This window comes from Mustela nigripes, chromosome 17 (genome assembly GCF_022355385.1).
Source record: "Mustela nigripes isolate SB6536 chromosome 17, MUSNIG.SB6536, whole genome shotgun sequence".
Taxonomy (NCBI): Eukaryota; Metazoa; Chordata; class Mammalia; order Carnivora; family Mustelidae; genus Mustela; species Mustela nigripes.
In genome coordinates this window covers 4,164,441-4,301,954 of record NC_081573.1, presented here as the reverse complement: position 1 = coordinate 4,301,954, position 137,514 = coordinate 4,164,441, and the positions used below count along the sequence as shown (strand labels likewise).

Here is a 137,514-nt window from a genome sequence, read left to right as displayed (position 1 = left end):
AGCTAGAATATATTACTTGGGTCATTTTCAAAAGTTTCGTTGCACATAAACCGGCAAGTGCAAAGTTGGGTTCTTCTTTTTCCCTTGTCTTTAGCCTTTGGGCTGGGCTCCCAGCAAAGTAAGGCGTCTCCTGGTGTTCTGAACACTTGGTTAATTCTTTTTCCTGTTATAAGCATGGAAGACCTGCCATGCCTGGGTAGTTTCAAGGTTTGTGAAATACTGTTTAGATAATTACATAAGTTGTAAAACAATGACTGGTGTGAAATTTACAGATGAATCATAATTATATCTGTGACTATAAAACTTTAGGTTGGGAAGTCTTTCAGTCTGGGAGAATTTAGTGGGAGGCAACATTTTTTTCCCCTCCCCAAGGGAACTTGCTATTCATTTTGTCCAGCTTAGAGGTTGCCAGAAAAGAAAGAAAAGAAAGCAAATAAGACCGGATGAAAGGTGTACATAGGGAGATCTAGGACCATAATGACTAACGCTCATTGACCTCTTCCAGTGTGCCAGACACGGTTTTTAGTATAACATTTTATTTTGAAGTTGTTCAGGAGAAGTACAGAGAATTCTCACAGAACCCGCAGCCAGTTTCCCTCAATCACACCTCTCACAACCATAGTCCTTTGTCAGAGCCAGCATGCTGACTTTGCTACAACAATAGAAAGTGGGGGACAGATCTTACTTGAATTCCGTCATTTTTAACATCTCTCTCTGACTCTCTCACCACCACCCTCAGGATACACAGCTGTTGCATCATCAGGAAGAAAAGTGTCACGTGCTCTCCCTTAGGGACCACACCCTTCCCCCACCCTCTGGCCCCGACAACCACTGTGACTTTGAGAATGTTATATAAATGGGATCATATAATAGGTACCACTCTGAAATTGGGGTTTTCCCTACTCATCGTAATGCCCTGGAGATCCATCCAGGTTGTTACGTGTATCAATCATCTGTTCCTTTTATAAGCATTTAAAAAATATTTTGTGCATATCTAATCACTTACCTTCACAAAAGCCTGAAGGTTGTAGTTTCTAGTCAATATTCCTATTCGCAGATGGAAAAACTGAAGGCAGAGAAGTGAAGTAACTTGTCGAGGGGCACATAGCAGGTAAGAGGTAGGGCTGAGATTTGAACCCAGGCATCCTAACTCCAGGGACACTCATAGAAACAAAACAAAACACCCCTCACACACTTAGAACTAATGAAACTTGATACCTCCTTTTCCTTTTTTATATAATCAAAGACCCCCTAATCCCACTTGTGGACTTACGGTTATACATATTCGAAAGAACTGAGAGCAGGATCTGAGAAATATATTTGCACATTTCCTGTTCATAGCAGCATATGGACAACAGCCAGAAGGTGAAAATAACCTATTGATGGATGAATGGATAAATGAAATATGATGTATGCATAAAATGGAACATTATTCAGCCTTAAAAAAGGATATCCTCTCACATGCTATGTATGGATGAACCTTAAAGTACATTATGTGAAATGAGATAAGCCAGTCACAAAAAGACAAGTTCTTGCATGACACTTCTTAAGAGGAGGTGTCTAAAATAGTTAAAATTCAGACAAAATAGAACAGTGGCTTCTGGGGAGGAGCAAGGAGCGGGGATGGGGAAATTATAATGTGCAATGGGTACAGAGTTTCAGTTTTGCAAGATGAAAAATTTCTGGAGACAATGTGAATGTACAAAAATACGAATGGACTTAACACTACTGAACTGTACTCTTAAAAAAGGATAAGATGAGGGAGCCTGAGGGGCTCAGTTATTAAGTGTCTGCCTTTGGTTTGGGTCATGGTCCCAGGATCCTGGGATCCAGCCTTCCATTGAGCTCCCCGATCAGCAGGAAGCCTGCTTCTCCCTCTCCCTCTGCCTGCTTCTATTCCTTCTCTCGCTCTCTCTCCCTTTCTCTCTCTATGTCAAATAAATAAATAAAATCTTTTTAAAAATGGATAAGATGGGGGGAAAATGGATAAGATGGTAAATTTCATGTTCCATGTTCTCTACCACAGTTAAAAATAAAATCTTAACAAAAGACTCCCCTAATGCATGAGTTGGTTATAAAGTTTGTGACACACCATTTAGTCAATTGCATAAGTTATAAAACAATGACTAAGTGTGAAAATTAGTAATGACTCTCTTAATTGTTATCAGCGGAGGTAAATGATATAGCCCTGCAGCTCCCTGGCTTATTTCTTAAAGCACATTGTTTTAAAAACCTATTAAAACTCACCACAGACTCCTAATTGTGGAGATGAACAGTTTCACTCTTCTTTGTCTATGGCCCAGAGGAGTGTTGGGTTGAGGGATTTCCCGACAATTTTTTTTTTGAAACCCAAGCCCACACTCACAGCTTTGTTGGGTATTATGTTCAGTTATCCTTGAAATGACCCCTTGATATTGTACTGTTTTTTTGTGTGTGTATGGGTGGTTTTTTTGTTTTGTTTTGGTTTTTTTGTTGTTGTTGTTGTGGTGGTGGTGGGTGTTTTTTTTGGGGGGGGGGTTTGTTGTTGTTGTTTTTTGTTATTTGTTTTATTGCCATTTCACACACATTCAGTGCACAGTAGAGCTATGTTTAGGGTCAAGCAATTTGGCTCCTGCAAGGATCTGTGTTTACCATCCTGCTATCCTGCCTCATGGAGGAAACTGTCAACACTGGTTTTCTCTGGCTGGTGAGATCACAGGATGGTTTTGTTTCCTTCATGAGCCTTCCTTCATACAGTTCATACACTTCCTTTGTACACCTCAGTGTTCCTCGGGGTAACCGGTCAGTCTCTCGCACTTGCATAAGCCCCGCACAGGGAGATGCACAGGTCTCAGGGCCAAGGTCGGAGGGAACCTGCCCCTTCCTTCTGTACCATTTCCAGATGTGTCTGGAACGGCTCCTGCCCGGAATGTTCTCTTTCCTTTTGCTCCCAACAGAATAAAACATGATAAGCTCCAAAGGATCTAATCCAGGTTAAGCAGCAAAGAGAGAAAACCTAAAGCCATGTGCTGATGTGCACGTAATGAGAACATGTAGGAGAAAAAAGGTGCGCGAGTGCCTTTGAGAACACAGAGCGCTGGTGTGGGCATTCTCCTTTGTAGAAAAGATGAAGTTAACAGTAGAAAAATATAGTCTGGGGTGCCTGGCTGGCTCAGTCGTGGAGCATGCTATTCTTGATCTCAAGGTCGTGAGTTCAAGCCCCACGTCGGGGCGGAGTTTACTTAATGAAAAAATTAAAAAAATATATATATATTCTGGTCAGCTCTGAAGGTTTGGAGAAAAAATAGCAGCAGCAGCAGCAGCAGCAGCAGAACAATAACAGTTTTACCTGGTGGGGCAGTGAGATGTGTTCCTGGCTTGAGCTGAGTATATTGAGGGCAATAGCTCATCCTTGTAGAGCTAACCCCTGGATGGTTTATTTGCTTGAACTTCCCTGGTGACCACAGGTTTCTTATGATCATCTACAAAATGGGAACCATTAGAGAAGACGACGTTATGCAAACTTTGTTGACGTGTTTGTTCTAGATAAGTTGTAGCTGTTAGAGTGACTGTTTTAGAATATTTCGTGTTTTCTGAAAGTTAAGAGCTATGTTTCCAGATAGCGGACAAGTGAAGAGAGGCTCAGAATCATCAACAGTTCGAGACATGCAAGTCTAAGACGCAACGCAGGGTATTATTTCACACCGGTTAGATTGCTGGGGAAGCTGGGGAAGCTGGGTCATGTCCAGAAGCAGCAGTGACCTGAACTCCAGGGATCCTCGGGTTCTGCCTATGGAATGCGGAGGACAAAGCCACTCAAGAGAGTGACCTGGCCCTTCTTGCTCAGATTACTGTAGGCCCACGCTATCACCCAGTAGATCCACTCCTGGGTCTAGATGCTGGATAGCACCCATTGCTAGGTAGCAATTCATCCCAAATGTATCAGCTTAACACAACAAACTTAAGAAAAAAAAATCTCACACAGTTTCTGAGGATCAGGAATCTAGGAGCAGCTACCTGGGTGGTTGTAGCTTAGGGTCTCCCACTAGATTTTAGTCAAGATGTCAACCAGGGCTGTAGTCACCTGAAGGTTCCACTGGTGCTGGACGGTCTACTTCCTGGATGGGTCACTCCAGGGGCTGTTGGCTGGAGGCCTTGGTTCTTCACCATGTGGGCTGAGGAGTGTCCTCAAAACATGGCGGTTAGCATCCCCCAGAGCAAGTGAGCTGAGAGGGGAAGGGAGACAGAGAGAAGGAGGGAGGGCAGGAGGGCAAGAGAGGGTGAGAGAGAGAAAGGGCGGGAGGGAAGGAGGAGAGGAGAGGGTGAGAGAAAGAGGAGGGAGAGAGGCAGTGCCTTTTACTAACATACAATATCACTTCTGCCACATTCTGTTCATGAGAAGTGAGTCAGTAAGTCCAACCTACACTCAAAGAGAGGGGAATTCAGTTCCAACTTTTGAAGAGAAGAGTGTCGAGAAGTTGTGGATATATTTTGAATCTCCACAGATCCCAAAGAAATTCTCACACAGATTCTAAGGAGACATAAAAAGCACTGCTCATGGAAGTGAGGAGTAGGAGGTAACTTCTGTATCCATCCCTGGGGTAGTGGAGGGTAGGATGTGATGGGTGCCCCCCCCCATTCCATGGGGAACTGAGCACCGGTTAAAAACACGAGATTAGGTGTATACATATCAATCATGGACAGATTTTAAGGGCTCCGTCTTGAGTGGAAAAAAAATTAAGGTGTGATTTGGGGCCTATAACCAATATGTATATGCATTAAAAACATGCACAGGAGGGACACCAGGATGGCTCAGTCGGTTAAGTGTCTGCCTTCGGCTCTTATCATGATCCCAGGGGCCAGGAATCAAGCCCCAGATCAAAATCCCTGCTCAGTGGGGAGCCTGCTTCTCCCTCTCCTTCTGCAGCTCCCCCTGCTTGTGCTTTCTCTCTCTCTGTCAAATAAATAAATAACATCTCTTTTTAAAAAGATTTTTAAAAATAGTTCATTTATTTATTTGACAGAGAGAGAGAGAGATCACAAGTAGGCAGAGAGGCAGGCAGAGAGAGAGGGGGAAGCAGGATCCCTGCTGAGCGGAGAGCCCGATGCGGGGCTTGGTCCCAGGACCCTGGGATCATGACCTGAGTGGAAGGCAGAGGTTTAACCCACTGAGCCACCCAGGCACCCCAATAAATAAAATCTTAAAAAACAAACAAACAGGGACGCCTGAGTGGCTCAGTGGGTTAAAGCCTCTGCCTTCCACTCAGGTCATGGTCTCAGGATCCTGGGACCGAGCCCTACACTGGGCTCTCTGCTCAGCAGGGAGCCTGCTTCCCTTCCTCTCTCTCTGCCTGCCTCTCTGCCCATTTGTTATCTCTGTCTGTCAAATAAATAAATAAAATCTTTTAAAAAATGATGACAATGATAAAAATTTAAAAACAAACAAACAAACAAACCAAAACACATGCCCAAGTTGATGGAGCATCTGACTCCTGATCTTGGGGCTGTGAGTTCAAGCCCCACACTGTGTGTAGAGATTACTTAAAAATAAAATCTTAAAAAAAAAACAACAACATATGCACAACTCCAACATCCTTACACATTTTGTAAATGTGTAATAAATAGCATTGGGCTGGCGTCTGTCTCCTGTTCTTGGGAAGGAAGCTCTGAACCTTTGGAGTGATAGAAGTGTCTTTATTACATATGGCAGGCCCCCAGGGCCTCACTTCAAAGACCAACCAAGTGTTTAGAAGGCTGGGGCTTTGGGCCACTTGGTATCAGCCTAGGGAGGAAAGAAGGCTGGACTGAATTCAATTGCATGGCCCATGATTCGATCAACCACATGTCTGTAATGAAACCCCAGTAAAAACTCTGCACTCCAGAGCTTGAGGGAGCGTCCCTGGTTGGCAATACTCTTTGGAAACTGTCACCTCTCTGATGCTGGGAAGCTAACACATCCCTGAGGTTGAGGAAGGCCTCACACTTGGAACAATCCCCTCCTTCCCTCTATGCGTGTCTTCTACTTTCTGTCTTTTCGCTGTAATAAAACTGCACTTGGGGAGCCTGGGTGACTCAGTGGATTAAGCCTCTGCCTTTGGCTCAGGTCATGGTCTTGGGGTCCTGGGATCGAGCCCCACATCGGGCTCTCTGCTCGGCAGGGATCCTGCTTCCTCTCCTCTCTCTCTGCCTGCCTCTCTGCCTACGTGTGATCTCTCTCTGTCAAAATAAATAAATTTTTTTTAAAAAAACTGCACTTGTAAGTATGGTGCTTTCCTGAGTCCTGTGGCTGCGATCTGTGAAACCTGAGGGCATCCGTGGGGACTCCAAGTTTGTAGCTAGTTGGGCTCTCGGCGGGGGGTGGTGGTGACCCTGTGGATACCCCAAATTGCAGCTGGTGTCTGAGACAAGGGCAGTCTTGTGAAGAACTGTCCGCAGATCCAGTAGCTTGGCACACTCACAGAAATAGAAACACGAAAAACACAAAGATACGAATGAAGCGTAAGAGGGTGGTTACCTTCAGGAAAGCTCCCAAGACCAGGAGTTGGGGGGAAAGAGGGTCTTGGGCATAAACGTAAGCATGCACCAAAAGCCTCAGTAACCAAGGATAAGTACTATGCTAATGCAGTGTTTTAAAAACTCAAAATTAATGCAACAATCTAGGATGAACTGAACACCAAGATTTAAAATAAAGACCACATCCAGCGGGCCTGGGATTAGGGCGTGCCTTGCAGAGCCAGATCCCTGTGTGGACTTGTCTGTGTTCATTTTGACTTTTAAAAATATTGTTTGTCTTGATTTCTGAGGTTTTGGGCTACTCCCTAAACGTTGCTTCTGAGGCAAAATACCTCATTTGCCTCTAGTTTTGGTCCAGAGGAGGAAGGGAATAAGAACAGGGGATGTGTGTGGGGGGGAATAGATTGGAGAAATTATATAATAAAATAAGATAATATAATAAAACAAGAAAGAAGCCTTGATAATAAGGTGTCAGCAAAGGTGCCATATGATGAACACAACCTCTTTTACCTTTGGTCTAAAGTAAAAGCAAATAATAAACCATACTTAATAGAGAATATGGAGTTTGCTCTGGAATCCGAGAGAATCTGACTCAGGAATTTATGGATCCACTTGATTTACTCAATGTGTGTGTCTAGGAAGTGTTATTAGGATTTTTCATTTTTGCAAATTTTTTCTTTCTCCCCCCTCTTCTCCTCATCCTTTGCAAGTGAAACCAAAAGCAATTATAAATAATTTATTTTTTTTTTAAAAGCAAACACTCTTCATTTTCAGTTCTCCAAGGGATTCCCAACTCAGGTCTCAGCTGGGGCATGGGGCAGAGGAGTGCTGCCTGACAAGATTGGAAAGTGGGACACTAACAAGGGCCAGACCATGTCAGCCTTCATAGGCTCTGGTGACAAGTTTGGGCTATATCCTAAAAGTAGTGGGAAGTCATCATTGGTGTTTGAGGGGAAAAGGGACTTCAGCCAAGTTCTCCCCTGGTTCCCATGAGTAGTTTCAGCCCCATCATCTACAGTATCTCAGAATCCAGCTGTCACCAGAAGGGACACAATTTTGGATTTCCACACAGAAGCCTGGCCCAGGCAGTCCCAAGTTTAGGAAGCTTATAGGTGGTAGGGTTTGCCAAAAAGGGTCATCTTCCAAGTGAGGACTTCAGCCTTGAGCTTTCAGCATGCTGGTTCCTGAAAGACCCTCCAGATCTCCCATCCCTCTTCTAGCTGCACTGCTCGCTCCTCTTTACTCTTCCTTGTCACAACTCTCCTCCTCCACATTTACCTGCTAGACACCCACCCAGGGACCCTCAGTTCTTCTCACTATGAAGCCAAATAAATGATCCAGCTTCTTCCATCTTCCATCTTCCATCCACCATCAAACTCCACCACAAGCCCTACTCAGCCTCACAGTCCCCATCCCAACCTACAGAACAGAAGGAGCCTCCTTCCCTGTAAACAATCTAACCCTCCTCTGTTTTCTGTGGGAGAACAGACGAGGGGCAGAGCAGGGCAAATAAATGCAGAAACCAGTGCAGGGAAGTGGAGAGACTGTTTGCAACAGTCCAGTGTACCTGTGTCAGCCACACATCCTGGAGGATCCCCAATCACCCCCATGACTCCCTCCCTCGCTGCTTCTGGTCTGTGGTCTTAGTCACTTCCTAAAGAAGCCTCTCCTGACCAGCCAGTGGGAAATAACACCCCCACCCCTACAGCCAGCACCCTCTATCTTCTTACCCAGCTTGCCTTATTCATCTTCATAGTATCTAATGTTCCCAATATTACATAATTATTCATGTTTGTCCTTCTCCTCCTATAGGGAAAAAAAAAAAACCAGCTACACAAAAACAGACTTTCTCTGGCTTATTCTGTGCCATGATCTGGAAACCTAGAATAGTGCTTGAAAATAGTAGGTGCTCAGTAAGTGTTTGTTGAATGGATAAATGAATGTCTAGGGGAGAAAGAAGAACAGCTCCAGCTAAGGTGATGACAATTAAGATGGAGAAGAAATCAGTTACTGCAATTCAGCTAGACACATGTCTGATTTCCCCCTCAACACTTATATTAGGAACATTTTTAAACACACAGCAAAATCACAAGACTTTGCAGCATACCCATATACCTGATACCTACATTCCACCACTCACAATTTGCTATACTTGCTTTATCACATGTCTGTTGATCTTCCATCCAACCATCCATCCATCCATCCATCCATCCGTCCATCTGTCCATCCATCTATCCATCCATCCATCCATCCATCTGTCTGTCCATCCACTTATCCATCCATCCATCCATTTGTCCATCTGTCCGTCTGTCCATCCATCTATCCATCCATCCATCCAACCATCCATCCGTCTGCCCATCCATCTATCCATTTTACATCTGATGCATTTCAGAGTAGGTCACAGACTTCAGTATGCCTCATCTTAAACTCTCAAACACATGTGTCATGTACTACAACTCAAACTTCATGTTTCTTTTTTAAGGTAAAATTCACATACAATGAAATGCGCAAAATATAAGAGTTACCTTTCAGTGAGTTTTGACCAACACACACACACCAAGCCCCTTGCAGAGCACAGAACATCCACCATTACCAAGCAAGTTTCTTCACATCAGTTCTGTCCATCCTCCACCCCAAGAGGCAAGCAGCATTCTGATTTCTCTCCATCATAGAGAGAGCTTTGCTTGTTCTGGAACTTCCTGTAGATGGAGAAGTAAGTGTGTACTCTTTGTGTAAGACTCCTTTCATCTTGAGTTCCCTCAAATAGCAGCAATTTCCCCCTAGTGATTGCTGAGGCATATCCCATTGTTTGCATACACTATGATTGGTTTATCCTTTCTCCTGTTGATGGACACCTGGGTTGCTTCCAGTTTGGGGCTATTACACATAAAGCTTCTATGAACATTTGTGTTAAAGTCTTTGTATGGACATGTACTTTCTTTTCTCCTGGAGGAATACCTACTGGGGGACTGCTTGGTAGAGTAGATAATGCATTGTAAGAAGCTGCCGGAGCTTTTTCCAAAGTGGTTATACCAATTTACACCACCAGCAACAATGTGTGGGAGTTCGAGTAGCTCTACATATTATCTGCTACATTTGGGAGTTTGGGGGGAGGATTTAAAAAATTCTTTTTTCCAGTCTGATGGGTGTGTACACATGTCTCATTGCAGTTTTAAGTTGCATTTCTCTTGTGACCAAAGACGCTGAGCATCTTTTTGTGTGTTTGTTGGCCGTTTGTATATCTTTGGTTGTAAAGTAGATCTGTGTTTAATTTCTTCCTCTCATGGAAAGGGTTCTTGAGATGTTCTAATATCCTTATCTGACTTACACAGAAGATCAACTTTCCCATGTGTAGTAGTTTCCTAGGGCTGCTGTAACAATGTTCCATAGACTGTGGGCTTAAAACAACAGAAATGTATTCTCTTACAGTTCTGGAGGCCAGAAGTCCAAGATCAAGGTGTCAGCAGAGCTGTGCTCCTTCTGGGACTCTGGGTAGAATCTTTCCTTGCTTCTTCCAGCTTCTGTCAATGGCTGTCAATCCTTGGCATTTCTTGGCTTGCAGCAGCATCACCCTGATCTCTGCCTCTGTCTTCACATGACCTTCTCCCCTGTGTGTATGTCTTCCCTCTTCTTATAAAGACACCAGTCATATTGTTTTAAGAGTTCACCCTATGCCAGTATGACCTCATGTTAACTAATTATATCTGCAATGACCTTATTTCCAAATAAGGTTACACTCTGAAGTCCCAGGGATGAGAACCTCAGCATACCTTTTTGGGGAATACAATTTAGCCCAAAACACTATGGATTCAGTGGTCTGCCCTCTAAATGATGCCCAGGCTTCTTCTCAGAAACCGTGGTACATTCTGAAAGCGATAAGACATTTTTTTCAGCACCAACTCTGCAGCAGTCACCGTGCATGACGTGCTGTTGGGATCTCAGTATTACAGGTAAAAAGTGTCACTTAGCCATGGCTCAGAGAGATCAAGTAACTTGTCCAAAGTTCCAAAGTTAAGCAGCCTGGGAACCGGCACCCAGGGCTGTGGTATTCCACGTCCACGACTTTCCGGAGTCGTGTCTTCAACAGGCCTCAAGGTGACGCCCTAGAGCAGGTGGTGGATTCTCACACCACGGGTTTAAAATTCCTTCTTCCTAGGTGCTTAGGGGCGCATCTCAAACGCAAAAGTGCATACGAATCACCAGTAGATCTTGTTAAGATGCAACTGTTGATTCGGTTGGTCTGGGGGTGGGGTGGGGACAAGAATTTACACTAAACAAGCTGCGGATGTGGCACAAGGGCTCTCTTTGCACCTGTGCGGGCTGCTCAAGGAACTCCAGGACAATAGTAATAATGTCATAATAATCACAGAAACTACTATTTTACACGCCCTTTCAATGGCAGGCTCTGTGCCCTGGCCTTTATGTGCATTCACTCCTTTAATGCTCAGAATTGGAAACAGACACAGATTTGAAGCCAGCCTGTCTGCTCTTTGGCACAGGAGGGACATTCTCTGGGGAAGGTTGGGGTGGTTGTGGGGAAGCTCAGACCAAGGCCTGAGGGAAAGGGCCTGAGGGTTCTCGAGGTCTAGCTGCAAAGCCTATGGGTGGGGTGGGGGCACTTAGGCGTCTAAAAGTTGGGGGAGAGTGAAATTAAGGGTCAATAAGGGAACCTGGGATTTCCCAACCATCCCCTTAAAACTGTCAGTGCAGGGATCCTTCCTTCCTTTCTTTCTGTCTCTCTGTTCCCATCTTCCTATCTATCTTACTGAGTCCCTCTCTCCATCTCCCCTAGGTCCTTCTTCAGAACCTTTCTCTATGGCTCTCTTTCAGGGCCCCTCCTTCCAAAGCTCCCCAAAGCTCCCTTTGTTTCTGAGTCACTTCACATCTGAACTTGTCTTTAAATCTCTTTTGCTCTCTTTCTGTAAAGCTCAGTCTCTCCCCCTCCCCTTTCCCACCCACTCTTTTCTTTGTCTCCTCAGCCGCTCCCTCTCTTACCACTGTCATACTCAAGGCACCCTGGCTTTGGCCCAGTGCCCCTGTGTTTGCTTCTGTTGGCTGAGCACAGTGTGGTTTCGGGCATAGGCTCAGGCCTCCTACTCCCTTGATTCATATCCCGGCTCCCACATGTAACAGCTACAGAAATTGAGCCAAATTCACCCAACTTGGCTGCCCCTCAGCTTCCTGATTCGTTGAGGGCCTCCCTCCTGAGATTGCTGTCATAGCTGGGAGAGACGAGGCATGCAGTAAATGCAGTGAGGTGTCAGGCACTCAATAACTGGTTGCTGTTGTCATCATCATCATCATTATGATTACTAATAAAAGGTAAACCACAGCCAGCCTCTCTGTAGCCAACAATTAGATGCTTATCTGGTGTGTGGAATGCATGGGGAAGATCCTCCCACTGACAAAATTGGGGCCACTCCCTGACCTCAGTTTTTAGCCAGGACCAACCACCCCAAGAGCGAGGGCACCGGGTGGAGGACACACCAACTTTCCAAGCCACACCTGATGACAGTTTTGTACCTGAGTCGTACCCTCTCTGAGGTCCTGAGCCAATTCTGCGCATTGCAGGGGAGTGTGGAATCAAGCAGGCACCACTTAATGGGTTACATGAAGCGTCCGATTTAACAATTCAGGGATATAGAATAGTATCAGAAGGTGGCCACGGTGAGCCAAGACATGCAAAATGCACACAGCTTTCCTAGCCCCACAGAGGGGCTCAGCTTCTAGATACCGTCCATGCAATTTAACAAACTTAATTTTTTACTCCCTTCAGACCTTAGGTGCAGAGGTTCAATGCTAAATGCATCATTATCATCACAGGTTTGTACAGAATCTTTCTTTTCTCTCTCCTCCCTCCCTTCCTTTCTTCCTTCTCTTCCCCCTTCCCACCCTCCCTCAGTCTTACAAAATGCATAGTGTGGTTCTTATGGCCTGTAATTTTAATTTATGCAATTGGGGTTGGATTATATATCTCATTCTATTCTAATTCGCTTTTCAAACAGCACTGTTTTGAAGACCCAACCACATTGCTGTGGTCACACGGCCCCATTGCATCAAACTCCAGGATGGGCGTCCACACATTTAGTCAACAATCCCCCTAGGGGTGGACACATGGTGGCTGCCAACTGAGAACACCACTGAGAACACTGCAAGTCACATCCATGTGCATGTCCCCCTGTGTGTGTGGAAGAAATTCTTTGGGATGTATAGCCACTAGAGAAATTGCTGGGTCCTAGGGAGTATATATATTTAATTTAATGAAACAGTGCCAGATCCTTCCTCAGAACTGGAGGCCCCACACTAACCCCAACAGCACTTGAACATTCAGGGATGCTGGTACATCCCTGACAACACTAGACATTACCCATCCTTCTCATTTTCTCCAGCCTAATTAGTGTAAAGTGGTATCTCATTGTTGTTGAAATTTACATTTCTCTGACAATGAATGAATTTGAACATCCCCTCATATGCATGTCAGTTCTTGGATTCTGCTTCTGCAAATTACCTGTTCCTACCCTTTCCCTATTCTCCTCTAAGGGTGCCCATCTTTTTTCCTATTAATTTACAGGTGTTTCTTGCATATTATAGGTATTAGTCCCCTCCACATTATGAGTATCACAAATAACTTCTCCCATTCTGATAAATGTCTTAATGATCCATTTTACTCTCCTTTCAATTTTGACATAACCAAACTCATGAGTGTTCTGTTCTAGGATCTGTGCTTTTGAAGTCTTAAGAAGCTGTTCTCTGTCACAGAGATGTGAAGATAATTTCTGTGATTTCTTTCTGTTTGCTTTATAAGAGTATCTTTCACATCTGGAGCCCACCTTTGTGTGTGGTGTTAGATAGAAATCTAGGTATATTTTTGTCCACACAGGGAGCCGTTTACTGCTTCCCCTCTTCCTCCCATTAATTTGGGTTGCTATTTTACCATGTTTTTTATTTTACTGTATTTTATAACTCCCCATATAGCATATCATATGGAGTTCTGCACTCTCTCTTCCGTCTCGCTGAACCATTCTTCTGTTCTTGTGCTAATAACACACTTTTAAAAAATACATTATTTTGTGTTGCAGCCTCTCTTAATATCTGGTAGGGCAAGAAGCTTATTTCTTGCATCAGCACCATCTCCTCACCACTTACATCACCATGCAGGAAGTACACTGGTCCTCTCCACCCTTGACAGGAACCATTTGCTGACATGTTTCCTTCTGGTTCTGGAGCAAGCCTTCATACTGAAAAAGCACATCCTCATCCAGGAAGAGAAAGCTGAACCTGCCCAGTAAAATCTGCACAGTATCTTAGCTCAGTTTTTGTTCCTAGAAACTTCATTTCTCCTCATAAGCATACTTAAAACCAACCACAGTGGCCCAGATACTGGAGGTTTTGTTCTCTCTTTCTCATGTCTCGATGTTGATAGTGTGTGCCTGGAGCAGGGGCTTCAGCAAGTCACGAAGAGTGTGGGCTTCCGTTCGCTTCTTGCAGTCCCATATTTATCCTGTGGCTTCTATCCTTATAGTGCAAAGTGGCTGGTCCACTTCCAGACAAGAGAGTAAGGTAAAACATACCGCCCACCCTTTTATCAGCAAAACTGAAACTTCCAGGGAAACCCAGCCACTAGGTTTCAGCTTATAATGTATGGTTAGAACTGGATCCCATGGCCACCCACAAGGAGGATAAACATCTTTATCCAGGTTGCATGCCACCCTGAGCAATAGTTGGGTTTGTGAGGTAATCAACAGGTACATCTCAATTTTGCCCAAAATGCCCTGTGCTGAGTCAAACAAGATCACAACATGTCAACACATCTATCTCTGCCCCTGGTCCACACACCTACCTTCTGATCTCCTGTCCACCCTTGAGCCAAAACCTGACCCAGGATTCTTCCAGGTTCTGCCAACAGGAGGAAGAAGAAGGGGAGGGGGCAGTTTCGAAAGGCTGTGTCAAGCACAATGCTCCTGAATTTTCGCCATAGCTTTGGGAGCTGTTAGATCAGCATACTGCCTTTAAAGTTGTTGAAGGAACTAGAAACTCCCAGATGCCCATTTATGGTAAAAATGGGTCAGTAAATTGGAGTACCTTCACAGAAAAATATATGGTGCTGTAATGAGAAGGAGACATTTACAACTACAGACAAAATCTGAATGAAGCACACAAATACAATACAGAGCAAAACGAGCCAAACACAAGGTGATTGTGTGATTTTATTTATATACATTTATCATGTTTCCATAAATATATATAAATAAATTTACATTTATTCATACAAAGTTAATAAATGGGCAAAACCAAAGAATGGTAATAAAAGTCTGGAAAGTCACTACACTTGGCGGGGGGTAGTGACTGCAGGGGGACCCCCAAGAAGATCTTCTGGGGAGCTTGTCAGATCGTGTGGCCACATCTGGGTGCTGGTTACAAGAGTGTCTTTATCGAGTTTGTAATATTTATAAGGGCACATTTCTGTTTGTACATTATACTTCACTGAAAATTTCATTTTAAATATTTCTAAGAGGATGCCTACCCACAGACACCCTTCGCTATTTACCCACCATCCATTTTTCTCTTCTTCTTGAATCTTCCTTTTACTCAGGGAGCAGCCCCTTTCCTCATGCCTACAGTACTCAGGAGACTTTCTGAGCTCAGTCTCAGAAAATAACCCTGACTGGTGCAAATCAATCATGTCAATCCATTTCTCCTGGCCTGTAATTGGTTTAGGAAAGAACATGTGACCCAATTCTGACTAATAAGAAAGAAGGGAATTCTGCTGGAGCCGTTTCTGGGAAAGTGTCATCCTTCTCTAGAACATGTTCACTACAGTCGTTGATCTTGAGGATGATGAACCCACATGAAGGAGAACCAAGAGAAGCAGAGGGAATTGGAACTGGAGACACGACATTCTCTTGCCTAGAATTGTCCTTACCTGTATTTCTTGGCACACAAGGTCAAAACCCATTTAAGACAGTATGAATTTTCTCTTGTTGCCAAAAGCAGATTGACTAACAGCATCATTTTGGAGAATGTACTCAAGATTGCCCCTCAGATAGCATTCTGCTCTACTCTAGACTTTCCATAGTCTAGACTTTTAATATTCTTTTAATTATTTAATATTCTAACTTTGAACTATCTGTGTCACCTGCCATTACGTCAGTATTCTTTGTCCCACCACCCATCTTGTGCTTGCTTACAGAGAGCAGTTGAAGCTGAGCTAAGTGCACATCGGTCACTGCACACTGGATATTAATCTTAAGATTTATCTTAGACCACCAAGAAGAAGACATGAATCTTTGGCAAGGTCAATGGCCCCAACCCTAGCATCCCAACCCTTGTAGAATGTGCCCTCCAAATTGTTGTGAGGAGTTGAGCTAAAGAGAGATAATTATGATGAGTATCATTATATCAATAATTAGTATCTTCTTCCTTCACACCATTGACTGTCTACCCAAAGGCCAGTTCTCACCCTCTCCTCTTTCTGGACAAAGACAATAGACACAATAGAGACTGAAAATGCCAGAAAACAATTTTTCCAGTTTCTCTTGCAGCAGTGGGCATCTCTCTTCCATTGAGACCCAAAGAGAAGTCTGCAGAAGCATGTGTGTGTGTGTGTATGTGTGAGAGAGAGAGAGGGAGAGAGAAAGAGAGAGAGAGAGGGAGAGATGGGGAAGTTAGAGAGGGACTCTAGAGAAGGACTTTCTTTCCTTATGAAGACAGCTCTGCTAGGAAAAGCTCTCCTTCCTGCCTTTTGTCATGGTTGTGACAGACTTGATGGCTGGAACAGTGGCAGTCATTTTTATACCCAAGAGGTTACAAGCCTGAAGAAAAAAACAAGACATATTTTCTTCCCCTTTCTAAAATGTAAGCTGAAGGAAGGCAGAGATTTTTTAAAAAATCTGTTTTGTTAATTACTCTATACCAAGTGACTAGAATATTACCTGACATAGTATATTATTAAGTGCATGAAAGAATGCAGAGAATATTACAGAAGATAGATAGAAAGAGCCTAGACTCCTAGTGACATCATGACATTTAAGACATCACACTGACCGTGTAACTGTTCTTGCTTTGAGTTTCTTGTTATGTGAAATACTAAAGGTCCTTATTATGTAAGTCACTTTTAATTTGGTGTTTTGTTACTGATAAAATTCCCTAATGTAATTCCTTTCCTAGAATGTTCCATTTCTGGGGCACCTGGCTGGCTCAGTCAGTAGAGCCATGTGACTCTTGATCTCAAAGTTGTTATTTCAAACACCACGTTGCTCCTAGAGCTTACCTAAAAAAAAAAAAAAATTAATAAAATGCTCTATTTCCAACATATTCCCTGGAGTGACTTTTCTGTGTCTACTCCTGACCACCAGGAGTAGGTATCTCTGGGACTGAGTCCACGTGTGAAGATCTTTACATTGCAATCTTCTCATTTTATGGATGGAAAAACTGAGGTCCAGAAAGAGGACGACTGGTTAAGAGGTCACTCAGTCCTGTTTCATTGACTTCCATCCCCACAGCCTTATTAGGGGCACTGCCAGCCCACTGCAGCTGGTGAAAGGGAGGTGAGAGGGATTCAGGGTGTACAATGTGGCCTCACCCTCCTTGGCTACAGCTGATTGGACCCAGAGTCAACACCTGACTCACAGGCAGCCAATCAGGACTGAAGAAATGCCAGTAATTGGAGCTAGTTATGGGGAGCGCTATTGTAGGCCACATATCCCCAAATCTGAGGAGGAAATAGAAGATGCCCCTTGGAGAAAATGAGAAGAGGGAGGTGTGAAAGAAAGAACACTGCAGGAAAGCGAGCAAGAGAGATCGCTGGGCTGACATCTGCCTGTCCCAAGTTTTGGATATTCTGTTGATAACCGACCTCCCTTTTCTCCTCTGTCCAAAAAGCAGCTCTGCTGTGTCCTTCACCAGCAGGCAAATGATCTTCTTACACAGAAATTCCCAGTCTCTTAGGGAAAACCAAGAGTTTTGAGGTACATTGGTCTTTCCATTCCTGGGAAATGCCCAGCTGGTCCCATATCAGAGCCTTTGCTTTGTCCTTCTGTCTGGAACACTGAGACCCCAGAAATTCACTGGGCTAGCCACTTGTTATTCTGTAGGACTCAGCTCAAATGTCACCTCCTCCCAGAGGCCCTTGATGTTAGTTTCTGCTGAAACAGATTATCACACTTGGTGTCTTAAAATAACATTAATTTACTCTCTTATTGTTCTGGAGGACGGAAGTTCCAAGTGTTGCCAAACTGGGCTAAAATAAAGACATAAACAGGCAGGGGTGAATTATTCTGGAGGCTAAGAGGGAGAATCCATTCTTGTGCCTTTTCTAGCTCCTGGAGACCACCTACATTCCTGGGTTCATGGCCCCTTCCTTCATCTTCAGAACAAGTTTAGCAGCATCTTCCGATATCAATCTCATTTCCACTACCCACCCCCCAACTCTTTCTTTTTTTTTTTTTTTTAAAGATTTTATTCATTTATTTGAGTGAGAAGGTGGGGATAGCAACAGAGAGCACAGCAGGAAGGAGAGGGGGAGGGAAACTCCCCATTGAGCAGGGAGTGCAATGCCGGGCTCAATCCCAGGACTCTGGAATCATGACCTGAGCCAAAGGCAGATGCTTAACCAACTGAGCCACATAAGTGCCCTCCACCCCAACTCCTTCTTATAAGGACCCTTTGGGTTATAATGGTTTCACCCAGAAAATCCAGGATCATCTCTCCATCTCAGTATCCTAAAATCACACCTGTGAAGTCTCATTGCTGTATAAAGCTACATATTCCTAGGTTCCAGGGATTAGGCTGTGGACATCTTGGGGGCACAGGTGAGGAGTCATACTGCCCTCCCACACCCTTCTTGACCATCCTATATAAATAGGCCTGTTCCCCTCTCCCCCGCCAACAGTCCTCTTTCCTCCTGCTCTGTGCTCATTTTATACATATTGTATGTAATGTATTCATCCACCTCTTTACTGTCTGCCTTCCCCTAAGATAACAGGAGGTCTGTGAGGCAGAAAATTGTTCTGTTTTGCCTGTTGTAGTGTCTCAGCATCTGGAAACTTCCTGGCACAAAATAATCAAATTTGTGAAGAAAATGGGGCGCCTGGGTGGCTCAGTGGGTTAAGACTTCTGTCTTCAGCTCAGGTCACGATCCCAGGGTCCTGGGATGGAGCTCTGCATTGGGCTCTCCGCTCAGTGGGGACCCTGCTTCCCCCCTCCCCCTCCTGCCTTTCTGTCTACTTGTGATCTCTGTCTGTCAAATAAATAAATCAAATCTTTAAAAAATATATTTGTGAAGAAAATGCAAAGCAGCTTGAGTGGATCTCTGTTTCTTGCAAGTGAAATACCCCCAAAGAGCAAACACAGTTTTGTAGAGGGAAGAAGTGACTTGTTCCTCGCTGCCTGGTCATTCAGTGAGTGGGGACACCACATACAGAGCTCACTTCTCCTCAGATGCTTTATTTCTGGGACCAAATTTTGGTCATAGCTGATGAACAAGGATAGCCCCTGGGCCTGAGGAAGGAAGCATGGGGGAGACTGAGGTGCAGCCCTCACCTTGGTCTTTCTGGGAAATTCTCTCTGACCTGACTGGAAAGACAGGGTCAGCCCAGGGCTAGGGAAGGGGGACCCAGATTCCAGGAGACTTGGGGAGGGACTGGAGAGATTAACAACCCCAACATCCTCAAGAAGGAACAGGGGTATGGAGGGAGTGTCATGGTCCCTGCAGGAGTGATGACGGCAGTGGGTGGGGCACACCAGAATGCTGGGTCCTGGGATGCCTCATGAGTTCGACTGAATGGTGTCCTTGATCCACTTAGTGAATTGGCAGAGGTTGGTGTAGACACCAGGTCTGTTTGGTTGGGCACAGGGAAAGTCTCCCCAGGACACAAGGCCCTGTAGGGAGCCATTGCAGACCACAGGTCCCCCGGAATCACCCTGTGGAGGAGAAAGGAGTTCAGAGAGGCGGAGTTGTGGGGAGGTGGAAGGAGGGAGACACACAGGTGAAGAAGGGCCAGGGTGGCAAGAGATAGAGACATAGAGATGGGAAAAGTAGAGAGATGAAGAGACACAAAGACAGAGAGGGAGAAACAGGCAAGACAGAGAAAGAGAGAGTGAGAGAGAGAGGAAATGTTAACATTTCCATGTAAGTCTCACCTTTAGACGTTCCGTTTGCCCTCTCCACCCAATGTTACCTCTTATGTGTGTCTCCCTCACTGTGTCTCCCTGTCCCTATTTGTCTTTCTCTAGTCCAACCTTTGAACACTGCATTTCTCCTACTGAGCACACATGATTTACACCTCCCCTTTGCAGAGAGGCAGCTCTTGGCCCCTAAAAGATGGGGCTTTCTCATCCTGGGCACCACTGACACAGGGAGGGCCAGATCATTCTTTGCTGTGGCGGCCGTCGTACACATCGGAAGATGTTCAGCAGCATCCTTGACCCCTATGCATTATATGCCAGTCACTGCCTTCCTCCTCCAGGCACAGCTCACCAGGCATTGTCATATCTCCCCTGGGTGGCAGGAGGCAAGTTGAGGATTGCTTCTTTGGGTTGCCCATCCATGGCTCCCCAAACTCCTGCAGCTACCTATAATAACACTCACCACTCTTTACTGTCACTTCTTATGTATGTTTATGCAAGATACTAGTATCAGTTATAAAGAAATCCAGAGCCTGACTTCTTTCCCTGTTAGCAGGCACTACTTCAAGGCAAAAGAGCCTGACTGCCTGCACCTCTGAATTTCAGTTTTCTTGGAGTTTAATTTTTCTCATTATATTTTGTTTAATATCCCTGCAGAGTTTCCTTTGAGAGGCAGTTCATTAACTGCCCTGAGTTTGGCTCCTCGTCGGCAAGATAGAGCTAATAATAATGGTGAGTCAATGAGCTGATATATGTGAACCACATAAAGCAGGGTCCCGTGTTATTACTATTATTGTATTAGTGTTGTTATTACTTTTTGCTCTCAGTGGCCAAACCCTGGCCACATGCTGGTATGAAAAGCTAACTGGGGTCTGCAAACTGAAAAACAAGATGCAAAGCTTGGCTTCAGGAAAGTGAAATGGTTTTAAATGCTGACATTTGAGGGGCACCTGCCTGGCCCAGTCAGTGGACCACCTGCCTCTTGATCTTGAGGTTGAGTTCAAGCCCCACGTGGAGGGTTGAAATCACTTAAACATAAATCTTTTTAAAAAGTGCTGACATTTGAGTCAGGTGTGCTTTCTTCTGATAAAAATCCCTCCGCCCACTCCTCTGTCCAGATGTGTGTGTTTCCATATTGAGTGGGGACAGAAATGACGTTGGGAAGTTGCTATAATCCTCAGGTTTGTAAAATTTGGGGGGATGGGCCCTTTCCCAGCCATCAGAGTGGGATAGGAGTGCTGTCTGAGGCCAGAGCTTACTTCTTAACTGCCAATATTACTGAAGTGTTTGTCCTGCCAGCAGAGAACACCTTAATTTACATCCTTCTAGAACCCTTCAGGACCTGAATACAGGGGAGGGTCCTGATCCCTGCAAGAGTTTAATTTTAACTTCTGTCATCCTCAACAGATAGAGATTCCATGAGGACATAGAGAAGCTCTGTCTTGAGGGTCAAGGAATATTTGTTGAACATGGACCCCACCCATCTTCCCAGGCCCAACTCTTGCTGCGTCCACTCCCCCTACCCAGTCTCCCAAACACTCTGGCTTTTTCTCTTCTTGGAGCCACCAAACTCCTCCCTGCTGCAGGACCTTTGCAAGTGTTTTCTTTCCTTTAACCTTTGCAAGGCTGGCTCCTTTATGTCATTCAGTGTCTACCCACCTCTTGGAGGAGGCCCTTCCAACCACCTTTTTGAATATTGTCCCTCATCACTCCCTATCATAAAACTATATTTTATTTTCTGCATAGTTTTTAATCATTCTCTGAAATTGCCTTATTTATTCATTTTCTTGACCATTGGGGTTTTTAAAATAATTTTAGTTTGTATTTCATTTTAAATAATCTCTATACCCAGCATGGGGCTTGAGTTCACAACCCTGGGATCATGAATCACACGTCCTTCTAACTGAGCCACCCAGACGTCCCTCTTTTTCACTTTTTAAAATGTAGCTACTAGGGACGCCTGGGTGGCTCAGTTGGTTAAGCATCTGCCTTCCGCTCAGGTCATGATCCTAGCCAGGGTTCTGGGATTGAGCCCTGCATAGGGCTTTCTGCTCAGCAGGGAGTCTGATTCTCCTTCCTCCCCTCTCCGGGCTTATAGGGGCCCTGTGCACAAGCGCTCTCTCTCGTAAATAAATAAAATCTTTAAAATAATCAAATAAAATGTAGCACCTAGAAAATTTAAAATGACATGTATGACTCACATTATATTTCTACTGGACAGGGCTGTGTTCCCAGCACTAAGCAAGGTTTCAAGTTACACAGCTGGCACTGGTGTATATCTGCCGCATGAATGCCTGAGTCTTGAGCCTTACCTGGCAGGAGTCTCTTCCCGCCTCATCGCCAGCGCAGAACATCGTGGAATCTATCTGTCCTGGATAGGCCTTCCTGCACCTGTCAGCACTTAGCACAGTGATGTTCAAGCACTGGAGGACCTTGGGGAATTTAACTGTCAGAAACACACAGAGCAAGGCCACTGTGAGCAACGGAGAAAGATGGGGGAGGGGCAGTGCTCAGAGGCAGAGAGGAGGAGAAGGCAGACAAGGGTGTGTGCATCAAGAGGGACCTGGACGCTCACCGTGGGGGCTGCTGGTTGTTCCCCAGCCAGAAACCAAGCAGCTGGTCCCAGCAGTGGGACAGTGAGGGGAGATGTTGATGGGTTTAACAGCCTGAGTCTCACGAATTTTTCTGTTCAGTTTGATGAGCATGAGGTCATTGGAGTGGCCAGGATGGGAATAGCCAGGATGGGGGATGGATTTGATCCCTTTGAACAACTGCTGTCCAGTTTCATAAACGGGTGACAGGGAATGGTGGCCAAGGCGAATTCTGTAAAATCTAAAGAAGGTAGTGCAGATTATTAGCAACCCCGATTCCTATGCCCATATTCAGTGCCGAGTACACCCCAATCCAGTCCCAACCGTGACTTCACCCCATCCCATCCCATCCCCACCCCAAATCCTTTCTCCACATAGAAACCACCACAGCTGCATTCCCAACCTTGATCTAACCACCCCAACCTCAAATCCAACCCCCTCCAACCTCCCATAACTCTAATCTCAACCCCATCCTCAATCCTACATCCATCCCCGCCCTCAGCCCTAACCCATCCCCATGTATCTCCACCCATCTCCAATTCTCCTAATGGTATCTCCATTCCAGACCGTCGGCAGACGCGTGCCCAGCTCCAGATCCAACCCATTCCCATCCCCGATCCTAGCCCTAATTCTTCACCCACACTCAAACCATCAATACATGCATTCCCGACTCCAAATCTAGCCATCTCCAGTGCCATTCATAAAGCTAACCCCAACCCCATCTTCAACCCCAGAGCTATTTCCAATCCCAATACCATTTCCATCTCCACCCTACCCTATCCCAAACTCTAAAGTCACTCTGAATCTCATCTCCATTCCAAACCACTCAACATATGCTCTCCTCATGCCCAAATCCACCGCATCTCTAACTCCCACCCCCTACCACAATTCTCTCCCCAGCCTAACCCCATTCTCCACCCAAACTCCATCTTTGATCCCATCTCAGCTGTACCCCTTTCTCACCCGCGCCCGACACTCACCTCCATGGCCCTCCCCCCGCCCCTGCCCTGTCCAGCCCTGTTCCTGGAGCCCCACTCACGGCTTCCGGCAGTGGGCTGCTGTGAGCAGCCACTGCGGATTCACCAGCACGGCCCCACAGTAGAGCTGGTTGGGCTGCAGCAACAGCGCACCCTGCCACGGCTGGGCGTGCATCTCGCAGTCGGACCCATTCACGATGCGGCTGCTGCTGCCTTCGTCTGCCCTGGTGTCCTCCTTGGCCCCACCTCCAATGTCCCGAGTGCTTCCAGAGGGCCCGGTGTCAGAGGGGTTGTCGCAGGAGGTAGCATCATTTGCAAGAAGAGGTTCTGGGGGCAGAAAACGCGCGGGGCTTGGGCTCAGGGCGGAGCTTGGGCTCAGCTGTTGGGTCTTAGATCCAAGAGGTGGGACCAGCCAGAGCTCGTCTTACCCCCTGAAACACTCTTATATTGAGGAGGGGGTCAGCCCAGGACTTTAGGGGCGGGGTCTGGAATCTAAGGTTGAAACCTATGAAGAAGGGCAAGGCTTAGAACTCAAGAACAGGGCAACTGGGTGGCTCGGTGGGTTAAAGCCTCTGCCTTCAGCTCAGGCCGCGATCTCAGGGTCCTGGGATCAAGCCCCACATCAGGCTCTCTGCTCAGCGGGGAGCCTGCTTCCTCCTCTGTCTCTGCCTGCCTCTCAGCCTACTTGTGATCTCTGTCTGTCAAATAAATAAAATATTAAAAAGAAAGAAAGAAAGAAAGAAAGAAAGAAAGAAAGAAAGAAAGAAAGAACGAACTCAAGGACAGAGTCCAGGATGAGGTGGTTTACTGGTCTCTGACTGTACCTCAAGGTTCCTGGGAGTGGCTAGAGCTCAGTGGGTGGGGCCAAGAAGGTAAAGTTGGACAATCCCAGAGACAAAGCCAAAGTTCAGGGGGCGGAGCCTGAGAATGGACCGGTGAGCAGAGCTTTCGTGGTGGGCCCTTGGTTCAAGAAGTGTGGTCAGTCCTCAGAGAATGAGGTCAGGGCTGGAAGGGGCAGTTTGAGAGGCCAGGGTCATGTGGAGAGATGGAGTCTAGAAAGATCCCTGACTTTGGGCAAGGAGGTAGGGGCTCAGTTTTAGGAGCTGCAGACAGGATTGGAAGGGGCCGTGGCCCCAAACCTGAAGAGCCATCTAGGTGGGGCCTGGCTTGCAGGGTGGGGGGGTGCATGCCCAAGGGGACCCTGTCTTTGGATAAAGTCTGGACTCGCATGTGGAGGACGAAAGGGGGTCAGAGTCAGAGCCCCTGGGCGGAGGGAGATTTGGGGGAACAAAACCAGGGAAGTGCTCAGCTAGAGGGACCTGGTGGCGGCAGAAAGTAGGACCGATTTTGAATTCTCCAACAAGGACTTGCCTCCTGAATCCTCCTGGCAATACCCTCAGACAGACACAGATACCCCACTCCATCGCCAGTCCCCCATAGTCAGTCCACTACCTCATACTCTTGCTGATGACCCACAGATGCCAAGCCCTGGCGTGCACATCCAGGAAACACGCACACAACTGTTGTTACAGATAAGCACGCACAGAGTTGCATGAGAGATGCACATCATCTGCACCGGAGTAGCTACAGGCACGGTTGGGTCTTATGGTGCACACACTTCCCAAGCACCTGCACTGGGCGGCAGCCTTACAAGGTTTTGCGCACCCATGCAGTGTCTCAGGCACGTGTATGCATCCCTGCACACAGACACATTGGCATGGTGATAACACTACACTCCAAAAGCCCAGCAATAAGTGACCTGGTATCATCCAACCTCACACAGTCACCATCTCGAAGTGATAGACACTTCAGCCCTTAGGGGAGGGATGAAAACCCCACCCACGCAGCCGCCCCATCTCACAGACAGTCCCCTATAAACACGCAGTCACCAACACCTGGACACAGAACCTCAAGCGGTCTCACAGCCCGAGTTGAGGCATACATAATCCCACACTCAGCCGCAATCTCACAGCCCCAAACCGTTACCTGCACACACCTGGCCATGCATTTTCACCGTAAAAAGCACTTTTGTGACACACAATCCGGTGACACAGGGACAAGGACTCCAGATACCTTCAGCCACACAGAGCCACACACATAATGTTCATACAATTACCTGCACAGACATTGAGCCACACATGATCCTAAATGCACACATGCCCAGTCACACAATCAGACACACAGCCTCCAAGCTAGTGCACCTGTTGCAGGCAGTCACTTGATATGGGGAAAGGCACCCCACCCACACACACACACACAGTGACAGGCACACAGCCACACACAATCACCTGAACATGAATAAGGACACCGACTCACAAGTCACCCAGTCCTAGAGCCATACCCCATCACACAGAGTCCCCTTGGGACTAACACTCCAGTGTCCCTCAGAGAGTCACCCATAGCCCACCCAGTTAGTCTACAGGCACACAACAGGGCTTCTGGTTACCTGTCACTCCCATCATCAGGGCTGTGATCAGGGCACCGGCCATCCACATCCAGGGGTGTCCTGCTGGAGCCATGGCCACTGCACCTTGTGGGGAGGACAGAGGGCAGGGAGGCCGGGATGATTCTGGGAAGCCCTTACCCCACCTCCTTTTCTTCCTTGCCCCATTTCCTAGGGCAGAAAGGAACCACAAGGGGATTGCCCCCAAGCCAGAGACTATAGACTTCAGAGGAGCAGACATCCAGCCCCCTCCAGTCACGCAATGAGGGAGGATAAAGAGAGAGTAGGGGTGCATCCAAGATGCAGACCCCTGTCCCTGTGGTCTTCCCCAGGCCTCACCTGCCGAGTCCCCCAGGTAGGGGGTGGGGAACGGGCTCCCAGCTCAGCCACAGACTTCTCAGGTCTGTGCCGTCCTGCAGCCACCTCCTCCTCGGCTCTGGGCACTCAGCCTGAGTTATAACCACCCACTGATCCCCGGGGCACATTCCCAGGGAGTGAGGCGCCCTGCCAGGCCTCAACAATCACTCCTCCTGCTTCCCCCGACCTCCGCCCCCAGAGCACCCCCCACCCAGTCCTGAAGGCCACTCCCTACTTCCCTGGCGGGGAGGGGGACTGGGGGGGGTGAGTTAGGAAGGGGTCTCTGCAGGGCTGGCCTACCCAGCCCTGAACCCCATTCCCCTCAGCGTTGAGCTCATGCTTCTCACCAGCTCTGGGCGGTCTTCTTGATACCTGGATTTTTCCTTATTTTCTGTGTTCTTCATTCCTTCTGCATCTCTCCGTTCCACTTTATCATCTTCCTATCTTTGTCTGTTTTCTCAAACTCTTACAGCCTTCTTTCTCTGTGTTTGCTTCCCTCGGAATCTTTCTAAGTCTCTCTCAACATGAGACATGCCCACCAAGTATCTTGCTTTGGGTCTCTCTCCCCACCTTTGTCATGTCACTCTCCCTGCGTCTCAATGCCTGTCTCTCTGCCCCTCCCTCTCTGTTTTTCTGTGTCTCTAGCCCTTGCCCTTTATCTGTGTCTTCTGATTCTCTTTCTTTTTAATGGTTCTGAATGGTGCATATATCAAATATACCTTAGGATTCTGGTCTTATTTTCTTTTACTTCTCCTCTGCCTTTTTTTTTTTTTTACAGCTTTGAGGTGGAATTGGGGTACAATAAACTGTGCACATTTAATGTGTAGGATTTGATGAGTTCTGACACACATCACCACCGATAGGAAGCATACCCATCACTCCCTTTACGTGTCTGTGATTCTCGATCTCTGTCTCTATGCCTCAGAGAATCTCTTGTATCTTTCCTCCTCTGTTACCTCTCTTTCCCCTGTGACTCTGTCCTTCCCAGTCTCCCTCTGTTTCTGTATCTGCATCTGTACCATTCTGTCCCTCTGTCCCTCCTCCCACCCCCATCACAGGCTCCAAGTATCTGCATCTCTGCATCATTGTGTCTCTCTGTCTCCCTTGTCTTGCATTGCGGGTAGAGGAGATTCAGGCCACTTTGCCAAAGGGATCCCATCATCATCCCTCCTGCCCTTCACCCTGGGACTGGGCCACAGAGCATAAAGGGGTAGGGATCCAGTCTGGGGGCCCCCTGCCAAGGACTTGGCTGGGCTGATGCAGTCAGGCGTGGGTGAGAGGGTTGGGCAGGCCACCTGTTGATGGGGAAAGAGGCCAAGAGGCCAGGATAGGGGGTGGGTGGCTCCTGGCCCTTTGGGAAATGGGGCACTGGGTGGGGATCCCAAAAGGGCTTCCGTCTCACCAGCCCTGGGCCATCTGGAGCTGCCTCTCCCAACCTCTTCTCCATTTGAGTTCTTTCTGTCTGGCTTCGACTCTCTGAGTTCATTTCTACCCGTGTCTTCAAGTTTCTAACCCTCTGGGACATTGAGCCAAATACTCACTCAGCCCCTGTCTCCTGAGCAGCCCCTGCATGCCAGACTGAGGTCCACCCATGAACAAAACGGACAAGGACTCCTGGCAATGCTGCAGTCCTCATAGAACTCATATTCCTTGAGGGCAGAACTGAGCTGAATTGCTCACTTCTGTAACCTGGCACCTAACGAACCAGAGGTTTTGGAGCCCTTAGGCTGGTTTCAGGGTACAGGGGGAAAACAGCGTTCTGAGGCTTATTTTGATTATTTGCTTTTTGTATTGCACACATGGATGTGATATATATGGCAACGCACTTCTTCTGCAATCTTTCAAGGTTGGCTTACAACCCTTTTAATTCTAGATATGCCTCTTTACTCCAGATAGGTCTTTACTGTAGTGTTTGGTCCCTTTTACAAACTAGATTAATTAAGTCTCTTCAAACATTTTCAATCTACATTTCTATTTCTTAAAGGATTTTATTTATTTATTTGAGAGAGAGAGCAAGAGATCGCACAAGGAGGAGTAGGGGCAGAGGGAAAAGGAGATTCACTGCTAAGTAGGGAGCTCAACATGGGGCTCAACCTCAGAACCCTGGGAAGATGACCCGAGTCAAAGGCAGATGCTTAACCAGCTGAGCCACCCAGTTGCCCCTGACACATTCATTCTCTTCTGGAAGCCCTTCAGTTTTTAGACAGACCTCCCAGAACATTTAGGTAAATTTATGCATCTAGACATACTACATTTGTAAATATGATCAACATGATATTCTTTTAAGTACCTCAACATGGACTATAAATTTGGTATGATGTCAACTTAAAAACCTCCAGCAGGGGCGCCTGGGTGGCTCAGCAGGTTAAAGCCTCTGCCTTCGGCTCAGGTCATGATCCCAGGGTCCTGGGATCGAGCCCCGCATCGGGCTCTCTGCTCAGCAGGGAGCCTGCTTCCTCCTCTCTCTCTGCCTGCCTCTCTGCCTACTTGTGATCTCTGACTGTCAAATAAATAAATAAAATCTTAAAAAAAAAAAAAACCTTCAGCATTTCAAGCTGAAGTCAGGAGATGGTTTCTGTAATGCATAAAATTCTCTTAGACATACAAGCACCTTAACATGCAGACAGTCTGCTTAAAAAAAAAAAAAAGATTTGGGGTACCTGGGTGGCTCAGTCTTTAGGCGTCTGCTTTTGGCTCAGGTCATGATCCCAGGGTCCTGGGATCGAGCCCCGCATCGGGCTCTCTGCTCAGCAGGGAGCCTGCTTCCCGTCCCCTCTCTCTGCCTGCCTCTCTGCTTACTTGTGATCTCTGTCTGTCAAATGAATAAATAAATAATTCTTCAAAAAATAAAAAATTTAAAAAATAAAAAATCTGTAAAAAAAAAAAAAGATTCATGTTAAGCCTTTAAACATGTTTATGCTCAACTTGGGAAGGTACCAGAATTGAACTAAAGCTACCCTATAGCCAAGCAGTCAGGAATTGAGACTCTGGCACCAATCCCCTAACATTCAACCTCCAGCTTGGCCATCTGCTCTCTGTGAAACTTTGGGCAAACCATGGAGCCTCTCTGTGTCTTGGTTTCCCCATCCCTAACATCAGAACAATAATGGTACTTAGTTCACAGGTGTGCTATGAGATTAAATGAGTTAATAGATAAAACCCTTAGCACCTATGAGATTAAATGAGTTAATAGATAAAACCCTTAGACCAGTGCCTGTCATGTACTAAGTAAGTGTTACTCATTGTATCCATTGAAGAAGATAATTCTCTCTTAATGAATTGAAGTTGATTTTGCTCTGGACATTCATTGACTGGTTCCTCCTGGTGACTCTGGTGCATTTCATGGCCCTATTTATCATTCAAAATCTTTAGAAGGGATTGGTCAAGGCGGGCCATTCACATGACTGAGTATTTCCACATACACATAAAGATCCGCCACTCCCTCCCATCATGTGTCTTGATTAACTTTCACCTTGCTTTGGTTCTTAAGACATGTGCTTTTTCTCCAAATCTGAAGATCTTTGCAACCGAGGGACTTTGTTCTTTTAAAATGCTCCCTCTGGGGACGCCTGGGTGGCTCAGTTGGTTGAGCAGCTGCCTTCGGCTCAGGTCATGATCCCAGCATCCTGGGATCGAGTCCCACATCGGGCTCCTTGCTCAGCAGGGAGCCTGCTTCTCCCTCTGCCTCTGCCTGCCACTCTGTCTGCCCGTGCTCGCTCTCCCCCCACCCCCGATAAATAAATAAAATCTTTAAAAAATAAAAAAGAATAGTAAAATGCTCCCTCTGTCTTCAGACCACATAACTCTCCCATCACAGAATGACACACCATTGACTTTGAACATCTAGCTGTTTCTCTGTTTAATGAAGTCCGATTTCATTCTAAGCTGTGCTGGGCAAAATAAGGTTGCAATAAATATCAAAACAAATGAATTGTTGTTTCTGATTCTCCCTCTTTTCCTGAATATTTCTCTGTTCTTAAATCCAACCTCCATGTAGGGCCATCTTTCCCCTCTCTCTCTCTCTCTCTCTTTCTCTCTTTCTGGGAGCTCCTAACTGTCCCACTTGCTTTGCTGGGAGGACCCCTGGCTTAGAGGTTATTTTGCCTTCCTCACAGAAGATGCAGGAAAGGTTGTAGAGAAAAAGGCTTCTCTGAGGACAGGGACAGTCCTGGGACTTGAGATAGAGGCATGTACATCAGTTAGGGATCATGCGTGGTGCTCGTCTGTGGAAGCAGCCCAGAGAGCATGCAAAAGCCTAACCCACATTTCTCTGGGGACATCCCATCTCTCCTCTTTCCTACCCATTGCTGTCCCCCTCAAATGGGCTGCAGCAAGATCTTTCTAGTGTGCAGATCTGAGCCTGTAGCTCTTTCTAGGCCACATGTTTCTTCCTGGCACTCAAGGTCAACATGATCTTCCAGTAACCTACGCTTCCAGCCATGCCACCCACTTCTCCCACCTCAAACTCCAGCTTCACCATTCTGGATGATTCACCATCTCTGGGGCACACCAGGTGTTCTCACACCCCCATGACTTTCTATAGGTTGTCCCTTTTATGACAATGAACATCATCCACCCAACCCTCTCCATACAGTGACCTCCAATGCAGCCTCCTTCTCCAGACTGCCTGGCCCCAGCTCATCCCTCTTCTTTTCCTGCACCATCACTTTGACCTCCTCTCTGGCCTCCGGTCTCTCTCCTCTGGTCCATCCCCTACAAGGTCTCAGTGCTGCTCTTGTTCACAAGCCTTCCATGGCTCCCCACTGACCTCAGGAGAAAGTTTTATTCTCTCAGTCTGGGGTCTGTGGTCCTTTGGGATCTGGCCCCAGCTCTGCTCTCCCACCTTCTCTCCCACCCCCTACCCACATACAGTGGTCTCCCAGCCTTCTCCCCTCACTTCTTTCACTGCTACAAAAGGAGTTTGGGGGAAAGAGCCACCAGGAAGTCTAGTCCAAGGTGGAGTACTCACAGATGTCTTCCTGGAGGGGAGGAGAAATGAAATTGGGCTATAAAAGGGAACAAAGAATGTCTAGACTTGAGAGAGGCTGAAGTGGGATAAAAGCAAAAAAGCACTTCTAAGAATAAAATCCACTCTTTATTGCTTAAGCAAGTGTGCCAGGCACCGTTGTATGTGTTTCACGTTTCGGAAATCTTGAATCCTCCCCAAAACAACCACTGCCCTGTGAGGAATATACTCTTATTATCCTTACTTTACAGATGAGATCTGCACAGTGAAGGGAGGCCCTTCCCAAGGGTACACAACTAGCAGAGGGCAGAGCTGGGATTCCAACTCAGGTTTTGCCTGACTCGTGACCACTCCTCTGTAGGAAGAAGTCGAACCCACTGAATAACCAAGGAGGGAGAGATGCTTGGAAGGGGTATTCCTGTATTCTCCTACCGGTGGGGTAAGACTTTAGCCCACATCCTCACTTGTCCCCAGTGATGCAAGGATGGGGCTGGGGTAAAACCAGGGTGAATTTGTACTGTCATGTCACTGCTTTTATTAAGCATTAAGGGTTGGGTCTAGGCAGGTGGGGGGAAGGCAAAGTCTTGGTCAGGGGTATTGTGGAGCCAGCAAGTGGGGGCCACAGGTCAAGAGTTGGATGTCACATGTCAGGATTAGTTGCCCTGAATGGTTTTTCGGATCCAGCGGCCATATCTGCAGACGTCGGTGTAGACCCCTGGCTTCTCCTTGGATCCACAAGGAACATTACCCCATGACACAAGGCCTCGGAGACGGTCTCCACACACCAGCGGACCCCCGGAATCACCCTGTGGGAAACAGGGAGAGAATAAGATACAGAAATACACAGAGAGAAAAAGACAGAATGACAGGGCCGCCTAGCCGGCTCACTCTGTAGAGCATGTGACCTTGATCTTGGGGTTGTAGGGTGTAGAGATTACTTAAAAATAAAATCTTTGAGAAAGAAAGAAACACAGGGAAACAGAAGGACACACAGAGACATGTAGAGAAGGAGAGGGAGAGAAACTCAGAGATGGATAGCCTTGGGGACAAAGAGGCAGATAGACACACACACAGTCACAGACGGAAATGGAGAGTGTGAGGGAGACTCAGAAATGTGGAGAAATAGAGAGAACATCAAGATCCAGAAAGGCGGGGAGAAAAGAAGAGAAAAAGAATAGAGATTAGGAACAGAGACTGAGAGCTCTGTCTTGGTCACCCTGCTTGGTGGGGACCCTGCCTCTCCCTCTCCTTCTGCTGCTCCCACTGCTTGTGCTTTCTCTCTGTCAAATAAATTGATAAAATCTTTAAAAGAAGAAGAAGGAGGAGGAAGAGGAGGAGGCAGACTGAGAGTTATGGAGAGAGGTGGAAGTGCAGAGTGAAGAGGAGACAGAGAGAAATATATATGTATATTATACACATAATATCTATATATACATACATACATACATACAATAAAATATATTGTGTGCATGGTTTTACATTTCATTACTTATGCATTATTTCTATAAATCTATTCATATAATAGTTATGTTTATATATGTAAATATACATATAAAGAGGCAAGAGTAGAGAGAAAGGCATCTAAAGAGAGAATGGCACTCCAGTTGCAAGATGGGTAAGTGCCAGGGGTGTAATGCACAGCATAGTGACTATCGTCGACACCGCTGTGTGATGTCTAGGAAGCTTGTTAAGATAGTGCATCCTAAGAGCTCTCATCACAAGGAAGCAAAATTTTTCTTTTCAGTTTCTTTGCTTTGCTTCCCCTTCTTATTGAATCCACAGGTGATGTTGGGTGCTAACTGGGCTGACTATGGTGATCATTCCACACCTACGGAATTACATCCTGCTCTATACCTGAAACTTCTACACTGATGTATGTGTGCTGACTGTATCTCCACAAAACTGGGGAGAGAAAAGATAGCTTCAGAAATGGGACTTGTCTGCTAGTCTTTTCTCTGTGTCCAAGTTGCTCTGTAACACTGTTCTGGGCTCCGTCTTGAGCTCTGTTCTCCCTCTTGACTGGTCTCTTCATGTCCCTCAGTGGACTGGAGTAAATTTGGGCATAAATAGGAGACACCCAGTGGATGAAGTGGAAACAAAAAAACAAAAACAAAAACAAAAACAAAACCAAGATAAAGGAGGCATTTGGGAGTGGGGATGGAGCCCTGTCTCTCCCCAGCTGTGGTCCCCCTAGCTCCAAAACTTGGTCAGGTCTAAACAGGACAGCCCCTGTTTGAGGAAGGATGGTCCCCTCACACCGTCTGCCTCCTTACAGTGTCTCTCTGGTTCTTGATCTCTGTATCACCCTCCTTGTCTCTGCATGTCCTGTCTCTGCTGGTTGTCTTTATATCTCTGCCTGTTCCTTGCTGTGTCTCCGAGTGGCCAGCTGAGACTCTCTCCCTGGGATTCTCTCCCAGCATGTCTCTGCAAAGCTCTGTTTTGGTCTGTGAGTTTCTCTCTCCCCGTCTCTGACCTCAGCTATGTAGCCCGAAGGTCCTGGTGGCCTCACCTGGCAGGAATCCTTCCCGTACTTCTCATCCCCGGCACACACCATGTTCTGGGTGATCTGGTTGGGGTAGGCACGCTCACACTCCTCACGGGACACCAGATGGATGTATGCACATTGGATGGTGTTAGGGAAACCACCTACAGAGAGAGAAGGGCCAGGCTCACTTCACAGTCTGTCCTTCCCAGGTCCTCCCCAGCGATCTTCCAATCTCGTTAAGTCCTCTCTCCCCTACTGGTCTTTATTCCCCACTGGTTTCCTTCTTCTTATTTGTCTTTCATTCATAAAAACCCATTTCCATTGGCCCTGGCTCCTGATTGGTCCCTCTTTACATTATCCTTTCCTCCCATTGGCCTGCCTTTCTCATTAATTGTCCCTTCTCCACTAGGCCTCTTTTCTTATTGGTTTGCCCTTTCTATTAGGTCCTGCCTCTACTTGTCTTTTTCACTAGTCCCACCTTCTTCAGTAGTCGCAGCTCACCTCTAGTCTCTCTTCAATTAGTCCCTCCTCCACCCTTTCATTCTGCATTGGACCCTTCTTTTCTGTTGGTTCATCCTGATAGGTCAACACTTGACCATTGGTTCTTTTCTAACCGGTCGCATTATCCCCCATTGGCCCTCCCTTCTTATTGGTCCTTAATCCAAAGGTCCACCTCCCCCTCATTGGTCCTATCCTAAATGAACCCACCCTCCCTTCCTATTGGCCCTTCATTCAATAGTCCATCTTCCTTTTTTGGCCCTTCACTCACCGACCTATCTTCCGGGGTTCCTACTGACCTTCTAGACTTGTTCTTACACCAGTCCTTCTTCTACTGACTCCTGTTGATCACTGATCTTTCCTCAATTGGTTCCTCCCCATTATCTCACTCCACTCCACTTGTACTCACAATTTGTATCTTTCAGCTGGCTGCCCCGTTTTATTGATTTCTCTTCTTCCATTAGTCCCTCCTCCATTATTGCTTTTTAGTCGTCTGTGCATACTGATTGGTCCGCTTCCATCACTGGCCTCCCCCCACCCCCGCTTTTTTTGGCCTCCTTCTTGATTAGCATCTCCCCACTGATACTCCCTCTTCACTGATCCTTCATCTTACGGCCTATCTCTCCATACCATTCACCTGTGGGGCTACTTTCTCCACTGGCTGTTCACTCCTTCACTCAACTCCCATATTTGCCAACCCTCCCCACTGACACACTGCCCCACTGGCCCTCACCATTAGCCCACCTAATGGGCTAAGCTTCGGCCTGCTTCCCCATCACCCTCCCCCTACTGACCGTCTGCTGTCTTGCCCCAGCCTAGGATGTGGCAGCTGGCATGGTTGGCCCAGCAATCTTCCTCCAGGGGGAGGGGCTGGATGCGTTCAGAGAATCTGGCGGGTCTAGCCAGGCGCAACAGCATGATGTCCTGGTCATGAGTGGCAGCATTGTAGCCAGGGTGGACCACAGCCCGGACAACAGAGCTCTGCTCTTGGAAACTCTCCCTTTGCTGAAGGTTGTGCTTTCCCAGGTAAACCTGAAGATTCCTGGGAAAGAAGAGAGCTGGGTCTTACCTGGAGTCCTTGGGCTGCCACTGAGACTCGGGAAAGGGCTGTGATGGGAGATGGGGGTAGCCTGGTGGTACCACAAGCTATCTGGTCTGTTCCTCTCACAGTCTTCCCAGCTCAGGAAAGGACAACTCCATCCTTGCAGAATAACCTTGGAGACTATTCTTGACTCTCTTTGTTTCAAGCTGCGCAGAAGTCTTTTTTGGCTCTCCAAGGTATATCCAGGATGTGATCACTTCTCACCTCCCTCACTGCTACCATTTTGGTCTGGAGCCATCATCTCTTACTGGGATTATGGCAGTAGGCACCCCACCAGACTCCTTTTTCTGTGTTTGCCCCTCCACAATTTACCCTCCACAAAACAACCAGAGAAATTTTAACAACATAAAATATCCCACCTCCTCCTGTCTCTCCTCGGCTCAGAACCCTCCAATGACTCCCATCTTACTCAGAGTAAAAGTTGAAGTTTTCACTCTGGCCCACAAGGTCCTGCACATCCTACCCCCATCACCTCTCAAATATTACCTTCTCCCACTCTCTCCTTCTCTCCTTCTGCTCCAGGCACACTGGCTACCCTGCCTTTCCTTGAAACAACAGTCATCCTCTCATCTCAGGGCCCTTGCTCTGGCTCTTCCTTCTGCCAGCAACTCTTTCTCCCACATATCTGCATGACTTCCTCCCCCACCTCCTTCAAGATGTCACCTTCTCTGTGAGGCCTTCTCTGATGATCAAATTAAAATGCAAATACCTACCCTAACAGGCAAGTCCTTTCTTCCTGTTTTTTTTTTGTCATCCAAGAATCTACCATCACCATCAGAAATACTATCTATGTATTGTTAAATATTTACTGATTTTATTGTCTCTCTTCCTACCATAGCAACACTGTCCAATAGAACTTCCTCAGTCATGCAGCTGTTTGATACAGTGGACACTAGACACTACTGCTACTGAGCACTTGTCCTTTGGCTCTTGGATTTGTCATCTCATTGTATTTTCATTAATGTAAATTTAATTGGCCATTTTTGTCTATCATATTAGGTGGCACAGCTCTAGAATATCAAGGTGGGATTTTTGTTTTGTTCAGATACAGCATCCTCAGTGTCTCATCTATGTCTATCATATTTACAATAAATGTCCAACAAATATTTGTGAAATGGATCAAAGAGTCAGTCCCTTGCTCAAAATTCTCCCATGGCTCCCCGTTGCCCTTGGAATAAAACTCGTTCCACCATCCCCTGTCTCATTGTCAACAGGTAACTTTCTTAGAACACTCCAGACAGTTTCATCCTCAGGGACTTTGTCTTTGCATTTCTTCTGCTGTGAATGTTTGTCCCCCTTCTTCATTTGTCTACCCTTTCTCATTTTCCATGCTTCAGCTTGGACTTCATCTCATCAGAAGGTCCCTCCTGACACCCTCCTCCATTCAAAGTAGGTATCTCTGTTCTTTTCTCTCAGGGAGCCATCCCTATTCTTTTCCTTCACTGGACTTGGGGTAATTCGTAATTATATGATTTTTCGAGGGCTTGTTTGTTAAAGAATTATCATTCTGTGCCTTTTTGCTTCTGTGCTCCTAAGGTCAGAGGCTCTGTGTATTTCTCTCACCTACTACAGAATCCCCACTGCCCACCTCAAATCTGGCACTGAGCAGATGCTTTGATCAATGTGCACCAGATGGACGAATGAGAGAATGTCGGGAGTGATGTCAAGTGTGGGGGAGACCATCCTGGGGTCCTTGAGTCCATACCCTTGCAGGATTAACCCCTCCTCCCACAGTAGGAAGTGGCACCTGTTGGTTTCCAAACACTTCAATTGCCACTTACTGCTTCCCTGAGCCTCAGTATCCTCATCTGCAAAATGGGACCAGGATTCCCTTGTTGTGAAGTTTCCAGGAAATGTATATTAACTGCTTAACTCAGCACCTGGCTGGTAGTTAGCACTGAACAAAATGGCAACTGTTAACCTAACTAGTGATCATTAGTTCTCTGAGGATTAGTCCTAGTCCCTCTATGCTTTTCAACCTATGCTTGCTTTTTAGATGATCTCATCCCGTCCTGTGTTTAAATACCACTTATTTGTGGATGACCCCTTAATGTTTCCCTCCAGGTCTGACTTCTCCTCTGAGCACCAGGAGCTTACTCTCATGCTTCATTGACATCTCCCTGGTATCTCAGACTCACCTTGGCTAGAACAAAATGTCTGACCCTCCTCCGCCCATGTCCATACTGGTTCTGTTTCCCTTTCCTTTGGATCAGAAAGACACAACAGAACATCCATTTGTTTGAGTCAAATACCCAGAGGTTGGTCAGCTCTGCTTCTTCCATCCCACATCACTGAATCCCGCTGGTCTCAAAATATCTCCCAAGGTTTTCAACTATCCTCCATCTCCTGGTCCAAACCATCATCCTAGGTCATTCTTCGTGCATCCCTTCCTTCATCTCCCCTTGCCCAGCCCACTTTCCACGTGGTGGTCAAGATGCTCTTAAAGACTGGGTGGCTCAGTCATTAAGCATCTGCCTTCAGCTCAGGCCATGATCCCAGGGTCTTGGGATCGTGTCCCACATCAGGTTCCATGCTCAACGAGAAGCCTGCTTCTCTCTCTGCCTGCCACTCCCCCTGCTTGTGTTCTGTTTCTGTCTCTGTCTCTGTCTTTATCTCTCTCTCCCTCTCTCTCTCTCTCTCTGACAAATAAATAAATAAATAAAATCTTTTTAAAAATGTAAGTCAGATCCTGCTGCTTCCCCGACTGAAATTTTCCACTGGCTCCCTACCTCACTTAGATTGAAATCCATCACTCCATTGCTGTCTACAGGGTCCTGCCCCATCTGATTCCCCAGTTACAAGGTCAGTCCATAAAAGCAGAAATTGTGCTTGTTTTCTTCACTGCTGTATCTGCAGGGTCTCAAACAGGGCCTGGCAGATAGGTAATGCTCAGTTAAGTACTGGCCAGGTGAACCTCGTTATCAGATGGCCTTGGTTTGGGACAGAGGGATGTAGGTGTCTCTTCGTGCCTGAAATCTGTAAGACACCCCCAGGGTCTCATTGCAATCAGGCCTCATTCATGGAGTGGAGACTCACGGTTTTTTGCAGTGGGCAGCGGTGAGGACCCATAGCGGGTGAATGAGGACCCCTCCGCAGAGCAAGTGGCCTGACATGTAGAGGGCAGCTTGGTAGGGGTGAGACGTCTGCTCACAGGGTCCACCATGCAACACCTTATTCTGCTCCTCGGCCCAGGCTGAGAGAGGAAGGGTCTGAGTCAGGGAGAAGGAGACACCAGGCGAATCCCCCAAGGTGAACCCCAATGCCATCCCAGTGTTCTAGGTCATCTCCACTCCACCCCATCCTCAATTTTTCCCCCACCTTCTAGACTCCCTCACACCTCCTTTCTGTCCGCACCCCCATCCCTAAACTAGCCTCCTGCTTCCCCCTCACTCCAAGCCCACCCTGCCTCCATACCTGTGTGAATCCCTACCCCAAGGTCCAAAGTTTCCCATCAGCAGCCCCTACCCGCCCCCCACCCAACCACCCCATTCCATCCCATCCCCTGTCTTCCCACCTGCAGCCATCAGGACCAGTGCCACAATCAGCGTCTTCATGCCCATTCCTGAGAAGGGAAACCAAATGCTCCTCAGTCCCCCTCTCAAGTCCCCACCTCCTTCATTTCCCCCCTCTCCCCACCTGCATGCTTTCCTGACCCTTGACCTCCATCCTTCCCCTGGCCTCCTGTCACTCTAACCACATCTTCCATTCTGGGGTCCCATGAAGGCAGGTTAAGTAAGAACCCAGAACCACTCGTGGTGCTCTGTGGCTCACATTATGCGTCTCTTATTTCTCTGGGCTCCAGCATGCCCGCCTGCCAACAAGAGGGGATGGCCCAGGAAGAGTCCTGACCTTCTTCTCTCCCCATGGGATTTTTCTTCTGTGCTCACTGTGTTGCTTTCCCCACATCTGGAGGTTCTGGGGTGCAGCATGATCTTACCTGCTGGGGGCCAGCTGCCTGAGGGTCCAGAGGACTCCTGGCCGAGGGGCTCTTGGGTTGGGATAGGGATAGCACGTGTCACAGGCAGAGAGACAAAGGAGCAAAGAGAATCAGAAAGGCAGGGAGTTGTGGGGAGAGACCAGAAACTGAAAGCAGAGAGGATGCCCAGGAGCCAGAGCCACAGAGACAGACAGCAGAAGATGTATGGGCTGTGGGGCCCAGGCAGACACCTGGGCTTCCTGGCCTCCCTGGAAGAGGCTGCTCTCCGTCCACAGACACTCCTGGTTCTTCCTTTTAACCCCTATCTCCCCAGGTCCCTGAGGCAGGAGGCTGCCCCACCCTTTCCTCCTCACCCAGACCTCCCACACACATTCCTTACTTCCCCATCTCCCCATGGTTTTACTCTTGGTGACCCCTGACTGGGCTTCCAGGGAGGGGAGCACTAGTCCCTGAGTGCACTGGGGATCTGGACTCCCGGGCCTGAAGAGAGGCGAGGCTAGGGGTCCAGAATCCAGGGTCTGAAGGAGGAGTCTAGAATTCTAGATCTTCAGGAGAAGGACCTGGGCACCTGCACTTTTGAGTCTAAAGAAAAGATGGGGGCTTGTTCTCAGTCCCTAGACTTCTACGTCCTTGAGCAAGGTGTCTGAAGACCAATACCCAGGCAAGTGACCAGTGCCCTCTGGCATGCAGGAATCCCCCCCACCTCTGTCTGTGAGCACTTTAGGCCTGCAGACTCTCACTCCTGGATGTGCTGCCTTCAGACACTGAAAACCAGGCAGCACGGGTCAGTGGGGTTGGGGTGATTCACGCACCTACCCGTAAGTCCCTCTGTGGTTGCTGACGACCTCCGTGTCCCCACTGTAGACAGCAAGCCAGTGAGAAAGCATGTGTCACCAAGCTGGCTCCCGCCCCTGCCCTGGGCTGGGGCGCAGGCCCAGCGCTATGGGGAAAGGGGCCTCAGACAATCGGGCTTTGTCCGCCCCCAGGACCCAGTGCCATGCTCCCAGCAGCTCCGTTTCTCAACTTCTCTTCCGGGCAGGCAGGCGGCTATGTCAATAGCTTCCCTTTGTCCCCGTCTGACAGTCCTGTTGCTGTCCTTTCATTGTCCACCCACTTCTGCCAGATATCAGGACATTTGACCCTCCTGGTTCCCCTGCTCCTAGCCTGCCCACCTGTGAGATCTCACTGTCCACCTCTCTCCCTGGCCGTGGTGGAGCTGTCTCTATGTCTCCTCCCACGGCCCCTCCTGTTTTCCTGTGTTCATCTCAGGTTCTATTTGTGTCTCTGTCCCTCTTTCCCCATCTTTTTCTCTGTATCTCTCTCTGCTTTTCTTCCAGTTCTCTGAGTCTCTTGACATTCTCTACATCTTGGTTTGCTTATCCTCCCCTGGCTTCCCCTGCATTTCCATCAGAAGCCTGTGCCTCTGCCCAGAAGCAAGATAGCAGTGGGGAAGCCAGTGGGACACAGGAGGGTTTCCAATGAGATTCAACACCTAGGGAGAGGCTTGGAAATAAGCAGGAATACAAGAACACTTGAGAGTGATGTGGGAGTGTGAGATGGGGGCCCCAGCAGCTGTGGAGGGACCCAGGAGGATTTGAGGAGGTGCTTGTGAAGTTGGACCTTGAAAGCTGTGCCCAGTGTTGGGCGTTGGTGAGGAGAAGTGGGGCAAGAAAGCCTGGCATGTGGCAGCCGTGGGGAGGGAGAGGAGGATGGATGTGATGAGCATGGGGCATGAGGAGGAAAATGTGAGGAAGTCACTGAAGATAAGGACAACTGATATCAGTAATGTCCATCTCAGCACCAGCTCAGGCCTGGCACTGGGGGATGAAAATCAATATTTGGCATTCGACATACTCTCCGGTTGTTCCTCTGTCCCCAACTTCCCCCAGGTCCTTCATACCCATGTTCCCATTGAACTGGGCATCTTCTCAGAGCCCACCATCCTCCTGGACACCTAGCTGGATCCCTTACAGCCTGGCCCAGCCCTTCCTCTCCATCGCCATGACCCTAGCGCCAGCCCAGACCTGCTCCTCTCCCACCTGGACCATCACCTTGGGCTCTTCCCCTTTCTCTGTATCCTTCACCTGACCCCAGAGGGCCCTTCCTGCACCCAGAGCTGACTGTGCCCCTCTCCTGCTCGTAACACTGCCCTGGCTCCCCCATTACCCCTGTGACAAAGTCCCATCCCCTCAGCTGGCTGTTGGAAGACCTTCAGCATCCACAACATAGAAATATATTGCCAAATACAAATGCACTTTAAAATTTTCTAGTAGCCATTTTTTTAAATAGTAAAAGGATGGGATGCCTGGGTGGCTCAGTTGGTTAAGCGTCTAACTCTTGATCTCACGACTCTTGATCTCAGGGTCGTGAGTTCAAATCCCATGTTGAGCTAACCCTAACCCTACTTAAAAAATAAGAAGAAAATAGTAAAAACAGAGACAGAAGTTCATCTTAGTATTTAATTTAGTCCAATACATCCAAAATTGCAATGTGAAACCAAAATAAGAACATATTAAAGATAGTTTGTCTTCTTATTTTGTGTGCAGTGAATGTTTGGAATCTGATATGCCTTCCCCTCACAGCACGTGTCAGTTGGAACTTGCCACATTCCACAAGTTAGGAGCCACCAAGGTGAGCAGCTGCCGCAGTGCACAGCCCAGCTCTGCCCACGGGTCTCGTGTTCCAGCTGCGAAGATTGCTTTCTCACCTCTGGGCCTCATCCATGCTATTCCCCCTCTCCAAATGCACTTCTCACCTTCTCCTGACCACAACTTGTCCTTCAAGTCTTTGCTTAGACATCATCTCCTTCTGGAAACCTTCCCTTGAACACCACCCAACTCCCACCCCCTGCAGTTGGGTTAGTCACTCTCTCACCCAAGTTCCCACAGCAGGTGCAACCCTCAAGTCACCCTGGACCGTGAGCATGTGGATTCATATCTATCTCTCCCACTGGGTGGTGAGCTCCTTGAGGATAGGCACTGAAGCTGACTCACCCTCCTGTGTCCCAGGTGCCCTCACGGGACCTGGCCCAGAGGAAGCCTTAGGAAATGTTGGCCAAATGACTAAAATGTCTTCATTACACCCACTCCCATTTTACAAAAAAAGAACACTGAGATTCAGAGAAGGAAGTTAATTGCTCAATGTCCAACACCAGGAAATGGTGGGATCTTTTGGATTGGAACCCAGCTTCCAGCATGGAGATGGACATGGCCCATCTTTTGGCACTGCAGCTGGATGTCCCTTAGCATAATAGAGGATGGGAGGGTTTGGGAGGAGTTGTTGAGAGCCTCGTGGGAAAGGAGGGAGGTGATAGATGGTGAGGAACTCCACCTCTAAGAGCCTCTTAAGAGAGAATAAAGTGCCCAACTGCAGGCTTTTGTCAGTGTCCTTTTAGGTTTTGCTCCTGCCATGTACCACACATTATTATTTACAGGGATTTTCCCCCAAACTGACATGCTCCACAAAAGACTTCAATAAAAAAAAAATGTGTTATAAGAAAACTTTATGAGAGTGTAAGCAGGAAATAGTGCTGGAAATCACAGACGAAAAGAACCAATACTCACTGAAAGCTTATTCTATGTCAGGCAATGTTCTAGTACTCTCTGAATATTAAATTTATTTAACCTTCATAACAGACCTGGGAAATAGGTGCTACTTCTCTCACTTCAAGGATGAAGGAAGGGGAAAGGGGAAGTGATGTGCAAGTAGCTGACAGGTACCTGAAGTGGTGCTGGAATCCAAGAAGCCTAGTTCTGTAGTCAGTGTCTTTGACTACTATGTTGTACTGTCTGCCCCAAAAGAAAGGAAGTTATTTTTAAAAATCCAACAGAAGTGCTATCCCAAGTCATTGCAAACCAACCCACCTCCAGACTTGTATGCAGTAGCTGCCAAGAGGAAGGGCCAGGTGTCTCCAGGCTGATTTAGTACAATTGCATTGTACTAAAAGTAATTTGATTACTTTTTTGAACTTTAGATGAATATTGATTTGAGGTTGTTTGCTGGGGGAAGGGGAAGTTGATGGATCTTCACGGGGACAGATGACTAAAAACCCTTGACATTCCTTGACACTGATCTAGAGGCAAGAAGAGTCAAGGGTCTGGACCCATGAGTCTGAGGGGGGAGGTGCTGGAGGCAGGAAAGTTAGGTATGACGGAGGAGGGTCTAGGGTGTAGATTCCTATGTTTTGTGCCAGGAAGGGGCTTAGCCTCCTGTGTAGAGGGAGTTCGTGGCTGCAGGGTTTCTGCAATATGTGAAGGGATGGAGGAATGGAGAACTAGGAGAGACTTCTCAGGGAGATGAGATGAGGAGTGGAAGGATCTGGAGGACACTGGCTGAGAATTCTGAGGGAGAAACTGGAAAGACAGGCAGGAGGGTGATCCCTGGGCTGGAGAGGATCCCTCTGTCAGCATCGTCTGAGGTGTGACTGCCCAGGGAGCCTTTGATGGCAGGAAGCCAAGAACATGGCCAGGCTCTGAGTCACAGGGGACTCCTCCTTCCTCCCTTCCAGAAGTCCCCTTCCCTGCCTTCTTTGAGAATAGGAGCCCACCGACCCAGATTTCCACCCCCATCTTCCCCTAGCACCCAGGATGCTGTTTTCTCATTCTGGGTGGGCTCCTGTGGGACCCTGGTGTCCCATCCACCTGCCAGTCCTATCTTTCCTTAAAATATCCCTCTCTCCTGGTTTGCCACCTGTGAAAATCTCAGAACACTTTCGTATCCCTTTCCACCCCAATGAAACAGACTTATTTTCTCCTCCCTCACTCTTCCTTCTTCCCTTTTGACCTGCTCTTCCACTCTCCAACCCATTTTACAGATGAAGAAAACTGAAATCTGGGAAATGGATAGAAACAGGTCACTAGGCAGGAGATTCCTCCTCCCCAGCCTTAGATCTTCAGAGATTTTCCACTTTTGTTTTCAAGTTACAAAAGTACACATCTACAGAAACATAAATGAAAGGAAGGAGGCACCCCCAACTACCACCAAATGCAGTTCATATGTGTTAGTATTTCAGATTTTATTCTGTAAACATTTCATTTTGCACAGCAAGAGTTACACACACATTTGTATCTTTCTTTTTTCATGTTCCATGATAGAACAAACATTCTTGCATAGCACTAACAATTCTGCAAAGTTATTATCCTTAACAGCTTCCTAATATCCTGCCCCAAACAGGCCTATTGTTTACATAAACAATCCACTAATCTGGGACATGTTGAGTGTTTCCACTGTTTTGCTATGATAAATAATGTGATGAATTCAAACCTTGCTCTACACTTTGGATTTTTTTTCCCCCTCTTTTTTTGAGTAGTATCTTCCTCAACCAGAGTCACAGGATCAACAAGTGTCTCAATCCACCTTGCAAAACGGCCTTCCGCAAAAATGGCACGATTTACAGTTCCATCAGTTGAGAGTGCTGGTTTCACTGCATCTCTACCAGCACTGAGGTTTTTGTGTTTCATGCTGGTTTTAAGTCTTTGCTAACTTGATTGGTTTACACACGTGTCGTATTGCTGAGGTTTAAATTTGTCCTTGAGGAAAGGTAAAGTCAAATATGACTACAGTTCATCACGTCCTTATTTCTGTGAATTTCTGGTTGAGGGTGTATGGATGGAGAGGTGGGAGGCATGCAGAGATCAGCGATGCTTTCTCATGGTCTCCTTTATCCATTTGACATACTTGCAGACTTGGGTATAGACACCTGGGTCATTGGGTTGGCCACAAGGAAAAGTTCCCCAGGACACCAAGCCTTGCAGGGTACCTTTGCACATCAGTGGTCCTCCTGAGTCACCCTGGAGAAAAAAGAGCAAATTAGTTTCAGTTTCAGAGCAAGCACCACAGACAGACCTGTCTACTGTCGGAAGTTAATCACGTCTTTGTGGGCAGACCATGGACTTCCACCCTGGCCAATGGGAAAGATTCATGTCTCTGGGGGCCAATGGGAGAACAGGAGTTAGTGTTGTCATGGAGAGAACAAACCTGCTCTCTGAAGAGTTGGGCTTGAGCCCGGGTCAATGGGACCAATCACTGGGAAGGAGGTGGAGCTTCTGGGGGGTCAGAGCCCCATTTACTTTTCACCTTTAAGGACTTGGCGCCAAGCCAGAGGGAGAAGGAGCGTTATCTCCAGAGACTGGGTACATGACCTTTGCACATGAAAGGTGGGGAAAGACTGGCCCTGGAAAGCAGGGCAGGACAGGTGATATAATTCAAAAACTACAATGCAAAATGAATATGCGGCCACTGTGTTCAAAAAATTATTAAGAGATTCAAGACAGCAACAGAAGTGCGCTAACTCCTTTGTGTGGGACTCCCCGAGTGTGAAGTCCTATGCCACTGCGCAGCTTGCATATTCATGAAGCCGGCCCTCACCAGGGAAAAAAGGGGAGCCGCACCGCCCATTCTCTAGAACGGACATCCCTGTCCCATTCCGCCCCAATATCTCACACACACCGTCCCACCTCCCCTGAAGGCTGGAGGGGTACATGTGACCAAAGAGAGTGGGATACTGAAAGAAGGGTGGAGAGGAGAAGGCAAAAGGAAGAGGGCGAGAGAGAAGCAGAAATGCAGGGGGCGAAGAAGGAACAGAGTTGGACACAGGCGGAGACCGGGCAGAGAGAGAGAGAGAGAGAGAGAGATCGATCCCACACAAAGAGAGGAAGACAATGTCGTTCAGATACAGAGAGGAGGTTAAAAAGATGAGGAAAGGGGGAACAAAGAGAAGGGGGAGAGATAGTTCCTTCCCTAAAACCAGGACTGGGATGAAGTGGAGGAGACATTAGTTCCAGGCACAAAGATTCAATAATTGCAGTAAATAATATTTTAATGCAATGATTGAGAAAACTCGGATTTAGTATGAGAAAGTCCATGATGAGCACGGTATCTCAACTTCAGATAAAGACAGTGTCAGGCCAGTGCTGTGCTGCACCATTACTGTAGCCTGAGGTAAATGAACAATTCAGTAAGACTGATGGCTCTTCATCGAAAATTCTGGCATTTTGTTCATCATGGACTTTTCACATGGATTTAATTTTTTTTTAATGTTTCATTAGTAGAATGTGATTTATCTTGGATCTACTTGAAGTTTGGGCTTGAAGCCAGTACCTCACTCACCTTCTGCCTGTCCTAACCCCATCTTTTCTGCCACCATTCTGCCCCATCCCCAGGGTCATGCCAGCCTCCTGGGCTCCCACTACTGCCCCAGAAAGAGAGCAGAGTAGAGAGAGTTAGGAAAACTGGCCTTGGGATGCAATGGGGGTACAAAAGAATTGCTCAGCACCAAGGTCAGGGGCCCAGATTGTTGATGGAGGGAAAGGCAGGGGATCTGGGGCTAGGGATGGGTGGAGTCTCACGTTGCAGGTGTTGGTCTTGGAGTTGGGGATGCCAGCACACAGCATGGATTTTCCCAGTAGGTCCTTGTAAACCTTCTTGCAATCCTGGGAGGAGATGAGCTTGACATCCGTGCACATGAGCTTTGATGGAAAGGTCACTGGGGGGGGGGGGGGGGGAGGTCAGTCAGAGGCCTGGGCCAGCAGCCCCTTGAGTGCTGATGGACAGAGGAAGAGCCTTGGACCCCAAAGTGAGAGGGGACTGGAGGCTCAACACTCAAGTCATGATATGGGGTCTGACTCCTGGTCTCCAGGGTCTGAGGTGGGGGAGCTGGGAGCCAGGGTCCCAGAGGCAGCCTCACCATCAGGGCTGGTGGTGGTGCCCCAGCCAGAAACAGTGCATGTGGTCCCAGGGGGTTCACAGCGAGAGGGCAGGTTGACTTTCCTCACATTCGATGATAGCCTGGCTCGTCTACTTAGCTTCACAAGCATGAGGTCATTAACATGAGTCTGAGTGGAGTAGCCGGGGTGGCGGAATGACTTTGTGGCACGGATCTTCTGGGATCTATTGTCACCCAGCTGATCACTGCCTATGTGCACGTTGTATTCACTGGAAGAACAGAGTGACATTTAGAGAGAAACACTATGATTGGGAGAAGGGACAGGGACCTCGAGGGAGGAGGACAGAGACCCAGAGAGAGGACTGCAGTGTCCCTGCCACATACCTCATCAGGCAGTGGGCGGCAGTGAGCACCCACTGTTCATTGACCAGCACACCTCCACAGTGGAGCTGATCGCCCTTGAGCAGGGCCACCTGCCAGGGGTGAGAGCCTCTTGTACATGGGACTCCATCAATAATCTTCTCCCCACTCTTGTCACCTTGGGTTGGATAGAGATAAGGAAGAAAACATGGGTAGCAAGCATCAAGCGGGCTGAAGAAGCAGCCAATGGATTTGGTGACTAAGATGGAAAGAGACAGAGAGGCATGAGAAATGCAGAGGCAGAAGCGAGGAACAGTGCAGAGAAAGTGGGACATGGAGATGGAGAGAGACAGAGGGAGCCTGGTCATAAACCAGGAGGAATATCGTGCTTGAAGGCAACTCCAGAAGCTGATAGGAATGACAATGAGTGCAGGAGATGGTCTGGAGGCCAGATGACCCCGGGAGTCAGAAGGAAGCAGGAAGAAAGGGGGCAGGAAGTAGAAGAGTCTTGCCTTCCCTGGGAGGAAGCTGCTGCAGGAGGAGGGTCCTGACCCAGGAAGTCCTTGGAGAGAGGGGGCCCTAACAAGGGTCAGTGTGGACAGTGGGAGGCCCCAGAGGTGAAGTCAAACCTCCCAGTCCAGCCCTCACCTTCTTGGCCAGCAGATCGCAGGACTAAGGTTAGTAGCAGGAACTGCAGGGACAAGAGAAGGGATCCTGCCATGGTGACCTCTCTGAGCCTCTCCTGGGGCTGCCAGGCAGCGCAAGGGTCTCTCCTGCGTGCGCTGGTAAGGACAAAGAGTTCAGGAAGCAGGAGTCCAAGCCCCCATCCCTCCTCCACCAGACCCAAGGGTCTGGGCCCCAGCCCAGACCAGCAGACCTAAAAGTCCAAATGCTCAGTTCCTCCCCAACTTAGACCCAGGAGGCCAGGCCTCCAGACCTCCTTTTCCCTTGGGACTCAGAAATGTGGGTTCCCATCTCTCCTCATCCACAAGTCTAGATTCTCAGTTCCTTTCTCCCTAACAGACCTCAAATTCCTGACCTCCAGTCCCTCATCTCTCACAACCAGGATTCCAACGCCTCTCTCTCCTTTCAGAAGCAGGAGCAAGCTTCATCCCCCACCGAATAAGGCCCCTTCTCACCTCCGGAGGGTCTGATGTGATCTCGGCTCCACTCTCAATTGGGAGCCAAGCGTGTCCAGCCCTGTGGAGGGCGGCCCTCTTATACAACCCCCGCCCCCACGCCCGCCCCCAGCGCCCTCGGGTGCGGGAGGAGCCGGCTCTGAGACGCCCCCAACCTGCACTCGCAGTTATCTCGAAGCCCTGAGGCAGCGAAAGCAATTGGCCGCACTCAATTCTTGCTCCACCCTTCCTCTCTAGGCCGGGGTCGGGCGGTACCCAGCTAGTTCGCTCCGCCCATTCTGGCCCTAAGTCTGGTGGCTGCTGCAGATGAAACCAGGTGTTGGCTCCTAGGGGGGCCGTGGGAGCAAGAGTCAAGGAACTGCAGAGCTCAGGGAATGGCCTCGTCTGGGGCCATTTTCTTGTCCTCATTCCCTCTCAGGGGTGGCCTACACCCTATACCCTAATTCAGACCGGCTTGTGGGAATTTGTCCAGGCTGGATCCCCACAGTGTCTTTGGGCCTGAACCCACTCCCAGACCTAATATAGGGATATGAATTAAAAAGAGAGCGCTTTCCCTAATCCCACTGTACCAAACGCTCACTATTATCAATTTAGTCTGCATTCTCATATTATACACAGATTTTTACCATGTTATGTTTATAACAAAGAACTCTCTACTTAAGCATTATGTAACAGAACTTTTTTTCTCTGTAAAATACCTTTGACAAATTTTCCTCCTAGTATCTTTAGAAAATTTCCCCTTCCTTCCCAAGGATTACATAGTATTCCATTCTATGGTTGAACCATGCTTTGTGTACTGTGTTTCAAACTGGTGTATTTTGGATAGTTTTCATTGTAATAAAGCTGGAATGAACGTCTTTGTACATTCCTCTTTGTTCCTCTGCTTTTTTCTTTTTTTTTTTTTTTTTTTTTTTAAAGATTTTATTTATTTATCTGACAGAGAGAAACCACAAGTACACTGAGAGGCAGGCAGAGAGAGAGAGAAGGAAGCAGGCTCCCTGCTGAGCAGAGAGCCCGATGTGGGACTCGATCCCAGGACTCTGAGATCATGACCTGAGCCGAAGGCAGCGGCTTAACCCACTGAGCCACCCAGGCGCCCTCCTCTGCTTTTTTCAAGTATTCACTGAGCATTTACTCTGCCAGAAACTGTTCTACTCCTGGGGACACAGCAAGCAGTCAATAAAGCAGACAAAAATTCCTTCACAGAGGCTCTCCTACTGGGTGGAGGCCATGAAATACAAAAATAAGTACATAAAATATATTGTTTGTTAGGTGGTGGGAAGTGCTATGGAGAAAAATAAAAGCGGGAATAGAGATAGGGAGTTATTGGGTCCTTCGACTCTCAGAGATCCCTGAGGTTATAATATTTGGAATGATGACTGGAAGGATTCCACATGAAGGTAACATTTGAGCAAAATCTTGAAGGAGGTGGCAAATGGATCCATGTAATTATCTGGGTCGTGAGTTCCAGGCAAAGCAAACGGCAGGTAAATTAGGCAAGGGGTGTGACTAGAATGTTCTAACAGGGAGGAAATTTGAGTGGAGATGAATGAGCAAGGGAAACAAAGGCGGGCCATGAGATCAGAGACATAACAGGACTCCAAGAACAAAGAGTCTTGAAGATCAATGTAGGCCTTCAGCTTTTAGTAAGATGGGACATTGTCTGATTATTATTTGGAGGCAAATTCCTAAAAGTGGAATTGACCCCCACTTCTAAATCAGATCTCCAAAATGTAATAGGTTCCTCAGCTATCAGCCCAAATCTTATCTCAAGGCTGACCCAAACCCAGTTCTACCTTTGTTCCATAATCTGACCCATACTAGGCATTATTGTTGCTTGCCCAGGCATTCACTCCTTCTGCCTTTCTATGAACACCCTGGTTTTGCTTGGATGATCTTTTGTCCTTATCTTGATGATAAATTTTATTGCCCCAAACAGGAAACCCATATTCTTCTTGCCAGTGATTGGTTTAGAAATGGACATGAGGGACAATAAGGAGTGAGAGGAAGATCACTGGGGAGACACCTGAAGAATTCTTTTTTCTTCTGTCCGATGATGTCCCCGATGTAAATTATGGAGCTGTGGCAACCCTCCAGGAACCATGGAGCAAAGTGGCTGGCAGACGAAGCCAAAACAGTGAAGGTGGCCAGAGACATGGAGGTAATTGGGGTCTTTGGTGAGGTCTCTGAGCTAGCGAATTAACCAACTATAGATGCCTATTCATCTCAAGACTTTTTTGGGTTTCCTATCTGATTCAGAGTATTTGGTTCCTAGAGCCAAAATCTTCCTTACTAAGACCTCAATAGTTAAATTCAAATCTGATCCTAAACCATGAATCCAAACCAATTCTAACTTGAATCTGTATCTTGAAACCACAGTAATCAACAAACCACTCCAATCCAACTAGAGAACTACTCTCCCCAGACTCCCTCCCACACCGTCTTTCAGATCCAATCCTTTATATACTTAAGAAATACATATTGAGCACCAGCTATATTCCAGGCTGGGCTAGATGCTGAGGATACAATGGTACACAAACCTGGACAGAATCCCTTCTCTCAGGGCGCTAACAGGGCAGGGCAAAAGATAGGTAAATAATTCATAAGCAAATGTAAAATTACAATATAATGTGTGCTGTAAGGATAGGCACAGGGTATTATGAAAGCACTTCCCGGAGAGTTGGACCCAGGAGTTGACAACAGGATAAGAGTTGAAAGAGCAGTAAATATTAACTAGAATAAAATGGGAGGAGACTGGAGAGTATATCTTTTAGAAGAAATAGCATGTACAAAAGTCCTGAAATGGGCTTATGGATAGAGCTCAGAGACTGAGGGTTGACTAGAACCAGACAATGAAGATCTATGTGAGTTTGACTTTATCCTGTGGATGATGGTGAACCACTTGGACTCTAGTCAGAAGAGTGACATAACAAGATTTGTATCTGCAAAATGTCACACTACATGCTATATGAAGGGTAGATTTTAAGGGGTTTTGGACCCATAAGGAGACCATTGCTAGGTCACTTAGATAAGGCCATTTAGGATGTGGAGATAGCAGTAAGTGGATGGATTCAGTATGTGCTTAGGAAAGAGAATCAACAGGCCTTGGGATGGATTAAATGTAGGATGTGGTAAGGGAGTCAGATGTTAAAAGACTTCAAGGTCTGTTGAGGATGGTGGTGCCATGGTGGTGCCATTCATTGAGAAGACCTGTTCAGATACGATCAAGTGCTTGTGAGGGGTGAGAAAGACCTCAGTCTCTGGCTTCAAGCATAATTCTAACTCTAGTCCTTACTGTGACACAGTTCTCAACACCAGTCTTGACACAAGTCCAAGTCTTAACCTGAAACCTCAATTCATACCCAAACCTAACTCTTAACTCTGCTTTATCCTTGCCCAAGTCTAATTTATACCTCAGCTTGGAACCTATTTCTTGACTAAGTCTTTGACTCCAAATGTCAGCACGAGCTATAACTCACACCTCAACCAACATTAAACCTTGACCCAAACTCTGAATCCCTAAATATAAATCAAACTCATTCTTGACCCAAAAGTGAATGTCACCATAGCCTCAGTCCCAAACTTGACCTATGCACAACTCAAACCATATGTCCATCACAAACTATAATAATATTCCAGGAAGCCCACACTGACATCCTCCCTATGAGTTCTCAACAACTCACCCCAATCCTAACATTCTGACTCCAGTTCCAGCTCTATCTCATCTCCAACACAATTTCTACCTGAAATTTCATATTCACTTCTAGGTCCTACTCTTTCCCCATCCCATCTTCATTTTCCCAACTCCACACCCCACCTTGACCCTTCACTTCACACAAACTCTAAAATAAATTCTACCAAATGACACCATACTAACATTGACCGCATACTGACTAAATCCAAGCTAAGTTTCCAAAATTTACTCTCATTAAATCCAAAATGAGACCCCAGAACTCAGGCTCCTGACTGCACCAATTCCACAGGAAGTCCCTGGCCTTGAGGGGTGTCAATCTTCCTGACTTGGGCTCCCAAATGAAGTAGAGGTAGACCCCAGTTTACCTGACTTCATAGCCCCACGGGAGTCAGTAATCTGTATCTTTCCCTCTCAGCTTCCTAAAGAGAGGAATTTTATCAAGACTTCCAGTTTGTTATCTTCTGCCTGAATCTCTATCCCTGGACTCCCTCTTCAGCCCCCTGCCTCATCAGCCTTCTATCAGAAAGAGGAAGGGAGCTACACTCCTCGGGAGCCTTGTTGTTCATTCTAACAAACCCAGAACTTCTCCTCTGCTGTGTTCTGCATATCTATCTCTCTGTGTTCTTAATTATTTAATCTGATTTTGTTGCTAAACACTTCTTTATGAGCAGAAGGAACGAGTCTGGTGTTCATTGGTGTTTTCTTTAACACCCAGCCCAGACCAGGGAACATAGGAGGTACTTAAATAAATACTAGTTTGCAAACCACTGTCATCCACAGATTTGGCAACCTTAGACTCGGTCTTTCCTTGATCTCTGCACCAATCAGCCATGGGGTGTGAGCAAAAGAACTTGGTCTCACAAGTCAGACCAACCCAAGTGTGAATCCTAATTGCTCACCCTGTGATTTCAGGTTAAGTGACTTCATTTTTCTGAGCTTCATTTTGCCCCTCTTTAAAGTGAGTAATGAGGCATCTTGGTGGCTCAGTTGGTTGGGTGTCTGCCTTTGGCTCAGGTCATGATCTTGAGGTTCTGGGAGCAGACACCACATTGATATTCCTGCTTGGGGGGGAATCTGCTTCTTCCTCGCCCTCTGCCACTTCCCCCAACTTGTGTGCGTGCTCTCTTTCTCTCTCTCCCTCTAATAAATAAAATCTTTAAAAAAATAAAGTAGGGGAGAGAAAAATTTACTCCTGAAGGTAAATGGGAGATAAAATAAAATTATGAAAATAAAGTGAATGTACACATAGCATACCCTGAATTAATATTAGTTCCCCTTACCCCATCATCCAGAATGAAGCAGCTTCCATTTCTTGTATGGCTGCTGTGTGATGTGTAAGGCGCTTCTCAGAACTCATCTCTTTTCCTCATATGGGTCCAAGTAAGGACTGTCTTCCCCATTATATAGATAAGAAAATGGAGTTTTAAAAGAGGTGCAATCACTTGAGCAAAGTCATATAGCTAAGGAATCAGAAGAGGCAGAATTCAAATGCTGAGGATTGCCCTTGTTATCATGGTTTTACAGATTCACACCCTGAGAAGAAAATTTCCCAGGGACACTGCCACACATCCTTGAAGTCTCATATGGCTCAGAATGGATTTGGAACCCTCTGGGCCTATTAATGATGCATACCCCCTTATTGGTGAGACTGCCAAACACCAGCCGTCCTGTGCCCTTTGAGTTTAGCACCAGCACCTGTTCTGAAGTCCCACACAGATACCCAGCCTCATAACTCCCTCGCCCTCAAACCTGTGTCCTGAACCATTGCCTGATGACTCATCCTCCACCTCATGATCACACCTGAGACCTGGCATCTGCTTATCCTGCCAGCTGTGCCTTGCCCTGAGGGATCCTGGACACTCTGACCCTGGAACCTCCTGACTCTGCCCCTTGGGTTCTGAAGGCCCATTGTTTCTAACTTCCTGGATTCCCTTCCCTCTTCTTTCAAGAACAGCTCTCCACTTCTGGGAAGCTGCTCTTTCATTTTGCGTAGTTCTGGTGAAAATGTCAATCATACTTCTCCAGTCCCTCCCACCTGGACACCCAACCATTGGGACTGACCCAGGCCAAGCCAACAAAAGCATTGCTTCCTCCTTGACAACAAAGATTGAACCAAGCAGGGGGCGGGGCTCAGTTCACACTGAACCAATCACAGTTCTTCTCTGGGAGTAATATCAAGATGCCAGGAGAATGGAGATCTTTGTTTCTGCTGTGTTTGTTTAATTGGGTGTGTCAGTAGCTGCTATGTTCCTTCCATCTGAAAAAGTCTGTTTACAGAGGCTAGAATGAGATCCATAGAAGAGGGAAAGAAACAAGCAAAATGAGAAACAACTCACACACATCAAAAAGAAAAACAGAGGCAGAGAGAAGTAGGCAGAGTGACAGAAAGTGTCAGCAGAGAGAGAGCAAGAGCATGTGTGAGAGCTGATTGGCTTAAGTCACCATTTCAAGTACTTGAGACTCTGGTACCTGTGTCATATCCTGACATCAGGAACCATCCCCATAACCTTCCTAGGCACCTAAGCCAGCCATCCCCTCTTGCATATAAGCCAGCTCTAACTGGGGCTCTGACATTGCTATCCAAAAGTTCCCTAAGTAGATTCTTCCAGCTTTTGTCCATGCCTGGTGTTGTGATTTCCTCCCAGATTCCACAGACAACAATCCTATCCCTGAATTTCTGGTTGACTTTGGACCAGTCTCTTCCCCCACCTTGACCTCAGCCACATCCATCCTTAATACTATAACTCAATCTTCAAGTGTTCTCTGTTTTTTTTTTTTTTCCCAATTGGGGACATTTAAATATCACCTGGATATTGAATGATATTAAGGAATTATTGCTAACTCTGTAAGGTGTTGATAATGTAAGGTGTTTATGTCTTAAAATAACCTATATTTTAGAACTGGAGTTGGCAAAATTTTCTCAAAGAAGAGCCAAATAGGAGGGCACATATTGCATGGAGCACTGGGTGTGGTGCATAAACAATGAATTCTGGAACACTGAAAAGAAATTTTAAAAAAGAAAAAAAGAAAAAGAAAATCAAATAATTAACGGGTGCCTGGTTGGCTCAATAGGTGGAGCAAGGAACTCTTGATCTCAGAGTTGTGGGTTCAAGCCCCATGTTGGATGTAAAGATTACTTAAAAATAAAATAATTGAAAAAAATTTAAAAATCAGGAAATAAAGAGCCAAGTAGCATATACTTTAGGCTTTGCAGCCCATGAGATAAAATTGAGGATATTATGTACTTACAACACAGAGAAAAACTGGAAAATAAATTTCCAATTTTAATTGATGAAACCTAAAATACAGTAATAATTGTTTGTTACCAATTTTTGTCCTACAGGTCTATTAATGACAGAATGGAATTATTTTTGAGGGATAACATCTTGCTTAATTAGAGTTCAAGATTTATGCTCCCTATCATCAAATCAAGTAGTAAAATCTATTTTTAGCTCTTGGGAGTTGGCCCCTTGGCTTTAATTTGACATACCCTGTTTTAGACACATAAAACAAAATATTTAGGAACAATAGAATGGTCAACATCTTTTTCAAAATATTCTGACATTAGGGAAGTGTGTAGTATAGGTGAAAGGATTGGTTTTGATTGAGTTGGATGGTGGTATAGGAGGGTTCCCATACTATTTAACCTATGTTGAAATTGTTTGTAGTAAAAATTCTAGAACAATTCTTTAGAGTGAGATGACCCTTGAGTATATCTCCAGAAATGCTTCCAAAGTTCCAGGAGTTTACTATCAGACATGAAAGACTTCCTTAGGATTTCTAGTATTCAGGGACTTTCACTGAGGACAGAGACTGACGCATGAGACGCCTCTTGCATACCCACACAGCTGGTGGAGAACTGCCACCGCCCACAGCCCAGGACTGAGAGAGGTCTCCTGTCAGGTGACTCTAACTACCTACTGATTGGATGGGACTGGTCACCTGACCAGAATGCAGTCAAACCACTGGCCATTCAATAACCTATTGTGTGGTAGGCTGAAGGAGAAGCATTGACCTGGACCAATTGGGTTCTCTTGCATGACAATATAATCTGGGAAATCCTGGGACAGTGACGTAGTTGGTGGTAGTTGAAGGTGAAGTTAGGAGGTGGCGAAGTAAGGAGAGAGACTGGAATAGTGCAAGAGGGAGCCAACACCTCGAAAATGCAGAAGCATGGAGGAGAGAAGGGCGTCAAAGGGTCAAATAAATGAGTTAGAAGTTTGGTAGCAAGAAAGGATTGAAACATAGGTGGAAAGAAAAGAGACAGATAGAGGGGAGCCAGGATCCATCCTGTTGTGATTCATTAATATCCTTACAATAACTGCCCCCTCCAAACGCATCTTCCCCCAGACTTCAAGCCTCTGTTCTGTTGAAAATGCCCCCAAACCTTTTTTTCTCCACACTTCAGTTTGGACAGTGACTCATTTCCTTCCACTAGACCAGAAAAGCTCTGAGCTGTGAGAAAGATTTCTGTCGCTAAGAGTTTTGCGGGCAGCCAATGTTCCATTTCTTCATCTGGGTGGTGGTTCCACGGGTGTATATTTAGGCTGCTCATGTATTTCCTGCCCCCCTACACTCTGCATATTTCATAACGGGGGAGGGGAACTCCCCCTCAAGACTCAGATGCACTTCGGCTGCTCAGAAAAATGAAACAGAAGTTCTTTCAAATCTGTCTTTTGCAGGCCAGCCCATTTGGACACTTGGAAATCCTTTTGTGTCTTCTCCCCTGAAATTAACCTCCCATTCCTCCAAGCCCTTCTAGAAAAAGGGGATCACTGCAGGCAGTGGTGATAGCCAGAGTGGCCATAGGGGCTCTGGTCTATATAGACCTCCCAGCAAGGCGCAGACCCCCGTCCTCCCATTCCTCCCCGCAGGGCCAAAGCACAGACAGGCAAGGAGCCAGAGTGGGTTGTGTTTTATTGAAGAGGGTCCAAAGTTTGTCCTAGAATCAACCCCTTCTGCCTATAGTCTTCTTGATCCAGTCCAAGTAGCGGCAAATGTTGGTGTAGACACCAGGTCTCTCGGGCCGCCCACAGGGGTCTGATCCCCAGGATGTGATGCCCTGGAGAACACCACCACACACCAGCGGACCCCCGGAATCTCCCTGGATGGGGAGAGTAGAATACTTTTACCTAAGATGCCTTGTTGAACCCAGCAGTTAGTACTAGTTCTGTAGCATGATTGGTTCCCTCTAGCCAATAGGGATGAGAGCATTGTGCCCTGGGCCTAGTTGTGAGAGAGAGGGGTGGGGCTTCATGTACAGGGACATGGACCGGATGTCCTAGGGCAATGGGGAACATCCTGACCAAGGAGGGAACAGAATGGTGTCTCAAAGATCCAATCCAGAAAGAAGATAGTGATGATTACATGGAAGGAACTGAGCTGATATCTCCATTGCTAGTCAATGGTGAAAAGATCTTTGCATCCAGTTAGGAAACATAGGAGGAAGGAAGGAGCAGAATTCTTGTGGATGCACGCATGCGCACGCAAGGGACAAAAGCAGGAGTCTTTTGAGAAGAGATCATTGTCTCTATGGAACCGAAACCATCCTGAAAGATTAGATTTCATGGAAGGACACTGATGGAAATGACTTCATTCCTGGTCAATGGGAAGAAAGCACCAAAGCATTGTCTTCAGAGACCAATCATTAGCAAAGGGGTGGGGCTTCCATGGGGCAGAGGGCAAACCTGGGGGAGCCCTGTGGACCCAAACTGCAGTCAATATGAACAAGAGTGTTATATCTATGGCAAATCCCAAGATTTGTTATCTTGGGTATGGGGAGCTCTTCGAGGGACCATTAAAGTCAATGGCCCCATTCCCTAGCCAGCTGGCAAGAGAACATTGCTCCCCAAGGGACCAATCAAGGCAGCCATGCTAGGGAACCCAGTCAGGTCCTAAAGAAAAGTGGCGGACTACCTAGTCAGTGGTAGAATTTGTACAAAGGGCTGAGGAAGGAAGCAGGGGAGCTTGCATACCCTCTAGCCTCAGAGTCTTTCCCTCATGGATAACTCATCTTACCCCCTTATTTCCTCCCCTTTCTTCCCCCAATCCTGAAGGCAAGGGTTCCCAGGAAAATGATAGCAACAATTCAACGTTCCTGAATCCTGTGCTGCACACCCTGCAGAGAGAGTGTGGCCTTCTCTGAACTTGCTCCCCACTCTAGAAATAGGAGTAACCTCTCTGGGTACTAACTATTTGAGGTCACCCTGCTGCCAAACCTTGAGCTTCTACTGTGGGGGTGAGGGACAAGGGAAGAAGGGGGTTTCAGAAGTCACTCACCTGGCATGAGTCGGCCCCATTGCTGTCGCCTGCACAAATCATAGCATCTGTGACTTCCCCGGGGTAGACATCCTTACACTTCTTCTGGGGAAAGATTTCTACTTCTGCGCAGTTGAGGGTGTCAGGAAAATTCTCTGAGGGGGTAGAGGTTGTAAGTTCCCAGAGAGGGCAACCATTTCCCCCTCAATCCCTGTCTGGATCTAATCTCCCTTCTGTATATCCATGGCTGCCCAGGAGAGTTTTCTGACACATTTCACAGGACACATCACTTCTCACCACATTAAACAAAGCCATGGACCCTGCTGTTTTCTTTCCAACATCTAAAGAAAGGCTGTTGGACCCTACCTTCTATTTCTTGTCCTGTCATTTTCAAATTAAGTATCAGGTGATTGGGAGACATGGAGGTGCCCCCTTACGACAGTTCTGACCTTGTCTCTCCAATCTTCCCAAACCCAGACCACCAGGTCCCCAATTTCAGCTAAAGCCTTCTTCCAAATTCACCTCATCATAGAAGCCTTCCATGACCACTCTAATGAAGACACCATCCCTCCATCACTGCCTATCCTCTTACTCTCCATGATATTTCATTATAGCACTTAACTCTACCTAATAATTCATTTTATACATGTTTGTTTATTGTTTATTTTCCCACCTAGCATGCAACTCCATAAGATAGAGACTTCAAACTGTAAAGCAGCTGGGGCATACCAGATGCTCACAAATAAATGTTGAATTGATGACTAAACGTGGAATTAATCACGTAAGATACACCACAGGGAATATAATCAATAATATTGTTACAACTTTGTATGGTGACAGATGGGAACTAGACTTATTGTGGTGATTAGTTTGCAGTGTCTACAAATGTCCAGTGATTATATTTACACACAAAACTAATAGAATGTTGTGGCAACTATACTTCAATTAAAAAAAGAAAGAAAATGGAATTAATCTTTCTTATTAAACTTTGAGCAATAGACTTGAGGGGGGAAAACTTCTATCTATGTTCCAGAAGCTGTATACTCACAATCTCATTGATTGTGAGAAGACTGAACTCACAATAGCTTTTTGAAAGAGGGATGCAGAGACACCTGGGTGGCTCAGTTGGTTAAGCATCTGACTGTTGGTTTTGGCTCAGGTCATGGCCTCAGGGTCATAGGATCGAACCCCACATTGGGCTCTGAGCTGAGTGGGATCCTGCTTGAGATTCTCTTTCTCCCTCTCCTGCTGCCCCTCCCCCTGCTCTCTTTCTCAAATAAATTGAGAATTTTTTTTTTTTTAAGAAAGAGGGGTATGGGGCGCCTGGGTGGCTCAGTGGATTAAGCCGCTGCCTTCGGCTCAGGTCATGATCTCAGGGTCCTGGGATCGAGCCCCGCATCGGGCTCTTTGCTCAGCGGGAGCCTGCTTCTCTCTCTCTCTCTCTGCCTGACTCTCCGCCTACTTGTGATCTCTCTCTCTCTGTCAAATAAATAAATAAATAAAATCTTTAAAAAAAAAAAAAAAAAAAAAAAAAAAAAAAAAAAGAGGGGTATGTTCATTTGCTCCATCATTCATTCATCCATGCATTCATTCAAAAAATATTTATAAAGCACCTACTATGTACCAGGAACCATCCTGAGCACTAGGAACATACAACGAAGAAAATAGATTTAAGAGCCCTTTTGGAGCTTAAAAATCTATGATCTATCTATTACATAAAATCTATGATCTAACCTTAAAAATCTATCATTTTGCAGATGAGGCAAATGGGACAAGAGATGGGAAGGGGCTTGCCCAGAGGAAAGGGTTTGAACTGACCTGACTGATTTATGAGCAGCTGGGTTTCCACAGCATTCCATTGTCCCCTTAGAAGTACGTTCTGACAGCTAGGGATCTGAATCCTGTCTTTGCTTGGAAAATCCTGGATTTCCTGGTGAATCACATGCCTCTCTGAGCTGAGCCTCAGTTCTCGCTGTGAAGGAGGGTGAGGGTCTTCTGGACTCCGAAGCCCCAAAAGGAGGACCTCAACGGAGGTCAAGACTTTGGGTCCAGAGTGAGGAGGGGGCTGGAGACCTAGACTCTGGGTCTTGGGAGGGGAAGGGACTGAATTTTTGGTTGTGAAGGAAGAGAGTCTCTGGCACCAGGAATCATAGGTTCAAAAGGGAGAAGATGCTTAGGAGCTTGTTTTCTTGGGCCACTGAGGAGCCCACATATCCTAAGTCTGTTAAGAAGATTATAGAAAATCCTGTGCAAGGAAAGATTTCATAACATGGTTCTCTCCATGGGATGCTTAGGTGGCTCAATTGGTTAAGCATCTTCTTTCAGCTCAGGCCATGATCCCAGGGTTCTGGAACTGAGCCCTGAGTTGGGAATCCCTGCTCAGTGAGGAGTCTCCTTCTCTCTCTTCCTCTGCTTCTCCCCCCTGATCTCATACTCTCTCTCTTGTTGTCTCTCAAATAAATAAAATCTTTAAAAAAAGGAAAAAAGAAAAAGGGGGTGCCTGGGTGGCTCAGTGGGTTAAGGCTCTGCCTTCGGCTCAGGTCATGATCTCAGGGTTCTGGGATCAAGCCCCACATCGGGCTCTCTGCTCAGCAGTGACCCTGCTTCCCCCTCTCTCTGCCTGCCTCTCTGCCTACTTGTGATCTCTCTCTCTCTATCAAATAAATAAATAAAATCTTAAAAAAAAAGAAAGAAAGAAAGAAAAAGAACATGGTAGTCTCCACCATGAAGGAGGCATGCATTCTTTTTTTTTTTTCTTTTTTAAGCTGGGTGTGGAGCCCAAGTTGAGGCCTGAAGTCAGGCTGTTGAGATCGACCTGAACTGAGATCAAGAGTCAGACACTGAACCAATGGAGCCATGCAGGCATCCCAAGGAGGCATGCATCCTTTACCCACTCATTCACGCATCCATTTTGGGGGGAACCTGGTTTAACGATCTGCTATTTTGCTTCCTTTCTCCCACCACTCCTGTTAATATTCTGGCCTTCCAGGTTTCCAACACAGGCCACTTGTGCATCTCAACCACACAATCACTGTCCCTTCTCTATCTCCTTCTGGAGGCAAAGCTTTGCCAATGGCTTGAGGTCCACTGGGCCGGCCAGCTCCTCTGCTCCCTCCTACTACCTCGGGGGCTGGTGACAGTGCCCCAGCCTGAGATGGTGCACTTCTGGCCAACTTCAGGGCAGTGATCCGTCAGGCTGATGGGCTTCACTGTGGGCCCCAATGATGCCCGACCACGTAGTCGGATGAGCATGAGATCATGGCTGTGGTCCTCATTGCTGCCGTTGTAGCAGGGGTGTTGGATGGACTGAGCCACAGCCATTTCTTGCTCTGATCTGTCCTTATTCTTCAGGCTGTGATCCCCCAGGCGTACTGTGTACTTCCTGTAATGGTGGAGAGTAATTTGGGACCCAGGCAGGAGTCTGGGACCCCAGTCCCCTCCTCCCTTGGCCCTCTGCATTCAGAGGCGCAGTCTCCAGCTCTTTTCTCTCCCCCTATCCCCAGGTCCCAGCCCACCTCTGCCCCAGGCATCCACTCACTGTTTTTTACAGTGGGCTGCTGTAAGGACCCAGTTGTCATCGATGAGGACACCCCCGCATAGCAGCCGGATACCCTGGAACAAGGCTGTCTGCCAAGGCTGCGAATGGGGCTTACACTCCTGGCCGCCCAGCACCTTGGATTCCTGTGCCCTCAAGTGTCCTGCAGCAGGAGGGAGAGGGTTTGGATCGTCACCCCCCTGGGACAGGGCAGAGGCCAGGAAAACCCACTGTGGGTTCCAAAGGACATTGAGCAAGTTCTCCACCTGCCTCCTCACATGTCCACACCGGGACTGTGAGGCCCCCAGGTTGCACAGGCTGTCACACACAGAGGCACATGTCCACTCATTGATGCCCATGAGTCACACCGAGTCACACACCCGAGCACGCTTCCACATGTTCCCACATGCGTCTGCACGCCCTGAATACTGTGCATATCTGCACCCCTCAGCAAGCAGCCCTGCCGGCTTGGTGTGCTCCTGCAATATGCAGCATAACCTGACACACTCCTGCCCACTGCCATGTGTGCATGCCTCCATCCACCCAGGAAAGCCCAAAGGAGTTCCCACATATGATAGCATGTTTCACATCTCCCCGCATGCCATCACCAGCACCTACCACGGCATTCCTACAGGCTCCCGCCAGGCCCCCTCACCTGCCCAGGCTTCCAACAGCAAGAGCAGGAACATCCAGGTCCAGACCGCAGCAGGTGAGGGATGTCCCATGGTGGGATCTGGCAGAGGGAGAAGTCAGGGCTGAGAAATGAGGAGGGAGGAGCCCTAAATCCTAGGAGAAACTTGAAGTAAGGGAGCAGAGCATCTGGAGCTGTTCTTCTGCGTCTTGCAGGTGGAGGGGACTGAGGACACAGCTTCTTAGGTCTGAGGGAAAAGGGACAGACCCCAGGTTTCTGAATCTGAGGAAAGGTGGTGGGGGATGGATTCCTATATTCCCAGGAATGGGAGAGTAAAGAGTCCCAGACCCCTGGATCTGAAGGAAGAAGGAACTTGGAGTTAAGATTCCTAAGCCTTGGGGAGGAGGGGGCCAGGGGCTAGATTCCTAAACCTTGAGGAAGGAAGGGGTCTGAGATTGGGGGTCCTGAGCCCTGGAGGAGCAGGGGTCCCGGGGCCTGATGCCTGTGTCTAGGAACTTTGGCATCTCACCTTGCAGAATCCAGGGGGCGGGGTCACCGACTGATTCAGACCCAAAGGAAGAGGCCCCAATACTTCAGCTCTGTCTGCCTGGTACTAGGTTCTGGAGGCTTTTAACTGGGAATCCCCGCCTCCTGCTCCGCCTCCTCCCGCTCTGGAGCCGACAGAGCATCAGGGCACTGGAACCCTGTGTAAGAGTGAGGAGGGGCTGAGGGGCTGAAAAGGAAACACTGAGGTGGGGAGTGGTGGCTAGGATCTGGAACTCCTCAGGCTTGGGAAAGAAGGACATCAGTGCTGTGACTTCTGGGCCTGAAACAGAAAGGGCCAGGGACCCGGACAGCTGGATCCAAGGGAAGAGGGGCCTGGGGACCTGAATTCAGGGTCCAGGGGAGGTAGGGGTTGGGGGGTCTGAACTCCTGGGTCTGAGGGAGTAGGGAGCTGGAACCCGGAATCCTGGGTCTGAGAGAGGAGGGGGGCTGGGGACCTGCACTCTGGGTCTGGAGGAGGGGGCTGGGGGAAGAGAAACTGGGGGCCCAGAGCCCTGAATTGAGGGAAGGGAGGTTAAGTCTGGACTTCTGGACCTGGGACGGGAAGGAATGGGGTTCTGGGCTCCTGAGTCCGACGGTGGATGGGGTTGGGACCTGAACATTTGCGTCTGGGGTGGAGAGAGAATAGGCCTGAATTTTTGGTCTGAGGAAGAAGGAGGCTAGGGACTAAATTCTTAAGTCTTTTTAGGAGTGACTTGGAGCCTGGGTTTTTGTGGGAGTAGGGGATTGCTGCCACTAACTGGAAGTGGAAACAAGGTGAGTCTTCTGAGGGAGGATCGGGCCCCGCCCGCTGCCCCCTGAGAGGTTCGGGATCTGGGAAGGCAGGTTTGGGAGGCACCGTGACCTGGTTTCCCCTTCCCCTGGGGGCGACGGGACCAGCCCAAGCAGAACCCAGCGGCCTTGCTGCAATAGAAGCTGATGGAGACAGACTTTAGGCAGGACCTACAAGGGGTAAAGGGGGATTTGCTGTACGGTGGCGGTTCCCTGTCTACCACCGCCGCCCACCCGTTCTTCCTTCATCCCACAACATAGGCAGACGGAAGGCGCGGCTCCGCGCGTTTATTGTAAAATCATCCATTGACTCTGGATGAATTGAGACCCTCCCTCAATTTCTCTCAGTCGGGTCCCCGCCAGGATTCAAACGCCCAGGGGCGCGGGCACAAGGGGCGGAGCCCGACCAAGCCTCGGAGCCTTGTACCCGACGCTACAGCGCCCCTGACGTCACGGGGGCGGGCTCTCCCACGGAGGAGGCGGGGTTACAAGAGATGGGGCCCAGAGGGGAAGTCTCATTGGGCAAAGTTCCGAGGGGAGGAGCAGTCTGCTGGAGGTGCTCCTGGCGCGGAGCCACAGGTGAAGCTGCTCCACCGGGTTGTTGCCCGCTCCGGTGACATCACAGAGGCGGGGCTACAGGGCCGGAAGTGTCTCCCCGCTGCTTTCCGACGGGGCGGGCCCTGAGGGCGCGGAGCCTCAAGATCCGAGGCGTCTCGGGGCCGCTGAGACTTCTGCGGCTGGAGTCCGGTTGTTTCCCGCTACCCTGAGCCCACCCTCCTCTCTTGGTCGCCCAAGGCATGAGGGCTCAGTTGTCCTCCATGGTTTTGCGGATCCAGTCCACGTAGTGGCACACGCTGGTGTACACCGCGGGGCGCCAGGGTCTGGAGCAGGGCTCGGCACCCCCAGATACCACACCCGCCAGGGTCCCGTCGCAAACCAGGGGGCCCCCAGAGTCACCCTGTGAGCGGCAGAAGAGGAAAGAAACTGTTAAGCAGGTGTTCATATTACACTGGCCACTTCCTCTCAGGAGGCCCCGTGTCCTCCTCTCCTGACACCTTGGCCTCTAGACATCTAGGGCTAGTCCCTCCTCCCTCATACCCAGGAGTATGAGCTCATAGCCCTCACCTCACCCCTGCACTTAGCACTCTGGGATCCTAGTCCCCTCTGTTCCCCCAAGAACTTAAAGTCTGTATTCCCAGTCCTCTCCTTTAGATTCTGGAGTCTGGGCCTCCAGGAATCCTGGCCCCAGTCCCATCCTCTCCCAGAACCCAGGTGTCCTGGGTCCTTCCGTGCTTTCATCCATGAATTCTGGGGGCCCCCAACTCCCTAATTCCCTAGGACCCAGGAATCCGGCAGGATATCCATTCTGCTCCTTCCAAGAGTAGCTCTCACCTGGCAGGAGCCCCGGCCCCCCTCCCAGAGGCCGGCACAGAGCATACTGTCCGAGATGTGGCCCGGATATGCCCAACTGCAGAGGTTGTGATCCAGGATGCTGATGTTGGCACACTGTAGCGTCAATGGGTACTGCACTGTTAGCAAAAGAGATCCACCCATAGTATCAACAGTTGTGACCATCACACTCAGAGTCCCTCCACCCAGACCCTCGGACCCACAGAGTCACAGCAAAAGACTCTCAAAGATAGAAACAAGACACAGCGACAGAGAGAATCATACTGTGAAAGAGAAACAGATGGTTGAGGAGATGGGGAGAGCCAAAGAGAGAAACAGGGAAACAGATGCAGAGAGCCAAGAGCCAAGAAGAGATACATACATGACGTACAGAGAGAAATAGAGACCATGGCAGCAGATAGACCTCTTAAGGGGAAAGAGATTCTCAGAGGAAACATGAAGAAAGAGAAAAGAGAAAGAAATAGGCCCCAAGATGCCAAGGGAGAAGGCAGTGAGAAAGACAGGAGACATTCATGGTCATTGACAGAGATAAAGATAAAGACTTAAGAGATAAGAGAAACAGATAGGGAGAAGCAACATGTAGAAAATATATATGGACATAGATAGGCATAGACCCATGTGTATAATCCAGGGGCACAAATTCAGGTGGGCTTGACTGGCAAATAGAAATGGGTGGAGAGGGGGAACCTAGGTGACTCAGTCAGTTAAATGCTCCCTTAGACTCAGGTCATGATCCCGGGGTCCTAGGATGGAGTCCCACATCGGGCTCCCTGCTCTGCGGGGAGCCTGCTTCTCCCTTTGCCTCTGCCTGCTGCTCCCCATGCTTGAGCTCACTCCATCTCTCAGTCTGTCAAATAAATAAATAAAATCTTAAAAAAAAAAAAAAAAAAAGTGGGTGAAGGGGACCAGACAGACACAGCAGCCAGTAGGGGGCACTGTAGCGGCCCAGAAAACCCACATCTGGTCTGGAGGCGGCAACCACCACTGATTCTGCCTGATGGTCGGTGTTTGGGGAATGTGGGTCCTGCATTGTCAGCTCTTTGGATTTTCTCAGTAACTGCAGAAATTTGGCTTTTATGTAAAATCTCTCAAGCTCAAACTATTTTTTCAAGGCATTTTGAAAGCCAGGACTGATGTGGGAGGCTCAGTGTGGCTAATGAGTGGCTGATTTGTGACTCTGAGAGACTCAGGCCTCATTTCAATTCTATGAAGTCTATATTTTCATATTTAAACATCTCTGAAATGAGGGCGTGTCTTCCAGCAAAAGGTGTCATACAAGGATTCACAGGAACTGTATCCCCTATTCTTAGTGGTTGTAAATAATGCATCTTGTAACTTACAGCATCTTGGATTTTTTCCTTATCTATCTATCTATCTATCTATCTATCTATCTATCTATCTATCAGATGAAAAGACAGAGACAGAGAAATAGGGGGGATTCAGACCCTCAGCATGAGCCACAAGGGATTGAGTTCTGGGCAAGGTTGTACCCTTAGGACTGGACACAGCCCCCCAGCCTGAGATGAGGCACTGGGTGCCTGGGGAGACGCAGGTCTGGCTGAGGTTGAGGGGTTGCACAGCAGGTCCCAGGTGTGCCTTCCTGGGCAGACGGATCAGCATGATGTCATCACTGTGGTCGTGAGCCCTGAGGTCCTTGTTGAACCCAGGGTGGGGAAAGAAGTCCGTGGCCCGGAACAGTTGCTCTGGACCCTCCCATTGCCAGAGGTGGTGCTCCCCAAGGCGGACCCACAGATACCTGTTGGGACAGGCCTCAGAGGTCAAGCTGGGTGTCCACCAGGATGATAGGTGCTCCACAAGCCACATGTTCTCTCTGGGGCCCTGTCATTTCTGTATGACCCAGAGTGCTGTGTGATTTTAAGCAAGGCACACACCCTCTCTGGGCTTCAGCTTCTCACTCCAACACTTTGTGTGCCTCTACCTTTGTAGCTTTCCCCTAAAGGCTCACACCTCTTCCTAGTCCCATACTAAGTAAACCACCTTCCTTCCTGCTCCACCTGGAGCCTTGATGGTGACCTGGGTCCCCTGGAACGATGCAAGCACATGGGGGCTCCACCTACCACACAAGAACAGCCCCACCCCCCCACCCCTACAGGTCTGGTGGCTTCTGTGGGGAGTGGCTCTGTGTGTGTGTCCATGTTTGTGTGTGCATGGAGGGGGATGAGAAATGGAAAATCCCCAAGTTTGGGGTCATCCATGGCCTCAGGCTTTTCTTGTCAGCCATATCCCTCACCCTCAATGCATGTCTTCCGACTCAAGCTCTCAGTCCACTTGTTCTGCTCTGGGTCTCTGCCCTGGACAGCTGGGGGCTCTCTGGGGATGTGCATGTCCATTCCTTAGCTTCTGACCTCTGACATTAGAAACCCAACTTACGACTAAGAATTCGGGACTTGAAGAGTATGAGACATTATTTCTATCTCTGTCTCCTCATTGCCTGGGCTCCATATCTGGAAAACAGTCTTCCCCAACTTGTTCTCAAGCCCGAATCTTTTCTACCTCTATATCTCTGCTTCTCTCCTTAGTCTTTGGAGCTGAAATCTGAGTATTCTAGCCTTCTGTACAGACCTGAGCTGAAAGAGGTCCTGTCATGGAGCAATGCATGATGGGAAATTCCCACACAGCATTCTGGGCTTCATTCCTGGAGGGAAAAACATCACAGCAAGATGGGCTACCCCTTTCCAGAGGTAATATAGAAATTCAGGATTTCTGCATCAGGTAGATTCTAAGATTCTAACACCCTAGGAATCCACGATTCTAGAATTCTACGTCCTAGAATGTTATGAATCCAATATTCTATGAGACTGATGCGCTGCCTACTGCACTAAGGAGGCAGGTATAAATCCAACATTCTAACATTCTAGATTTCTCTAGGTCAAAAGCCTAGAGTTTTAAAATTATCTGAATGAAATCAAGGACCTAAAGAGCCTGGAATTCTAGTAATCTGAGACTATAAAATGTATTTCATCAATCTAGAATTCTATAGTTCTTTTTAAAAAATTTTTATTAAAGATTTTATTTACTCATTTATTTGTCAGAGAGAGAGAGAGGGAGAGTGACAGGCAGAGGGAGAAGCAGGCTCCCTGCCTAGCAAGGACCCTGACACGGGACTCTATCCCAGGACCCCAGAATCATGACCTGAGCCAAAGGCAGATGCTCAATCAACTGAGGCACCCAACTATCCCTAAAATTCTGTAATTCTATGATTTTGGAAATTTAAGAATCTAGGTTCAAATAGTTTGAGACTCTAGAATTCTCTCAATGTAAATTTTAGGGATTTTAAGAATCTGAAATGATAGCTTTCTAAGATTTAAGATTCTAAGATTTGTTTAATTCACCAGATTCAAGACATTTATGCATATAAACTTCTAGAATTCTATTGATTCAAGATTCTAGAATTCTGCAAGTGACAGTATTCTAGGATACTGTGAATCAAAAATTCTAGGACCATGAGCTTCTATATTCAACGGACCTAGCTAGGATACTGAGCCTAAGATTCTAGGATTGTGCTCTCCCATACAACTATTGAGCATTTGACATTGAGACATGCAATATGTGTAAAATGCACATCTGATTTCAGAAGTGTAGTATTAAACAAAAAGACTGATCTATATCATTAATAAGTATTTAAAAATGGATTGCATACTAAAATAATGGTTTGACCATGACAGACTCTTGACTCTGGGAAACAGACTGAGGGTTATGGAAACGAGGGAGGGAGTTGGGGGATGGGGTAACTGGGTGATGGGCATTGAGGAGGGCACATGAGCTGATGAGCACTGGGTGTTATACGCAACCAATGAATCACTGAACATTACATCAAAAACGAATGATGTACTATATGTTGGCTAATTGAATTAAAATTTGAAAAAATTAAAATAAAGTAAAATAATGGTTTGAGCATGTCAAATTAAATCTATTATTAAAATTAATGTTAATTCTTTTTTTAAACTATTGTAGTATGTCTATTAGAAAATTTAAACTTGGGGCGTCTGGGTGGCTCACTGGGTTAAGCGTCTGCCTTTGGCTCAGGTCATGATCCCAGGGTCCTGGGATTGCCCAGGGTTCTCTGCTTGGGTTAGGTGTCTGCTTCTACCTCTGCCCTTCCCCCACTCTTGCACACACACACACTCTCTCTCTCCCCATTACTCTGCTCCCTCAAATAAATAAATAAAATCTTAGAAAAAAAAAAAGAAAATTTAAACTTAACTATGTGGCTGGAGATATATACCCACGGAGCTGCCCTGCTCTAGACTCCTAAGATTCTACCAGTTTGAGTCTCAATTCTAGAATTCACTGAAACTGATGTCAAATCTCACAGATCTGAGATTTTAGGAGTTTGTGACTCTGGATTTTTCTGGGTCTGAGCCTAGGTTTCTAAGAATTTTGAATTTTAGATTCTAATAATCAGATTATTTGGGACTCTGGAATTTGGAGGGTCAACTCTAATTCTAAGAGTTGAACTTTTGGGAACAGAAATGAAGGCCAAATCCTTCCCAACCACAGCTCCCTCCCTCCTCTACTGAAGGCCCCTTGCCCCCCCCACCCCTCCCTTACCTTCAGCACTGTCCCTCTCCCTCACCCCAGTGGTGCCCAGGTCACTCACGGCTTGTGGCAGTGGGCAGCTGTGAGCAGCCAGCGGTCACTGATGAGGGAAGCCCCGCAGAAGAGGTGGGTGAGGTAGAAGAGCCCGGCCTGCCAGGGCTGCGAGTTGGGGCGGCATTCCTCAGCCCCGATGGCTCGGGTGTCTGCCCAGCCATGCCCTGGGGTGGGGTGGAGGCAAAGGGGTCAATGAAAAGCATGGTAGGAGGGCTGGGGGAGACCTGCTAGATGCCCACCAGGAAGGACCTGAAGTCTGGCGGGTCAAGGGCAAGCTGGCTGGCGGGGACACAGGGATCGTGGAGAGGCAGCAGGATGGATGGCTGGAGCCTCACCTGCCAGGAGAGAAAACAGAGCACAGACGAATCCCAGCCTCATCACCTTGGGGCGCCTGGGTCTTGAGCATGTGTTCAGGCTGCTGGCCGTGCTTCTTGAAGGTAAGCCATGCCATCTCCTTCCTCCTCTCTGGGGCCGCCCCAGTGATTAATCTGGGTTGGGAAACGTCCCAGGGGGAGGGGGAAGCCCTGGGGCCTTGAGTGGGGGCCTTGGAAATGGAGGCAATGCAGGGGAACCCTCCCCACCAGTTGGATGAGCTGGTGGCCTGCTGGGCCAGGGATGAGCTGAATGAGGGAGGAGTCCTGGGATGTGGAGTCTTCCTGAGATCTCCAGAGAGGGGAAACCTCATTCCCATGACGTCAGGATGCAGGACCTGGATGCAGGATATTCTGGGGTCTGGAGGAGGAAGAGGGAGAGAGGGTGCCTGGGTGGCTCAGTGGGTTAAGCCTCTGTCTTTGGCTCAGGTCATGATCTCAGGGTCCTCGTCGGGCTCTCTGCTCAACAGGGAGCTTGCTTCCCCCTCTCTCTCTGCCTACCTCTCTGCCTACTTGTGATCTCTGTCCGCCAAATAAATGAATGAAATCTTAAAAAAAAAAAAAAAAAAAAGGAAGGAAGGAAAGAAAAGGGAGAGAAAGGTGATCCCTAAGGCTGGGTCCTGAAACGGAAGCAGATTTATCTTGAATGAAGCTGTGGTGAGCTAGGATCTGTGCCTGGGGATACGTAGGAGGACCCCCCCACCCCCACCCCCACAAAAGCAGGTGAGGATTGGGAGAAAGAACAGAGACTCAGTAGGAAGGCAGGCCTGATTGGGCAAGACAGGGAAAGAGAGGAAAGAGAGCAAATTAAGAAAAGAGAAAAGGACAGAGGTACAGAAGGATTCAGGGTGAGGGAAGGAGAAAGAGGGAGAGACACAGACTGAGCAAGCCAGAGACCACAAGAAACCACGCACGTGTGCACCCCCTACAGAGCCCTCCCTGTTCTGGGCATTTGGGCCCCTTCCTGCAAGGACAAAGGCCTCTCCTAGAAGGTTGAGGAAATATGGTTCAAACCGGATTGACTCACTCTTCTCATGAACCACCCTACGCCTTTCTTCATATCCATATCACCCAAGACCCACTGCTCAGCCTGCGTGGAACTAAGCACTTTCCTTTTTTCTTAACACCATGAGATCTGGGCCAAGTTCTGAGAATATTGCCCTGTTTTTTCATCTCCTCGCCTCCACGGTCCTCTCCATCAGTCCATCCCCCCTGCCTCTCTCCCCATCCCTCCTCCTCATCAGGTAGGCAGCCCTGCAGGGCCAAGCCCAGATATGATTCAACTCTATGTCCCCAGATCACCCATTTGGAGCTGAGCTCTCAGGAAGCCTCAGGAGATGTTAATTAAATGAGTGAATGTCTTTCTCCATATTCTTTTCCTGGTACACTCCTACTCGTCCTTCAAGATTCAACCTAAATGCGCCCTCCTCCAGGAGGTGTCCTCTGATTTCTTGAGGAAGAATGCATCTTTTACTGCCCTGGACACTCACAGGATCCTCCACTTTCTATTGATGTAAACCTGATTATCACTCTGGGTCTGGGCTCCCCTGGAATGTGTCACTTGGTTTAGAGCATGGACTCTGAAACTGGACCACGTGGGTCCAGATCTCAGTGCTGGCAATTATGAAGTGTGTGACTTTGGGCAAGTCACTGGACCTCTCTCAGTTGACCTATATATTAAGAAGTAATAGGGGCGCCTGGGTGGCTCAGTGGGTTAAGCCTCTGCCTTCGGCTCAGGTCATGATCTCAGGGTCCTGGGATAGAGTCCCGCATCAGGCTCTGTGCTCAGCGGGGAGCCCGCTTCCTTCTCTCTGCCTCTCTGCCTGCTTGTGATCTCTCTCTGTCAAATAAATAAAAAAAAAAAAAAAAAAAAAAAGTAATAGTAATCCAGGCTGGGGTGGGGGGGCGGTGATTGAGTTAAATAACCCACATGAAGTACTTACAACAGCGTCCAGCACATAGCCAGAATTCAACACATGTGTTAAGTCTATCCCTCTCCTCTAGAGCCCTGCACTGCCTCAATTACAATATATATCACTCGTGGTTATACAGCGTCTTGTTCTCTCTCCGGACAGGGATGAAAGAGTAGAGACTGAAACTGAAGAGACACTATGTGTCATACTAACTGCTTCTGATGACATCTCCATAGCTACCTTTCTTTAAAAAATTATTTATTTTTTAAAGTAGGCTCCATATCAATGCCAGGCTCAAACTCAGGACTCTGAGAGCAAGACCTGAGTTGAGACCAAGAGTCTGATGCCCCCCCACTGAGCCACCTAGGTGACCCTTGATAGCTACATTTATTTTTTCTTAAAGATTTTGTTTATTTAGGGGCGCCTGGGTGGCTCAGTGGGTTGAGCCGCTGCCTTTGGCTTGGGTCGTGATCTCAGGGTCCTGGGATAGAGCCCCTCGTTGGGCTCTCTGCTCAGCAGGGAGCCTGCTTCCTCCTCTCTCTCTGCCTGCCTCTCTGCCTACTTGTGATCTCTGTCTGTCAAATGGATGAATAAAATCTTTAAAAAAAATTTTGTTTATTTAATTGACAGAAAGAAAGATCACAAGTAGGCAGAGAGGCAGGCAGAGAGAGAGGGGAAGCAGGCTCCCTGGTGAGCAGAGATCCCGATGCAGGGCTTGATCCCAGGACCCTGAGATCATGACCTGGGCGGAGGGCAGAGGCTTAACCCATTGAGCCACCCAGGTGCCCCGATAGCTACATTTATTGACCATACTCTATGCCTGGCAGGTTTCATATATACTATCTCATTTAATTCTCACTCTTCAACCCTACTCCACAGAGGGGAAAACTGAGATCAAGAGAACATTCCAGTAATTTTCTCAAAGTCACAAAGTGACAGAAATACATTTCCTTCTCTACCCAGTACACTCCTACTTATCCTTTTAAACCCCATGCAAATGTCTCCTGATCTGAGAAGCCTTCCCTGAGTCCTTCAGAAAGAGTCCATGGCCTCTCCTTAGGGCACCCCATGCCTCCTCCTGGTACAGCACTGATCAATTTGTGTTGTTAATCCATTGATGCATTGAGTGGCTTCTGTGTGCCAGGCTCTGTACCAGGTATTTAAAGAACAATCACTAGTGCGGCACCTGGGTGGCTCTGTCAGTTAAGCTTCTTCCTTCAGCTCGGGTTGTGATCTCAGGGTCCTGGGATTGAGCCCCATGTCCGGGTCCTTGCTTGGCAGAGCCTGCTTCTTCCTCTGTCTGCCGCTCCCCCTGCTTGTGCTGTCTCTCTCTCTCTCTGACAAGTAAATAATTTAAATAATTTTTTTTTAAAAAGAAAAATCACTAGTGAATAAATCAGAGTCCCTGCTTTCATGGACTGAGTCGGGAGAGACAGGTGACAGACCATTATCCAGTAAACAAACAAATGAGGTCATTCCAGCTCTAACAAGTGCTGCAAAAGAAATAAGCCCAGCAGTGGACTGTTTTCCTGGTGACACAGGGGACCCCTTTAGCCATGGCAATCCTGGAAGGCCTGAGGAGGTGACATTTGCATAGAAACCTGAATGACAAGAATGGAGGTCTTGCCTGTCTCCCTGACCTGACTAGCAGCTCCTTGAGGGTAGAACTCCAGTTGATTCATCTCCAGGACCTAGAGTAGGACACAGCTCAGTAAACACTTGTAGTATGATGACTAAAAGGACGGGTGATGTGCCTTTAAAAACGAATCAAGTTCCCACCTCTTCGAGTGTTGCATGACAAACTTAGCTGATATGTCTGATTGGCGTTTCCTGGGTGTGCTAATGGGGGCAGAGGAAGGGAGCTGGAGACTATGTCCCAGTCTTCCATGGGCTCTGTAGGGGCAAAGACCTCGTGGTGGTGGTCACCACTATGTTCTCAGTGCCCAGCATCCTGCCTGCCGTATAACAGGTGCTCAGAAGTGGAACATCTCTGTTGTGCATATGTTCAGCTGATGTTACATCTCCAGAGTCCAGGCTAAATGGAGGTACCCAAACATCGGTTAGCTCTGCCTGGATTCTGTGTAGAATACACCCCAGCGTAGGAATATTTACATGGCGACACTTTCCAAGAAAGGTAAAGAACCCTTCTCCTTCCATATTTCCAGGGCGAAATTTCCAAGCCAATTTGGGATAGGGTGGGGATGGCAGTGGACTGGGGGTTGTGAGTGTTGGATCAGAGGAGACTTGGGATATGGTGGAGCTGGGACTGGGGCTTGTGGTTGGTGAGAGAATGGAGAGGGATTTCCATTCCCCTAAATCTCAGAGGACTTTTTTCCTTGAACTTAGCAACTAAGGCAGGGCGGGTTCCTCTGGTCTTGGAGGCTGAGGTGGATCTGTGGTGAGGTCCCTTGGGTTCTAGTGGCCCCAGGAAGGCAGAGAAGGGACCAGATGACTCAGAAGTGGCCCAGCTCCTGCTGGGACAGGAGGAACTGGTGCTGGGTGGACCAGACGTGGGTAACAGTGGGAGGGAGGAAGGAAGTGGTTAAGGGGTGCTTCATGGACCTTGAGGGGAGGGTGGGGAGTGTGATTTTCCATCAGCCCTGAGGGATGGGGATGCAGAGGATGGGGCTCGGGGGCTTAGGCTGGGGGTGCTACTCCTGTGCTTCTCTCCCCAGGACACGAAGTTACATACGTTCATCCTCACCAGGACCTGCTCACAGATCATGACAACAGGGAATATTCAGTCAGGGCTCGCCACCCCCTATGTTAATGCTTTACTGACAGTTACCATAGCAATCTATGCACTCGTGCTATATGATCGTGTGTATGATCGTCTCTTCACAATGCCTCTGAGGCAGGCACTCCATTGTCCCCATCTTCCAGACAAAGAAACAGAGGCCCAGACAGGTTACTCTGCTTGCCAGAGGTCACACGGCAGGGAGTAGCAGAGGGAGGAAGGCTGAGTGAGTGACGACTTCTCTCAGATGCTGGGTGACCACCAGCTTCCTTGCTTTTCTTGAATTAAACTTGACCACCTCTATTGACACTTTGGCTTCAAAGTGCAGAAAGAGCAGCAGTAGGCAGGGGGAGATGAGGAGAGATGTTAGCAGGTGTTGGGCAGCAGAGGTTCGAACAGAACAGGGGGAGAATTCAGCCCCCACAACTGTGAAGGAAGGAGCAAGACGGCAGCTGGTGGAGTGGCAGGGCCTCTGGGTCAGTTGGAGCGTATGGTTTTCTCTATCCAGGAGCTGTATTTGCAGATCTGGGTGTAGACAGCTGGATGCTGAGCTGAGCCGCAGGGGTAAACGCCCCATGAAAGGATGCCCTGCAGGGTCTTGTCACAGACCAGAGGGCCACCGGAGTCACTCTGGGGGGTGGGGGGAGAGATCCATTAAATACAGGGATCCAAGGGCTGTTACTTGGGGGTCTGGGATAGTGATAGGGAAGGAAGGGGTTTGAGCAGGGTTGGAGTTATGTTTGGGTAAAGATGAGCTTGGGGTGGGGTTGGAATTAAGTATGAGCTGGGTTGGAATGGGGCTGGACTGGTGGCTGTGGCTATCGGATGGGGGATGAGAATGGAAGTGTAATGCCGCTGGGATTACAGCTTGTGACAAGTGAGGGGATGAAGACAGATGGAGAGGTAGGGATGGGGTCGGGGTTTAGGAATAGCCAGAAGGTGGAAATGCAGTTGAGGATGGGGTGGGAAGTAGGTAGGGCCAGGCACAAACAGGTGAGCAGAGCAGATAGAGTCAGAGACGGGAATGAAGTTGGGGTGGGAAGGGATAGTGTTGGACACGGGGATGACTCTGTGCTGGGGTTGGGGACAGCGATGGGGCCTTCTGATTTCTCATAACTTCCCTATCCTAGCTCCCATGTGTCAGAGACCCGCCCCAGCCAGTCCCTACCTGGCAGGGGTCCTGACCCTGGTCCAGTCCTGCACACATCATGTTGTTGGTGACGACACCAGGGTAGAAGACCTCGCACTCTTTAGGGCTCAGGACAGTGACCCTGGAGCAACTCAGGCCCTTGTTGTACTTCACTGATGGGAGGAAACAGTAGGTAAACCAGCGGCCAGCCCTTAATCCTCCAGGACCCAGGAGTTCACGCCCCCAACCCCCTCCTCCCTCAGACCCATCGTACTGGCCTTCAGGGTATTCCCCGGGATACAGGCCTCAGGGAACCCCGCTCTTGCCTCTTCGGGTAGCCGTGGTACCCCAGCCAGCGACCTGGCACTCGTCTCCGGGCTGAGCACAGCGGTAGGGCAGGCGCAGGGTCTGGATGCGAGGTCCCAGCACAGCGGGCCTAGCCAGCTTCAGCAGCATGAGGTCATGCTCATCTGTCCGCCTTGGCAGGATGGGGCCTGAGCCCTGGTGGTACTTGGGGTGGATGACATGGCGAGTGGTCCGGCGGAGCTGCTCGCCCTGGAGGAGGAGCAGGTGGTCGTCCCCAACGCGAGCCCATAGAGGACTAGGGAGGGAAGAGATATATAGGGACAAAGCCTTGTTAGGAATTGGGACCAGACTCTGAGTCCCTGGGAAGGAGGGTACTAGTAGCAGGGTAGGAGTCTAGACTCTGGGGTCTGAGGGAGGAGGGGTTTGAGGGTGAGGACTCTGGGTCTGAGGGAGGAGGGGGGTGGGGGTGGAGCTGGAGGCTTGAGTTCTCGGGAAACAGAGAAGAATGATTAGGCATTTGGGTCTCTGAACGCTGCAAGAATTGAGTGCTGGGGTAAGCCTCTCTTCCTTCTTCCCTCAGTGGCAGCTCATGAGGTGAACAATTTCCTTAGTTAGAACTTACTAACCACACCAGATCCTGACTTCTGTCTGTGGCGTACAACTATCTACACTTCAACAGAACCCAAGGAGTTTTCAGGAAGACAGGGGTGGCCGAAGGCCCAGAAGCGCTCAGAAGGACCACACCGCCCCCTGGCGGCCACAGCACAACCCCACCTCTCCTCCTACGGGAAGTCCTCCAGCACTGACTCGCACAGGGACTCAAGTGCCCCAGCCCTTCCCGCCCCCTCCCAGGGACCTGCCTCCACAGCCCTTCCGTAGCTGCCCCGAGGATCTCCCCTTACTTGTTGTTCCGGCAGTGCGCGGCTGTGAGCACCCAACTCTTGTCCACCAGGACGCCCGCGCAGTGGAACGAGAGGCCACTGAAGAGGGAGACCTGCCAAGGCTGCGAACCGCGTGCGCAAGGAGCGCCGGAGGCCACAAGGTCCACGCCAGTGTCGTTTCTGGGGAGCAGCACCGCCTCCGCGGCTGGAGAAAGAAAATGGGTGGAGATCAGAGCAGGCAGGACAAGGGCTGGGTTTAGGGCCGGAGCTGGGGGGCCCGCAGCCAAAACCAGGGAAGCTGGGGGCGTGCAAATTGGGGGTCCTGCAGGGGCCGAATGGAAGTGGCAGGAGAAGAACAGCGGGAAAGGGGAAAGAGGACCTTCCCCTTCAGAGCGGACTAGGGTTAGGAGAGCGAACTGGGTGGGTCTGGAGGGAGAGGGACAGGGAAAGGGACAGAGGGCAGCGCCCGGAGCAGAGCGGGAATGGAACGCGACGGGGCCACCAGGGGGCGACGACAGAACGCGACGGAGCTTGCGGAGCAGGGGCGGGAGGTGCGCAGCAGGTGGAGAGAGGGGCGAGGGCAGAGCAGTCGGGCAAGACTGGGGAGAAACGGGAGGAATAAGAAGGGGTGGGGACAGAATGGGACTGAGAGAGGGGCCGGGGTTAGTAAGGGGCCGGGAAAGTAAGCCGCGGGGAGAAAGGAGTCGGGATCCAGGCTGAGGGCTGGGGTCGGGATCCCCTGGCGAGGAGCTCGGAGAGGGGCAGGGCGGAATTAGGCCCGAGCCTCCTCTGGATCCGCTGGTGGGTGCTGGGGTCCCCAGAGGAGGCGCAGTGCGCGAGGGCTGGTGATGAGAGCGCACTCTCCCGGGGACCTCCCGCCAAGCCCTGTTCCCCGCCTCACCCCACAGTTGCGTCACGAGCAGCGGCAACAGCAGCCTCGACAGGGCCCGGGCGCTAGAGGCGGTGCACAGGTGGCGGTGCGGGAGTCCCATGGCCAGGACTGAGACTGGGGGGGGGGTAGGACGAATTAAAACAGATGCCTCGTCAGAGACACCCCCACACCCACCCCACCTCGCCCATCTGCCCGACCTGGGCCAAGCCAGCCCTCGCGGACCCGCTGAAAACTTCGGCCCACAACCTCAGGGGCGGACCGACAGACAGGCGATTGGGGCCCGGAACACCCAATACAGGCACAATTACCCTAATGACGCCTCTTGTGGCGTCCTCCTGACCTCCCTACGCCCGAAGGGGGAGCGAGGTCGAGCTTTCCCGGACTGTCTGCCCAGCAGCCTTTGGGGTCCGCCCTCCTTCACAGGTGGACGGGGGTACGAGGTTCAGAGGCGCATGCCATAGATAGGGAAACTGAGGCTCAACCAGGGCTGCCCGCGACCCGAAGGTCCCCACCCATACTCTCATAACACTCCCCTACTAAGGTGAGGTGCATCCCACCTCACCTGGGAGTCGATGCTGGGAAGAAAGGAGGAGACCCAGAAGTGGCTCTGCCCTGCCCAGTGGGCTGCTGAAATCCTGTGGCCTGGGACCCCTGGCCTGGCCTTCCCTTTTAACCTCAAAGAGCCCGGAAATTTCCCCACCCTCCCCCGAGGGATTCACTCCCTCCTTTCCCTCTCCCTAATTATACCGTGGGTGGGACTGGCACCCAACCTGGGCCCCAGATTCCTGCTCTGGGAGGGGCCCCGGGAATACAGGCTTCTTCTAGAGCCGCAAACACCCTTTTTGGAGCTAGACTGCGTGGGGATTCCCCAGGTCTCCGGTTCCAAAATGCCTTCTCAGGTGGGGAGAGAGGATGCCTTGTCCCTGAATAGCCTCAGAGTCTCAGAGATAGTATTGGAGAGAGGTGATTACCACCAAGAGAGAGGAAAATAAACAAGGAAATGCCTACCTAATGACTGAGAAAAGCAGAATGCCCGCCAGGAAAGAGGGAGCCCAGAGATAAGAGAGATGGAGGGAAAGGGTAGAAGACTTAAAGACTGAGACACACAGAGACAAGGAAAAGAAGAAATCACAGAGGGGCACCTGGGCAGCTCAGTGGGTTAAAACCTCTGCCTTTGGCTCAGGTCATGATCCCAGGGTTCTGGGATCAAGTCCCACTGGGATGGAGCCCCACATCAAGCTCTCTGCTCAGCGGGGAGCCTGCGTCCTCCTCTCTCTCTGCCTGCCTCTCTGCCTACTTGTGATCTCTGTCTGTCAAATAAATAAATAAAATCTTTAAAAAGAAGAAGAAGGAGGAGGAGGAGGAGAGGAAGAAATCACAGAGATGGAAGGGGAGCAGAGAGGGAGGTGGAGCCCCAGAGCCAGTGTGGAGCTCTGTGCTGAGCCCTGAGCAGTGGGTTCACTGTGGGTCCCAGTGACTAGCGCCCCTCTTCCTTCTGCAGGGGGCGGGTTGGGGGGGGGAGGGAGGGCAGTGGATCACACCCAAGTGTGGTCCCATCAGATCCTTCCTGCCATCGGTGTGCCTTCATATGACACACGGGCCGTGAATCACAGGAGGCCAAGGCCATAGAGGAGCGTCAGTATCACCTGGACCAACTCCCTCCTTTCAGGTGAGGAATTGAGGCTCAGAGAAGGCAGTGACTCACAGAAGGTCACACAGCAAGTCTACCTAACAACCAGGAGGCCCCAGTTCCAGCTCCAGGCTCCTACTCCTCATGGCAGCAACCTCCCCTGAAAGGTGCGCAGGGCGTCAAAAAAAGATCCTGAGTTCTGGACTAGTGGGGCATCTTCTCCAGTGGGAACTGAGTTCACTGCAGAGGTTGTCCAGCTCTGTGCTATCCAGGTGAACTCTCTATGACAGGGGAAGTACCCTCTTTGTGCTATTCAGTACAGCAGCCAGATGGCTATAGAGCATCTGATATGTGGCAAGCGTGACCAAAGAATTCCTTTTCTGATTTTAGGTTTTTTGGGATTTTTTTTTTTTTATTTTAGGTCATTTTAATTTAGAAGGCCCCACGTGGTTAACAGTGGCTGTCCTACAGACCAGCACAAGTCTGGGGAAACTACCTTGCCTGAAGGTTGGAAAGAAAAACAGTTGGGAGCTCCTTTTCTTAATTATGGGCAGGCTGACTTACCTACTGTGCTATCATTCCTTTAAGTGCACAATTTTACAAATAAGAAAACTGAGCCTCAGTCAAGGCAGTTTCGCTTGGTAGTTAAGAAATCACTTCGCTTTAAAAAAAGAAAAAAGTCCAGGCACCTGGGTGGCTCAGTGGGTTAAGTCTCTGCCTTTGGCTCAGGTCATGATCCCAGGGTCCTGGGGTCGAGCCCCACATCTGGCTCTCTGCGCAACAGGGAGCCTACTTCCCCCTCTCTTTCTGCCTGCCTCTCTGCCTACTTGTGATCTCTGTCTGTCAAATAAACAAATAAAATCTTCAAAAAAAAAAAAAGAATAAAAGAAAAAAGAAAAGGAAGAAAGAAAGAAAAGAAAAGAATGAAAAGAGGAGACGTTGCTTTAGATTCCTTGCTTTTCTCCTTACTGGCTGTGTGACTATGAGCAAGTGGCTAGTTTCTCTGTGCTCAGTTTCCTCATCTGCAAAATGGGCATAATAATGGCACTGAATCTTTGTGAAGATTAAGTTAGTTGATATGTTTAAAAGCCCTTAGATCAGGGTCTGGCATATAAAGCACTCCAAAGATTCCTTTGTTGACTAAGTATTTATTGAAACCTTAGTGCATGCCAGAAGTTGTCTTTGGGGCTCAAGGACACAACAGTGAATGAAACAACTATTATCTCTTCCAGATCACAAATTAATACAAGACAAGATTTGAACCCGGGCCTCACTGATTCCAAACCCCAAGCAGATTATTAAGCCACAGCCTCTCTCATAGTTCAGGAAGCTGAAAAGAAAATACATAAAAGTGTCCTCGTTCAGGCTTGACTATTAACAGAATGAGTAAGAACCACATCGCCAAGTAGAGATCAGGGGTGTTGGGCTGGTCCTGGCTAGTTATTATCCATAGTCTTCTGGATCCAGTCTACATATTTGCAGACCTTTGTATAGACACCAGGCTTTCTGGTGACAGCACATGGATCCTGGCCCCAGGAGATAATGCCTTGAAGAGACCCATCACACACCAGAGGGCCCCCAGAGTCACCCTAGGTATGGAGAGAGAGAAAACCAGTCAGAAAAGTGGTTTGGTCATGGGAGGGGGTCAGGGTTGGGCATTGTGTTAGGGAGGAGGTGGTGCTGGGATGGTGTTAGGAGTGGGGTGGAGATTGAGGATGGGGTTTGCGAGATGCTAGGGGATGAGGCTGAAGCTATGGTGGCAATAAAGATGGGGTTAGAGTTGATTAGGGGATGTTGGGGCTGGAAATAGGGGTGGGAATGGGGATGGAGCTGGGGATCCCATGGAGGTTAGGAATGGGAACTAGGGGTGGACACGGAGTTGGGGTGGCAGGGTGAGACAGGGTCAGGGTTGGGAATGAGGTTGTGGCTGCAGATGAAGAGATGGTTGAGGTAGGAGACGGGAACGGGGAAGCGGCTGGAGACCCAGGCCCTGTCCCCTGACCTGGCAGGAGTCCTTGCCCTCTTCCCGAACACTGGCACACACCATGGTGTCTGTGATGTTGCCGGGGTAGGCCTTCTCACACTCCTCGTGCTTAATGATGGTGATGTTGGCGCATCTTAACGTATGGGGCAGGTGCACTGTGGAAACGGCATGAAGGGATGTGGAAAACGAGGGACCCTGGCCCCATTCCCCATGCTGCAGTGCCTGTTCTGCCCACACACTACAGCCAGTCCCCGTCCGTCTTGCTTGCACCCAACTCATCTCTGTGCTCCTAGCAACAGCACGGGTAATGCTAGTGAGTAAATGTATTATGGCAGTCGTTCTATATACACTATCTCTGATCCAGCCCTGGTAGGTGGGTGAGATCATCCTGATTTTACAGAGAAAAAAACCAGGGTTCAGAGATGCAAAGCCACGTGCCTGAGGTCCTGCAATGAGCACATGCCTGGCACATCATGTCTGTCTGACCCCCAGGCTAAGACTTTAGTCTCTACCCTACGTGGCTCTTACGATTTCCCTCTTCTTTTTGACTTATCCCAGCACTGACACCCCCAGGGAACCCCCTCTTGTACTCTTGTACTCTGGGAATCTCCCCTCTGAAGTCTCCTCTGGTTCCCTCTGTCCTTCCACAATCGGGATCACCCACCCCTGCCCTCCATGTCCCCCATCTGGAGCCCCTACACTGGGGGCTGGATGTGGTGCCCCAGCCAGAAATGAGGCAGCGGGTGCCCGCAGTGACACAGCGCGATGACAGGGTGAGTGGTCGCACGGCCCTAGTGATGAAGGCTGCGGTTGCCATCTTCACCAGCATGATGTCATTGCGGTGGTCTTTGTTGGGGAGGCTGTTGTTGAAGTCTGGGTGGGGGAAGGACTCGGTGGCCGTTCGGGTCTGCTCACAGCCATCCCGCCGCTGGAGGTTGTGTTCCCCCAGATGAACTACATATCGGCTGAGGTGGGAGAGATGGCGGTCAGAGATGGAAGGCAGGGGAGAGGCAGGAGAGGGGAGGAGGGGCGAGACATGGGGCAGGGGGAAGGGATGAGAGCACCTAAGAGAACAAAGCAACATAGCTTCACTTCTGACCTCACTCATTCCCACTTCCCACAGAAGCCTCCTTCCCAACCGTATCCCCATCCCAGCACCCGACCCCCTTCCCAGAGCCATCCCAGGTCCGACGCCTTCCGTCCTTCCATCCCGGCTCAGTGTCCATCATCCATGTCCATGTTGGACCCCACCACGTCCTCCCCATCCCAAACCCCTCTCCATCCATCTCTCCATCTCCAGCCCCCTGCTGGCCCGCCCCAGCCCCCGCACCCACGGCTTGCGGCAGTGAGCTGCTGTCAGGAGCCATTTGGGAGCGATGAGGGTTGCCCCACAGAGCAGCCGCGTCTTCTGGAACAGAGCCACCTGCCAGGGCTGGGAATGAGGAGAGCACTGGTACCCCTTGATGATCCTGGTCTCTCCCCCTACATGCCCTGGAGGGGAGTGAGGGCAAAAGAGGGGGCTCAGGCATGAGACAACTCCCAGAAGTGGGGGTGGGGAGAACAGAGAAGGGGTGGGTGGCCTGGGCCCCAGCCTGGTGTCCCGCTGAAATACATCATCTGGCTGGACCAGGTATTAAATGACTGAAATCCTTCGCTGCTGGTTGGTCAGTAGCGACCGTTCAGTGCTATCTGTATTCTGCCGCACAACAGTTGCCCCAGCCCCTCCCTTGGGACCCTCCTCGACCTCTCTCCATTCTAGCATCTAAAGGGATTATGCTTGGCCCAGCGAGGGGCATTCAGGACCTTATCATGGCTCCTATATCCATTTGGATGCCCTGTGGGTTATTCTGTATCTTCAGCATTGGCTCGGTCACCATCCAGACATAGAGGGTTGAGGGACCCTAGAGACCAGAGAGGGAGACCTTTGCCCTCCAGCATCTCCCATCATACCTGTCACCAGAGCAAGCATGATTAACTGAAGAATCATCATGGCCTGGAGAGGGGAAGGGCAGGCCCCAGGTTCTTCTGGGAACAAGAAGGGACAAGGGACACAATCACTTTATGGGGAGACTGGGGAGGGACTGGTTCATGCCCTCTCCTCCCTCCCCTGCCTGCTCTGGCTCTCCCCAGGGAGAAAAAACAGGGTTGGAGGAACGCCCAAGGTCTCACCATGTCCCAGCCTCCAAAGCTTTAAAAAAAAATCTGGTATCAAGGTGGCCTTGGAGGGGCCGATCTCAGCTAAAAGCTTCTCTGTAGCAATAGCCAGGGAGGATGTGGCTGATGCTGGGAGGGTCTTTAGCTGGGGCAAGGGTTTGGCTGGCCCTGTTTTAAGCCAGTCATAGTACCTGTGAGATGCATCTGGGAGAATGTTTTCCTTCTTGCCCACCTGAGACCTAGCCAGCACCCCCCAGTGCCATTCCGCATCCACCCCAGGGTGCTATAGGCCCTTTAAGAGCTGCCAGGGTGTGCAGTAGGGGGCTCAGCCTACTAAGGAAAGTGCTCGGGCCCTGTCCTTCTGAAACCCTATGCCCCTGTGAAGGACAGACAGATGGAACTGGGTGGGGCTGGTCCAGGGAAGAGCCAGTGCCCTCAGCTGCCCTGGCCTGCAGGGGGGTGGGGTGGAGGGCTGGAGTCAGCTATCAAAGCAGGGATCGGAGGTCACTGAAGTTGGGGGCAGGGCAGCCAGTAGGAGAGACAGAGAAGCAGAGAGCACCCGCCCAAGCCAGGAAGGACAGAGCAGAGGAAGAAATGGCGCAGAGGCAGAGGAGGCCTGGCCGGCTCTGGGAGCGCAGGCCCCTGCAAGAGGGTCTTCCCTTCCCTCCCCGACTCACAGGCTCTGGGACTGGGGCTCTGGGTGCCGGCTGGTGGTGGTGGTGGCGGCAGCTGCGGCGGTTTGGGTCAGAGGCAGATTGGGTCAGAGCATCAGGCGGAAGGCAGGTGCGGGTGGCCCGGATGACTGGGCCTCCTCGCCCTGCCTTACTGCCCTGGGGGTGGGGTGTGTGCGCCTGCCCGCCTGCCTCTGTCACCTCTCCAAGCCCCTCTTCTCTCTGCTTCTCCTCTCGCCTGCATCCTTCTGGGTCTGTCTCTCTTCATCTTTGGCGGTTGCTTCCTTTCTGTAACTCTGTGGCCATATTTCTCCTTGCCTCTCTGTGCTTATGCCTTTCTGTCTTTCTATCTGTGTCTCTCTCAGTCTCTCTCTGAAGGACTCTTTTAATTCTTTATCTTTGTGTCTCTGTCTCTGCCTCCCTCCACCTCCTTCTCTCTCTCTCTCCCTCCGCCGTGTTCTCTAGGCTCTGTGTCTCTCCTCCTGTCCCTCCTCCTCCCTCCTCACAGCCCAAGCCCAGGTGGGCCCCTGGCTTCCTCTGGGCCCTCCCTTCTCCATTCCAAGGAAGGGGGAAACTGGGGCGTCACAGAGGTGGGGCTGCTGCCAGCCGAAGGGGCAGGACCAGAGGGTGGGGGAGGCAGGTCGGGGCCTGTGGGAGTCAAGGCCCGGGAAAGGGAGTCAGCCCTCAGCAAGGCCCCAACCCCTTGTGCTCCTCTGGGGCTTCACTTCTGTCCCCCTTCCCTCCACTCCCTTCTCCTGCCTCTGCCTCCCTGGGGAACCCTGGGGCCCCCCAAACCCAGCTGTGGCACTTACTCACTGTGAGACTCAGGTCCGATGACTTCCAAATCTGAGAGCCACCTCAATTTCCTGTCTGCCGATCCCTCTATCTCCAGGCCTGCTTGTTATCAGAGAGATCTCCTGCCTCTCTGTCTGGCCCTCCTCTCTCCCCTAACCAGAAGTGGGGCAAGACGACCAGGTATGGGTTCCTCAGGCAGCCACCCTGGCCTCAAACCCCGGCTCTGGCTCTTCCTACCACAGTGACGTGAGCCGAGGAACTCCACCCCATGAGGCTCAGTTTCTTCATCTGCGAGATGGTGGGGGACAGCCCTGCCTTCAGGTGTTTGGGATGAAGACTCCAGGAGAGCCCAGCACAGCAGGCACCCAAGAATTCCCACGCTGTCACCATCATCTGTCACTCTCCCATCCCAAATTTCCCTTCCATTCACTGGGGAGAAGCTCCCTTGGCATCTTCTGGATGGCGGTGAAGACAGAGAACCCAAGGGGTGGGCAGGACTATTTTAAGACCTAGGCTGGGTGCTCTTGCTTTCCAAGGCTACACCTCGCCTTCCATCATCACAGACATATTAAAACAAACCCACATCCCACATTAAATATAATGTGTGCTCAATAACTCCAGCAAAGCCAAGTTGAAATTGGGAAGGTGGAAGAATGTTACATTTTATTTATTTATTTATTTATTTATTTAAAGATTTTATTTATTTATTTGACAGAGAGAGATCACAAGTAGGCAGAGAGGCAGGCAGAGAGAGAGAGAGTAGGAAGCAGGCTCCCTGCTGAGCAGAGAGCCCGATGCGGGACTCGATCCCAGGACCCTGAGATCATGACCTGAGCCGAAGGCAGCGGCTTAACCCACTGAGCCACCCAGGCGCCCAGAATGTTACATTTTATAGACATTTAATTAAATGGTCGTGAATTTTTATTTTGCAATTTTTATTTGGTATTTTGGGGCCAATAATTTCCCCCCTTGGGACCTTCATGGACACTGTTCCCAAACTGCTGGTTGGAGAAAAAAATGGGAACTATTTTTGTTATAAGTAACCTTTTCTACTTCACTTCCTGTGTGACCCCTAAGGGAAAACTCTCGACCTGTGGTCTCTATTCCTACACCTGTGGGCAGGGGAACCCATGAGCCTCCCTCCTGCGTCCACCAGCAGGGGGATACCGAAGAGACAAGACAGAGCTATAGTTACATTTATTCCAGGAAGAATTTAATTCCTTCCTCCCCCAACCATGGGACTTAGAAGGGCTGGCTGGAGTTGGAGTTCTTGGAAGAAGATCCACAGCCCAAGAAGAGTGGGAGCCAGGCATGATAACAGAGGTGGCATTGGTGCCCTGAGGATCAGTTAGTGTGGCCCCCAAGCTGAGCGGTGGAGATGGAGGGAGGTTAGTTGTTCCTCAGGACCATCCGGATCCAGTCCACATATTTGCAAATATTGGTGTAGACCCCTGGGATGCCTTTTTGCCCACAAGGCTCCACAGTCCCCCAGGACACCAGACCCTGAAGGACTCCCCCGCACACCAGGGGGCCCCCAGAGTCGCCCTGGAATGCAGAAAGAGAAGAAACACCCAATGAGTAAGGGAGAAATCCTGTGCCCATTGTCCTTTCCCCAACCCCCACACCCATTCCCAGGCCTTGAAGACAGAGGTTCCAAGGCTGGTTAGCAGAGAAGAGCACTGCTGTGCTCCCCGTCTTTTCTCCACAACAATGACTGAGCAACAGGGAAGAACGCACTGCACACCATCCCCAGGCGGCCAAACCCAGGGAAAGCAGGACTCCAAGGAAGGTGGGGGAGGGGGGTCTCTCAAGGACAATGCCTAGAGCTCTGGCCAATGAGTGAAGACACTATTTTCAGTGACCAATCCCAGCAAAGGAGGTGAGGAACAGGAGTTCTGTAGAAGACGACTGGCTGGTGTCCTGACCAATGAGGGAAAGAGTACTGCCATCAGTGACCAATCCCAGCAAATCGGGAGCTATAAATGTTCTCTCAGGCACAAAGGCTGGAGCCTTAGCCAGTGGGGTGGGGCAGCCTCCAACCAGCCTCCAGCCTGGAGGACCCCAGGGAGAAAAGTAGCAGAAACTCGAGCGCAGAAGAGTCCACCAGCCTCCTTTCCGGCCTCCATCCTAGATCCTCTCACTTTCGCCTGGGCCGACATTAGTTAGAGGACGGTATGGGGAGAGACAACTGGTTACACACCTCAGTTCCAAGTCCCTGCCACCCTCGGCCTTCCCGGGTCTTCTCTTCCTCTCCCTCTCCTGGTGCCCCTCCCATCTTTCCTTCTCTGTTCCCTCCCTCCGTTTTCCACCACCCACCCCTCCTCTCTGACCTCCATCTCCTTGCTCTCCCTGCCTTATCCTGCGCCTCCCCTTTCTGACCACCTCTGTCTGCCCCCCATCCTCCCTGCGCTGTCCCAAATGTCCTCCCTTGAGTGACCACGGATTGCCTACATTCACTCACCTGGCAGGCGTCCGCCCCTTCCGTGCCTATGGCACACACCATGTTGTCCGTGATTCTCCCGGGGAACACAGTCCGGCAGGTCGCACTGGAGACGATGGAGACATTGAGGCATTGGAGCAGGTCCGGGAATGGGTCTGGGAGTGGAAGATAGAACCCATAGGGTTTCCCAAAGTTCCCCACTTGGGGGCCACCTCCCTCTACTCAAGGAAGCCAAATATGAGTCTATACCCTGCCCTTTTCCTGTGACCTCCCCCACCCCCACTACAATCTGCAAACGTCTAAATTTCAGATTTATGACTTCATTTAATAGTGACCCTTGCCCTAGTTCATTGACCCAGTCTCCCAACCTATGACTCTGAGTGCTTTAACTCAAGACACCCTTTGTCCCTCCAACCTCAGAAGCAACGAATCCAGACCCACTTTTCTCCTTAAATTACAGATGCTGTAACCTTTTACCTTCAATCTTGTTATCCTTAGATCCGAACTTAACCTCATGTTCCCTCTCTGTGTCCAGACCCCACATTCCTTGTCTTCTCTTAAACTTTCAGACTCAAGCAGTAAGCCATTGGTCCCAACTCCAAAGTGACTTATTATCCCTGTTTATTTGACCCTAGACCTCATGACCCCTAACCTCTAGGGCTTCCAATCCCAGGCCAATGATCCCCAATTGAATCCCAGTTTCCACCCTCAGATTATGGCCAGCTTGTGCAACATCTGGATCCCAAGTCCTCAACTCTACAGTGACCTCTAACACTAGAGTCCATGACCCATGACCCCAAGATCTTATTTATAAATGTCTTTTGCTCCAGTCTGATGACCCCTGCCATCACTCTGGCCTCCAGCCACATCCCGACCCATGACTTCTGACTCTATACCCAACCCCTTAACCATTTTGACTTCCAGGATCCCTGGTGCACCATGATCTCTGATCCCAAACCACAGTCCTCGTGTTTGACCCTCATGCATCCTTCTGCTGAAATGGCATGAGGCCCTACACCCCAGACTTTGCCCATCCTGAGCCCTGACCCTGATGCCCCCTTACTCCATGGTTGATTGGTGATGCCCCAGCCTGAGATCTGGCACTTGGTGCCAGCTGCTGCACAGGTGTTGGGCAGGGGCAGTGGCTGAACACTGCGAGTCAAGCGGACGGGGGTGCCCAGTCGCAGGAGCCGGAGGTCATTGTCATGGTTATGCTGGGCTCTGTGGTAGCCAGGGTGGGTCACAGAGAAGCCGCTGCGCCGTATCTGCTCCGTCCAGTCCAGCCTGCTGAGGCTGTGCTCCCCCAGGCGCACCCAGTACCTGCTGGGGGTCAAGATGGCTCAGTGAGGGTGGGCTGGCCTTGGCACCCAGGCCCTCCAACCTCTCTCCACTGCTCTGCCCCTCAGTATCTGTCCTTACTCTCTCACAAGCTTGCTCTATCTCCCACCTCTATCACCATCTTTCCATTTCCCATTTGCCTACTTGTGCTCCCTGAGCCCATGCCTCTCTGTCCCTTCTTGATTCTCTTAGCTGAGGCAGAGATATCCAACTGTCATGCTCACTGCTCTGTTCCCACCACCTAGAGGCTGCCTGGGCTGTCAGCAACTTCAGCGGAAGGAGTGAATGCGGAACGAGGGGACTCTCTCTGTTCTGTCCCTGAATCAATCCATCTCTTCATGTCTGAGACTTCCCTTTTTGAAAAAACCTCAGGGGCACCTGGGTGGCTCAGTGGGTTAAGCCTCTGCCTTTGGCTCATGATCTCAGGGTCCTGGGATCGAGTCCCACATTGGACTCTCTGCTCAGCAGGGAGCCTGCTTCCTCCTCTCTCTCTGCCTGCCTCTCTGCTTACTTGTGATCTCTCTCTTTGTCAAACAAATAAATAAATTCTTAAAAAAAAAAAAAAGAAAAAAGAAAAAACCTCAGAGTTTCGGACCTAGAAAGCCCAATCCCCTCATTTACAGATGGGACCACTGAGACCCAGAGAGGGTCTCAGACTGGGCATGGCTGAGGTGGTGACAGAGGTTATCTGGAAAGGAAAGGGAACACAAGGGAATGGGAGCATGTGGGTGGGTAGGCTCCAGGACACTTCTTGCCCTCCACCCACCCTCCCTGCCTAGCCCTACCCCAGGCCCATTGTTGAGGAAGTCCTACTCTTTGACCTCAGACCTTCTTGTTGCAGGACCATCTCCTTACTCCTTGGCTCTGCCTTCTCCTGATCCCAACCTTGAGGGCTCCCCTTCCCACCATCCTTCCTTTGCCTACCCCTGGAAGGGACCACCCAGACAGGGGCTTACCTTCCACTGCAGTGAGCCGCTGTGAGGACCCACCTGCGATCAATGAGGACCCCCCCACAGCGCAGGTTGGTGCCCTCAAACAGCCCCACCTGCCAAGGCTGCGAGTGACGGACACACTCCTTGCCTTCGGTAATCTTCTCTTTGGCTGGTTGACTGAGCCCTGAGGACAGGGGTGTGGACCAGAGAGATGGGGTCAGAGATCTAGAGACTGGGAATCAGAGATAAGAAGAGAGATGCAGAGATGAAGACACAGAGAGGTGAGAGAAAGAGAGCCCCTGAGGGAGTTAGGGACAGGGAGACACAGACCCAGTGACAAATATGAAAAGACCCAGCAATGCCCAGACACACAGAAAGGAAGAGAAAGAGAAAAAGAGAGTTACTTAAAGTTAAGAGGAAGACAGAGACAGAGATACACAGAAAAAGGACAGAAGCATTGTGACAGGAAGACACAGGAGAGACAGATCAAAAGATAGTGGTGACAGGACCTGGAAAACTGGAGGTGATAGGAGGCACAGAGGTAACCCCCTGCCCTCCTCTGTGCCAGGCGGGGGGGGGGGGGGTTGGGGGAACCAGACCTGGAAGGGGAGCTGGGGCCCCTGTCCCCCTGGGGAACTCACCAGTAACAGAAAGGAGCAGTAGGATGCTGGAACCCAGGATGGCCTGCCTCCAGGTCCTGGGAAATGTGGGCGGAAACTCAGAGATGGCCCTGTCCCTGTCAACCCACCCCATGTTTTGCCCACCCCTCCCACCAGCAAACTGCCAAGAGGACAGGATGCCTGCCTGTCTCCCTCTCTGTCTGTCTTGGGTGTCACCCCGTTGGTGACCACCTGCCCCCTCCTCACCTTGTCCCTCTGCATGCTGAGTCTTCCATGTAGCTGTCACAGTTTCAGCCTGTCTGTCTCTGCTGTCTGTCCACTACCTGCCTGTCCTGTCATCCACCTGCCACACTGCCAGTCAACTCTCCCACTGTCCACCTGGCTTCTCAGCCAGCTGTCATGCTTCCCCACCTGTCCCCCTCCTTCTGTCTGTCTGTCCCAGACCGGCAGCTGACACAGCTTTTAACTCTCTTTGTCCCAGCCCATGCAATTTCCGGGTTGAGGGAAGGGGACCAGGAAGACATGGGGTGGGGCACCCTCTAATCCTATAGAAACTCTTCTCAGTTAATGGCACCTAATTGAGCTTTAAAACTAAATGGGGGAGAGCAGGGTAAGGGCCCAGGATGGTTGTGTGTGTAGGGGGGAGACCCAACCACACTTCTACCCTCCTGTCCAAGCCAGCACCAGAGACCCATGACTCAAGGTGATCTGGAAGCTGGGTTCAGAAATCCCCATTCCGGGTGAGGAAGGCTCAGGGAGGGTGGGGTGCCAACACCCAGGCCCCTCCCCACCTGGTGCAGGGAATATGCAGGAGGGTGAGTGGCTAAGAGCTCAGAACCCTGGAAGGGAGAGACAGGGAGAGCAAGAACAGAGAGAGCCCAGATAGGGAAGAGAAGGAAGAGATTTCGAAATCGGAGATCAGGAAGAGACTGAAGAGGTTTCCAAACTGGGGTTGATTCTAATTGAATTTTCTCAACACACAGTCCGTCCACCCTGTTGCCTACAGAGAATCCCACTATCCGTGTGGGGTCGATTTATCTCATTCCATGAAAGTTTCTGGTTTGTTTGTTTGTTTGTTTTTTTCCCTGCATAAAGGCTTCCACTGAGAAAGAAAGGGACAGGGGACCAAGGGAGAACCAGGGACAAGACAATCTGTGCTGTCTTCTGCTTTTGATTTGCTTTGAGACACCGTCTAACTCAAACCCTCTCTACTTCTGGATGTCTGGAGCTCTGTGTGTTTACTAAGAAGCAATTTACATGTAATAAAATTCACCCTCAGCTCCAGTCCGGAGCTACCCTCTGGACACACACCAGCACTGCCAGGTTTCAAGAGAAGCTGGAAATACAAATTTATGGTAAGACATTTCCTGATTCTAAAATACTGGCAGGGGCACCTAACTGGCTCAGTCAGTAGAGCATGCCAACTCTTGATCTTAGGGTTTGAAGTGCAAACCCCACATTGGGTATAGAAATTACTTACAAATAATAAGAAATCTCTAAAATAAAATATTGGCAAAAAACCCCAAACCTATGGCTCTCATACAGATCTCTACCTCTCATTCTCTCTCTCCCCCACTTTCTCATCTACTATTTCTGCCTCTACTTTTTTTTTTTTTAAGATTTTATTTATTTGACTAGATTATTTATTTGAAAGACTCAGTGGGAGAGGGAACACAAGTAGGGGGAGTGGGAGAGGGAGAAGCAGGCTCCCCGCTGAGCAAGGAACCCGTTGCAGGGCTTGATCCCAGGACCCTGAGATCATGACCTGGGTGGAAGACAGAGGCTTAACCCCCTGAGCCACCCAGGCACCCCGAGCCTCTACTTTTTTAAAGTAAAACTCACATAACATAAGACTTAGCACTTGAACCATTTTCTTTTCTTTCTTTCTTTCTTTCTTTTTTTTTTAAGATTTAATTTATTTATTTCACACACAGAGATCCCAAGTAGGCAGAGAGGTAGGCAGAGAGAGAGGGGGAAGCAGGCTTCTTGCCAAGCAGAGAGCCCGATGTGGGGCTCGATCCCAGGACCCTGGGATCATGACATGAGCCGAAGGCAGAGGCTTTAACCCACTGAGCCACCCAGGCGCCCCTTGAACCATTTTCAAGTTCACAGCTCAGTGAATTCCAGTGCATTCGACACACTGTGCCAACATCACCACAATCTAATTCCAGGACATTTTCTTCCCCCACCCCCGAGAAGAGACTCCATACCCATTAGGTTGATGTCTATCCCATAATGAATGGTAAACAAAATGTGTTCTTTCCTGGGGTGCTTGGGTGGCTCAGTGGGTTAAAGCCTCTGCCTTTGGCTCAGGTCATGATCCCAGGGTCCTGGGATTGAGCCCCGCATCAGGCTCTCTGCTCAGCAGGGAACCTGCTTCTCTCTCTCTCTCTCTCTGCCTGCCTCTGCCACTTATGATCTCTGTCTGTCAAATAAAAAATCTTAAAAAAAAATGTGGTCTTTCCAGACCATGGGATATTATTCAGCTGGAAAAAGGAGTGAAGCACTGGTAGCTGCCACAATGTGGATGAACTTTGAAAACCGCGCACCCAGTGAAAGAGGTCAGTCACAAAGGCCACATCTCGTATTAACCCCTGGATGTGAGATGTCCAGAACAGGCACATTCATGGTATAAAAGGCAGGTTGGTGGTGTCGGGGCTCTAGGGAGTGGGGAGTGGCTACTTAGTGGTTCTCTTTTGACACACAGTTGCAGCTTGTGGCTTCTGGAAAAAGCCAATCCCTTCTTTTGTAGCTGGAGGCTTCAAGAGGTCATGGACTAGCTCACAGCCTCGCGCTCACACCTCCCGTACTCAGGGCAAGCCCCGAGCACCTTCGCCACCTTCCCTGGGAAGCCCCCCCCAGAGCTCTCAAGTGCTGAGCTCTGTACTTGACTCCTGGACATCATTGTAAGCTTGACATGCAGCCTGTTCCCAAGAGAGAACTCAGCTATGCTGACACCTGGGGCAAGGGCCCACAGCATGGAGACCATCACCAGGTGGAAACTGAGGCAGGACTAGATTAAAATCACTTGCCCACAGTTACGCAGCGGGTAAGTGCTAGAGCCAGAGTTTGAACTCAAACAGGCTGTCTCCAGAGCCTATATCATTAATCATTGTTCAAAGATGTGGATGGACAGATGAATGGCTAACTGACTAAGTACAGTGGTGAAGAGAGGAATATAGGAATGTTCCTACAGTTTCCAAATTAGGATAGCTTTTGGAATCCTACAGACTGGGCTGAAACTTCAGTTCATGCCATGGTTCACTGGGGGACCATCAGGCTTTGGCTCGATGTCAGTTTGTTCATCTGAAAGATGGGGCTGGGAGGAAGCTCCCTGTCCACACACCACTTCCTTTGGGCTTATCAAACAAGGCAACAAGACATGGGTGAGGATATCAGGTACACTAACTGGAGATAGTCTCAAAATTACCTTTCCCATTTTCTTTCTGAAGAAGGAATTTTCAAAGCTGACTTAGATGACAGAATCTTTTGTTCTCAGCTGTGAAGAACTTTTTTTCTCAGTTATGGCTTGGTGCTGTACTTTGTCTTCTGTCTCTATCTCTATACCTCTCTCTCTCCTATTTCTCTGTCCCATTCATTCACTCATGCATTCACTCAACAAACGTTTCGAGATGCCCTGGGTGCCTTTCTACTGGGTGACACTGGGACCACAGAGTCACATAAAAACCAGTGGCCCCCACCCCTCTCAGAGCCTGCCCTCCTTTCTCTTCCATCCTTTCCAGCCAAACTTATCCATGGAAATATACTCACCGTTTGCCCCCATGGCTTGTGGTCTTTTGGGTCTCTGGAGACTTCCATGTTGGGCAATCCCGTGGTCTCCTGGTCTTCACCTTACTCAGCCTTCAGGCAGCCTTCCACGTGGCCTGCTCCTTCCTCCTTCATGCATTTCTGGTTTCCCTCCCACTTTTTGCCTCTCAGTTATGAATAGGCCTTTTTTCCTCCCCCAGTGACTTTACAAACAAGGGCGTTCCCCGGGGCCTGTCCTAAGCCTTCTTCTTGGCACTGACTGCATACATAGGACAGTTTCACATGTCACCTGGGATGGGGTGGTTCTTAGTCTCTCCCGGCTTCAGGTCTGTGCATCCAACAGCTCCCCAACTGTCCCACCAACCTGTTCTCAGACCCTACTCACTCCATCTTGTATCCTCACCACTCATCTGGTCCTCCTCTGCTCTGGATCCTTGGGATACTGATTCTCCCTAGGATTCAGTGTCCCTTCCTTCTTCTGAGACATCCCATCCCAACACTGCCACCGCCACTAACTGCTCCCTGGCTCCTGGCCCCCAAATCTGCATCCAGAGGTCTGGCCCTCTGCAGCCATTGGTGTCTTGCATGGCAAAGGGAGGGAAAGACATTAGCAGACTCCACGCTGAGCCCAGAGCCTGCCAGGGCTCTATCTCAAGACCCTGAGATCGTGACCTGAGTCGAAATCCTCTTTTAACCCTACCAGAATTTATGCTGCTTTGGTCACTCGTGGAGAAAAAAGCAGTCTAGTTGCCAAGAGAACCAACAGTGTGATTAGAGGGTTGTAATTTTCAGGTCCCTCCCCGCACCTCCCAACCCTCAGCTCAGAACTCCTGAGCTGGGAAGAGACACACAGATGGGTCTGGGTGTAGACATGCTACCCAGGGCCACCTGATGGAAGCCCCCAGCCTCATACCTCTGTTCTTGAAGGCCAACTATGGAAGCTTCTGACTTGGGGTCAGTTATGTCTACAGCAGACGCAGATCTCAGCAAATATAGTGCCAAGCAGCATGACTCCAAATGCATGTTTGCCAGCAGACAACAGGGCCAGTGAGCAGGACAGCATGATGAGAAAGACCCTGTGGTGGTCATCTAGATGCCTGTTCACAGTGCCAACTGTGGTCACCTCACAGAGTCAGGAGGGACCCAGAGCAGAGGACCAGATGAGTGGTGAGGATACAAGATGGAGTGAGTAGGGTCTGAGAACAGGTTGGTGGTGTGTGTGGAGCATGTCAGTCTTGACATGTGGGCCAAACTTCAGATGGAGGAGTCCATCCTCTTTCTGTGGGTGCCTACAACATTATCCTTCACTATCTCTTCTCCAAAAATCCTGATCTGGGCCTCCCTCCCTGTCTACCCACCCACAGTCTGTCTGCTTCTTTTGTCTTGTCATTGACTTTGGGTTTGTATGCTCATTGCCCCCGTGATAATGTGATTCAGGATAAGAAGTATGTTTTTGGGGGCGCATGGGTGGCTCAGGTCATGATCTCAGGTTCCTGGGATTGAGAGACTCAGAGATTCCCAGGACTCTGAGAGTCCCGCACTGAGCTCTCTGCTTAGTGGGGAACCTGCTTCCCCCCTCTCTCTGTCTGCCTCTCTGCCTGCTTGTGGTCTCTCTCTCTCTGCGTCAAATAGATAAATAAAATCTTTTTTTTTTTTTTTTAAGTTTGTTTTTGGTCTAAGTCCTCATTCCCGGCAAAGTCTAAAGCTCTTGGAATTTCCTAAGAAAGAAAAAAAAAGTGTCTTTTGTCATGTGAATGCACCTAAGAATGGGAGGGGATGGGGGCTGCAGGTGGACTCAATCACCAATAGACAATGAGTTAATTAATTGTGCCTATGCAGGGATGCCCCCACAAACACCCAAAAGGAGGGGGCTGCAGAGAGTTTTCAGGTGGTTGAAGGTGCGGAGAGAATGGCACACCAGACAGGTCAAGGAAGCTCCTTGACAGATCTTGCTCTACGCATCTCTTTTCACCTGGCTGCTCTGAGTTTTATCCTTCTACAGAAACCAATAATCAAGTCAGTAAAATATTTCTCTGAGTTCTGTGAGGTGCTCTGACAAATTAATTAAACTCAAGGAGGAGGTCATGGAACCCTCCAGTCTGTATAGCACTTGGCCAGGACAGGTAAAGAACTTGGATTTGAGACTGGCATCTGAAGGCAAGGGGTGTGGGCAGTCTTGCCTGACTGAGCCCGTCATCTACACGTGCAATCTGACACTACCTCCTGGTAGATAGTGTAGTTACTATGAATTGTGGGACAACTGCTTGATGGTGTTGGAGAACCCCACCCCCACACACTGGGATTAGGTATGAGACCAATATCTCTATTAGGCTCAAAAGTCCAGCCCAGCCCCTCATAAAAGGAATCCCAGTAGGGAAAGTGGCTGGCTGAGCTTGGCCTGGACCCTTCAGACAAGAGGGGAAGAACTTCTTAGCCTACGTCTAGTCTAGGAGCTGACATTTCCCCACCTGGCACCTTGGGAGGAAAACAAAACAAAACAAAACCAGGGGCTTGGCCCGCCAGGCCAATGCTGGTAAGCATGGTTATGCCTCTGACACACTCCCCGGGATTTCAGTCCCTTCTCCAGTCTTTTCCAAAAGACTTTTCCAGCTCCTCCCTCAACAACCACAGGTTTTCCTAATCCCTCCCGTGCGGGATCCCATTGTTATTAAAATTCCCCTGAGCAAAAACAGGAAGAGGAGGGCAAGTGGCTGCAAAATCCCGGGAGAGGGAGGGAGGCGGAGGGGCGCGTGAGAAGCCTGGCCACCTGGCTAGCCTTCCCGGATTAAGGAAGGTGTTGTTGGCAGGCAGAATCTCCAACTCAGGTATGTCATTATTTTTTGTTCCGCAGGAAAGATTTGGGCGGCCTCCTCCCATTTTCCCAAATCCCCAGCTGGCTGCTCCCAAGTCATCCAAGGCTGGCAGCTCTGGCTCGGGGGCCTTGGAGACAAATCATCATAACTATTTTGTCCGTGAGAACAATGACTGCACTAATGGGAGCACCGCTCAGTAATCACTCGCTCAGTGCCAGGTGCTCTGTGTGCTTATCACATATTAATGCAATTAGTCCTCCCGAAACCCCTCTCACTGTGTAGGTGCTATTTAAAAAAAGAATATATTTAGATCTAAAGCCTCGGGTGTGGAGAGAGGAATTCGCTGGTGGCACATCGCTGTGAGTGATACGTGCAAGTCCTTCTTTGTTTTCCTTATTCCCCTATTCCCTTTGTCGCCTTCCCCTTCTGCTATTGTCCTCACCATTGTGCGTCTTTGCTGTTTCTTTGGTACTGTGTGTTCCTGCCAATGAGGGAACAGGAGGCTGTCTTAGGACAAAGCACAAACTGAAACCCGGCTACCTTCCCCCACCCCCACTCCTGGGTGGGACATATGTGACCTTCTTTAGGAATCTTCCAACTAAATGTTAATTAATACCTTGCTAGAGGGAAAGACCTTGACAATGACAGGGACTCAAGGTCTCTCGGTATCTTGTAGGTCCTCTTTAGCAATGAAAGTTCTTTTGAAACCTCCTTTTTTCCTTACCTCCCCCAACCCCACTGTACATAACCTGCCACCCCTCACAACCCCAGCGCAGCAGCTCTTTGCCCACGGGTCCTGTCCCATGCTTTAATAAACCACCATTTTGCACCAAGGATGTCTCAAGAATTCTTTCCTGGTGTTCGGTTCCAGACTCCACGCCACTGAACCTCACCTGTATTCTAAAACTACATCACTGCTGTTGTCTTTGTTACTATCCTTTGCTATTGTTTCTTGTTACTGTATCTTTGCTCTTATCATTGTTGCTATGTATCCTTTGATACATAGTATGTATACTACACATACTGTGTATTACATAGTAATGTAACAAAGGATACATAGTATGTATGGTATACATTCTTTGTGTATATCCTTTGTTAAGGATACATAGTATATATAGTATACATACTATGTATCCTTCGTTACATACCCTTAATTAATGTGTACCTTCTGCTCTTGGGTTTTTTACTGCACAGCTTTTTTATTTTTCTTAAGATTTTATTTATTTATCTGACACACAGAGATCACAAGTAGGCACAGAGGCAGGCAGAGAGATAGGGGGAAGCAGGCTCCCTGCTGAGCAGAGAGCCCTATGCGGGGCTCAATCCCAGGACTCTGGGACCATGACCTGAGCCGAAAGCAGAGGCCTTAACCCACTGAGCCACCCAGGCGCCCGTACTGCACAACTTTTTAAACACTATGATGTGAGTCACATAAAATGTTACATTTTTAAAAATTAAAAAGGTAAAGTTAAATACACGCAAGTAAAGTTCACAATTTAAGGTGCATAGTTTAGTAGCACTTAATACATTCATGGTGTTGTATATTTTTTCTATTAGCATGCATTCTTACCAAGTATATTTTATGTGAAAAATGCTATGTAGAGTTCTGTGTAGTTTGAATTTATTTCAGCAGTATTGTGGTATACAGGTTTTCATTTTTAAGTTCAGAACTATGCTTTTGTTTTCATTTTTAAAGAAGGCATTATTTACCTAAATTAAAATCCATTCATATCAGGCATTCCATTTGATGAATTTCAAAAACTGGACACTATCAAGCAACCTCCACTATAATCAAAACATAGAACAGTACCTCTCACCTTCCTGCCCATCCTTAGGCTGCCCTGCACTCCTTCTGCAAAAGCTCTCCCTCCCTCCTCTATCCCCAGGCTCCCACTGATCTACATTCTGCCACTGTGGTTTTGCCTTTTTTAGACCATCACATAAATGTTTGGCTTCTCTCACTAATATAATGCATATCAGAATCACCCGTGTTTTTGCATTTTCCTGACAAGAGTTCATTGCTTTTTACTGCTGTGCAGTATCCCACGGTGCTGATGTACAACAGCCCACATCCATTCACCAGTTGTTGGATATCTGGGTTTCTTCCAGTTTCCGGGTTATTCCAAATAATGTTGATGTAAACATGCATGCACACATCATTGTGTGGGCATATGTTTTCATTTCTCTTAGCCAGACACCTAGGAGTGGCACTGCAGGATTCATACGATGTGTATGTTTAACTCTATAAGAAATTGCCCAATGTTTTCGGAAGTGGTTAACCCACTGTGCATTGCCACCAGCAGTGTTTAAGCCTTCCAGTGCCGCATATCTTTGTCAACTCTTAATATTGTCAGTCTTTTTAATTTTCACCATTGATTGGTATCAAGCACTGTACCTTTAAGATTACGATCACATGTGGCCATCCATAGGGCTCTCCACCTTCTGACATCTACCCCCCTCCCTGCCCCACCATGAGTGGGTGCTTAGTTTTCCTCTAATTCCCAGCACAACAAAGAGATGAGTGACAGACCCTTCATGTTTGCCTCTTTGTGATCTGCATGATCATTGCCCTAGGATAGACCTCAGGAGTGGCACTTCTGGGTCTGAGGGTGTACATAGACTTAATTCAGCCAAGGAGTGCCAAATTACCTTCCAAGATAACTGGACAGTGTCTGTTCATACCAGCTGTGCGCTCAAGTATTGTTTCTGCATCCCTGCCAATACATGAGTTACTTCACTTTAAAGATTTCTAATCCATCTAATAAACATAAAGGGATTGTTACTTGCTTTTGTGTTTCTTAGATGACTAATGAGTACGTACACCTTTCATCTTACCTTCCTGTTTGTTTCCTCTGCAAATCTATTCACAGCCTTGAGTGTCCTTCTTGTTTATGTGCAGGATTTCCTTGTACTTTTTATTTTATTTAAAGATTTTATTTATTTATTTGAGAGAGAGAATGAGAGAGATAGAAAGAGCATGATAGGAGGGAGGGTCAGAGGGAGCATCAGACTCCCCACTGAGCAGGGAGCCTGATGCAGGACTGGATCCTGGAACTCCAGTATTATGACCTGTGCTGAAGACAGTCGCTTAACCAACTGAGCTACCCAGGCACTGTCCTTGCACATTTTAGATGCCAATGCCAGGTCAGTATTACACTTTGCAAGTATCTCCATCCATTGATTTACTTTGTCCTTGTTGTCTTTTGTTGAACAGAAAATCCTTCATCAAATTAAACAATTTTTGCCTTATGATTAGTCCATCTGAAGTTTTAAAGTCTTTCTTCACCCCTGAGGCACAGAAATGTTCTCTTCCATTATCTTCCATTAGCTTTATGGTTTGACCCTTAGCTTTTGGGTCTTTATGCAATGTGGTGTTAAGTACCAGTGTTATACCCATTTGAGTGATGGGAAAACTGAGGCACGGAGAAAGTAAGTCATAGGGTTAAGTAAGTGGCAGAGCTGGAGTTCACATCCAGGCAGCCTGGCCTCAGAAACTCTGTTCTCAGCTGCTACTTCATGCTGCTTTCCCACAGAATGAGAAGTTGATGTGGGCAGGCTTTAAATGCCAATCATTCTCCTAACAACCCAGAGCAGTAGGTCCTGTTAGTACCAGAGAAGGAAACAGAGACTCCCCAAAAGCTAGTTTCTTCCCATCCAAAACCAGATCCTTCAGACTCCACTCTCTGTGCTTTTATTTATTTATTTTTAATTTATTTTTAAGTAATCTCTATATCCAGTGTGGGCCTTGAACTCACAACCCCAACATCAAGAATCTTATGCTCAACCAACTGAGCCAGCCAGGAGTCCCCAGCCTGTGTGTGTGCTTTTAAACACTAAACTACAGTCTCCCCTATAGGAACCGAGGACCGTGGACACCAAAGGATGATGGCTTCCTCCTTCGGAGAGATTACTTGTTCTTTGCACAAGTGGGTCCCTCTGACTTTTTAGGTCTTCAGCCAAATGCCCCCTCCTCCGAAAAGCCCTTGCTGACTGCCTGTGGGAAACAGCCTACCCTCTTAATTGTCTAACTCGAAACCCCTTTAGATCCTTCATGGATAACATTTATTATCACATAGAAATACTCACAATTCAGTTATTTAGTTTAGTTGTTGATTTTCTGTAAATCCCCTGAGGGCAGAGTTTGTTTGTTTGCTTATTTATTTATTTATTTATAAGATTTTATTTATTTATTTATTTGACAGAGACAGGCACAGCAAGAGAGGGAACCCAAGCAGGGGGAGTGGGAGTGGGAGAAGCAGGTTCCCGGGAGCAGGCAGCCCTTTGTGGGGCTCCATCCCAGGACCCCAGGATCATGACCTGAACCGATGGCAGCGGCCTCGAGGGCAGAGTTTATTGTCACTTGACTGATAAACAGTTCAAAACAAAAACTCCCAGTATTTCTCTGCATCTCTTCCTAACAAAATTTCCCCAGTTTTAGTAAACAGCAGCTTCGTTTAGTATGCGGTTGCTCAGGCTGAAGCATTGAGGTTTCCTTGGCTGTCTTTTCTCTCACATTCCTCATCTGATGTCAGCACTGTCCAACAATCTCTTCAAGCAGATCCAGAATCTGCCCCCCCCCCTTAACTTCTCTTAGAACATCACCTGGTCCAAGAAACTTCACCTCCTGCCTGAGCTCCTGAAGCGCAGTCACCTCCACACCAACCTTTTCACCATTTTCCCAAATCAGATGTGCCAGGCTGGCTCCTGCCTCAGGGCCTTTGCATGGGTGTTCTCTGCATGGGGTACTGCTTCCCAGATGTGCACTTGCCTCTCTCCCTTCATCCTTCCGTGTTTTTGTTTGTTTTATTTTTTGCTTTTTAATGTTACCACCTAAGGTCTCTTCCCCAGACCAACCTATTTAAAATAGCAATTCTGGGGCATCTGGCTGACTCAGTTGGTAGAGCATGTGACTTGATCTCAGGTTTGTGATTGCAAGCATCATGTGGGCATGGAACTTACATAAAAAATAAAATAACTCCACTCACTCTCCCAACCCAACATTCCTTATCCTTTATCTCTGCTTTTTTTGCCATGGTTTACATTGCCACTTCAGTCTATCTCCTTGTTTTTTGTTTTAATTGTGTTTCCTTTCAAAGAACATGAGCTCTATGAGGCAGAAGTTTTATCTAATTAACTGTTTAGCAGCTGTGTCTGCAACAGTGCCTGGTGATAAGTGCTGGTATTTGGTAAATAAAGTATTTACCAGCACCAATACAACAAATAAAGTATTACCAACACCCAGGAGGGTGCCTACAGATGGTCACCACAGAACAAATGCTGAAAAAAGTAACTTTTGTTGTTGTTGTTGTTTTAAGTAAGTTCTGTGCCCAGCATGGGGTTTGAACTCAGGACCCCGAGATCAAGAGTCATATGCTCTACCAGCTGCGCCACCCAGGCACCCCAAAGGTAACACTTTTTTAGACACTGAAAATTTGAGGGGTTGTTGTTGACACCCTAAGGTGATATTCTATAGAGAACCATGCAAGTAATAATAAGGGTGGAAATGCTTGACATTCATCATAACAGTGCTGTGAGGAGAAATGATGTGCTCCTTTTACAGATGAAAAAATATAGAGGGGCGCTGAGTTCTGTTTTGTTCAAAGCAGGGACTTGGTGACTTGAGCATTTAGTCACTGCATTTGGGGTCACTGAACAAAGGTGCTTGGTGGGGGAGAGAAAAGGACAGGGTACTTGGCAGCTAATAGGGTCTAGACATGGAGGCCCCCTGGGTACTGAACCCTAAAACACCAATCTTGTGTACTATTTTTTGTAGGCATAGGGATTCAGGGACAGGGAAAACTGGCAAAGTGGGGGATAGGACACGTGGAAGACCCCAAACTATGTGAGAATGAACTTCTATGAGGATTTAATATTAGCTATGATGTGATTAATCATTCAGATGCACCTAGAATATTGTTGGGGCAGATTCTGGACACAAGAGAATATTTTCAGTATGAACTATCACGGAAGTTTAGAACCTTCTTGAGCACCAAACAGAGAAGTGTCTAGAATGTTGGCAATAAATGAATATTTGAAGGGGTGTAGAATGTTGTCAAGGACGTTCCATTCACAGGACATGAAATATGGTTGAAATGGGCCAATGCATGCATTAAGGGTGTCCCACAGACAGAACATTCAGATGGCCATCTGGGGTTATGCTGACAGCAGGAGTCGTGGAACACTGTCCAGGTTGGAATGTTGAGGACACCGAGGCGTTTCCGGATGCAGTACCTGGGACACCATGATACCGGGAGTGACTGGATGCTTCTGAAACACGAAACATCCACTGGGATCGGACACATTGAGAACACGGATCACTGGTTAAGTGAAACTTTGGGAGGGGCCGAGAAGGGCTGGGCTAATGGGGCAAAGGAGTGAGGAAGGCACGCAGGGAGGAAGGAGACAGGTGAGCCAACCTGGCTTTTATTGTGGGCTCTTCGTCCATTTCTGCTCCTGAGTTCTATGTTTTCGAATTGTGTCTCGGATCCATAGAACATACTGAGAGACTCGAGTGTAGACACCAGGCCGGTTGGGCTGCCCGCATGGGAAGTCTCCCCAGGAGATGATGCCATGGAGTGTTCCGTTACAGATCAGGGGGCCCCCGGAGTCGCCCTGAGTGGGGGAAGAGAGAGAGGTGGGGTCCTTGGTGGAGTGAGAGAGAAACAGGGAAGACAAGACGACAAACACGGAGGAACGGATTAACACCGAAAGAGAAACAAAGAAAAATGGAGCTGGATGTGCATGGAGACCAAGATTAAGAGGCTTCTCTCTCCATGTTTTTCTCTGCTCCTCAGTCTGTTAGAGTGGTGACACGTCACTTTAATACCCACTCCTGGCTCTCTGGCACTCCTACCCCACCCCACCCCCACCCTGCTGTGGCTTTATGGTTCCCTGGCGCCATCTTACTACTGAGTAAACTCATCCAGGTCTGTATGTGACATATGTACTTCCTGTACTTCCACTTCTCTGCCCTGGACCCAAGACAGACATCATCGATTAGTCAAGGCACACATCATTAATTCATTCATCATTCTTTCCTACTGACCGAAAAATCAATCTCAGGAGCCTCCTCTATTGGACATAGGTTTTGTTTCTTGTGTTTGTGGAGGTTTTCAGCCATATAGTATCATTTCCCCTTATTTTGGGAACTGCCTCCTGATTTTCTGTTTTGGGGAAAGGCCCCTCCCTTTACCTCAATACTTGTTTGTCCCTGCCCCTTCCTGACCCACATAGTCCCATGACAGACTTGGTCCATCAGAGAATCGCACAGTCCTGGTTAGAGTGACGGTTCAGGACACATGACCTGAGTCAGACTAGTGAGACTCATACTCAAAATGCTCATGTAAACCATTGGAAAATTCTTTTTAGTCAAGTAGCGTAGGAGGGTGGGATGTAAGCCCAAAGCTGCTGGGGCCATCTTGCTATTGTATGGGAAAAGCTTATTTGAGAATGAAGACAAAAACAAGAGAGAAGAGCAGAGTTGAAAAGAGACAGAGTCCTAAACACATTATTTGTGCACCTGGATCCATCTGTACCTGAAACAAGACACACCTGAAGTTTTCCGTTAAAAAAGCCAGCGTGTCTTGCTTAAGCTAGTTGGATGGGTTTCTGTCACTTGTAACTGAAAGAATGCCAACCTTTATGAATCTCAACACAGGAATCTGGAGAGCCACTGTCCACCAAAAGCTGAGGCTTACAGTGAATTATATTCTCCCGCGACAGGTACTCTCTTTTTATCTTGACCCTCAGTACTAGAGGAAATGCCATTTTAAAAGATTGCTGCCTGGGCATCTGGGTGGCTCAGTCATTAAGTGTCTGCCTTTGGCGCAGGTCATGATCCCAGGGTCCTAGGACTGAGCCCCACACTGGGATCTCTGCTCAGTGGGAAGCCTGCTTCTCCCTCTCCCACTTTCCCTGCTTGTGTTCCCTCTCTTGCTGTCTCTCTGTCAAATAAATAAATAGAATCTTAAAAAAATTAAAATAATAAAAAGATTGCTTCCCCTAAGGCTAGAAGCAAGTCCTTTCCCCTCAGCATCTGTCCCCACCTCCATCCTCCTGGCCCACGGCAACCCACTACCCCCTTGTTCTCACCTCGCAGGAGTCCTTGCCGCCCTCCTTTGAGCCGGCACACAGCATGTTGGGTGTGATCTTCCCTGGGTAGACTTGACGACACTCCTCATCTGAGCGTAGCTGGATGTTGGCACATTGTAAGGTTTGGGGGTAAGTCACTGGGGAGGAGAGAGAGGAGGGTCTAAGGGTGTCTGTCTAGGACAGACTATGAGGTGGGAGTTAAACAGGAGAGTCTGTAGAAAACGGATGCAAAGGGGATGGTGTTGAAGAGGTAGAGAGATGGAGCATGTGTCTGGGTAAAGTGATGGAGGAGGCAGGTATGGAGAGAAACAGGAGGGAAGTGGAAGGGAAGATGGAAAGAATGCATGCAGACTGGGAAGGAAAAGCCATAGAAAGTCGGGAGCCGAGGAGAGGGACGGTGGGAGATGGTGAGACAGAGGGCCGGGGATGGGAAGAACAGGGGAGAAAGATGACAAGTCAGGGAGGAAGAGGGAATGAGACAGGAGGAAGCCTGGGCACAAAGAAGGAGATGCAAAGGGCCCTTGTTGCTATAAGGATCAACCTTCTATTCATGCATGTGTCCTTTTTACACAAAGGATAAACCTACATTTCCTTACATTTAACAGATCAATACCTGCCGAGATTTCAAATTTGCAAGTCACATATTTATTTAAATATATTTATGTATAATTTATATAATACAAAATTTATATGCAAACATATTTAAATAAATACACAAATAATAGAATTTATGATTTAGAAAATCTGTATAATCTGTATATACAAATGCATAGTGATATATATTTATATATACATGTGAAATATGGCATATATTGCCATATTTGTTTTTATTAATTTATATATTTAGATAAAGGATATATAGGTTTATATGATAGTTGATCTATGACATATATAATCTATGACTTTACAACTCTATGTACATTTATATAAGGGATATATAATGTAACTTTATACATATTTACAAAGGATATAGAACTATGTAATCTATACATATAACTTTATAGACATTTGTTAAAAGGATATATGTAACATAACTATATTTATAAATTTATATTTATATGGAGATAGATAACACATATATGTGATATATAACATATAACTGTCTATCTGTTGTTATTTATATTTATAAAGGAATCCTCCTCCAGCCTTCCCTCCCATTTCTGTCCCACTGACCCCTCAGGCCACCTGTAAGGCTGCCTACCCTGGGGGCTGGTGGTGGTGCCCCAGCCAGACACCCGACAGCAGGTACCAGCGGGGAGACAGTCGTTGTGGGAGAGAGGCAGGACACGGATGTGGCTCGTGAGCTGGACCGGGGACTGCAGCTCCAGAAGCATGATGTCGTGGTCATGGTTCAGGTGGGTGGGGCTGATCTGGTATTGAGGGTGGGGGATAGAGCGGACTACCTCCCTCACCTGCTCTCCGGCCTCCACACGCCCCAGGGCATGCTTGCCCAGGTAAACTCTGTACCCTCTGTGGGTGCAGGAAGGGGTGATTAGAGAGGATAAGCCCATCTCCACCACCTTTCTCCTCTCCAGACATCTTCCACACCTCAACTCCAATCCTATTCCCAACCAGCATTAACTCTGACCTCATCCTCTATCCAGATCCACTCCCCCACCACCCCAGTCCCGTTCTCGCCCCAACCCTCATGCTGCCTTGACCCCCACATACTCCTTCAGACAGTGTGCGGCAGTGAGAACCCATTTGGGGTGGACCAGGACTCCCCCACAGAACAGGCGCCCCTGCACTAGCAGGGCTGCCTGCCAGGGCTGAGAGTGGGGACGGCAGGTGTAGCCACCCGGGAGAAACCCGCTGGTCCCATTGGAGCCGTTGAGAATCTTGGGATATTCCTGTGAGATGCCTAGTAAAGAAGAGAAAATGTTAGGGAATTGGGATCCAGAGGGAAAGGAGGAGCTGGGCTTGGGGAGAGGGTCAGAATTTTGCTCTGGATGACCAGGAACTGATGATTCATTTGTCGGCCTCTGGAAGTTGCTGTCTTCCATGTAATGGAGATGAGTCAGGGCAGAGAGGTGATGATTTCCTTTTCCAGGTAGGTGCTAACTCCTTTGGGGGTTCAGAGTTCCCTGAACAAGGAAGCTTCTGATGGGTAAGCAGAAGCCTGACTTTCTCCTCACCTGCATTTCTTCATCCCACCATGGGTATGGATTTCAGGAGATAAGAATGAGGCTGACCTACACATCTACGTAGGCACTAAGTATGTATCCATCCTTCCATCCATCCATCCATCCTTTCAGTATGTATTTACTGGGTAGCTCTATGGCTTTAAACACAACCCATAACCTAACCGCTCAAATTCAAACTTTGCAGGACTCTTATCATCTGACCCTTAAGAGCCCCCTTGCCCCCATCTCCGACCTCTCCCCTTCACACACCGTGTTCCAGATTCATGGACCCATTCTCCAGACACAGTTCTTCATCTAGTTCTGTGCTGCTCAATATGACAGCCACTAGCTCCATGTGGATATTTAAATTTAAATTAATGCAAATGAAATAAATTCAGTTCTTCAACCACACCGGTTACACTGGACATGCTCAGCAGAGTCCCATGTGGCCAGAAGCTACCATATTGGACAGGGTAGACATAAGACGTCATACACAGGAAATATTCTACTTGATGGCACTCAGAATCGACAGGTTACATGTCTGTGTCCCTCTTGACTCTGAGAGCTCAGCTCAGCTCAGACAGAAGCCATCCCAGATTCCTGGCCACCTGGTCTAATATTGGCCTCCCCAGCCCACTAGTCACTCCCTGTTATATCCCCCCAAGCTGATTTTCATCAGAGCCATGGTCACTATCCATTTCATTTCTCTTTATATTTGTTTACAATTCATGTGGCTCTTTACTTTTTTAAAAATCTCCCCAGCTTGACTGTAAGCTCCATCAGCAACAGGCACCTTATCTGCTTTATTCAGAGCTATATCCCCAGGACCAAGCACAGTGTCTGGCATTGGAGGAGACACAGAAGTTGACAACCAGAGAGAAAGCCCAATCCTAAAGGTACCATTTTCTGGCTGGGTGCTCCTGTACAAACCACCAGCCTTAGCTTCCTCAGCTGTAAAATAGGAAAACATCTCTCAGAGCACCTGGTTGGCACGGTTGGTTAAATGTCTGCCTTGGGCTCAGGTCATGATCCCAGGGTCCTGGGATTGAGCCCTACATTGGGCTTCCTGCTCAGCGGGGAGCCTACTTCTCCCTTTCCCTCTGCTTGTGATCTCTCTTAAATAAATAAATAAATAAAATTAAAAAAAAAAAAAGGAAAAGAAAACATCTCTTATTGGGCACAGTACCTGGCATAAAGCAAACACTCAGTAAGCAGGGACTGTTATTAATTATTAGCTACAACAGGAGGTCCCCAGCTCAGTGACTAGCAGGTTCTCCTCCTCTCTGGGCCAGCTGCCCCACCTGCATAAGGATTAGCTCAGTGGTTCTCACAACTGGGGACAAGAGTCATTGGTGGGCACGAGGTCATTTTAGGGGGTAGAGAGATGAGGCTGAGTGACATCAAATTGCAGCCTTGGGAATAAGAGTCACTGTCCAGTTCTCCTCCAGTATGAGTCTGTTGAGAAAGTCTCATGATGGGGCTACTCTGCTTTTACCACCTCTCTAATCCTTGCTGAGCTCACTTTCTTTCCTCCTTTCTTTTCTTTTCTTCTTTTTTTTTTTTTTTTAAGATTTCATTCATTCATTTATTTGTTGGAGAGAGAGAGAGTGAGAGTATGCGCCCAAGCAGGCAGAGTGGCAGGCAGAGGCAGAGAGAGATGCAGGTTCCCTGCCAAGCAAGGAGCCCAATGTGGAACTCAATCCCAGGACCCTGGATCATAAGTTGAGCTGAAGGCAGAGGCTTAACTGACTGAGCCACCCAGGCGTCCCCTGAACTCTCTAAAACCAGGAAGCAGAAGCCTTTACCCAGCAACCTAAAATTTATTAAGTTGAACCATCTATAGTCACTGTTTTGGGGGAGGTCCCAAAGGGGACACTACTGACGACTGGAAATGTCAGATGGTCCAACCCAAGAAACATGGTTTTTGTTAAATTGTGCAGCATGCATTTTTTCCTCTTACCTTTTACTTATAGCAAAGGAGGTTCTTCTCCATGATAAAATTTTTACTTACAGTATACTGTAAGTTATGTGGGGCACCTAGGTGGCTCAGTCGGTTAAGCATCTGTCTTTAGCTCAGGTCATGATCTCCAGGTCCTAGGATTGAGCCCACATAGGGTTCTTTGCTCAGCAGGGAGTCTGCTTCTCTCTCTCTCTCTCTCTTAGATCTCTCTGCCCCTCCCTACTGCTTGTTCTTGCTCTCTCAAATAAATAAATAAATAAATAAAATCTTAAATATACTGTAAGTTAAAAAAAAAAGTTGATTCTAAACAGACCATTAGATCTAAAATAATGAAGACGGTTGCCAGAACCTGGTCTAGGATGCTGGAGACAGGGCAGGCAATATGGAGCCCATACTGACTCAGGCGTCACCAGTGTCTTTGGGGCAGGACTTGGTGTCTCAGAGTCCCAGGTTTTTAGGTGTGAAACTGAAGTTAATTATAGTACTCCTACCTCATAAGGCTGTTGAGGGCTCCAGAAGATGCATGTGGAGCTCCTAGCCCAGGGCGTGGTACCCAGGAGGGGCTTGGGACACTGGGCACAAGTCCTGGGAGTGGTGCCAAAGGAGAGAAACCACCCCACCTTCAGGCCAAGGGTGGTGCCCCGTGCCCAGTGCCAGATGCCCGGGGACTCCTCCCTCCTTCAGGTCTCAGTTCAGGGGTCTAGTTCTTTGGGCTGGGGCCTTTCAGACCAGGAGCTTATTGTATCTCTAGGCTCCTGGCTTGGCTCCTTGAAGCCATCACCTCCTGTCACAGTTGTAACTAATTATTAACTAATTATTTGGGTAATTGTTTGAATAATGTGTGCATCCTTCCCCGCTAGGCTCTGGGTATTAAGAGCAGGAACTGTGTGTGCTTGTATAACACCCAGCACAGTGCCTAGTTCAACAGCTGTTGGTTAAGTGGCTGGTTGGTTGGTTGGATGGATGGACGGTTGATGATGCCTGAATGGGGTTTCCAGAGAATATACCTGCAAAAAGGCAGGAGAAATCTTTGGGACTGACTTAGGGTAGAATCAGGTATGGGGTCACATGGATGTTTAAAGGAAGGACAAACTGGAAGGTTCTGGAAGGGGCTGAAAATGAAAGAGTGAGTACTTCTAATAAAGTAACAAGGCTAACTTGCCAGCCCCTTCTATCTGCTGTGCACTAGCTTATTTTCATATTCACTACAACCTTTTGTAGTAGGGACGTCTATGTTCTCATTTCACAGATGAAATAAACAGAGAAGCTAACTTACTTGCTCATTGCTAATTTGTACCTGAATCTCACTCTTTTCATGCTCTCAGGAAGGCCTTGAATGTGAGGGAGGCTGCTGAGGGACCAAGGGATGCGGGTGGGAGTGGGCTTCCCAGTGCAGAGGCGGGCAATCAGGAAAGGGGCTGGTAGGGAAGATCCAGGAGACTTAAACATAGAGCAGCCCCCCCCCCCCCTGCAGAGCTGGGACGCCCCAGGAAGGAGCCAGGGATGGTGGGCTCACCCCGGCGGGAAAACCAGGTCATGCAGGGACAAGCAGGAAGCTCTCGGGGGCTGTCCCCACAGGACCCGGCCCCGAGTGGGCGGTAGGCGGAGCTCCGGGCTCCCACGCCCCCTCCATCTGGCCAGACCCCTCCTACCATTGTTCCGGCGGCCACCCCGCCTCCACCCCCGCGCATTCTTACCGCCTGACAAGGCCACCATCAAGAAGGCGATCACCGCGGCCAGGGGCCACATGGCAGCTCCGGGGTGGGGAGCAGGGCGGGCGGGGCCTGAGAAGTTGGGGGGGGGTGGTTAAGGGCTGGCTGAACCCCCATCTCTGCCCCACCTCTGCTCCTGTAATCTCTCCTTCACTAAGAACCTTGGCCCTGGAATCTGCACCCCTTCTCTAATTTCCATCCTCCGTGGGGAGCCCCAGTAGGGAGGTAGGAGGGGCTGGCGCAGCGTGCGCCCGCGTTCACCGGTGCCCTCCAGCGAGCGGGTGCCTCAGTACCCTCTCCCGCAGCTTTCCGCCCCCTCGCTACCCTCTTAGGGTCGTCCCGCGCACCTGGCCTCAAACAGCTTATCTTTCAGCGCTGTTCACCCTCGCCAGCTCTGCAGATTTCTGTAACTGAACCTTTGGCTTCCCTCTCCATCTCTGACTCAGCTGTTCTCCCTCTTCTCCTTTCCCTCCTCACCTCTCCTTCCTCTCCCCACTCCTCCCCTTTGACGCTCCCGCCCCTGCCCCAGGCGGACCCTACCTCGGTAAGAGGCCCGGGTGCGGAGCTTCGCCGCCAGCTGCCTCCAACTTCACCCGGACCCATGGCTTTTAACCCCTGAATTCCCTCCCCCAGCGCCCTCAGCCTTTCCCTGTTGCTGGCCTCCCCCTCTCCACCCCCAATGGCTCAGCAGGCTGCTGCCAGACACCCCCCAAGCCTGGGCTTGGCCCTTCCGCTTGGGGCGGAGCTTCCAGGACGAGCTAGGACCCAGATCTGGCCCCGCCCAGGCCCCAGTTGAACCCACTGTGAACTTCGGGGCAGTAGAACCCACCCAGAGGAAAGGGAAAAGCTATTTCCTTCTTCAAACCCACCCGAAATTCCCATGACTCTCCCTAACATCAGTTTTTTCATCCCACTTTCTATCCAACCCCTGTGCGTGTCCTTATACCCATCAGCTCCCAGATGGCCGTTTTCCACCTTATTCCTATCTCCCTCATTTTAACCATACTCCCTGCGGTCAACCTGTTCCCCAAACTCAAGACCATCAATAGACTTATCTCAAGTTTATCCAGACATCAAATCCAACACATCCAAATTGCAGTTCCCAGATTCATCTCCAGCACCAAAGCCATGTTGCAGCCCTTCTGAAAAAACTCAGGGATGCCTCAATTTACTCCCACTATTCCCCTTCCCCTACTAGGGACCATCAGGGGCAAGAAGGGAATCTTTCAGATATGTGGTTAGAACGTCAACTGTACTTGGACCTAGATGGGGCCTGGGGAAAGCAATATTTTGGGTGAATGGTCTTTTAGGAACAGGCCAGTTGGGGTGAGGGAGTCCATGGGGATGTAGGTGGACAGGAAGCAGGAATCGGAAAGCTGTAGGGGTCAGGATGATGGGAAAGAGGAAGGAGGAAGAGGTGGCGCTTTGGGAATGAGTAGGTGCCTCCTGGAACTGTGACTGGGTGGGGCCATGAATTAATCCTAGGGGGTGGAGGGGGCAGGATTAAAGATTAAGGAGGGCAGAGGTGGGGTCAGAATTTGGAAGAAAGCCAGGGATGGGGATCAGATGAAGTTTGGAGAGAGAGCTGTGGTGTCATAAGGATAAGGGATTAAGATGGGCAGAGAGAGGGTTCATATCAAAATTGGTATAGTCCATACTGGAGGAATTTAAGTTTGGATTTAGGGACCAAATCTAGTGTCAAAAGTAAGTTTTTGTTTTTGTTTTGTTTTGTTTTGTTTTTTTTTAAGATAAACTTTTAAAAAGCATCTAACCATGATTCTCATATGCATATATATATATGATAAACATCAAATATTTTGATTTATTAATAAACAATGGAGCTGTTAAGATATTACAAAGAACCACATAGGTAGAGGCAATAAGGAATGCCGAAATGAATTTATAAATAGATACAAAACTCGTTTATTCTACATCGGTGGGGGGAGGGAAATTGATTATACTTCCACCTGCCAAAACTCATTTGCACAGTATGGACAAGCATGATTTGCATTGCTATCAGCTGTCTATGATTTATGGAGTTGTAAAGTAACTCAAAGACAATAATAGAAGCAGAGACCCCATAAAATCAGATAACCCATTTAATTTTCCATCAGAGACATCTGTTGGGTCCATCTCAAAGTCTTTCATGTTTTTCCCTACATTAGGAACAAAAGTTTATGGACAGGTTTAGGATGGGTCTGATGGTAGCATTTGGAATGCAGGTGGGCTTGGGGAGAAGAGGCACAGGGAGAGGATGGGGTAAGGAGTTGGTTTTGAGGATAGGAGTTCTGGATGGGAAGGATCTGAGGATAAAAATGTTGATGGAGTCCTATTGGGTTGGGGTTAGAGATGGAGCCAAGAATGAGGATGTGGAAGGGAAGTGTTGAAATTTGACTGAACTGTGGAGGGGGGAGATGGTAATAATGAGGACTAGATGTGAGGTTGAGTGTCTGTGGGTTTTGGTGGGAGTGGGCTGGTTCATAGCTATGAGTTCCTTTCAAGGTGACAGAAAGAGCATTGTCTTTCCCCACCTTGAAATTCCCCCCACCTCACAAGGTTGGCCCCAGAGTGGGCACTGAATTCACTCTTTTTGAGTAGTGTTGAGTTCAGGTTGGGTGGAGGGAAGATGCAGGAGGAGAGGATGTGGGTTAAGTGAGGTGACTGACAAGCTTGTGTGGGAAGTTAGGGTACTTAGGCCCTCTTGTGGCCTGTGTCCACACTTCAGAAAAGCCTTCCGTGCTGGGAAGGGCTGGAAACCTGGAGTGGGGGTGGCTGGCTTTGGCGTTTGCTTTGGGATGAGTATGAGGTCAGTGATGACATTAGGCCTGGACTTAGGTTGGCTGACTCACATTGAAGTGAAGTCATTGGTCCACCAAGAGTTGGCTGCATTCCACCCCCTCACTGGATCAGTAAGGCAGCTGGAGTCCACGGAGGGCAATGAGCTGCCCAAATCACACAACTAGACCAAATGCAGGTGTACTGGCTCATAGATCAGGGTCTTTCCCGCAACAGAGGGCAGAGCTGGAGAAAGGACTAGAAAAAGAGGCAATGTCCCTAGTGGTTCAGAACTGAGACTGGAGCAAGACTGTTTAAGTGGCATGAATTAAAGTGACATGGCCACTCTGTGCCTCAGTGTCCCCATTTGCAAAATGGCGCTATCAACAGCATAGGATCTCCATGCCTCATGAGGAGGGTTAAATGAGTTAATATTTGAAGGTGCTTAGATGAGAGCCTGACACAGACCAAGGGCCACAAATGTGCTTGTTAAGTAAAGCTGGAAATGGAGGTAGCCTGAGGTTTCTGGAGGCCCCACCCTTGCTTGGCTTCAAAATGGGGTTCTTTGTCAAGCAAGGACTGGAAGTTCTGGTTGGAAGTGCTGGCTGGGATGAGAAAGTTGGTCCCACACCCAGGCTCAGAGGAGAGGCCCCGATGCAAACCTGAAGGGAGGGGGAGACAGAGAAAGACACTAAGGGATAAAAACAGAGAGACAGAAAGAAAGGGTGGGTGGGAGAGGGCAGAGGGAATGCAGAGGGAGAGAGAGGCATGAAGATGGAGAAGTCTAGCGAGAAACTGGAGTTGCGCTCTTGGAGCGAAAGGTGCACGGAGTGGAAACCTATGAATTCTTCTCTAGAGCTGGGTTCATGCTGGGAAGGATGTCACCCTAGTCACCATCTTTCCTGTGTAGCAACAGCAAACCACTTTTCACCCATCAGAATAGCAAAAACTAGAAAGGTCAGTCTTGCCACCTACCTGTGTCTGTGCCCACATCCTCTGCCTCCTCTCCTATAGACAGAGCCCTCTACTTGTCCACTTGTGCCTGATCTCCCTTCCCTCTCACCTTCCTGGGAACACTGTTCCAGCCAGCTCTTCTGAGCTCCCTTGTCTGCATCCCTTTTGTTCTTCCCCAGCCAGCAGTCTCATTAACATAGGAACATGCTGCAATTGCTCCCATGTTTCATGAAAGGAATTAAGAACAAGAAAGGAAACCTCTCAACCTTCAGGCTCTCCTTCAGCATTTTTTTTTTTTTTTTTTTTGGGCTGCATTTTGTTTTCCCCATGAATACAATTCTTTTCTAAAAAGTTGGCTACACTCACTGTCTGCAACTCCTGTCCTCCTGCTCTCTCTTGAGCCCACTCCATGCAGGCTTTCTCCCCCACGACTCCACCAGCCAGACCCATGTCAAGGGTGCCAGTAACTTTGGTGTTGCTGAACCCATCTTACTTGAGTTATCAGCAGCGTTTAACAAGTGGATCACTCCCTGTTCCTTCAGAGAGATTTTTTCTCGGCTTCTGGGACACTTCACCCTCCTCCTGGTCTTCCTCATAGCTCAGTGGCTGTTCTTCACCCGCGTCTGGTGCTGCTTTCTCCTGTCCTGTCTCTACATGGCGGAGTATCGCAGGGCACGGCACTTGGTCCTCTTCTCTCCTCTGTCTACACTCACTCCCTCGGTGATCTCATCAGGCCTGGTGGTTTTAAATACCATCTACATGCTGACGACTCCCAAATTTAAGTCTCCAGCCAGACCTTGCTCCTGAACTCTCAACTTGACATACAACTGTCTGCTTCACATCTGCAGGTCCAAACCCAAGCAGGCTCCTCTAGCAGTCTTGATCTTCTCCATCGGTGGTCTCTCCATTGTTCCAGTCCTCAGAAGTGAAAACCTTCGTCTCTCCTTTGGATTCCTTTTCTCACACATCCATCTTATTATTGAACCTCGTCAGCTCTGCCTTCAAAATAGATCCCAAATCAAACCATTTTTCAACTCACCCTCCACCTTTGCCACCTGGGCCCTCCCAGCCACCGTCATCTCCCACCCTGGATTTTTGCAAATTTCCTATCTGGGCTCCATGTTTCTGGCCTGTCCACCTACACCCTATTTTTGACACAGCAGCCAGAGTGACCTTTTAAGAGAATGTGTGTCAGGGCAGGTCAGTCCTCTTCTCAAAATCCTACCTCCCACATTGCTCGGAGTGAATGTCCCATTTCCTGATGGTGGCTACAAGTCTCTAGACATCATCCACCGTCTCTTCCTGCCAGCCGTTCTCATGCCAAGCACCCTCTCAGAGCCTCGTCCAAGCCACATGTCTGCATAGTTTCTTCCCTTCTTGTCCTCCTCTCTCTGAAGAGTTTCATGACCACTGTAGCTGGGAATTCCCTAGACAGGTTCAGCGGATCACTAGAAGGACTCACAGAACCCAGAGAAGCTGCTATACTGGTGGTTTCAGTTTATTACACGTACAAATACAGCATCAAAGAAGCAGAGGAAAATGGTGCACAGGGCAGAGTGTGGGAGAGCCCAGCCATGAGATTCGGAATAACTCACTCCCGCATTGCTTCTTTTCCCAGCAGCGATGTGTGCTAACACATGCAGGGTACCGCCAACGGGGGAAGATCCCCTGAGCCTTTGTGTTCGGGGTTTTCACTGGGGGTCAGGCACATGGCTGTCCCCTTGCATGGCTGACGTTATTCTCTAGCGCCTCCAGAGGCCAAACAGATACAACATGCCCCAAGGCTTCTACCATGTTATTTTTATTAGGAGAGACAATCAGGCATGAGGAAGGCGGGTCAACAAAGACACTGTTACGGGCAGAAGAACTGGCAAGGGCCAAACCTTTCTTTCTGTACAGCTTTTGGACAACCCAGGCCTGCCGAGTTAACTCACAACCACCTACTTAAAATTCCTCCTTTGACATTCTCTATCCCCCTTATTCTGCTTGACTTTTATCCAAGGCACTCCCATCTATAATACTTCGTTTTTTACTTATTCATTTATGTATTTCCTGTGCGCCTCTCCTTTCAAAGTGAGTTTCCTTGGGGCAGAAGTGCTTATCTGTTTTGCTTATCTGTCATAAAATGCAATGACTATTTGCTGGGTGAATATTCAAAAAATATTGAACAAAGCCAAATAGTCAATAAAATTCAATGAATATTCATGTATGTTACATGCGGATGTGACTTACATTTGCAGAATGAATTGAAAGCATTGCTGAGGGTGTGGGCAGACAAGAATCCTTCTAATCTAGACAAAAACCTGCCAGTTTTTGGTGCAATTAATCAAGAGTGGGCCTTCTGGTCCAATGATCCCACTTCTGTGTATATTCCAGAGAAGTCTTCTATAGGGACGTAAGGGGCATATCCCCAAATAGTCATTGCACTATGGCTTGGGTAGTGAAGGGAACCCAAGTGTCCATCCTTAAAGAACTGGGTAGTTAAATGTGGTAGACGTCTATAGTGAGTTGGTCCTTCTCAAACTTTAATATGCTTTGTGTCCCTGAGGATCCTATTAAAATGCAGGTTCTGGTTCATTTGGACTGGGGTGGGGCCCAAGACTCTGACCTCTACATGCTCCAGGTAATTCTGGTGCTGATGTTCCCTAGACCCTACTTTGAAAAGCAATGGTATAAACTAGAGTAGTGCTCACCAATGGAAGTTTGTGTGATGGTGGAAATGCTCCATTTATCGGTACTGTCCAAAATGGCAGCCACTAGCCACATACAGTTACTGAGCACTGGGAATGTGGCAAGAACAGCTAAGGAATGGAATCTTAACATATATTAAATTTAGCCAATTTTAATTTAAAAATTAAAGGAGCGTGTGTGGCCAGTGGCTACCATATTGGGCAGTGCAGATGGAGAACACTCTAGCAATGAAAAGCAATAAATTAAATGAGCAAATGGCAACATGGAGAGGTTGTTAACACAGTGTTTGGTGGAATAAGATCTTATATTTTATACCTCAACCTTGGGGCACCTGGCTGGCTTAGTCAGTAGAGCATGTGACTCTTGATCTCAAGGTTGTGAGTTTGAGCCCCATGTTGGGCATAGAGACAACTTAAAAAGAAATACCTCAACCTGACTCCTCACTGACACCTGCCTTCCATGTACCCCATATAATCAAACTTAAGACATTGGTGATTGTATTTGCACTATTATTTTGCATACCTCTGAGACAGAGAAAGAAGCTGTCAATTAAATTATGATATAAAGCTAAGATACTAAGATGCCTCCTGATTTCAGAACTGTGAAAAATGTGAAGCAGCGTGCATATGAGAAGCAATAAAGTGTGGTACTCAACCATCACATTGCGGGGGACAGTTGGGAAATCAGGTTAAAGTAATCTTTGATTGAAACTATTCTTATTTAGCTTTTTGGATGTAAGCTAAGAATCACAGCATAGGCTGTGTCTTCACCTCACTAGGGCCCACATCTATCCCAGGACACAGCTGCTCTTGTCCCGTTTCCACCACAGAGCTTGTATGCCTGCTACATATGAGAGCCAAGGTGTGTCTGCATCCCTGGGACAGAAGGTACAGCCTCCATGTCCCAACAATTGTTGGAGCTGCTGTAACCACGTGGGTCCCAGATCCATCACCTGAGAACTCTCGGGTCCTGTGCTGCCCCCCACAAGAGAACAAGTGAACACTGGTAAGACCACACTGGCTTCTACTCCAGCTGAGCTCTGCAGTATCCCAGCGCAGAACCATGAGGAAACAGATGCTAGGATCATTAGGTCATTCCTAGGCAGACCTGTCCTGTGCTGTGCTGGTAAGGATTTAACCAAAAAAGTTTTTACCATTTTATGTGGTGTAAATACTCATCCTTGGGCTGATACCAACCTACCAGTGCAATGTCACTAGGCACAGCATTGGAAAGAGATGTGAAGAGCTCACTGTTACAGATGTAATACAATAGACAAATATAACTTCAAAGAATAAATATTAGTGAAAATAATTAGGAATTGATGAATGTTGAGTATTTATGGACCTTCTTTTTAATATTCATATTTAACTGTAAGTTCATATAATTTAATTTTTAATAATGGTTGTGTTTACCACCTGGCTCTCAAAATTCCTAAAGATTGGCCAATTGGCTCTTATGGGGGCTGGTATGAGCTGGTCCTGGCACTCTCTTCTTTACTTTACTTTTATTTTATTTTTTAAAGGTTTTATTTTTTTTAAGTAATCTCTACACCCAGCATGGGGGCTTGAACCTACAACCCCCAGATCAAGAGTTGTATGCTCCATAGACTGAGCCAGCCAGGTGCCCCTGTACTTTACTCTTAAATTATGTTTGTTGTTTCTTGTCTGTCACCTCCTGCTGGAGTCTAAGCTCAGTGAGGGGAAGCATTTATATTCATCTGGCTTGTTCAGAACTCAAATTCCAGAACTTAGAACAATGGCTGGTGTACTGTAGGGGCCCACAAAATCATCTTTGGTGAATATAAGAAAGAGAATGAGATCCCTAACACAATGGCTTCATGTAAATTAGAAGCAATAGCTTGTGATGAGGCATGTTTTGCAATGATGCATGGTATTCAGGGCCATTTGTGTTGGTGCCTGTGGGGAGGGAGGGTACTGGAGTCAGGGATGACAGATGAAATAAAGAAATAAAATGAGAGCAGGTCTCTGCCAGGACTTGAACTCCAGAGGGTGATTAACTCAACTCTCTTCACCTGAGATCTGATTGGAAAAAAGAGAACCTTTTTATATGCATAGGGTTTTCCAAGAAATGGAGTGAATCTTTGCCCTCCCTACCATGGACATCAGCAGTCCCTGCTCACAGGACCCAGAGCTGAGGCTCAGGGAGGGCAGTCTTGCTCAGGGTCAGGCTGCAAGACTGGGTGTTTCCTTCTACCACACCAGACACTGTGGCTGGGGAATGCCCTCAGAGAGCAACATGCACCCCACTCAGCCTTCGTCAGGAACACAGTTCCTGGCTGGGCACCATGAAGCCACTGTAGGCATATTCATAGGATGAAGTAAATGAACCAATGAATGAAATTTAGGATTCTTCAGTTTTTATTATTAGTTATCTGGTTTTATTTTTATTTAATTTATTTATTTCTTTTTATAGATTTTATTTATCTATTGACAGAGAGAGAGTGAGAGAGAGAGGACAAGCAGGGGGAGTGGCAGAGGAGCCTGATGTGGGGCCCTGTCCCAGGACCCTGGGATGTGACCTGAGCCAAAGGCAGATGCCTAACCAACTGAGCCACCCAGGCGCCCCTGTTTATCTGGTTTTTAGATACACTAAGAGTTTTGAAAAATGTGTTCTTTGGGGTATGGTGCAAGTTTTGTGCTTTCATGTTCCTATATCTGTACCTAAGGGTCCTTGAATGATGATATTGTGGGGGTGTGGAGAGAAATCCTGAAGGAACGTCTCTGGAAAGGAGAGTTCTGGGTCAGGAGTCCAGATCAAGAGGCTGGAGGCCAGGACTCCTGGGTCTGAGGGAGGAGGGGACTGGGGGTCAGGACTCTTGGGTCTGAGGGAGGAGGGGCTGGGGACTAGGACCCTGGGTCTGAGAGAAGGGGGCTGGGACTCTGGGTCTGAGGGAGGGGGGGGCGGGGGGCTGGGACCCCGGGGTCTTGGCGTAGAGAGAGCAATATCTGGGGAAGCAGATGCGCTGGTGTTCAGTTACACCAGCAATCATTTGCCCCGTATGGTTTTCCGGATCCAAGTTTGGTACTTGCACAGGTTGGTGTAGACTCCAGGATAGCCGGGAAGGGCGCAACGTTCCATCCCCCAGGACACAAGGCCCTGGAGCTGTCCTTTGCACACCAGGGGTCCCCCCGAATCACCCTAAAGGGGAGAGGCCGAAATGGAGACACCCATGGACAGATGGTCAGAGGCATGGGTGTGGAAAACCCAAGAGGCAAAGGTGAGGAAGGAGGTGGGCTGAGAGCCCTGGCAGGGCTCAGGAGATATCAGCCGGAAGCGTTGGGGTCACTGCCTTCCCTCTTCCCTGGTTCCTGCTGTCTCTGCCTCTTGGGGCTCACTATGCTGCTCTAGAAAACTGTAAGCTTCTTTATCTCCCCGTCTCTGGAGCCACCTCTCAGGGATGGGCTAAGGTCTCTAGAGTCCCTGAGCACAGATTTCCCAGTGCCCACATGAAATAACAACAATGAGAGCACCACTGCTTTCCATGCACTACCACCTCATTCCACCATCTCCCCTAAGAGGTGCTACCCCCACCTGACAGATTAGTAAACTCAGGCACAGGGGATTAGGTCTATTATCCAAGGGTGTAAAACTATCAGGCAGCCCAGCTGTTACTATCTCTCTCAGTCTATGGGAGGCCCCTGCTGATTTTCATGCTCCTGAGATCCTTTGAAACCCAAGTCCCAGCCCCAAACAATCCCCCTCCCCCAGCTCTCCTCCTGGGCCTCACCTGACAGGAGTCCTTCCCACCTTGGGGGACACCTGCACAGACCATGCCAGCAGTGATGGCTTGGGAATAAGCCCGCCGACACTCCTGATCCGAGGAGATGTTGATGTTCACACACTGCAGGGAGTTGGGGTAACTGACTGGGGGGCACAGAAAGGTTACAAGTGAGGGTTCTACCTTCCAGCAGGACCAGGAGTCTGGGGACTGACCTCCTCCTCCCTCAGACCAAGGAGTCCAGGCCCCCCAGTCCTTCCTTCCCAGGATGTGGGAGTACTCACCAATGGGGCTAGATGTGGTGCCCCAGCCTGACACATGGCAGGGGGTTCCTGGGCTTGCGCAGGAGCTGGTTATGGTGATGGGCCTCACTGCCCTCCCCAGCCGAACGGGCCGCTCCAGCTGCAGCAGCATCAGGTCGTTATTGTGAGTCCGGGAGTTGTATTGGGGGTGTGGCACCTGACGAACCACACGTAGCACCTGCTGGGTGGCCTCCCAGTTCTTCAGGTTATGCTTGCCCAGGGCTACGTGAAGGATCCTAGTCCATAAACCCCAAAAGTTGCACTGCTCAGGATCTGACCTGGAGACCCCTCCCCATCCTCTGGCCCCATACTCTTCCCTGGTGATGAATTTTCCACAAGTCTGAACTGCTTATGGAGCATTTGATGGACTGCTGTGCTCTTCTTTCCCACAAACTGTGCATTCTCTCTTGGGCCAATCCTACCATACACCTTTTCCTCTTTTGAGCTATGCTCTGCTTTCTGGCTTGGGTATAAGGTGATAATTGTGAGTTCTTGGCTCAGTGTTGGGTTCTAGGCTCTGAATTCCAAGTGAGAGTCTGGGCTATGGCTCTAGGCTCTAAATCAGGATTGAAATGCTGGACTAGGCTCCAGGGAGGCTCCATCCTGGTCCCAGCCTGGCCCCTGGGTTCTAGGTATTTTGAACGTTTGAGTCTAAGCTAGGATCTGGGCTTTCTAGATTGCTAATGGATCATGGCATACTTCCTAGATATGGGTGTGAGCTTCTGGTGTTAGGATAGGCTGTGGGTTCTATTTTGAGCTCTGCATTATGGTTTGAGTCTGGGTTCTAGAATGTTGATTTGAGCTCTTAGTCTTAGGTAGTCTCAATTCTAGATTTAGCAATGGATTCTGGACATGGATACAAGCTTCAGTTTCTAAGTTGCTAGGTTGAGTTCTGGGTTCCTGCTTAAGTTTTGGTTTTTGACCTGGGTTTTAGGCAATGGCTTGAGCTCTGTGTTTGAGCTTAGGGTCCTAAACATCAGTCTGAGTTCTTGATTCTTGGCTAGGCTTTGTTTCAGATGGAATTACAGTTATGGTCTGGACTCTCGCTTCTAGACTCTAGTCCGAGCCCTTGACCTCAGGTTGAGCTCTGGCTTCTAGATGGAGCTCCAGAAACTTTGGATCCAAGTTTCTAGATGTTGCCTTGCATTCTGAGCTTTGCATTCTAGATTCTGCACTAGGTTTGGGGCTCTGGGTTCTACATCAGACTTTAGTTTATGGCATTAGATCTGGTTTATAGGCACTGGGTGGGCTCTTTCTTGGATCTGGGTTCTATGTTTAGGTCTAGACTCTTGGAAGGGCTCTGAGTTCTGTATGGGGCTTCAGATTATGGTCTTCAGTTGAACACTAGGTTGAAGTTTGGGTTCCAGCTGCTAAAAAAGAAGCTGTAGACTAGATTCTGAATTAAAAATTGCCTCTAGAATAGGTTCTGGGTCTGTCTGTTCTACATTCTGAGCTAATGTTCTAGCTGTAAACAAGGTTCTGGATTTATGGCTAGACTGCAGGTCTGGACTAGACTTTGAATTCTAAGTTTTGAGAGGTGCCCTGAGTTACTAAATGTAGACCATGCCCTAGACTGAACCACCAATCTGGAATGGGCTCCTAATCTTAGTCTCTACGTAGAGCTTGGCCTCTAGATAGATCTCCAGATTATATTAAGTACTACTTTCTGTGTGGGACTCTACACTGGCCTTTGGGTTCTAAACTGTCAATCTGCTTTCAGAATCTAAACCGAGGGGCACCTGGGTGTCTCATTCAGTTGAGTGTCAGACTTGTGGTTTGGCTGGGATTGTGACCTCAGGGTGGTGGGATTGAGCTCCGCCTTCAGTCCTGCTCTCAGTTTAGAGTCTGCTAGAGATTCTGTCTCTCCCTCTGCCTTTCCCCCTGCTTGCTCTCTCTCTCTCTCTAAATAAATAAATAAACAAATAAAATCTTAAAAAAGAAAAAAAGAATCTAAACCGAGTTCAAGATTTATGGCTGGATTCCATATTCTGAGCTGTGTTGGTAATTCTAGGCTCTTATCCAGACCCAAACCAGGCCCCAGCTACTACATTAGGTGCAACACAATGCTTGGGTTTCTTAGCTGAGCTCTGGGGCTCTAGACTCTGGAATTCACTTGGCACAAGAGTGGGGGAGGGGATTACTCACGGGCGTGCACAGTGAGCAGCAGTGATGGCCCACTTGCCTGACAGGAGGGCCCCTCCACAGAGGAAACGACGAAAGGGACCTGCCAGTAGTGCTGCCTGCCATGGCTGGGAGTTCTGGACGCATGTGTAACCACCAATTATCTTGTTCTCATCCCTTTGGCTCTGTGCCATGGCTAGGAACAGGCAGGGGTGGGGTGGGGAAAGCAGATGACCAAATGCTCTTCACCTCCCAACTCTCTAGGACGTCTGGGACCCACAAATCCCTTTTTACAACCTACACCCTAAACCACCCATCTCTATCTGCCCACGCAGTATGAGATCTGTGAGATATGCCAAATGTCGGCCGTTATCGGCCAACACCTCCCCCCTTCATCTCCACAGTACAGCCCTTGATCCCATGGCCACCTCATCCAGGGCTCTGACATATCTACTATGATTTTATTCTCCCATAAGTAGTTTATATCATCACTTCTCATAACGTGTCACAGTTCCCCCCATTAACCTTTCTTGAACACACTCAAGGAGCTCCCTGTCCTTTTTCCAGCCTTCACACTCTATATGGCCCTCCCCAGGACCCACCGTCTTCCCACTGTCTTGCCCCACACCCACTCCATCTGCCAATCCTCACCCCGCCCCACCCTCCAACCCCCTACCATCACCCTTACTCCCATCACCACCAACAACATGCCATCTTTCCGTTAGTTTTGCAGCCTCCTTTTTTATTTATTTATTTATTTATTTATTTATTTATTTATTTATTGCAGCCTCCTTTTAAATAAAACCCAGACAGGACTGAACAGTTCTCCAGCAGTCCTCATTTATTCCTTCCCATCTCCTTCAACTCCGGTACCCTCATATCTCCTGATATCTCCACAACTCAGAACCCAGACCCCCTCCTAAAGGCTCCTCAGTCAAGACCCCCAAAACCACACCCATACCTTCTCACCAGGTCACCCCTGAGTACACTGGGTCCCTGAGAACCCTCCCCATCTCTTCTCAACATCTCCAGGAGACTGTCCTTACCTCAGACCCCACCGCTGTCTTACCTAGAGCCACGATCTGGAATGCTGTCAGCAGGAAGAACATTCTGGGGGCTGGGGGTTGGGTTCTGGCAAATGCAGAGAAGAAGTGAGAAAGAAGCAGGCTGCAAGAAAGCCAGAGTTTGAGGGACAGAGAGGACCTTACACAGAGACCAAGACCTTTGGAGACATGGATGTACCTCTGTGTGTGGAGGACGTGGCGGTGGTGTCTTGCCTCCCTGTCACTCCGTGGAGGCCTTTTATCCTGGTCTGGGCAACTGGCCCTGCCTCCTGCCCTTCTCCTGACATTTTTTTTTATAGCCCGGTTCCTATTCCAGGGCTCCCTGTCCTATCTCCTCCCTCCCCTCTCTGGCCAGAGAAGCAGCCACAACATTAATGAGAACCCGCCCAGTGATGGTGTTTAATCTGGGAGGAACCTCAGGAGGGGGGACCCCAGGGCAAGGTGGACAGGATGGGGGTCTCACGGGAAGGTGCTGGGAGGGGTGGGGGACAGAGACACAGAGAAGTCTGGGAAATGAAAGAGAAGTCACATATGACCCAGAGATAGGGTCAGAGAAACACAGGCCAGAGAGAGGAGTCAGAGGGAGAGAGACTAGGGAAAGATGGGGAAGGGGAAGGAAGATGAATGTAGAAACAGGGACAGAGGAGGCAGATTCGGGGAAAGACAAGGGAACAGGGGAAGCCCAGAAACAGGTTCATGGAGAGGGCAGAGTGGGAAAGCAGAGGGTAGTTGGGGTGGGGGGGGGGGACAGAGGAAAGAGGGCGGGGGGGGGGGGGGGGGGGGGTGGGGGGGGGGGGGGGGAACAGAGGAAAGGGGGGGGGGGGTGGGGGGCGGGAGGATGACAGGAATGGTGCAGACAAGTGCTGATACACTGTAGAGGAGGAAGAGGAAGATGAAGGACAAGGCAGAGGAGGGGGAGACAGGGAATGAAAGGTAACACAGGTGATGGGGACACAGACAGAGGAGACAGGCAAACATGGAAGGTGACAGTTGCCATGAGGAGGGAGGGAGAGGTGGGGCTGGGAACTGGCAGGAGACAGGACGGGCAGGAGGCACCTGGGACTGCCTTGTTCCCCTAGGCTTTTGTGGTTCTCACAGTCTTGGGAGTTTGGGGAGCAGGGGACCCAGCAGGGAGGAGGGGTTCAGTACAGAACTGGGGTCCTCCAGCTGAAGCTCTGCAGAGGGGCAGGGGCAGATTGGGGGACAGAGACAGAGAAGGAGACCCAGAGAGAGGAAGAGAGACAATGGTGAGGTGGAAGGGGCTCCAGGTGGCCAAGGAGGGGCTCTGAGTTCCAGGGACCCCTCCTAACTTGGGGCAAGGCCCACTCCCCTCAGCACCTCCCAGCCTCTTAAATTCCTTAATGACTGCAGTTTGTCCCTGGGCCTGAGCAGGGCACGGTGACTCAGGAGGCAACCTCTGCACTCTCCCTCTCCTGACACCCCAGCACCCCCCCCATCCCCCACCCAGACTGGCTCCCAAACCACTTTCCTCCCTCTCTGCCTGGTCTGCTGCTTAGCCCCTGTCTCTGTCCCTGGGGACTCACTCCGAGCATTTGAACCCACACGCCCACCTCCCTGTGTGCATTTCTGTTTCCTGTGATCTGGTTCTGAGGAACTGAAGGTGTCAGTTCTGGCTCTGGCAAACCAGAAGGGTAGGATGCTGAACAGAAGGGAAGACACCCCCTAGGGCACAGGGGGCCTGGGAGGGGCTGTCTGCACCTGGGGACCCTCATGGTGACACGGATGTACGCATGACATAACCTTCCATGGAAACACCATGCAGGGGCACCTGGGTGGCTCGGTTCAACTGCCTTTGGCTCAGGGCTCAGATCATGACCCCAGGACCACAGGGAGCCTGCTTCTCCCTCTCCCTGCCTGCTGCTTGCCCTGCTTGTACTCTCTCTCTCCATCAAATAAATAAATAAAAATCCTTAAAAAAAAAAAAAAGAAAGAAAGAAAAAAAGAAAGACCCATGCACACATGCACATAGGCAAACTTATGCACAGAGACCTGGAACTAGACCTTAAGAGTCTGGCTACTGGCCCTCGGGGATTTTCTGGGACTGATACAGCCTGCAGGAATTTATCTATGACAACATCGCCACTGGGGGAAGCTGAGAGGAGTCCATGGGATTCTATCATTTGAACAATTTCTTACAGTCTGTAAGTATTTCTTTTTATTTTTCTCTCCATAATTTATTTCAAAATAAACATCAACAAAACAGAATTTCCGGGTAAAGGGAGCTCACCCCCTCCATCTGAGCATAAACTTTGATTTGATGGACTCAGGGGGATCCTCTGCTGAATTGAGAGGCTCTGGTAAGCATGAGGTCTCCCTCTGCCTAAAAAGAAGGCTCTGAGGGGCACCTGGGTGGCTCGGTCGGCTGCGCACCTGTCTTCAGCTCAGGTCATGATCCTGGGGGTCCTGGGATGGAGCCCTGGGTCGGGCTCCGTTCTCGGTGTGGTCTGCAGTTTGCAAACCCTCTCCTGTTTGTGCTCTCCATCTACTGACACCCCAGGTGTCTCTTGACACTCCCTTTGCCCCTCTGCCTGTTCAGGATCTCTCTCTCTCTCTCTCTCTCTCTCTCAAATAATAAATAAAATCTTTAAAAATTTTTAAGTAGAATAAAAAGAAGGCTCTGCTTAAGCAGAAGCCTTTAGTGAACCCAAGAGAGCCCTAGCGAAAGGCTGGCCCATGCACCCCAAGTATGCTCCCCTCCTTCTCACTCCCCAGCCCAGCCCCCGTCCTTGCATGCTCCACCAGGTTACTCAGCACCCTCCTGCCAGAATCCAAAACCTGGGCCGCCTGCTCACCACTCCACCCACCACCTTAGCAGTGTTGTTGGCTCTGACATGGGTGTGCAAAAGATATTCAATGAGTGAATGAACGAATGAACAAACAGATGTCCGGAGTCCTTGCCTTCAAGTTGCTCATGGTCTGGTGGGAAAGGCCAATGGAGCAATAGGAAACTTGGTCCAGGGTGATGTGCCCGTGAAAAGGAATATGGAAGGGCCTGATGAAACCCCAGGAGTGGGGAAGGGTTCCCGAAGGGCGGGCTGTCTCAGCTGGGGCCTGTGGTGGATGAGTAGGAGTTCGCCAGGGGGTTGGAGGGAGTGTAGGGTAGTGGTGGGGCGGGGGAGAGGGGAAGGGCTTGAGTAAAGACCTCCCGGCAGGAGGATGGTGACAGAGCTCAGAGGGTTGGAGGGAAAAGTGGCCAGGAGAAGCAGAAGCTCAAGGGCGATTCTGAGCAGGGGAGAGAAGAACCCTTAGGATCCTTGGTGGAGACCTATTTCTGGAGCTCAGGAAGGCTGTTTGGTTAGAGACAGCGGCGGGGCGTTATTAGCTCAAGTGGCAATGGAAGCCAGAGTGCCTGCAGCCCATGTAGGGAGACTGTATCGAGCGAGAGGACCAGGGACATCTGCCCAGGACCCTAAGGAAGACCCGGGTTTAGGGGGCAGGGTGCTGAGAAGGAGCAAGGGGAGAGCTAGAAAGAAGGCCAGGAAAGGGTGGTGTTGGGAACGTTGAGATAGTTTTCCAGGAAGGAAGAGACTTGGGAGTGGGACCCAGTTGGTCATCGGGGAGACTGGAAGGTTTTCGTGGCTGGGGGGACGGGAGGGGGGGTGGGGGGGTTGGGGAGGAGGTGGTGAGTGAAGACAGCCCTTAGATGGGGCAGGTGCAAGAGGTGTGTAACCATCCCAGGTTGGTGAGGAGAGGGGAAGGACATAAATAGCTCCCATTTACTGAGGACTTGGCACAGCCAAGCGCTGTGCTATGTTCTTTTGTTTTTGTCCTTTAATGCTCAGAGCTTTTAAAAAATTGATTTGCGGGATGCCTGTCTAGCTCAGTTGGTGGAGTATGGAACTCTTGATCTCTGGGTAGTGAGTTTTGAGCCCCATGTTGGGTGTAGAGATTAATTAAAAATAAAATCTTTAAAAATAAAAAAAAAAAATTGAGGGCTGCCTGGGTGGCTCAGTCCGTTAAGCAGCTGGCTCTTGATTTCAGCTCAGGTCATGATCTCAGGGTCCTGGGATGAGCCCCACGGACCCGGCTCTGTGCTCAGCAGGGAGTCTGCTTGAGGATTCTGTCTCTCCCTCTCCCTCTCCCTCTGTCCCTCCCCTGCTCGCTCTCTCTCTCAAATAAATACACTTTTAAAAGAAATACAAAAATTTTTAAAAATTTGATTTTCTTTTTTATTGTGGTAAAATATACAGAACATAAAATTCACCACTTAAATAATTTCTAAGTGGACAGTTCAGTGGCCTGAGACCACATCCATCTCTGAAAGCTTCTGTCTTCCCCAGCCAGAGCTCTATCCCTGTTCAGCACTTCCTCCCCATCCCCTCACCCCAGCCCTGCCCTCCACGCCCCCACCTCCATCTGCTTTCCACCTCCATGGATGTGACCACTGGCATTCCCTTACGGAAGTGGAATCACTCTGTGACTGGTTTATTTCCCTGAGCACAACGTCCTCAAAGTTCATGTTGTCGCGTGTGTTAGAATTTCCTTCCTTTCTAAGATGGAATCATCTTTCATTGAACATTTTGTTTTACCAAGAATGCTCTCGTGGGGGTTCACGTCTTTCCTTCTTCCTCCCTCCCTGTCTCCCTCTCCCTCCTGCCTTCCTTAACTCTCCTTTCTTCCATTCAACAACACAGAGTACCTACTGTGCAGGAGTCACAGTTCTGAGCCCTGAGGATATAACCTTGAACCAGACAGAAATCCCTGCCCTGCTGAAGCTTACATCCTGGAAGTGGGGGCAACCAAGAGAAAGTTAAATAAGTCGTAAATAAGTACGACACATAATATTTCAATTTATCAGTGCTATGAAAAATAGTAAGAAAGTAGGGAGTGGAGTAGGGTCAAGGAAGGCCCAACTGAGGTGAACTTTGGGCAAAGATAAAAAGGTACTTGGGGATCTCCAGGGGAAGACTATTCCAGACAGAAGGAGCAACAGTGCAAAGGTCCTGAGGTGTGTCTGGGGACCAGTGAGGAGGTCAGCATGGCTGGAGCAGAGTGAGTCATGGAAATTGTGGACCCTATGGGATAGGTGCTATCTTGTCCCCATTTTACAGATGGAGAAACTGAAGCTGAGAGGAGGTGGCTGGTCCAGGGTCAGCCAGCTGGTCAGTGTAAGAGGAAGTATGCAAACTCCAGGACTATAGGAATCTCCAATCCACTACCAGAATCTTCTATTGTCTTCCAAGGTGATTTGAGAGTCAATTCCATTTATACACGGATTTGGGTATCCAACTTAGTTTTAGCACATTTTTCATAAATTAACTCACCAAACCCTTCCCATGGTTTCGTGAGAAGGACACTCTTATTATCATCAATGTACAGATGAGGAAGAGAAGTTGCCCGCCCAAGTTTACACAACGCTGAGTGGTGGCCCCGTGATTCTATGATTTGAACCCAGGCGGAGAGCTCTTAAAAACCACAGGGAATGAGATGCCCAAGAACAAAGGGGCAGATGGTGCAACTGCCAGAGTGGTGGGATTAGCTCCAGACAGGAGGAAAGACGCCTCTTCCATTGTTCCAGGAAGGAAGGAGGAAAGGGCGGGTGAGGTTTCAGGTGGGGTGTGGGTCCTGTGGCAGGAAGAGGAGGGAGGGCCCTTGGGTTGGCTTCTGTTTCCTCCGGGAAGATTGATGCCAGCTCACCTCAAGGGGCATCTGGGCGGGTGGGGTTGGGGTGGTGAGGGCGGCGGAGAAGGTGCCCAGGTGAAGCTGGCAGTCAAGAATTTAAAGGGGCATCATTTGAGCAGTTGGACGATTTTGTTATTTTTCTCCAGCAAAGAGGCACGTGTAGGACTGAGTGATGGTGGGAGGAATGCTAAGACAAGGGAGTTGAGGACTCTAGGTTGGGGAAGGGGTGGACTGTGGGGTGTAGGAAGTGCAGACAGAGGGGCTTGGCAGAGGCTGCATGAGGGGGTCAGGGTGCCTTTGAGCCGGAAGAACAGGTACAGCAGAGCCACCCACAGCTCTGGGAGCACGGGAGGCTGTGGTCAGGGAGTGGGATGTGGGTTTTGTGGCTTCAGAGGTGGAGACTTTCTGGATGGAGATAGGGGCCAGGGTGCTGCCCTGGGAATGGGTGACGGGGGAAGTTGTCCCAGACCACATTTAGGCTGGGGGTGGGGTGCGGTTGCTGCAAAACCAGGGGGTTCTCTCTCTTCAACACTCCTGACCTTGTTGTCAGGGAATGCCCGTCTCCGTCTTCACTAAAAATAAACATCAGGCAGGTTGCCAAAGACCACGTAAACATCATCATGTTTAATCCCCACAGCAGCTTTATGAAGCTTAGATACTCTTACTAGCACTGTGTTACAGGGGAGGAAGTGGGATCTCAGACAAAAGTCACTCGTGCAATGGCATAGCGAGGCTTGGGACCTGGCTCATCCAACTGTTAAACGCCATGCTGCTCTGCCTTCAGATCTGGTTGTGTGCCATTGAGGGCAGGAAGTCCTCTGCTGGATCCCCAGCCCCTGGGACAGCCCAGCATACAATGAATGCTTGTGGAATGAGCACACAGACCCTCACCTCCGCCTTGTTGGGCCCCTGACCAGCTCTTGGCAATTTTTCTAGTACCTCCATGTGCCACATCTCTCTTCATCCCCCCATTGGCCTTGTGTAGTGCACACATAATCGCTCCCATTCTATAGATGGAGAAAACCCAGAGAAATGAGGTTAGTTGCCCAACTTTGCATGGTGAGCAAGGGGCGCAGCTGGGATTCAAACCTCAGCCAGTCTGACTCGATGCCCCTCTGCTGCTGATCTCACATGTCTGATTACCCAAACTTTCTGGGTAATCTCTCAGATGTCTCTGACTCAGCACCTGTATCTGCTACGTGCCAGGCAGCCTCTGTATGCACACCTGGGCACCCTTGATGCCAGGTCAACAGGCAGCAAACATTTCTGCCCCACCTCCCTCCATCTTTATTATCTCCCACTTATTTCTGTTTAAAAAGTGGGAGAAGATGGGTCCACCCCCACCATCCCCCTGGTCTTCCCCTTGTTGGTAAATGACACTATCCTTTTCCCTGTTGCTCAGGTCAAAAGCCGGGAGTGGTCCTGGATCCCTCCCTCACTCCCACCTCCCACTTTGGCAATTCCTGTCACCTTAGCGCCAAAATAGTCGTGGAATCCACCCTCTTCCCTCCTGTCTTACCAAGCCACATTTATCTCTCACCCGGACAAGTACAGCAGCCTAACTAGTCTCACTGCTTCCACATTTGACCCCTGTTCCCACTTTCCCCCCACCCTGCCAAGTCCAAGTCCAAGCAGCCAACATGTTCCTAAAGTATAAAACAGCATCATGTTACAACCTGCTTAAAACCCATCCATGATTCTCTACTGCAAATGGAATAAAATCCAAATGCCTCCAAGGCATTCTGTCTGGCTTGTCCATCTCTCCAAGCTCATCACTCCATCATGCACCATGCCTCAGCTCCCTTGGACGTCCTTGATTTTCTCCGCATGGTAGTCGTTTTCCCAAAATAGGGTCTTTGTCTTTGCTGTTTCCTTTGCCTGAGACACCCTTCCTGCCACTGTGCCTATGATCACCTTGTCTGGAACAGACATTACCCTCTAGTTTCTACCTCAGCCCCTTCTTGGTTTCCTTTGTATGCTTTATTTCAATCTATAATTGCTTTATGTGTTTGCTTCCTTGTTTATTGTCTTTTTTGTTTTCTCTCTCTATGGCATTTATTACCATCAGATGTCCCTCACATCTTATTTACTTGCTTTCTTTTGGATTCTGTCTTCCATAACTTGAGTGTCATCTCTGACAGGGCAGGGGGTTTTGGCTTCCTTATCTGATCTGTGCCCTGGCACAAAGCAGGTACACAGTAAACATTTGTGGAATGAAGTAACATCTCTCTCACTTGAAACTGAGGCTTCATGAGGGCTGGAACCTTGTCTTGCAGGTTCACTGCTGAATCCCCTGAGACGAGTCTGCTACCTGACATGCAGTGAGGTGCTCTATAAACAGGCCCAAGGAGTGAGATTATCTCAAAGCCTCCTCTTCTCCAGGATCTCTGCTTCTACCAAAAAATCCACTTGCCTCCAGAATTCCCGACTCCCTCCAGATATCTGCTTCCTTCCAGAATCTCTGTACCCAATGCTTCTACCTCTTCAGACCTGACCCTAGACTCCAATTACCCAGGCTTGGGAGAGCACACACAGGGGGAAATGGGAAAGCCCATCTTTCTGAGACTGGGCTTTGAATCCCTAAGGGAAAGAAAGCTTCCAACTCTGGGGGATGAGGTTTCCGCATCATCAGCCTTGATCCTTTCACCAGATCCACAGCCATATGCAACAAGACTGAAGGATCCCTTGTGTTTATGTGGGGGCTGCAGTTTGCAAGGCCGAAGACCACAGCGAAAGTCCCACTCCATGATGATGACTAGGGCTCCCGTCTCAGCAACATCCCTACTCCACCCTCCGTGCTTACTATGGCTTTCTCCCTCAGCAAAAGACTGTCCCGTGTTTACTATGGCCATCTGCCTGAGTGGCAAACATCTTTATTTCTGTTCAGTCTGTTTAGGACGGACTTCTCTTGTACTGGGGTTCATGTGGGAGCTCTTACGCTTACAAAACACAGCCTAGAGTTTAGTAGGATTCCCAGCCCTTGGTGAGTGCTTCCTAAATAGCCCTCATATCCATTCCCACCATCCCACTCCCTTGCTGCTGCTCTGTTTTGGCTTCTCCCTGCAGTCTTCCTGGACATGGCCCCAGAAGGAGTTTTCTGGTACTCAGAGCTAGTCCTGTCTGCTCCGAACCCTTCCTAGGGCTGGTGTTAGCCCCAGCAGACAGCCCTCAGTGTGCAGCAGCTTTTCACTCTTCTCAGGGGCCCAGACTCCTGGGCTAGCTCCCCACCAGCCATCTTACCCTGGGAGCAGCCATTCCACACAGGTTCTAGGTGCTTCCTTACCTGCAGACCTCTGTACCTGCTGTTCTCTCAGCCTTGTCTCCCTCTCATTGCTTTCTGGTGCTCTCCCCCCCTCCCCCCTTAAGATTTTATTTATTTGAGAGAGTAAGAAAGAGAAAGAGCAGAGGGAGGAGCAGACTCCCTGCTAAGGCAGGGAGCCCAGTGTGGGGCTCCATCCCAGGACTCCGGGATCATGACCTCAGTTGATCCCGAGACTCTGGGATCATGACTTGAGTCAAAGGCAGACACTTAACCCACTGAGCCCTCCAGGTGCCCCACCTTGTGCTCATTCTTACTCACCTTCTGGGGCCCGGTTGAAACACTATGTCCTTCAGAAGGCATTCTATGACGCCCCATGCTGAGCTGGGCACCCCACCTCTGGGCTTCCCTGTGTCCTTGCTAACTCCCTAGTGTGGCATGTATCCCTCTGTGTCCATGCTTGCCTTCCCCACCAGATGGGGAGCCCATTGAGGGCAGGGACTGGAGCTGACTCAGCTGTTTCCCCACTGCTCCACGCAGGGCCTGGCCTCTGGGAGGCACCTGCAAAATGTTTGCTGTGTGAATAAAGGGATGATCATTATCACTCCTCTGCTCAAAACTCTGGCTTCTGTCTCAAAACCGAAGCTGAGCCTAAACCATCTGGTCCCTTTTAGCTCTCTCCTCCATTCCCCCTCCACCACTCTCCCGTTCCTCAGCGAGCAAGGCTCTTCCCACAAATCTGCAGAGCTCGCTGCCTCACCTTGAATAGGTCTTTGCTCAGTTATCACCTTCTCCTCAAGGCCTTCCTATCCAGCCCTCAGCTTTGTGCCTCTCAGCCTATCGATTACCGATGCTGTGTCTGGACCAGCCCTTGCAGTTCTCAGGTTTGCAAGATGCCCTCAACAATAACCATCAGGAAAGTTGAAAAAAAAAAAAAAAAGTTTTTTTCTTTTTTTTTAAACTGGAGGCCATACAGCAACGTCACAATGGAGGGTGGGTGCACGAGTCTCTGGGGTTCTGCTTTTATTGGGGTCTGGGGGGTTAGCTAGGGTTTCACAGGATTACTCTTCATGAATTTAAAACATGAGTGGGGAATTTAAAGCGTGGGAAGAGTAAAAACAAGCTGCAGGGTGATTTTGATTTATAGGAATCAACTAAGATCTCTAAAACAAAGAAGCCTGGGGGACGGGGAAGGCGGCCTGGCTCTTTATCTAGTCGTGTGGCTGGCAGTCTGTTTGCTGAGATAGCCATCTTTGAAGTGGATGCCTTGGCAAGCAAAACCTATGTCAAGCACTTGCATTACAAAAAAGAGAAAACCCAACCGTCAGGGCTTACACTACACCTACTTAAAGGTTGGCCTGTTTCCATCCCCTGATTTATTACCATCTGACATACTGTGTATTCAACTTATTTTTCTCCTCGCTTTTTTGGCCTCTCCCATTTGGGCAGGTGATTGTTCACTGCGGTCACGGCTAAAGTGCTCAATAAATATTTCCGGAGTGAAGAAATGCATGAACGCATAGGTCTTGAGGTCAAGGAAGGTTTCCAGTGGGGCCTTAATATTTCTGCTAGATCGTACCTCTCGCCCTTGGCCCCTGGTTCAGACCAGGGAGACCAGGGAGTCGGTGGCGGCGGAGAGCAGAGCTCCCACCTGGACAGCGGAGAGAGACCTTTGCCAACAATGGCCACCTGATGTACAGGTGTGGGTACAGTGACCTCTTGTGGCCAAAGCCTAGGATAGCATCTTCCCAGCTCCTATGTGGGGCCCCAGGTCTCAAGTGAGGTCTGAACAGTGGTTGAATCTGAATGGAGACCGGCTTAAGTGTAACACACACACTGTATTTCAAAGGCTTAGTACAAAAAAAAAAATACTGTAAAATATCACAGTTTTAAAATAACAAGATAAAACTGTAATATCTGGGGTATTTAGGTCAAATATGTTTATTTGGGTCAAGTAAAATATATTATTAAAAGATCACCTGTTCCCCTGCCCTTTAAAAAATATGGCTCTTAGAAAACTTAAAGTTAACATTTGACGCACATTATATTTCTGTAGCGTAGTGCTGAACCACAGGCAAAATCTAAACACCCACCGACCACCTGGTGTGGAGGGACAAACTCCAGCGCGGCGACCTCAGGCCAGTCACCCAGCCCCAGGCTGCAGTCCCCGAGACTGTGGTGCGGATGAAATCAGATGGGGCAGCGCCCGCAGTGTGTAGAGCGCTCAGAGAAGCATCCTGATTTCCAGGCAGGAGAGAGCCCATGGAGAGAAGCGATTTTGCTTATCCCGATACCGGCAAATATGTCACATAGTAGGTTCTGAAGAAGGGTTAGGACTCTCCTGAGCATGCCCAGAACCGGGCAGAGTACTAGGCAAGCAATCCCCCTATTCCTATTGGCTCCAGAAAGGAAAGTTGTTGAATTCTCTCCTGGTCTCCAGCCCCTCCTCCCTCAGACCCTAGAGTTCTTGCCTCAGTTCCCCCCTCCCCTCCTCCCTCAGACCTCCGAGTCCTGGCCCCCAGCCCCCCAGGCCCTCCTCCCTCAGACCCAGGAGTCCAGGCCTCTAGCCTCTCCTCCCTTCTGCAGGGTCACCGGTGGCAGGGCCCAGGCGGAGAGGGTTTATTCGCAGCGCTCCTTACAGGCTGCCCCGCACTCCCCGGCGGCGGGGCCCGGCGCAGACCGGGGGTCGCTGGGCGGCGGGGGCGGCGGCCCTGGCGGTCCCTCCTCGTCGCGCCCCCCGCGGCCCTTGCCGATGGCCAGGCGGGGCCGGCCGCGCTGCAGGCCGTCCAGGAGGGCGCAGGCCTGGCAGAGCGAGCGGCTGGCCAGCGCCCCGCAGCGGGAGCAGGCGCCGGGCGGCGGGGGCCGCGCGGCCGGGGCCAGGGCCAGGCGCTCCGCCGAGTGCACCAGGTCCAGCGCCACCGACGGCCGCGCCGCCTCCAGGAGCTTCAGTAGGTCGCGCGCGTGGCCGCGGAAGGCCTCGGGCGCGTAGACGCACTCCTCGGAGAAGTAGTCTAGGCGGCGGAAGTGCGCGTACAGCACCACCTCCTTCTGCGAGGCCAGCTGCAGGGGGCGGCAGCGCGGCAGGGCGCCCCCCTCGCCGCGCGAGCCCAGGCCCCCGCCCCGGGCCAGCCGCCCCGCGTCGCCCCGCAGGAAGTTCATGAGCACGGTCTCGGCCATGTCGTCGGCGTTGTGGCCTGGGGGAGAGAGGGGGAGCAGGTGAGGCGGAGGCGCCACCGTGGGGCAGCGGTGACCCAGCCAGACGGGGAGGGGCCTGGAGAGCTGCGCGGCGTGTGCGATCGGGCCATGGAGACCCCATCCCAAGGACCCAGAGAGAGACGGTGATGTGGAAAGTGGCAGAGTGGGTGACCGGGCCATGGAGACCTCACACCCAAGACACTATGCGGCAGCCAGGACTCAGAGAGATGCAGAAGGGGTGTGGGGAGCAGCAGGGAAGGGCCAGACAGGACCACGGAGGCCCCTGGGCTCCATGGGCCAGCCAGGTGGAGGCTGGAGGTGGTCACTGTGAGAAACAAGAGGGGAACACACACGGGCTCCCAGGGGGCAACTTGGGGTGCTATTAGCCACCCTCTTATTACCAACCAGGCCCTGTGCTAGCTGCCTTTTCACGAAGGTAGTAAAAGTGCTTTGTGCTACAAATATTATTTCAGTCTCAGAAGTGTGTTTCCCATTGCACAGAAGTCAAAATGACATTAAACAGCAGAGATTCTCAAGTGAGTCTTGAGCCTCTGGGAATGCAGATTACTGCATTTAGAAAGACCAGGAAGGAGGTAAGGGAAGATTTACACAACAATCGCCATAAAAAACACAAGCTAAATCTCTACTAATTTGCATCTTGTTATCTTAAATGTGAGTCTGTATAACACAGATAGTAAAACACTGGTCTTCTCAGGGCTTTTCCAATAGGCCATACTAACCCTCCTCAGGGCCTTTGCATAAGCTGTTTCCTCTGCTCAGAACCCAACCCCTCTGTCCACCCTCCACTGCTTACTTGAATGGCCTTCAGGTCTTGCCTCACTCTGGAAATGCTTTCTAACCCCTACTTTTCTCCTTCCACAGGGTGTTCCTGCTATAAA

General features: G+C 49.0%; 11 protein-coding genes across 18 annotated transcripts in view; all 11 read right to left on the bottom strand.

The window, feature by feature from the left end:
* Nucleotides 1-19,257: 19,257 nt before the first annotated feature.
* Nucleotides 19,258-25,704, bottom strand: KLK5 (kallikrein related peptidase 5). Its single transcript, XM_059382228.1, has 5 exons — nt 25,632-25,704; nt 23,248-23,512; nt 22,193-22,449; nt 21,930-22,063; nt 19,258-19,413 (listed from the first exon to the last, which is right to left on the bottom strand). Exons 1-5 carry the CDS (start codon nt 25,702-25,704, stop codon nt 19,258-19,260), a joined length of 885 nt encoding a protein of 294 aa, XP_059238211.1.
* Nucleotides 25,705-31,458: 5,754 nt separating this feature from the next.
* Nucleotides 31,459-39,892, bottom strand: KLK6 (kallikrein related peptidase 6). 4 transcript variants are annotated; one of them, XM_059381192.1, is made up of 7 exons: nt 39,790-39,886; nt 38,974-39,024; nt 38,551-38,598; nt 38,073-38,229; nt 34,729-34,976; nt 33,461-33,597; nt 31,459-31,757 (listed from the first exon to the last, which is right to left on the bottom strand). In XM_059381192.1, exons 3-7 carry the CDS (start codon nt 38,594-38,596, stop codon nt 31,605-31,607), a joined length of 741 nt encoding a protein of 246 aa, XP_059237175.1. In that variant the 5' UTR covers nt 38,597-38,598; nt 38,974-39,024; nt 39,790-39,886; the 3' UTR covers nt 31,459-31,604. The 4 variants fall into 4 exon arrangements, with proteins under 4 accessions (XP_059237175.1, XP_059237176.1, XP_059237173.1 ...); XM_059381193.1 differs by having other exon boundaries at nt 39,786-39,873; XM_059381190.1 differs by lacking the exon at nt 38,974-39,024 and having other exon boundaries at nt 39,790-39,892.
* A 4,714-nt stretch (nt 39,893-44,606) lies between these two features.
* Nucleotides 44,607-47,717, bottom strand: KLK7 (kallikrein related peptidase 7). Of its 2 annotated transcripts, none has more exons than XM_059381194.1 (5): nt 47,639-47,717; nt 47,021-47,174; nt 46,658-46,905; nt 46,320-46,456; nt 44,607-44,762 (listed from the first exon to the last, which is right to left on the bottom strand). In XM_059381194.1, the coding sequence occupies exons 1-5, from the start codon at nt 47,715-47,717 to the stop codon at nt 44,607-44,609; spliced, it is 774 nt and encodes a 257-aa protein (XP_059237177.1). The 2 variants fall into 2 exon arrangements, with proteins under 2 accessions (XP_059237177.1, XP_059237178.1); XM_059381195.1 differs by having other exon boundaries at nt 47,645-47,717.
* Nucleotides 47,718-56,761: 9,044 nt separating this feature from the next.
* On the bottom strand, nt 56,762-62,858 carry KLK8 (kallikrein related peptidase 8). Of its 2 annotated transcripts, XM_059381197.1 has the most exons (6): nt 62,783-62,858; nt 62,278-62,355; nt 61,626-61,785; nt 61,210-61,469; nt 58,109-58,242; nt 56,762-56,933 (listed from the first exon to the last, which is right to left on the bottom strand). In XM_059381197.1, the coding sequence occupies exons 2-6, from the start codon at nt 62,345-62,347 to the stop codon at nt 56,778-56,780; spliced, it is 780 nt and encodes a 259-aa protein (XP_059237180.1). In that variant the 5' UTR covers nt 62,348-62,355; nt 62,783-62,858; the 3' UTR covers nt 56,762-56,777. The 2 variants fall into 2 exon arrangements, with proteins under 2 accessions (XP_059237180.1, XP_059237179.1); XM_059381196.1 differs by lacking the exons at nt 61,210-61,469; nt 61,626-61,785.
* A 1,535-nt stretch (nt 62,859-64,393) lies between these two features.
* KLK9 (kallikrein related peptidase 9) lies at nt 64,394-69,990 on the bottom strand. Its single transcript, XM_059382588.1, has 5 exons — nt 69,948-69,990; nt 69,620-69,776; nt 66,489-66,754; nt 64,981-65,117; nt 64,394-64,546 (listed from the first exon to the last, which is right to left on the bottom strand). Exons 1-5 carry the CDS (start codon nt 69,988-69,990, stop codon nt 64,394-64,396), a joined length of 756 nt encoding a protein of 251 aa, XP_059238571.1.
* Nucleotides 69,991-75,008: 5,018 nt separating this feature from the next.
* On the bottom strand, nt 75,009-77,941 carry KLK10 (kallikrein related peptidase 10). Its single transcript, XM_059382464.1, has 5 exons — nt 77,851-77,941; nt 76,971-77,154; nt 76,089-76,363; nt 75,802-75,935; nt 75,009-75,263 (listed from the first exon to the last, which is right to left on the bottom strand). Exons 1-5 carry the CDS (start codon nt 77,939-77,941, stop codon nt 75,111-75,113), a joined length of 837 nt encoding a protein of 278 aa, XP_059238447.1. The 3' UTR covers nt 75,009-75,110.
* Nucleotides 77,942-80,907: 2,966 nt separating this feature from the next.
* KLK11 (kallikrein related peptidase 11) lies at nt 80,908-83,472 on the bottom strand. Of its 2 annotated transcripts, none has more exons than XM_059381329.1 (5): nt 83,406-83,472; nt 82,790-82,946; nt 82,155-82,420; nt 81,474-81,610; nt 80,908-81,060 (listed from the first exon to the last, which is right to left on the bottom strand). In XM_059381329.1, the coding sequence occupies exons 1-5, from the start codon at nt 83,443-83,445 to the stop codon at nt 80,908-80,910; spliced, it is 753 nt and encodes a 250-aa protein (XP_059237312.1). In that variant the 5' UTR covers nt 83,446-83,472. The 2 variants fall into 2 exon arrangements, with proteins under 2 accessions (XP_059237312.1, XP_059237311.1); XM_059381328.1 differs by having other exon boundaries at nt 82,155-82,491; nt 82,786-82,946; nt 83,406-83,445.
* Nucleotides 83,473-86,464: 2,992 nt separating this feature from the next.
* KLK12 (kallikrein related peptidase 12) lies at nt 86,465-90,680 on the bottom strand. The gene is made up of 6 exons (XM_059383375.1): nt 90,652-90,680; nt 90,427-90,482; nt 89,810-89,969; nt 88,579-88,838; nt 87,537-87,670; nt 86,465-86,620 (listed from the first exon to the last, which is right to left on the bottom strand). Exons 1-6 carry the CDS (start codon nt 90,678-90,680, stop codon nt 86,465-86,467), a joined length of 795 nt encoding a protein of 264 aa, XP_059239358.1.
* Nucleotides 90,681-103,347: 12,667 nt separating this feature from the next.
* On the bottom strand, nt 103,348-110,909 carry KLK13 (kallikrein related peptidase 13). Its single transcript, XM_059381572.1, has 5 exons — nt 110,858-110,909; nt 106,749-106,938; nt 106,279-106,547; nt 105,078-105,214; nt 103,348-103,598 (listed from the first exon to the last, which is right to left on the bottom strand). The coding sequence occupies exons 1-5, from the start codon at nt 110,907-110,909 to the stop codon at nt 103,410-103,412; spliced, it is 837 nt and encodes a 278-aa protein (XP_059237555.1). The 3' UTR covers nt 103,348-103,409.
* Nucleotides 110,910-120,298: 9,389 nt separating this feature from the next.
* KLK14 (kallikrein related peptidase 14) lies at nt 120,299-124,566 on the bottom strand. The gene is made up of 5 exons (XM_059382242.1): nt 124,524-124,566; nt 123,479-123,650; nt 121,316-121,569; nt 121,041-121,177; nt 120,299-120,451 (listed from the first exon to the last, which is right to left on the bottom strand). The coding sequence occupies exons 1-5, from the start codon at nt 124,561-124,563 to the stop codon at nt 120,299-120,301; spliced, it is 756 nt and encodes a 251-aa protein (XP_059238225.1). The 5' UTR covers nt 124,564-124,566.
* Nucleotides 124,567-135,914: 11,348 nt separating this feature from the next.
* Nucleotides 135,915-137,514, bottom strand: part of CTU1 (cytosolic thiouridylase subunit 1) — a 6,115-nt gene continuing 4,515 nt past the window's right edge. For both annotated transcript variants that reach the window (XM_059382204.1, XM_059382205.1), the window contains one exon: nt 135,915-136,614. In XM_059382204.1, the coding sequence (XP_059238187.1) occupies nt 136,040-136,614 (575 nt within the window). In that variant the 3' untranslated portion in view covers nt 135,915-136,039. The remainder of the gene's footprint in view (nt 136,615-137,514) is intronic.

Excerpts from the sequence above, each read along its gene's own strand:
- KLK5 (XM_059382228.1), bottom strand. The coding sequence starts at position 25,704 with ATGGCTCCAGCAGGACACCCCTGGATGTGGATGGCCGGTGCCCTGATC. Across the intron at positions 23,513-25,631 it reads CCTGATGATGGGAGTGACAG|AACCTCTTCTTGCAAATGAT; the intron begins GTAACCAGAAGC and ends TTCTGCCCCCAG. Across the intron at positions 19,414-21,929 it reads CGGGAAGAGACTCCTGCCAG|GGTGATTCCGGGGGACCTGT; the intron begins GTAAGGCTCAAG and ends TCTCCTCCACAG.
- KLK9 (XM_059382588.1), bottom strand. The coding sequence starts at position 69,990 with ATGAGGCTGGGATTCGTCTGTGCTCTGTTTTCTCTCCTGGCAG. Across the intron at positions 69,777-69,947 it reads TCTGTTTTCTCTCCTGGCAG|GGCATGGCTGGGCAGACACC; the intron begins GTGAGGCTCCAG and ends ACCCCACCCCAG. Across the intron at positions 66,755-69,619 it reads GCTGCCCACTGCCACAAGCC|GTATCTGTGGGTCCGCCTTG; the intron begins GTGAGTGACCTG and ends CTGTCCCAACAG.
- KLK12 (XM_059383375.1), bottom strand. The coding sequence starts at position 90,680 with ATGGAAGACTCAGCATGCAGAGGGACAAG. Across the intron at positions 90,483-90,651 it reads TCAGCATGCAGAGGGACAAG|GACCTGGAGGCAGGCCATCC; the intron begins GTGAGGAGGGGG and ends CACATTTCCCAG. Across the intron at positions 89,970-90,426 it reads ACTGCTCCTTTCTGTTACTG|GGCTCAGTCAACCAGCCAAA; the intron begins GTGAGTTCCCCA and ends CCCTGTCCTCAG.
- KLK8 (XM_059381197.1), bottom strand. The coding sequence starts at position 62,347 with ATGGGACATCCCTCACCTGCTGCGGTCTGGACCTGGATGTTCCTGCTC. Across the intron at positions 61,786-62,277 it reads GCTGTTGGAAGCCTGGGCAG|GACACTTGAGGGCACAGGAA; the intron begins GTGAGGGGGCCT and ends CTCCTGCTGCAG. Across the intron at positions 58,243-61,209 it reads CACTGTCACCAGCCCCCGAG|AGAATTTTCCTGACACCCTC; the intron begins GTAGTAGGAGGG and ends CTACCCCCTCAG.
- KLK10 (XM_059382464.1), bottom strand. The coding sequence starts at position 77,941 with ATGGGACTCCCGCACCGCCACCTGTGCACCGCCTCTAGCGCCCGGGCC. Across the intron at positions 77,155-77,850 it reads GCTCGTGACGCAACTGTGGG|CCGCGGAGGCGGTGCTGCTC; the intron begins GTGAGGCGGGGA and ends TTCTTTCTCCAG. Across the intron at positions 75,264-75,801 it reads AGGGTCAGGACCCCTGCCAG|AGTGACTCCGGTGGCCCTCT; the intron begins GTAGGGACTGGC and ends CCCACCCCCCAG.
- KLK6 (XM_059381190.1), bottom strand. The coding sequence starts at position 38,596 with ATGGGCATGAAGACGCTGATTGTGGCACTGGTCCTGATGGCTGCAG. Across the intron at positions 38,230-38,550 it reads ACTGGTCCTGATGGCTGCAG|CCTGGGCCGAGGAGCAGAAT; the intron begins GTGGGAAGACAG and ends TTCCTCTCTCAG. Across the intron at positions 33,598-34,728 it reads CTGGGGCAAGACAGCAGACG|GTGGTTTCCCTAACACCATC; the intron begins GTCAGTAGGGGG and ends CTCTCTCTGTAG.
- KLK11 (XM_059381328.1), bottom strand. The coding sequence starts at position 83,445 with ATGATGATTCTTCAGTTAATCATGCTTGCTCTGGTGACAG. Across the intron at positions 82,492-82,785 it reads CTCACTGCCGCAAGCCGTGG|GTCTCGCCCCTCCTCCCCTC; the intron begins GTGCGGGGGCTG and ends CCCCTGCCCCAT. Across the intron at positions 81,061-81,473 it reads AGGGCAAGGACTCCTGCCAG|GGTGACTCTGGGGGCCCTCT; the intron begins GTCAGGGGACAG and ends CTCCATACCTAG.
- KLK13 (XM_059381572.1), bottom strand. The coding sequence starts at position 110,909 with ATGTGGCCCCTGGCCGCGGTGATCGCCTTCTTGATGGTGGCCTTGTCA. Across the intron at positions 106,939-110,857 it reads GATGGTGGCCTTGTCAGGCG|GCATCTCACAGGAATATCCC; the intron begins GTAAGAATGCGC and ends CTTCTTTACTAG. Across the intron at positions 103,599-105,077 it reads GCGGCAAGGACTCCTGCGAG|GGCGACTCCGGGGGCCCCCT; the intron begins GTGAGAACAAGG and ends TCCCCCACTCAG.
- KLK7 (XM_059381194.1), bottom strand. The coding sequence starts at position 47,717 with ATGGCAGGATCCCTTCTCTTGTCCCTGCAGTTCCTGCTACTAACCTTA. Across the intron at positions 47,175-47,638 it reads TGCTGGCCAAGAAGGTGAGG|GTGACAAGAGTGGGGAGAAG; the intron begins GCTGGACTGGGA and ends ATCCAACCCAAG. Across the intron at positions 46,906-47,020 it reads GCCGCCCACTGCCTGATGAG|TGAATACAACGTGCACATAG; the intron begins GTATGTGGCAGG and ends CTGTTCTTCCAG.
- KLK14 (XM_059382242.1), bottom strand. The coding sequence starts at position 124,563 with ATGTTCTTCCTGCTGACAGCATTCCAGATCGTGGCTCTAG. Across the intron at positions 123,651-124,523 it reads ATTCCAGATCGTGGCTCTAG|CCATGGCACAGAGCCAAAGG; the intron begins GTAAGACAGCGG and ends GCCTGTTCCTAG. Across the intron at positions 121,178-121,315 it reads CACCACATCTAGCCCCATTG|TCAGTTACCCCAACTCCCTG; the intron begins GTGAGTACTCCC and ends TGTGCCCCCCAG.